Source organism: Bos indicus x Bos taurus, chromosome 21 (assembly GCF_003369695.1).
Source record: "Bos indicus x Bos taurus breed Angus x Brahman F1 hybrid chromosome 21, Bos_hybrid_MaternalHap_v2.0, whole genome shotgun sequence".
Taxonomy (NCBI): Eukaryota; Metazoa; Chordata; class Mammalia; order Artiodactyla; family Bovidae; genus Bos; species Bos indicus x Bos taurus.
In genome coordinates, this window is record NC_040096.1 from 30,996,621 (window position 1) to 31,140,484 (window position 143,864).

A 143,864-nucleotide genomic window follows, 5' to 3' on the forward strand; every position below is an offset into this window, starting at 1 on the left:
TGAGTCAGTTCTTCGCATCAGGTGGCCAAAGTATTGGAGTTTCAGCTTCAGCATCAGTCCTTCCAATGGATATTCAGGACTGATTTCCTTTAGAATGGACTGGTTGGATCTCCTTGCAGTCCAAGGGACTCTCAAGAGTCTTCTCCAACACCACAGTTCAAAATTATCAATTCTTCAGTGCTCAGCTCTCTTCATAGCCCAACTCTCACATCCATACATGACTACTGGAAAAACCAGAGCCTTGACTAGACGGACCTTTGCTGGCAAAGTAATGTCTCTGCTTTTTAATATGCTGTCTAGGTTGGTCATAGCTTTTCTTTCAAGGAGCAAGTGTCTTTTAATTTCATGGCTGCAGTGATTTTGGAGCCCCCTAAAATAAAATCTGCCACTGTTTCCATTGTTTCCCCATCTATTTGCCATGAAGTGATGGGACCAGATGTCATGAACTTACTTTTCTGAATGTTGAATTTTAAGCCAACTTTTTCACTCCCCTCTTTCACTTTCATCAAGAGGCTCTTTAGTTCTTCTTTACTTTCTGCCATAAGGGTGATGTTATCTGCATATCTGAGGTTATTGATATTTCTCCCAGCAATCTTGATTCCAGCTTGTGCTTCTTCCAGCCCAGCCTTTCTCGTTATGTACTCTGCATATAAGTTAAATAAGCAGGGTGACAATATACAGCCTTGATGCACTCCTTTTAAGACTTGGAACCAGTCTGTTTTTCCATGTCCAGTTCTAACTGTTGCTTCTTGACCTGCATACAGATTTCTCAGGAGGCAGGTCAGGCAGTCTGGTATTCCCATCTATTGAAGAATTTTCCATAGTTTGTGTTGTGATCCACACAGTCAAAGGCTTTTGTGTAGTAATACAGCTGAAGTAGATGTTTTTCTGGAACTCTTTTGCTTTTTTGGTGATCCAACGGATGTTGGCAATTTGATCTCTGCTTCCTCTGTCTTTTCTAAATCCAGCTTGAACATCTGGAAGTCCAAGGTTCATGAACTGTTGAAGCCTGGCTTGGAGAATTTTGAGCATTACTTCACTAGCGTGTGAGATGAGTGCAATTGTGTGGTAGTTTGAGAATTTTTTGGCATTGCCTTTCTTGGGATTGGAATGACAGATATTTTCCAGTCCTGTAGTCACTGCTGAGTTTTCCAAATTTGCTGCATATTGAGTGCAGCACTTTCACAGCATCATCTTTTAGGATTTGAAATAGCTCAACTGTAGTGCTATTTCCTCCACTAGCTTTGTTCATAGTGATGCTTCATAAGGTCCACCTGACTTCGAATTCCAGGATGTCTGGCTCTAGGTGAGTGATCACACCATTGTGGTTATCTGAAGAACTATGGTTGTGAAGATCTTTTTTGTATAGTTTTTCTGTGTATTCTTGCCACCGCTTAATATCTTCTGCTTCTGTTAGGTCCATACCATTTCTGTCCTTTAATGTGTCCATCTTTGCATGAAATGTTCCCTTGGTATCTCTAATTTTCTTGAAGAGATCTCTAGTCTTTCCCATTCTATTGCTTTCCTCTATTTCTTTGCATTGATCGCTGAGAAAGGCTTTCTTACTCTCCTTGCTATTCTTTGGTACTGTGCATTCAAATGGGTATATCTTTCCTTTTCTCCTTTGCCTTTTGCGTCTTTTCTTTTCTCAGCTATTTGTAAGGCCTCCTCAGACAACCATTTTGCCTTTTTGCATTTTTTTTTTTCTTGGGGATTGTCTTGATCACTGCCTCTTGTACAATGTCACGAACCTCGGTCCATAGTTCTTCAGGTACTATCTATCAGGTCTAATCCCTTGAATCTATTTGTCACTTCCACTGTATAATCATAAGGGATTTGATTTAGGTCATACCTGAATGGTCTAGTGGTTTTCCCTACTTCCTTCCATTTAAGTCCGAATTTCACAATAAGGAGTTCATAATCTGAGCCACTGTCAGCTCCTGGTCTTGTTTTTGCTGACTGTATAGAGCTTCTCCATCTTTGGCTGCAAAGAATATAATCAATCCGACTTCAGTATTCACCTTCTGGTGTAGTCTTCGCTTGTGTTGTTGAAAGAGGAACAGGCAGGGTGGGGCCAAAACCCGGGGTCTGGGGATCAACTGGGCAGGATGGAGGCGGGGCTATGAGCTGGAGGGGCGGGGCCAGACAGGACGAGGCGGGGCTTGGGCGGGACAAGAGGTAGTGGGGCGGGGTTGGGGCGGGGCCAGGCTCCCGAGTCTCCTCACGCTCCCTGAGCCCGCCCAAACCCGCCGGGGACTGGAGGTTACCCTGGCGCCAGCGGAGGAGCGGAGCACCGGGTCTACTGCAGCTGCTGGCACTTGGCTCCAGCTCACACTCCCGGTTCTGTTTCTCGGGTCCGCGTTCCCCGCGCGACCGTCGTGTGGCGGCTCCCTGCGTTGACGCAAGGGTCCTGGTCGATGGCTGCGCCGGGGTGGGGGCGCTGGGTCCTCGGCCTCGGGCCCCTCCTGCTCCAGGTCTTCCTCCCTTTCCAGCTGGTCGCAGGGCGCTGGGGTCCGGAGGGCGCGGGGGGCGGCGTGCGCCGAGGTGAGCCTGGGCGGCGGAGGGCGGTCTGGGGCGTTCGCCCTCGAAGCGGGCGGAGGGGCTCGGAGCGGGCGGAGTGCGGCTGGCTGGGACCTCGGGGCGGCCGGGGCAGCTCCACGCCGGTACCCGGAGGTTGCAGCCGTCACGGAAAACCTTGTAACCGAGGGCGGTTATATTCTTCTCCTGGGGGCTTGGAGTGAGGTTTCAGCCTAAATGCTCAGATGTGTTTATTTAAATGTAGAGAAAAGGCCACTTTGACTTTTGTTCCATGACTCTCATCAGTCTGGGTGACTTAGTATATATATACTTCGATACAACTTTTTCAATAAAAGATGCCCTCCTTATCCATCAGGGCTTTACTTTCTTGGTTTCAACTGGGTTTCCCACGTTGTTACTTTATTCTCAGACGAGTATGGAGGCTCCTTCATACTTGCCTGTGAATAAAGGGGGGTCGAACACCCCACTGTGAATAAAGTGGGGTGAATAAAGAGTCGAACACGACTGAGCGTTGCGCCCGCACACACATCAAGGCTCCTTGGGTTTAATACTAGGGATTAGGATTTGATCTGATTTGATTTACCGCTTGTCCCTGTCCTCTAACTTGACCCTTGGCGTTTCAAATCTTTCCTTTTGCCGATGATGAAAAGTGTGAATTGTGTAAGACTGGGGAGCGGACTAACTTGGCTGCAGAGCTATATCCATCCTGAATTCTTCCTTAGCATCTTGGAATAGAGTTTTTTCTTCTAGCCTTCTCTAGTTTAAAATGTTTGGGACAGGAATAGAAACAAAAGAAAATGCTTAGTACTTTTTCAAATTGAAAGCTTTAGAAAGTTTGTCAGCCCTCTCAATACCTTGAAGAAAAAATACTATCGCTTATGGAGCGCCTGTAAGTGTGATCGCCTGGAGAAGGGAATGGCTACCCACTCCAGTATTCTTGCCTTGAGAATTCCATGGACAGGACCCTGGCAGTCTACAGTCCATGGGGTGGCAGAGTCAGACACGACTGAGCGACTAACACGCACATGTTCCGTTAAGCAGGAGATAAAAGCTGAAGTTCACTACGCCAGTATTTCAGTTTTTATGAGTAAGGAAACTTTATTTGGGTATAAGCAGAACCTTTTCTTGTCTTTCCTTCCTTAAGGTTTTAAAACTCTGATTCCTGATTCTAGGAAGTGATAATCTTGAAGACTAGAATTATTTATTGCAGCATGTGTTGCTTTACAGTGACTGTAGAGAAATAATTAGGTGAAGGATGATTTAAACAAATAAAATCTGGTGCAGAAGGTGTCATAATTTAACAGAAAGAAAGGAGTGTGATTTTGGAGACAGGCAAACCTGGGTTCAAATTATGACACTTGTGTATCTTCACTTGGACAATCTTGTCTCAGCTGTCCTCCTCCTTTGAAAAACGGATGATACTGCTTACCTCTCAGTTGTTTTCAGGATTAAATAATACACGTGAAATGCCAAGCACTGTGCCTGACACTAGAAAATAGTAGTCTCTATGCCTTTTGGAGAAAGTGGATAACTATCATGTTGTGTTACATTTATATATATATTTTTTCTCTTGGTCCCACATGAGCTTCTTAAGAACTGTGATCTTATCCTGTGTATCTTTGTATCTCTTAAGACCTAGCTTATTGTAGCAGTTCAGTAAATGTTGGTGGATGAACGATGGAACAGTAAGATCTCTCTGGATATCAGTTTCCTCATCTGTAAGATGAGTGAGCATTAAAGGCTTCCCTCTCTAGCTCTAAAATTCCAAGAAACTGTTGCTTTTAGCACGTGATCATTTGAAGAGTAATGTTGAAAAGACAATGGAATTGCACACTGGCTAATTTATATGCTTTTGTGTAAAACTGCAGAAAGTGAAAGTCACTCAGTCGTGTCCGACTCTTTGCGACCCCATACAGTCCATGGAATTCTCCAGGCCAGGGTACTAGAATACCGGAGTGGGCAGCCATTATTTCCTTCTCCAGGGGATCTTCCCAACCCAGGGATCAAACTCAGGTCTCCCACATTGCAGGTGGATTGTTTACCAGCTGAGCCACCACAGAAGCCCCAGAAGTACTCCATTAATTTGCTGTGTTTCCTTGGGCATATTGCTTGACCTTACTGAACCATTATTTCTCCATCTTTAAAATTAGAAAGTGATAATAGATTTCAGGTGCTTCCAATCATAATTAATTTTACATTTACATTTTATTGTTTTCATATTCATCCTAGGACCTTAATAACTCTTCCTTGTGGTTTCCTGAGAGCCAGTCTCTAGGAAAAGAAAATGTCTGGTCTGCCAGCTGCCATACTTATTTAACTGGTGGAAGGTCACGGAGCTATGAAAGAGTCTCAGGAGGCAATTTTGTCTATATTAAAGAGTAGATAATTAACCTAGTACATTAAAAGAATATAAACCTTTTAAACCAACCCGACCCTGATTAGGAGAGGGATTTATGGAAATTAGTCATTGGTCAGTTATATTTCTTAGCTGTATAGTTGTGAGACATTTTCAGTGGTTGAAACTTTATTTGTAGTGACTGAGTTCTGTTTCATTCAAAGGGAAATAAAATAATTATATTGTGGAAAATGAGAGCTATGAAAGATTTTTTTCTCCTCACCTTTAGTCATTTTCATTAACATATTAAGAAGCTAATAAAATACACATATAGTGACTGTCCTCTTTACTTTTATTATGATTGCTGCTGCTGCTGCTGCTAAATCGCTTCAGTTGTGTCCAACTCTGTGCAACCTCATAGATGGCAGCCCACCAGGCTCCCCCGTCCCTGGGATTCTCCAGGCAGGAATACTGGAGTGGGTTGCCATTTCCTTCTCCAATGCATGAAAGTGAAAAGTGAAAGTGAAGTCGCTCAGTCGTGTCCGACTCTTAGCGACCCCATGGACTGCAGCCTACCAGGCTCCTGCATTATTATGATTACATCCAAAAGAATGTCGAGATGCATTATGTAAGGACACAGACTCTTCACACAGTTTAATTGAAAATAAAAATTATTTTTGTTTTCTTGCAAATGCTAAATATGCTCTGATTAGACTGAGCACCTGGAAGATAGGGTTTTATTTGTGTATCTCCTGATACGTTTCAGTACCTGAGTTTGTAAATGTAGCCTGTTGATGGAACCTTAAAAAGGTTTTCAATCATTTGTCAGAATAAGGATTTTTCGACCTATAATGTACAAATTAGATCTAGTAAGTAATTTTTTATAATTAGGATATGAGTTTTTTAATACGTAATTTCACTACAGAACATTTTTCTCTAATAGCATTACATTTCTTCCCTAAAAAATTGGAATTAAATTCTTTCAGATGTAATTTTAAATTTAATATTAAATAAGCATGTCTTGACAATGAGAGTTGGTGAATATTCCTTTTGGAAAAAAGTTTACAAAATGCGTCTATAAAACTGCTCTCCAAAGTGGCAAAGGTGTGGTTTTATAATGGCAATAAGACAGAAGAGATTCTTTTTAACGGTCTTTTTCTGCTTGGTGACTAAAATTTTAATTTAAATGTTTTGTTTCCACTTTGGGGACGCCTGATATCATTTCTTCTAACGGTGTTTGATTCAGTGACCACATGCTCCTTTCTTCTAAAGGAGAATTATAGTCTTTTGCCAATAAAAATAGGAATTAAATATGAATATTTGAATTCTGACAAAAAGAACAATATAACCTTTTAAAGTTAATGAATTATTTTTGGCTCTGCTGGGTCTTCATTGCTGCTCGTGGGTTGTCCCTAGTTGGGGCGAGCAGGGGCTTCTCTGCAATTGCAGTGCTTCTCATCGCTGTAGCTTCTCATTGCGGGGCATGGGCTCTAGAGTGCTCATGGCACATGGGCTGAGCCTCACGGCCATGTGGAATCTTCCCAGACCACAAGATGCCTGTAGTACCCGCTGAAAAATATCTCCAGATATTGTCAAATGGTTCTTTGGAGCAAAATTGTCTCCCTTTTTCCCCACCCTTGAGAATCACTGCTCTTAGTCTTGTATACCAGGGCTTCTCAAACTTTAATGCATACAAGAATCTTCTGGGGATGTTAGAATTGCAGCACTGATTCAGAGACATGGGCTGAGCTTCTGCATTTCTAACAAGCGCCTGGGTGGTGAATGCTCCTGGTCAGAGTACCACACACTGCGTAGCAACGTTGCAGACAGTTTCCCATTCATAGAAAGTGGGTGGATTCTCAAGAGGATGCAATGATAGTAATTATGAAAATAGAGGATTTACAATGAACTGTAGCCCAAACAGGAGAAGACTAATAAGAAGTAAGCTCCATCCCACCAGCCTAACAAATAGAGCCATCTTCCTTTTTCATGTTTCTCCCAGGCCCCACTACTCATTCATATTTGGACAGTCCTAAGGAGGAATTTTGCAAGAGTCTTATCAAGGTCACACAGGCTATAGTGAGCTGAGGCAACTTCATGTTCTGGCGGCTGTTTTAGTTCATGACACTGGAAATACATTAGCTCATAATACATATTTATTGCCTGTTGAGAGGTTTGTGGTGTCAAATTACGATAGTGAACTCTGCATTTATTCAATATGATGATGCTTAAACTTTTAAAGTGTGCAAGTTGTCTCTTTTTGAAAACTATTGACTAGACCTAAATTTAACACCACCTAAGGTCATTTTCTTACAGCCAGTGTTCTGAGAGTCAGGGCAAGATGTTAAATTAGGTTTACTAAAGCATATCAGTTACAGAGAAACTTTATCCAATACTTCTGTGATAAAAATCAATAGAAAATATAATGAAAATCCTTGAGTAAAAAAAAAAAAACCTCTGCATTTCATTTATAACACTTAAAATAATGATTGGTAAGCATGCCTACTTGCCACATTGACAATGTTGGATATAGTATGCATTTCTTCTCATTTACAAAATGGTTGATTATGTTCACTTTTTTACCTTGCTATTGCTTAAAATAGACCTCTTTGGACTGCAGCAGAGAGGATCTTTTAAAAAGTATATAAGACACTTTTTGTTAACTTAAAAAAATACAAGGAGACTTGTAGGGGAAGATTACTCCAGGAATGTCTTAATTATGAATTGAGGGTATATAATATATATCACTCTTACAAACTTTTTAGATATATTATTTCATTCTATGATGACCTGTAAAGAAGAAATGGAAAGCTATTGGCAGTAACCAGCAAAATTGAAAACGTGTACCCTTGACTCAGCACTTCTACTTCTGAGAGTAGGTGTCATGGAAGTCCTTGTATTAATACAAGGATTTAACTTGTATGTTAACTACAGCATTTTTTCATTGTAGAATTGTAAGAAATAATCAAAAGCTAACCACAGTATAAATGCCTACCAGTGGTGAGAGCTTACATAAATTATGATACAGCCATAACCCAGACCACTTCATGTCTTATGAAGAAAGCATGGAGATGGATGGATGTACATTGACATAGAGAATTGAATGAAAAAAAAAGCAAGTCGCAAAACTTAAAAAAGAAAACATTTGTTCTTCCTCTGTGTGTGAGTGCATTTTAAGATGGCCACACAACAAACTTAAAAGTGGCTAGCCTTGGAGAAAGGGAGATAAAGAGGAGGAAATGGACAGTTTCTACTTTTCATGTGCTTTTGGTTGGAATCTTGACAGTGATCATACGTGACTTTTGTAATGAAAGTATTATTTTGAGAAGAACAGAGACAAATCTGGGTCCTAGTTCTACCTCTGCTGCCTTCTAGCTACTGTTAGACCAGTGATTCTTAAAGATTCTTCTTAAATCTTTGGCATCTGCTGCAACTCTGGTATATTACAGCCTAACATGTGATACCCAGTTTAGTTTATTCTTTCATTCATTCAGCAAATGTTGAGTGGCTGCTTCCTGTGTCAGTCTTGGTGCCAGAGGTAGAGCAGAAAACTCTGGTGCCTGGCTTCCTGGGGGACATACTGAAGACAAATTTGCATATTTATTTACTTTCATCAGATCATACTATTAAACAGTATGGCTGTGCAGAGAACACCCCACAATGTGAAGGGCACTCCCTGCAAATGAGAATATGGCTGCAGCCCTGAAGTCTGACACAGCGTTACTCAACACTATTGAGTTTGGGCTGGATAAATCTTTGTCACAGGGGCTGTCCTGTGCACTACTGGTGGCTCAGATAGAAAAGAATCTGCCTGCAACGTGGGAGACCCAGGTTCAATTCCTGGGTAAGGAAGATCCCCTGGAGATGGATATGGCAACACACTCCAGTATTCTTGCCTGGAGAATTCTATGGACAGAGGAGCCTGGCAGGCTATAACCCATGGGATCGCAGAGTCGTACATGACTAAGTGACCAACAGACACACCGTGCCCAACAGGATGTTTGGTAGCATCCCTGGCTTCCATCCACTGCTCACACCACCCCCTCCATGTGACAGTCCAAAACATCACCAAACATTTTCAACATTTTTCCAACAGATAGTCTTGTTTTATTTAAGTAAGTTAGAAAGTGGGGACACATGAATTTAATACCTAATTACTGGTGCCAAGTATTCAAATCACAGTTTTCAGCTTTGCAGTTTTGCATCCTTTCTTAATCACCATACTAAAGGATCAAGCTGACATTTCTTTGAAAATATGTGTGGTTTCAATAAGTAACTTAAAAGTGAAACTTTTTTGATAAGTCATTCTTTTAATTCCTTAAACTTGAGACGATACCAGAGTAATGCTACTTGAGGAGTTACAGCTGGATTTGTGAAACCCAAATTTCAGTCTCACAGAGTTAATAACAGTATACATATTGTACCTTTTATGTATTCAATTTAGTTTTTTCTGTCATTATATTTTTAACTACTTCAGAAGAATTGTCCATTAGTTTTTTGTTCTTATTCTTGTCCTACTTTTAGTGTGTTTCACTGCTAGGTTCTCTTTGTTTTTCTGAGATAATGTGATTCATGTGCTATTAGTAGGTTGGTATTCTAATTATTATTATTAGCTGTAAAGGGTAGAGACTTGAGGATAGCTTTTCACTGAACTGTCATTGCAGTGTTGAGGGTGCCCAGTGCCACAGATATGTTATTCCTTCATTATTTTTTTTTTGCAAGTTTCCATTTTCTGTGGTATTCTATGGGGAGATGATCTTTGTTAGGCTATCAGGAAAGTTTTATGTAGAAATCAGAGCTCTACAGGCAGTAATTGCTTTGTGATAGTACTTTAGTGTATTTGCCTTTTGAGGTCTATCAGTTATCCTTACTTTAGCAGTCATTTATAGGCGAATAAGAATGACTGTGCTGGCACTTACAGGCACAGTTTTCCTTAATCCTCACAATAACTTTATTAGGTTGGTATTGTTTTACACCAGTTTTACAGATGATAAAACTAATATGCAAAGAAGTTATATCTCCAGGTCAGACAATAAGTATTAGAGGATAGATAGAACCCAACTCGTGGACTTAAAATCTACTAGTTCTTAGCCAGCATGTTATATTGCCTCTCTTCATACTCAAATCTGAGTAGCACAAGGCCTCTCTACCTTTAAAAAGATGTCTAGTGGGACTCTTAATCCTTAATAGTGAACTTCTGTAGCTCTTGTGACAGTTGCTTTCACAACCAAGGATGAAATTCTGAATTACTAGAAATAAATGGAAATTGTCAGATGGTATTAACTTCTTCATCTGTTCATGTATGCATTCAACACACAGACCATCTGCTCTGTGCCAGTATGTTGTTAGGACCTGGGGTTGTTGTTCAGTCGCTCAGTCGTGTCTGACTCTTTGCAACTCCATGGACTGCATCACACCAGGCTTCCCTGTCCTTTACCACCTCCCAGAGTTTGCTCAAACTCATGTCCATTGAGTTGGTGATGCCATCCAACCATCTCATCCTCTGTCAGCCCCTTCTCCTCCTGCCTTCAATCTTTCCCAGCATTAGGGTCTTTTCCAATCAATTGGCTCCTTACATCAGGTGGCCAAAGTATTGGAGCTTCAGCTTCAGCATCAGTCCTTCCTTTTCCTGAATATTCAGGACTGATTTGCTTTAGGATTGACTGGTTTGATCTCCTTGCTGTCCAGGAGACTCTCAAGAGTCTTACCCAGCACCACTGTTCAAAGGCATCAGTTCTTTGGTACTCAGCCTTTTTTATTGTCCAGCTCTCACATTTGTAAATGACTACTAGAAAAAGCATAGCTTTAAGGGTCCCAATTTCTCCACATTTTAACCAAAAAACATGTTATTATCTGTATTACTTATTATAGCCATCTTAGGGGGTATGACATGGTATCTCATGGCTAAAGGTTTTGAACATCTTTTCGTGTAATTATTGGCCTTTCTTTCACTTGCTCCTTGGAGGAAAAGCAATGACCAAACTAGACAGCATATTAAAAAACAGAGAAATTACTTTGCCAACAAAGGTCCATCTAGTCAAAGCTATGGTTTTTCCAGTAGTCATGTATGGATGTGAGAGTTGAACTATGAAGAAAGCTGAGTGCTGAAGAATTGACTCTTGAGAGTCCCTTGGACTGCAAGGAGATCAAACCAGTCAATCCTAAAGCAAATCAGTCCTGAATATTCAGGAAAAGGAAGGACTGATGCTGAAGCTGAAACTCCAATACTTTGGCCACCTGATGTAAAGAGCCAATTGATTGGAAAAGACCCTAATGCTGGGAAAGATTGAAGGCAGGAGGAGAAAGGGACAACACAGGATGAGATGGTTAGATGGTATCACTGACTCGATGGACATGAGTTTGAGCAAGCTCCAGGAGTTGGTATCGGACAGGAAAGTCTGGCGTGCTGCAGTCCATAGGATTGCAAAGAGTTGGACACGACTGAGTGACTGAACTGAACTGAACTATCTGTTTTTAAATTGATTAGGTTATTGAGTCTTTTATTATTCAAGTCCCTTGTCAGATGTATAATTTACAAATTATTTCTCCTGTTTCTCTCTTTAAGTAGTAAGGGAAGAAAAGCTACTCTTAACTTAGTACTGTGATCAGCACTAAGTATAATGCTGTAGGAATGCCAAACTAAAGAAATGATTCCTGCATTCCAGGACATTGGTTTCCTGGAGACCCACGATTTATGTGACACAATTGAAAAATAGTGCAGAGCAATACAGTAAGTCCCTTACATATGAACCTTCAGGTTGTGAACTTTTAAGATGTGAACGTGCCCCTGTATGCCAACTGTTGTACTGTACTTCTATATTTTCAAGGTACTCTAAGATGAAAAATATTTTATTTTTTGTGTTTGTTTCTTATGTATTATTTGTGTGCAAAGTATTATAAACCTACTCAGTACAGTACTATTCAGCTGTGTTAGTTGGATATCTAGGCTAACTTTGTTAGACTTACGAACAAATTTGACTTATGAGTACACCCTCAGAACAGAACTCATTCATATGTAGGGTACTTTCTGTATAGTAATTGCCACAGGATTCCTAGGAACCTAGGTTGAAAGTGATTGCTTTAAAGTATTTATTTTGGGTAGGATGAGCAAATGTTAATTATTCACAACAAATTTTTAAAAATAATTTTTTAGTTTGATTCAGTTTCTATAGAAGTTAGCTTATATATAGTATCACATTTTCTGAATCAGTCCTTACTACTAGATGGTAAATGTGGATTTACCTGTCTTTGAGTACTAGTGCATTTCCAGCATTTGGCATAGTGCCTGATACAAGGCATATTCTGTTAAATGTTTGTTGAATGAATGAGCAAACATTGGTGGGGCTTGAGCTGTCAGGGGATATAACCTTAAACCTCTTTTCCAGTTGTCATGAGGTGGAAGAAGTTAATGTGGAAAGAGGAAGAGGCTGCGGGGAGCTGAGCTCTGCCGCTGATGAGCTCTGTAGCGCTGGCCTTTCTGGTCTATATCCTCATTTGTTAAGTAAGGGGATGTGCTGGATCATCTCCTTCTTAATATTTTGGGGTTTATGAGCAGTATAAACTGAAAACACTTAGAACCAGATGAAGAAACATAGCCTCTAAGTAGAGTGTGAGTGCACCATTAAGTTTCTGTGCTAAAATACCATGGACCTTTGCACCTATCATTTCTGTAACATTGAACTAGGAAACTGTTATTTCTAGTATTGGATGTACTGAGAAGGTGTTCACAAGGTAGCACCTTAAGGGTTCCCATTAAGTAGAATGATTATCATTTTATTTATTTATACCCTATCTACTTCCTTTCAAACAAAATTTAAGGTGGCAATTCGAGTTAGTATTTTTTTTCCCCTAAGACAAAGTTTCCTTCAGTTCAGTTCAGTCCAGTTGCTCAGTCGTGTCCAACTCTTTGCGACCCCATGAATCGCAGCACACCAGGCCTCCCTGTCCATCACCAACTCCCGGAGTTCACCCAGACTCACGTCCATCGAGTCAGTGATGCCATCCAGCCATCTCATCCTCTGTCGTCCCCTTCTCCTCCTGCCCCCAATCCCTCCCAGCATCAGAGTCTTTTCCAATGAGTCAACTCTTCACATGAGGTGACCAAAGTAGTGGAGTTTCAGCTTTAGCATCATTCCTTCCAAAGATATCCCAGGGCTGATCTCCTTCAGAATGGACTGGTTGGATCTCCTTGCAGTCCAAGGGACTCTCAAGAGTCTTCTCCAACACCACAGTTCAAAAGCATCAATTCTTCGGTGCTCAGCCTTCTTCACAGTCCAACTCTCACATCCATACATGACCGCAGGAAAAACCATAGCCTTGACTAGACAGACCTTTGTTGGCAAAGTAATGTCTCTGCTTTTGAATATGCTATCTAGGTTGGTCATAACTTTCCTTCCGAGGAGTAAGCGTCTTTTAATTTCATGGCTGCAATCACCATCTGCAGTGATTTTGGAGCCCCCAAAAATACAGTCTGACACTGTTTCCACTGTTTCCCCATCTATTTCCCATGAAGTGATGGGACCGGATGCCATGATCTTCGTTTTCTGAATGTTGAGCTTTAAGCCAACTTTTTCACTCTCCACTTTCACTTTCATCAAGAGGCTTTTTAGTTCCTCTTCACTTTCTGCCATAAGAGTGGTGTCATCTGCATATCTGAGGTTATTGATATTTCTCCCGGCAATCTTGATTCCAGCTTGTGTTTCTTCCTGTCCAGCGTTTCTCATGATGTACTCAGCATATAAGTTAAATAAGCACGGTGGCAATATACAGCCTTGACGTACTCCCTTTCCTATTTGGAACCAGTCTGTTGTTCCATGTACAGTTCTAACTGTTGCTTCCTGACCTGCCTACAAATTTCTCAAGAGGCAGGTCAGGTGGTCTGGTATGCCCATCTCTTTCAGAATTTTCCACAGTTTATTGTGATCCACACAGTCAAAGGCTTTGGCATAGTCAATAAAGCAGAAATAGATGTTTTTATGGAACTCTCTTGCTTTTTCCATGATCCAGCGGATGTTGGCAATTTGACCTCTAGTTCCTCTGCCTTTTCTAAAACCAGCTTGAACGTCAGGAAGTTCACGGTTCGTGTATTGCTGAAGCCTGGCTTGGAAATTTTGAGCATTACTTTACTAGCATGTGAGATGAGTGCAATTGTGTGGTAGTTTGAGCATTCTTTGGCATTGCCTTTCTTTGGGATTGGAATGAAAACTGACCTTTTCCAGTACTGTGGCCACTGCTGAGTTTTCCAAATTTGCTGGCATATTGAGTGCAGCACTTTTACAGCATCATCTTTCAGTATTTGAAATAGCTCAACTGGAATTCCATCACCTCCACTAGCTTTGGTTGTAGTGATGCTTTCTAAGGCCCACTTGACTTCACATTCCAGGATGTCTGGCTCTAGGTCAGTGATCACACCATCATGATTATCTGGGTCATGTAGATCTTTTTTGTACAGTTCTTCTGTGTATTCTTGCCACCTCTTCTTAATATCTTCTGCTTCTGTTAGGTCCATACCATTTCTGTCCTTTATGGAGCCCATCTTTGCATGAAATGTTCCCTTGGTATCTCTAATTTTCTTGAAGAGATCTCTAGTCTTTCCCATTCTGTTGTTTTCCTCTATTTCTTTGCACTGATCGCTGAGGAAGGCTTTCTTATCTCTTCTTGCTGTTCTTTGGAACTCTGACAGAATGTGATCCACTGGAGAAGGGAATGGCAAACACTTCAGTATTCTTGCCTTGAGAACCCCATGAACAGTATGAAAAGGCAAAATGATAGGATACTGAAAGAGGAACTCCCCAGGTCAGTAGGTGCCCAGTATGCTACTGGAGATCAGTGGAGAAATAACTCCAGAAAGAATGAAGGGATGGAGCCAAAGCAAAAACAATACCCAGCTGTGGATGTGACTGGTGATAGAAGCAAGGTCCGATGCTGTAAAGAGCAATATTGCATAGGAACCTGGAATGTCAGGTCCATGAATCAAGGCAAATTGGAAGTGGTCAAACAAAAGATGGCAAGAGTGAATGTCGACATTCTAGGAATCAGCAAACTAAATGGACTGGAATGGGTGAATTTAACTCAGATGACCATTATATCTACTACTGTGGGCAGGAATCCCTCAGAAGAAATGGAGTAGCCATCATGGTCAACAAAAGAGTCCGAAACAAAGTACTTGGATGCAATCTCAAAAATGACAGAATGATCTCTGTTCGTTTCCAAGGCAAACCATTCAGTATCACAGCAATCCAAGTCTATGCCCCAACCAGTAACGCTGAAGAAGCTGAAGTTGAACGGTTCTATGAAGACCTACAAGACCTTTTAGAACTAACACCCAAAAAAGATGTCCTTTTCATTATAGGGGACTGGAATGCAAAAGTAGGAAGTCAAGAAACACCTGGAGTGACAGGCAAATTTGGCCTTGGAATATGGAATGAAGCAGGACAAAGACTAGTAGAGTTTTGCCAAGAAAATGCACTGGTCATAACAAACACCCTCTTTCAACAACACGAGAGAAGGCTCTACACATGGACATCACCAGATGGTCAACACCAAAATCAGATTGATTATTTTCTTTGCAGCCAAAGATGGAGAAGCTCTATACAGTCAGCCAAAACAAGACCAGGAGCTGACTGTGGCTCAGATCATGAACTCCTTATTACCAAATTCAGACTTAAATTGAAGAAAGTAGAGAAAACCACTAGACCATTCAGGTATGACCTAAATCAGATCCCTTATGATTATACAGTGGAAGTGAGAAATAGATTTAAGGGCCTAGATCTGATAGATAGAGTGCCTGATGAACTATGGAATGAGGTTCGTGACATTGTACAGGAGACAGGGATCAAGACCATCCCCATGGAAAAGAAATGCAAAAAAGCAAGATGGCTGTCTGGGGAGGCCTTACAAATAGCTGTGAAAAGAAGAGAAGCGAAAAGCAAAGGAGAAAAGTTTTCTTAGATGCTATTAAAAAACATTAAAAAAGTTTTTTAGGACCTACTGTATAGCACAGGGAACTAGACACGGTATCTTGTAATAACCTAAAATGGAAAAGGAACTTCCCTCAACAGCATTTCTGGACACAAACCTCATGGTTCTGAAAAGTCTCTCAGAAATTCAGTGCCTGGCATAGATGTTTTCACTATACACATGATATACATGACCATCCAATATTTACCCAATCCCATCAGAGTGTTATCGCTGTCTTTTAAACAACCTTAAAGTTTTGGTGTTTCAGAGACTATAACATTTTAAAATAGAATTAGAATAGGAGAAACTGGTCAATAATGCTATTTTAACTTTAACCTCTGAAATTAACAGCTTTTAAACATTACAGAGAATGACTCCTTCGTGTATAATATTCTAATTGAATTGCAGTAGCTCCAATACTGTGCATTTCAGCAGGAGACTTTTACAGAGGCGTGGCACAAACTTATGGTATTTATAGGTTAAATCAAAGATCTTAAATAGCCTAGGGAAGAAGACATAAACTCTGAAGACTGAGCTGCTCTATTAATTAAGGAATAGGCAGTGAGAGAAAATCAGAGGATGGATTTCCTCTAGCTAAAATAACTAGATACTTTTTAATAGCTCTACATAGAAAACATGGTCTCTCATAACAAAAAGAGATTTTGTGAAAGTGCTAATTTTCTGTCAAATCATTTTTTCAGGTTAGAGAAAGATCAACACTAGCTACTCCAAACCTGCAATATATACTTTATGATAAACAAGCCATTGACATTTTGTTTTAAATAAGTGTTTTTTCTTTGTAAAATCATGAGTTTTGAGTAAATATCATCCTTGAATTTCACGGATTCCACATTTCCTAACAGATACACTCCAGTGTCCATAAAACACTAAAAACCCATTTCTTTAAAGAGACATATTTAAACTCAGTAGAAGTGTAAACATTACTATGATCCATAAATCTAATTAATCTTTGGCTATGGCATCTCAAACTTTTAAAATTTTGTCTTTTTTTTTTTTTTAAGTCTTGAACCCTAAGGTAATTGTATACAATGTGTAGCAAAGATATGACAAAGCTGAATAATTTACTCAATATTTATGTGTTTGTATATATTAAGTGCATTTAAATTAAAGCATACAGTTCATGGGGTCTCAAGGAGTTGGATACGACATAGTGACTGAACAACAACAACAAATTAAAGCAGGTTTATTTTATATTTATGCTGCATGCTAAGTTGCTTAGTCGTATCCGACTCTTTGCAACCGAATGGACTATAGCCTGCCAGGCTCCTTTGTCCATGGGTTTCTGCAGGCAAGAATACTGGAGTGGGTTGCAATTTCCTTTTCCAGGGATCTTCCAGACTCAGGGATTGAAGCACGTCTCTTATGTCTTCTGCATTGACAGGTGGGTTCTTTACCACTGGCACCAGTTTACCAATACATTTTAATACATCTGTTTTCTAGGTTTGGAGTTTTATGACAAGCAACCCCCCAGCCCTGGTAATTTAAAAGCTTTTGTTACTTAGATTTTAAATTACTCTGTGTTAAGTACTGAATGCTTCTTATGGAACTCAGCATATTTCCATGTGAATAATCTGATTTAACTAAGAAATATATCTGAGCCAGAGTGTCCCTCCTGGATCACAAACATTTATATTAATATTTTATATTAAAATCTCCTATGTCAATAGCCTAAATAATACTTTGTTGTTGTTCAGTCGCTCAGTCGTGTCCAACTCTTTGTGACCCCATGGACTGCAGCATGCAGGCTTCCCTGTCCTTCACTATCTCCCAGAGTTTGCTCAAACTCATGTCCTTTGAGTCGATGATGCCATCCAACCATCTCATCCTCTGTCGCCCCCTTTGGTTCATTGGTAACGCTGAACTTTTTAAAAGTCTATGTGTTTCGTGGGAGAGAAGCCAATCCACTAACTTCTAAAAATTTGTTGTACAGGATTAGCTGAACCATCCGTTGTTGCCAAACACGAAGATAGTTTGTTTAAGGATTTATTTCAAGACTACGAAAGATGGGTTCGTCCTGTGGAACACCTGAATGACAGAATAAAAATAAAGTTCGGCCTCGCAATATCTCAGTTAGTGGATGTGGTAGGTGTGCACGTCATTATGTATTCGTCTCACACAGGTTTATGCAGAGCGTCTTGTGCACGCAAGCCCGTGCCAGGCCACAGAGATAACGGGTGAATGAACACGGCCGTTGTCCTCAAGGAGCTCACCAGGGAAAAACAATGATTACACCGCAGACACAGGAATACTGTATGTTTATGTAATCTGGTAGAGTTTAGAAATCATTTTATCTCATTTGGTGATTAAAATAGGCCTATTCTTAATAAATTCGAAGTGATTAAATATTTTATATGGAAGTTTCTCCTTAAATGTGTTTTAAAAATATGACCAAAAGATCAAAATTTTAAAAGAAAAAATCCAAGAGTTAGAGTTGTAGATTTTTAGAACCAAAAAGGATCTCAACAGATTATTGCTTCAGTATCACACTTACAACGTTTCTGAGATCGTTTCATGTGAGATTTACCAGGAAGTAAATTCTCTTCATAAACTTGTTTTTGTTGTCAAGAGATTCTTTCTATTTTAAACTAAAAGGTTCACACTAATTTTCAAACTAGTTTCTTCTTGTTCTGATCATATTAATCAATATTTCCCTGTTGTGTTCCCAGAATAGTTGACAAGTATGTGTGTGTGTGTGTGTGTTGGTGTGTATAATGTAAGTGTGCCTTTATTTTCTGATTATAGAAGCAGTGCATAGTTTTTGGAAAGAGTTTTGAAAGTTCAAAAAAATACAAATAAGAAAACAAAAATTGACTGTAATTCTACCACCCAGAGGTGACCACTGGTCATGTTTTGTTGTATTTCTTGCCAGTTTTTTCTTTATGAGTATGTTATAAAATTGTGATATTATTTTAGATATAATTTTGATTACTACTTTTTCCCCTATTGTTATGTGATGAACATTTTTTATGTTAATACATAATCTTTAAATTAATTTTTAATGGCTATATTTAATTTATAATTTATTTTAAACATTCTTTTATAATAGCAGAAACTTTTGTAAAATTGTTCCCAATTTTTCCTATTATAAATGACAATGATGAATATATTTGTACATAATAAGCAAGGAAGGTGGTGAATCAAAAGATATACAGTTTTTGAAGTCTGTTGATTAATATAGGTCACCTCATTCCTTCCAGAAAGATCAATCAATATGGATTCTGTGCTTGATCCTTTGCAGGGCAATCCAGGGAGATTTTAAATATAAATTAAAAATAGGGAAGTAGGATGTAGTTACTAGGACTTGCTTTCAACCTTTCTTTCCAGTTGGGATCGTGAGCATGTAAATGGAGTAAGGGTAGAACACTGCAGTACTAAAGCGTGATGTCACAGAAATCTGGCTATTCAGATCTTGGTGACTGCGACTATCAAAGAAGGCAGAGTGCTTGAGCTGGCCTTGTGCTAAGCATAGGATCTGGCACGCAGAGAAGAAAGCACTTTAATAACAAGGAACAGTATGATTACGTAAGTGATGCTAAGCCTTTTTGTTGAGCGGTTCAGATCAGTGGTGTGACTGGACAGGAGAGGAGGTGGCGAGTGATACCTGGCTGCCACCGTGCCTTTGCTCCTGCCGTCGCTGTTTGGGGGACTTTCCTTCTCAGCACAAGCCATTTTTCCTGCAAGGCCAAATTCGTCTGTCAGACTCTGAAATCCAAACTTCTGAAGACAGTCTCTCCTCTGATCCAGTTACACTGACTGGCACTCATGTGCTGCCTCCTCACTAAGGCAGAGTGAGCCTTAGTCCTTGTGTCTCTTCTAACATGGTGTCTGGCACAGAGTAAATGCTGAGTGAATGAGAGATCTGATGGGTAACAGACATGGTAAAAGCAGAACTTTAGGAAGATTAATACAAATACATGGCTTTGAGGAGGGAAAGATTAGAAGCTTGAGAGGCAAGTTAGAAGACCACATATAAGAAGGAACAGGACTTGACCACTGAGTATGGGGGGAGGCGTCTGATTCTGAAGCCTGGATGGTTAGAAGGGTAACCAATTGGAAAGTAAAACCTAGTTGTGATGGAGGCAGGACAGAGAAGATGATGGATTTGCTTTTGCTATGAGGCCATCATGGTGCATTCAAAAGAAAATGTTGGCGAGGCCCCTGGAAGGTCAAGTCTGGGTCTGAAGTGAGAGACAAGGCTGAGGATGTCATTTTGGAATTACTGGCCTAGGGGTGATTGTTAAAAGCTTTGAATTGGTGCGTTTTTAAAGCAGAGAGAGCAGGAGCCTGATCCTTCAAAAACATTCATAGAAAGTGGGTGGGTTAGCCAAGCAGAGAAGTTGAGGAAGGGTGGCCTCTTAAGAGAAGAGCCCAGAAAATGTACAGTCATGGCAGTGGGAGGGTAGGGGGACTGTAGTGAAGGAAGATGAGGGCCAAGGGTCCTGGACATTGAGACCAGAATTTCACTGAATTGCTTATCAGTAGGTTTATGTTCCTTTCCATCGCTGAAGTCTTTGCCCTGCAACCTTGTGGTCATGTTTAGTGGCTCTGGAAGTTTCCTCAGATTCCCGTTCCATTGTGTTCTCGCTCTCTTTTTAAAACCTCAGTGTTGGCTTGTTTGGATTTTATTTTTATGGTCAGGTTAAAATCAATCTACTAATCCTAAAACTTTTCTGCTTTGCTTATGAGTATTAACATTTCATTTATTTGTGGTTTCTTCCTGAGTGTCATCTTACACTTTTCTTTCCTCAGTTGCATCCTCCACTGGGTTAAACACACGACAGATGCTCGAGAGACACTTGAGATTGAAATAAGCTATATCCCCTGAGTCAATGGCTACTTCCCCATCTTTTGAGCCAGTTGTGAATTTATGGATTATTCTTTTATCTATGTTACTGTTGAAGATACTAAGTACTGACTAGGTCCTACCTCACAGGGTAAAATTGATGTGTGTTCACATTTTCTGGGGAAATGGTCTATAATTTTCATCAGAGTCTCACAGATGACCTACTGGCATGCAGCATGCCTATTATGTGTTTACCAAAACTCCCCTAATTTTTGATGCCTCTGTTTAGAACTTCTGCCTGAAAGGCATATTCTAATAGAGGGCTCAGCAGTTATTCTGGATGGTGTGTGACTTTGGGGTGGGCAGTAGAGCTGGTGGTGTAGGGTTTAAATTTGGGAGTTTTGAGTTCTAGAGTAGATTTTACCCACAAACTGGTGGTGTGATTTTAAGCAAGTTTCCATTGGGCCAGTTTCCACGTTTGCAAAATGAAGGGATTATGATAGAAAAAATCTCTAGTTCCTTTCCAGCGCTAGTATTTTAATCGAGGAAAATTGCTCTTTGGAAAACACAGCATAAGCGGGATGGCCATGCTCTTTCCTAGGACCCATTCTCCATGTAGGGACTAACAGCTGCCTTTGTGCCTAGGGGTATGCTTTTTTCTGTCCTGCTCCTTTCTCCTAGGACTTTCATGTGTTGTTTGGATGGGATAGGCAATGGGGATACTCTAGTCACCTAAGCTATTTATACCCCATCCTGTTTCCCCAACTGTAGCGACTGCCTTGGCTTCTGTGGGTCTCTGTGCTCTGAGCATTGTATCCTATACAAGGTCCGTTTGTGGTTGATGACCATGATGATCTTTTAGTGGTGCAGTTGGCTCTATGACATTTCAGTAAAATTTAATGGAAGAGCTGCCACTTTAATTAGGCCTTGAAAATTCAGTGAAGGACTGGCATAAGCAAAGATGAGACAATAGGAAGGTCTAAGTGGCAAGGACCCCTGGTTCTCTAGAAAAGTCGGATGTAAAAGCTTTATGAATTTAACATCCAAGTCTCTGACCTCCACACTTTTTCTACATAACAGCTCCATAGAGAGATTGACATTTGTGCCTTTGCAGAAGCAAATGACAAGTTATAGCCCCTCAAGAATGCATACACTGTATCTCACCAATTGTAGGATGTACATTTCCCCACGTTTTAGTACTTCTGAAATCAAGATGTCTTATAATTAACAACAGCTTACAATTCATTATCAGCCTTTTTCTTTCTTCCTTAGTGCTAAGTACATAAAATAATGCTGTGCTTCTTAGATTGCATCTTAGATTTAAGGAAATGTAGTCTTTGAGACTATTAACGTTAAATGGGAAAATGCCAATGGTGGCCTTTATGGCAGGTTATCTGAAATACAGAGTATGTTGGAAGGAATAATGTGAGATTAGGCTGGAAAAAAAGATCCTGCTTTTCTAGAGAACCGGATTGATGAACAGAATGTACTATTCTATAGAGAGGAGTGCTTATATAAAATCTGATAAAATTCTTAAAGAATTATCATTTCTGTAATTGAAATAATCAACCTTTTAAATTTTTTTATTTTATAGGATGAGAAAAATCAGTTAATGACAACCAATGTCTGGTTGAAACAGGTATGTATTGAATTTGAAGGGCCATGTAACTGTTAACTGGTGCCATTGTTATTACAGAGTTTGTAGCACAGAAGGGACATGAATATTTGGTCTCGGTGGACAAGCAGGAGGCAGAAAAGTGAGGTAGATGGAGTCTTGTATTCATGCAGTTAATACTGAGTGCCTGGCATTTGGCAGGCACTGTTCTGGGCACTGGGGAAGCAGCAGTGAACAAAACAGACAGAAGTCTAGCCCTCAAGGAACGTCATTCCAATGGGGGGCAGTGGGATAAATAGGAAGTTGTATAGTACTTTTCAAGCTGATAAGCTTGGAGAAAAATACTGAAAAGGCAGACAGGAAGTGTTGGGGACTGGACTTTTAAATTGGATGGCAGGAGAAGTGCCACTGAGAAGGTAAGATTTGAACAAAGACTTGAAGAAGAAGCAAGCCACGCAAGTATCTGGGGGAGGAGCGTCCAGCAGAGGGACACAAACGTGCAAAGGCCCTGAGGTTGGAGGGTGCCTGGTGTGTTTAGGGAGTAGCAAAGAAGCCAGCTGCTAGGGGTGAGTGGCCATGGGATGGGAGTGGGAGATGAGGTCAGTGAAGCTACCAGAGGCCGATGGGTACTCCTAGCATAGGTTATGAGTAGTGGCTTCTAGGCCACTGTAGGATTTTGGTTTTTACTCTGAGTGAGATGGGAGCAGGCAAGAATGTAATGATTTATTTTTATTTTCATAGTCCCTTTTATATAAAGGAGTTTTTCTTTCTGTTTCTGGACCGTCATATGTGCCCAAGTGCTGTTGAGTGCTTCCCTTTGTTTGTTCTTTATTACTCCTGACTTTATTTATCTTTGATTGCACTGGGTCTTCATTACTGCACACAGGCTTTCTCTAGTTGCAGAGAGCGGGGGCTACTCTTTGTTGCAGTGCACAGACCCATTGTCATGGCATCTCTTGTTGTGGAGCATGGGCTCTGGGGCACGGGGGCTTCAGTGGTTATGGTGCAGGGGTTTAGTTGCCCTGCAGAATATGGAATCTTCCCAGGCCAGAGACGGAACCCATGTCCCCTGCATTGGTAGGTGGACTCTTAACCACTGGATTACCAGGGAAGTCCTGTCCCTGATTTTTAATACTTACTACCAGTTCTCTAGCCCCAAACTCTTTAAAGGCGTATGTGCTTTCCTTGGGGTGCAAGTCTTTACCTGATCACAGAATTATTACGATGTGGAGGTGGGATGGTGTGTTTAACTATGTGGAATGTGTCATAAATCTGTCTGCTCTTTGCATGGCCTAGTCCAGCTAAGTCAATGACAAAATGGCTAGAAAAGAGAATGTTTTCCTTGAACCTGGACCTTTGCCTGGCCTGGACCAGGCTGTAGCTCCTGGGTATGGTTAGCTGGTAGAAGAGGTGTTGAGCAGAGCAATGAACACACCCAGCTCTGGTCCTCACCTGTCTCATGAGGGCCATAGTTACAGCCACCTCAAGAGGGGACAGGGCTGTCCCCCAGTGCCCATAAGAAGGATGTGGAGGTGAGTTTTCTCTGCTGGGAGTAGAGGTGACTTCGTGTCTAAAATATCTGAGTTTGGCAAAAAGAGTAGAGTTTTCACTGTTTTTGGCTATTGCTTTTATTGAAATTGATTCAGGTTTCTTTGTTTTAAAGGAGTGGATAGATGTGAAGTTAAGATGGAACCCTGATGACTACGGTGGAATAAAACTTATACGTGTCCCTTCAGACTCTCTCTGGACTCCAGATATCGTTTTGTTTGATAAGTAAGTTATAGTCAAAATACCATTTTATGTTTTCTTAAGAAAGAAGTCATATCACCATTAGGCACCAGTATTTTTTTTTTATTCCCTTTGAACGTTGTTTGCCTACGTAAAGTCCCATGACTTAATCTTGTGTTCTTTTGTTTCGTGAGCCTACAAATATGTTCTGTGGATTCTCTCCATTTTTCTTGTGAATTATTTTCTGATCATAAAAGTGTTCTTGGATTTTAAAAATTTGTAATCCATTTGGAAAGTCCAGGAAGGTATGAAGAAGTTGGGGGAAACATAGTCAGTCCCGTGAGCCCAGCACATGGAGCCAGCCACAGCTGCTGGCTTACCTGCACAGTGAACTTACTCTGCCTGGCAGTGCGCTCAGTGCCGTGCGTGCTCTAGCCATCTGAGTCTCAAGATAACCTCATGAACTAGGGATGACTACATTTATGTGCCACATGAGAAAATGGAGGCCAAGGGTAGTTATGTTTTGTCTAAGATCACAGCTCACATGTGGTGGTGGGGGTGGAGGTGTTCATAGTAAAGCAGCCTGACATTCCTATTTACCTCCTATTTTCAAGCCTACATATTTGCTGACTGCCTTCCAGATTTTTTGGTATTATTTTTTTTAAATAGTTAAGGTCATACTTTATGTTTAAATGCGCATCCTTTTAATTTTGCTTAGACGTTTAGATGTTTGCTTGATGTTTCAATAATTTTGAAAATTATGTTGTCATAATTTTCCCACAGTGAGGAGTGTTGGGTTGATTATTAGCTCGTATTAATGAGTATTCTACCTAAATGTGTTTCAATTATGGTTTTTGACTTAGGGGAGAGGGTATTTCTGGATGCTAGTTTCATTTTTTTCTAGGACCAACCACTCCAGGACACTGGGGAATCTGTGCTCATCCTAATGTACTTTATGTTATTTGCAAAAGGGCATTGGCATGAGGACAGAGCAAAGGCTGAGCAAAAATGTTTCTCACTTTTCAAACCTTTACCTCCATGCTTCTCAACATGGAAAGAGTGAACAGAGCTGCAAGGTAGCACGATGCAGCTTCCTGAAGCATCATTTTACTCGAAGTCACTACAGTTTTATATTTAACATGGATATATTGCAGAGGAGTGTGCAAAAGCTACATGAATTTTAACATAGAGAACAATAAAAATAGCTCATGTTGGTGGTGGTGTTTCCTGCTAGACTTCTCCAGTGTGTGAGTTCACGTGGTAACAGACTTCAAGAGAGACAGCTGTTTTCCAGGGCTCTGCCCAGCTTGGGACTGTTGTTCTTTCCCCATGACTGTAGGAAGTGTCCAGTATCTGTCATGGAGGGGGACAATCACTGGAGGGAGTGGGTCTAGGAATATGAATTCAGGTTCTGGCTCTATGCATGTCCACTGTTATAAACAGCCTAGTTATATTTTGTGTGTGCATGCATGCTAAGTCGCTTCAGTCATGTCTGACTCTTTGCGACCCCATGGACTGTAGCCCACCAGGCTCCCCTGTCCGTGGGATTTTCCAGGCAAGAATGCTGGAGTGGGTCACCATTTCCTTCCCCAGGGGAATCTTCCTGACCCAGAGCTCAAACCCGTGTCTCTTGCATCTCCTGCACTGGTTTTTTACCACTAGCGCCAATTACCTTTTGTGTGTAATCAAAGTGAAATCATTTCAACTACATGAATCTCTAGATTCTGTAAATACAGATCTGTTGGTCCTGGAGTAGACATGGAAACAATGGTTCGACTTCAGTAGAGTTAGATATTTAAGGACTCTAGATTCCCCTACATGTTGTAGGTATATCTCAAGTGTAATAATTTTAAGAATATTTCATGCTATAATGTAAGCTTTCTTATAGACATTAGGCTTGTAAAACATACGCCCGGGTTGTTCACTCTCTGCCTTGTTACTGTGTGTGTGTGTGTATTTCAGTGCAGATGGACGTTTTGAAGGGGCCAGTACCAAAACCGTCGTCAGGTACGACGGCACGGTGACCTGGACTCCACCGGCAAACTACAAAAGTTCATGTACCATCGACGTCACATTTTTCCCATTTGATCTCCAAAACTGTTCCATGAAATTTGGGTCTTGGACTTACGACGGATCACAGGTTGATATAATTTTGGAGGACCAAGATGTAGACAAGAGAGATTTTTTTGATAATGGAGAATGGGAAATTGTCAGCGCAACAGGGAGCAAAGGAAACAGAACCGACAGCTGTTGCTGGTATCCTTACATCACTTACTCGTTTGTAATTAAGCGTCTGCCTCTCTTTTATACCTTGTTCCTCATTATACCCTGTATTGGGCTCTCATTTTTAACTGTACTTGTCTTCTATCTTCCTTCAAATGAAGGTGAAAAGATCTGTCTCTGCACTTCAGTACTTGTGTCTCTGACTGTCTTCCTTCTCGTTATTGAAGAGATCATACCCTCATCTTCCAAAGTCATACCTCTGATTGGAGAGTACCTGGTGTTCACGATGATTTTTGTGACACTGTCTATCATGGTCACTGTCTTTGCTATCAACATTCATCACCGTTCTTCCTCAACGCACGACGCTATGGCTCCGTGGGTCCGCAAGATATTTCTTCACAAGCTACCGAAACTGCTTTGCATGCGAAGTCACGTAGACAGGTACTTCAGTCAGAAGGAGGAAGCTCGGAGCAGCCGTGGACCCAGATCTTCTAGAAACGCCCTGGAAGCTGCACTGGATTCCGTTCGCTATATCACAAGACACGTCATGAAGGAGACCGATGTCCGTGAGGTCTGTGACCACATGTATTTACAAATCCATGTCTGTTTTGATTCGAAGTCAGGCCCCTGGCATGACCCTTAAGACTAAGTATAGATTGAGGGCCAGAGATATTTACAGACTGTTTTGTAAAAGACTGTTACTAAAATTTCAGTGAAAACATCTGCAAAATGTGGCATATACACAAATCTCACATCTCCTTTTCCCCCATTCGCATCTTGGATGACTTTTTTTATTGGAGGATAATTACTTTACAATATTGTGCTGGTTTCTGCCATATATCAACATGAATCAGCCGCAGGTACACATATGTCCCCTCCCTCTTGAACCTCCCTCCCGTCTCCCACCCCATCCCACCCCTCCAGGTTGTCACGGAGCACTGGGCTGAGCTCCCGGTGTCACACAGCAGATTCCCACTGGCTCTCTATTTTACATACGGTGTGTATATGCTTCCATGCTACTCTGTCAATCCGCCCCACCCTCCCCTTCCCACACCATGTTCACAAGTCTGTTCCTGAAGTCTGCGCTGGAATGCTTTTAGTAACGCTGTGTGATTCTGGTGTTCTGTTTTCCTAAGGCATAGTTAGCTTTGGCTAACAGGATTAACTGTTTGAATTTGATCTTCAGTAACTTTGTTTCTGAATTCTATGGTCATCTGCAGGCACAACTGCATTGTAATTTATCAAAAGTGAATTTAGTTTTTTAAAGAATGACTCTAATGTAGGCTTTATAAATACACCCAAGATATTTTTCTAGAATCCTCTTGTTGTTCGCTTACAAGAGAATGTTAGTGAACTTAACAGCAATAATGTCTCAGGTGTTATGCATTATACATCAGATATATGTCTAGTATTTAATAATATGCTTAATTCCTTAAAAACAAAATTTGCTCCAAACATTGTTATACAAAAATAACTCACTAGGTCCTTATTTAATTTTTAAAATGCAAGAATTAAACTATGAATACATTTTATTAATGTGTTATTGAACTGGTGTTCTTTTCAAAATATTTCAGTCTTGTCACTATTCTTTATTTCTCTTGTGTAATATTTTTAAAGGTATGACTATAATAACGACTTTTTATAATTGAATTTACTTTTAATAGTTGCATTAAAATTATATGAATTTTCTCACAGGTACAGAAAACAAACTAGAGGTTACCAGTGGTGAAAGGGGAAAAGGGGGCAAGGCAGGCCAGGGGATTAAGAGGTACAGGTTACTATATGTAAAAATGCTATCAGGATATATTGTACAGCACAGGAAATATTTTTTTAAATGTGTATCTTTTTGGCTGTGCCAGGTCTTCATTACTTTCTTAGTTTCGGAGAGCAGGGGTGCTCTTTGTTGTGGAGCACAGGCTCCAGGGCATGCTGCCTCAGTAGCTGTGGAGCATGGGCTTAGTTGCTCCTCAGAAAGTGAATCTTCCCGGACTGGGGATTGAACCCCTGTCCCCTGCATCAGCAGACGGATTCCTATCCACTGTGCCACCAGAGAAGTCCCTAGCTGATATTTTACAATAACTTAAATGGAGTATAATCTATAAAAATTTTGAATGACTATTGTACACCTGAAACTAATATTATATTGTAAATAAAAAGAAAATAAAATAGTACCTAACATAAAATATGTATATGAATTCTAATCTCGAAAACTTTGTTAAATGGAAAAATTTCTAGCAGGTGTGGTAAGCAGATGGAATTAATCTGGTAAAATACCAGCCCTCTCCCGCAAAGGGACATTGACATATGTTTCTAATAAACTTAAAAAAAAATTTTACTCAAGTATAGTTGATTTACAATGTTGTATTAATCTATAAACTTTTAATACTTGTGAAACATAAAGTTTCTATTTGATGTAAGTATCTAGTTAAATTAGTTTATAAGGTGAAGCCATCAAAGGAGTCTTAAAAAATACAGATATTAGGTAATAGTATGGATTGAGATAGGATTTATTTATTTGGCCAATCAGTGCAGCATGTGGGACCTTAAATCCCCGACCAGGACTCAAACCCACACTCCCTGCATTGGAAGTTCAGAGTCTTAACCACTGGACCACCAGGGAAGTCCCTCGACTGTATTTAATGAGTGTCTGCAAAGTGTTGTACAGCAGGGTCAGGGCACCTTCCATGAGACCAGTAAAGGGGGTTTATTTTCAAGGAAAAAACTTGAAAGTAGAGAAGCTGTAGGGTTTTATAATCCTCTAAATTTTACATTATCCTGAAACTTTGGTGCACAGTTCCTATAGAAGACTCTGTGCTTCATAGCAGGGGCTAAGGAAGCCCATGGTCAAGGACATGGCCTGTTGAGTAGGACCCTCTAGTGCTCAGGGCCTGGTCTCAGCCTGCGCTTTCCTTGAGGTCACTCACACCTGCTGAGCCAGCTCTCTGCTTGGGCTGCAAAAACGGGGAGGGAATGCGCTCTCTGCTGGCAGATCTGAACTCATGTTATTGTTGTTCGGTTGCTAAGTCATGTCCGACTCTTGGTGACTCCATGGACTGCAGAACGCCAGGCTCCTCTGTCCTCCACTATCTCCTGGAGTTTGCTCAAATTCATGTCCATTGAGTTGGTGATGCCATCCAACCATCTCATCCTCTGCCATCCCCTTCTCCTTTTGCCTTTAGTCTTTCCCAGTATCAGGGTCTTTTCTAATGAGTCAGTTCTTCGCATCAGGTGGCCAAAGTATTGTAGTTTCAGCTTCAGCATCAGTCCTTCCAATGAATATTCGGGGTTGATTTCCTTTAGGATTGACCGGTTTGATCTGAACTCATGAGCTTAGGTTAAAATGGTCCCTAGGAAATCCAGAACTAAATAAAGCAAGTGAGGTGAGGAAGAAGATTAACAGCTGTTGAATGTATATTATTCTGAACCAACTTTTCATTTGTCATGAGATTAACTTCAGGCTGGATTGTCTTTAAAAATTAAAACAAACACTCCTGGGCCAGAATAATTAATAGAAATAACTATATATAGTAAGAATTAAAAATATTTTTAAAGTTTATTGTAAGATATGCAAGTACTATATTTTATTAAAAATCGATTAAAATAAGCCACTTGTATTATAAGTTGACGTGTAAATTTACAAATTGTGTCTTAATTATTTAACATTGGTTTTTTTTTTTTTTTTTTGGTACAGGTTGTTGAAGATTGGAAATTCATAGCCCAGGTTCTTGATCGGATGTTTCTGTGGACTTTTCTTCTGGTTTCAGTTGTTGGATCTCTTGGGCTTTTTGTTCCTGTTATCTATAAATGGGCAAATATAATAGTACCAATTCATATTGGAAATGAAAATAAGTGACACTTTCCAAGGGGTTGTAGTAGGAATTTAGTTAAAAGGCACATATTTCTTATGGCACCTATGAATTACAAAAATGTAAATTGTGTTTAAAATTTGATGCAACCAGCATCAGTTTATCTCAATAGATTGCCCATTAAAATATTTAGCTGCATGACTGAAGTAGTAACTGAGTGAATAATATTTGATCTTCTAAAAATAGTAGCACAAAATATTATCTAAACTGAACTAATAAAAATCTAATGTTTGTATCCTGGCAAATAATTCTACTTTGTAATCAGCAGTGAAGTTCATCTTTTGACTGTGCTGGAAAATCCTGTTGTATTTGAAGACTGATTTCATTTGGTAAAAGTACACATTTAAAAATTCTCTCTGTCCTGTATTTACTGCATAACAGCTACAGTATACTGTTGTTTTAAATAAGCTGGCTACTTGGTATGATAATGATTGAATATGATGCAGCTTTTTTATAACCAGTATTTTTAAAAATGAAAAATGGGAATTGGGAATTCCTTTAAGGCTTACTTTATTTTGTAGATGCTTAAACTAAACAATTATTAACTATTTTTACAGCTTACCTTCCATTATCAGGTCACACAATAGACAATTCCTATGGACGTGCAGTATAGCATATCCCTAACATTATTTCAATTCTCTTGTCTACTTTTTGCACAATAGGACCACCTTTTTATATAAATTCTGGTAGCATCTTTTGATCCTTGACCTTAGAAGTGTCCACTACAACTAAGTGAATCCCATTTTAAGAACATGTCTGTGTATACTACTGAATTGTTCTGTGAGAAAACCATCTTCTAATATTAAAGGTGATATTCTAATTATGTATAAGCACATACCTGTGATGTTTCAGTTTTACCTCTTTCCTTCCAAAAATTACAGTACAGTAGTAGAATATTAGAGTTCTGAGGGCCTTTAGATGTAATCTAGTCTTAGCCTATTACAACTTATTCAGTATAGTATCATGTATCACAGGTAGACAAGTTAAAATTTCATCTCTAAATTTTCCTGATTCAGCTATGACCAGGAGGAAAATACTGATAGAAATCTTGCATTCAATTTAGAGTTCTTAGCTCTTGACACAACAGATACCTTATTTATTTTTAGTAAGCAACAGGTCTAAGTTCAAGTCAACACTCTTTGGAAGGCAGAGGGGATCCTATCTAATTTGCATTTTATTGTAGGCAGGTGTTTAATGCTATTTAATGAGTGACAGTCTCCTGATTTGATGAGTTTAAATAAGTCTGTTGGTTGTCACAGCTTGTCTATATCCCCGATCCTTCTTCTTATATCTCCACTACCCTTACTTTAAAAAGTGAAAGTCATTCAGTCGTGTCCGACTCTTTGGGACCCCATGGACTGACTATACAGTCCATGAGATTCTCCACACCAGAATACTGGAGTGGGTAGCCTTTCCCTTCTCCAGGGGATCTTCCCAAACTCAGGTCTCCTGCATTGCAGGTGAATTCTTTACCAGCTGAGCCACCAAGGAAGCCCAGGAATACTGGAGTGGTACCCTATCCCTTCTCCAGTGGATATTCCTGACCCAGGAATCGAACTGGGGTCTCCTGCATTGCAGGTGGATTCTTTACCAGCTGAGCCACCATGGAAGCCTTACTTAAAAAATTTACATGTAAATACATTTTATAGAAATCTCTTTTAGCTTATTGAAACACGAGTCACGGTGGGCTGCAATTTTGTCAGTTTTGTTTTTGCATAGGAAAAACATCATAATGACTAGTGAGAAGATTAAAACAGTCTCTGTAAATCATCATCTTTTGCCAGTACTCAGATTCAGAAGTAGAGTATGGGATATGCTCTGTTTAATAATTTATCTAAAGCAATGGTTCTCAACCAGGGGCAGTTTTGTCTCTGAGGGGACACTTAAAATCCTTGGAGACATCTTTGGTCATTGTACCTGGCAAGGGGTGGGGTTATGTTATTGGCATCTAGTGGGTAGGGGCCAGGGTGCTACTAAAGATCCTACAGTGTACAGGACAGATCTGCCCCTCAACACAGAATTAATCTGGCCCCAAATGTTACCAGTCCTAAGGGTGAGAAATCCTGTTCTGAAGGCTCATTAACAACGAATGTGTGGCTAAGAATAATCTCTCTCCAGTTCAGTTTAGTTCAGTCACTCAGTCGTGTCCGACTCTTTGTGACCCCATGAATCGCAGCACGCCAGGCCTCCCTGTCCATCACCAATTCCCAGAGTTCACCCAAACTCATGTGCATCGAGTCGGTGATGCCATCCAGCCATCTCATCCTCTGTCGTCCCCTTTTCCTCCTGCCCCCAATCCCTCCCAGCATCAGGGTCTTTTCCAGTGAGTCGACTCTTCGCATGAGGTGGCCAAAGTATTGGAGTTTCAGCCTCAGCATCAGCCTTTCCAATGAACACCCAGGACTGATCTCCTTTAGGATGGAATGGATGGATATAATCTCTCTTAATCATTTAGAATTATGCAAGATAAATAAGGCTATCCAAAATGAGGGCATGGTCCTAGGACTCTTGAAAAACAGTAAAAATAAAAAAAAAAAGTGCATGGTAAGAAATGATAGTAGTGAGGTCTTGCTGAAATGATATAAACTTCAAGGAGATCATGAGCTAAATAAGAAAACCATTGTGAAATCTGTTGTGATACTGAACCAGACAATTCTTCCCATTTCTGAACAGCAAGGTTTTTCTTTTTTCTCATCCAGCTATGTCTCCACCACTAAAAAAAACCCTACAGTTTCTGTAATTAGTCCAGTTTTACATGGTCCACAGCACAGCATGCTGCTTATCACTGTAGAAGAATTATACTTTGACATTTTTTTTACCTAATCCAAAGGCTGGTTAAATGTTCATTTACCTATAATACTCTTGACATTTTTCTTGCGTGAATCTTTTTTTTTAACAAAAGTCAAGACAACTGGATAATAAGTAAGCTTTGAAATGCCAAAAGCAAAGCCAGTAGTGTGATGATAGGAACCTCTATTAAGAAAAAGCTTACATGTTAAGACCTAAAACAATTAAGCTCTCAGAAGAAAACAGGACAAATGCTTTATGACATTAGATTTGGCAGTGGTTTCTTGGATATGACACAAAAAAGCACAGGTAAGAAATGAAAAAAACAGACAAATTGGACTTCTTGAAAATTTTAAAAATTTGTGCATCAGAAGATACTATCAACAGTAATGAAGACAACCCACAGAATGGGAGAAAATATTTGCAAATCATGTATCTGATAAAGGATTAATATCCAGAATATAAAGAGAACTCCTAAAACTTAAAAAACAACCCAATTCAAAAATGGGCAAAGATCTTGAAGAGACATTCCTCCGAAGCAGACACAAGAATGGCCACTAAACACATGAAGAATGCTCAAAATTACTAATAATTAGAGAAATGCAAATCAAAACTACAATAAGATACCGCTTCACAACCGGTAGGTTTGCTATTGTCAAAAAAAAACCCAGAAAACGATAAGTACGATGAGGATGTAGAGAAACTCGTGCGTTGTTGATAGGAATGTAAAACGGCACAGCCCTGGTGGAAAACAGAATGGCAGTTCCTCAAAAAATTAAAAATAGAATTAACAAATGATCGAACAATTCCACTTCTCGGTATATCCCTAAAAGAACTGAAAGCAAGGTACAGAAGAGAGATTTGTACACCCATGTTCGTAGCAGCATTATCCACAACCGGTAAAACCTGGGAGCAACCCAAGTGTCCATCAACAGATAAATGGACAATAAAATGTGTATACTTGCAACTGAGTATTATTTAGCCTTAAAAAGTAAGGAAATTCTGCAATATGCTACAACACGGATGAACCTTTAGGGACATTCTGCAACATGAAACAGGCCAGTCACAAAAAGACAAATATTGTGTGATTGCACTTACATGAGTACTTAGCTTAGTCAAAATCATAAAGACAAAGTATTATGATGGTTGCTGGGGAGAGGGGAGAATGGGGGGTGATTGTTTAACTGGTCTAGAGTTGGGTGGGATGGTGGTGATGGTTACATAACAATGTGAATATATTTACCACTGAACTGTGGACTTAAACGTGGTTTAGATGATAAATTTTATGCTGTGTACTTTACAATGAAAACTAAAAAGTGAGCCCCCTCTCCCTCAACGCCCACAAATAACCTCATAAATAACACACAGTTTAGTTCTTACGCGTCGTCCCTGGTCATCAAGGGTTGTAGAAACAATCCTGCCGTCCCTAAAATGCACACCAGGATAAAAACCCACAGAAAAATACGATCAATCACCATGGCAACATATTTCCAATCGTCTTGAATCTGAAAGACAAAAACAAAAATCATGAGAGGAAAAAATAAAGCAGGAAGGAAAAGGCAAACTGAACATATTTTCAACAAATATTTAATAAATGGGTTTCAAGAGGAGAAGAAACCATTCTGCTGCCAACATGCAAGAAAACTTTTTTTTCCTAATTAATGTAGTCTGAGGAAATCTCCCTTCTCACATTTCTCTTTATGTACTAGAGAAACAAGAATAAAGTGTCATATTAAATGCTTTAAAATCAGAAATTTCTTTTTTTAAAGATTTTTTTTGATGGGAACCATTTTTAAAGTTTTTATTGGATTTGTTACAATATTGCTTCCGTTTTATGTTTTGGTTTTCTGGCCGGGAGGCATGTGGGGTCTTAGGTCCCTGACCAGAGATCGAACCTGCACCCCCTGCCCTGGAAGGTGAAGCCTTAACCACTGGACCGCCAGGGAACTCCCATAAATAAGAAATTTCTTAATATATACATAACCCATTTCCCCCACCCCCCAAAATTGAATTCTAATTTATAAAGTTAGTTAAACCAGTTATTTGACTTATACTTCTGTGGGAGGATTCTGGGCCCTTGTTAGAATAGCTAAAGCAATCCAACATCATTTACCATTATTTCAAAGTACTAGCTCTTATCCAGTTTTAGATTCTAATTTCCTTTTAACATCTGTTTCAAAAATGAAACAAGCACACCAGGGCAAGCCCCTCATCACTCTTTCTCTCACACAGTCCCCCTGTCCACAATACCCAACTAGCCAACTATCATCTTCAATTATAAGGCCAAAGTATCAGGGAATTCTGTATAATTATAGGACAGGTTCAAAGTCAGAAACAATTGCTGACAATAAAGTAAAAGATGGAAGAAAGAGCGAGTCTAATTGTATATAATAGAGCTTCAAATTCTGGCTTGAAATAGGAAGGAGAACTGCACATTAATTATACTCCTAGACAACTCAGAAAGCAAGGAAACCATAATTGGATTGAGAAAAAGAGAACCCATGAATCAACTGATTTTTTAAGAAATAATCACATAATAAAGAGGCAGCATGTGATTTTGTAATTTAATTAAGTGGACTGAGATGGGGCTGGGAGACCAAGATTCTATTTCACCATTAGGAACTTGAGTCAATGCATCCTCTCGATGACACTGAGAAGTCAAAGGATTAGAACTATAATGCCCTGTTTGCCACAAGGTACTTTATTCAAATCCCTAAGACTGGTTTGTAAAAGCTTCAAGTATAAAATAGACCCTGTAATTTCTACTAACCCCGCTACTGGCTAAACCTCCTAAGGCTCTAGGAAGCAGTGGGGTGGAAAAAGCAAGACTTGTTACAATTCCCAGCTCTGCTGCTTTCTAGGTGTGAGAATCTGGTTCAAATATGTGACCTCGCTTAGCCTCAGTTTCCTCATTGGTAAATCAGGGATAAGAACAGTACCTACTTCAGAGAGTTGTTATGAAGATTAAATGAAATACGTGCCTGGCACAGGGTCCTTAATGAATAATACCAATTGATATTCATGTTGATTTTAAAAATGAGGCATTATAAATCTCCCTCTGACAGCATTTCACATGGTTTAGCCTGGTGAAAAAAGAGTGAACTCGGGTCTTACACATAATACAAAGAGTGCTGCAAAGAGATCTGGGGGAAAATTAACTGTATGTCTGACTCTGGGTATTTCGGCACAATGCTATTGGCTGTTCTCTGGAAACTTTGGCACCGATGATGCGTGAACAGGTAGATGCGTGTTAGGCAGAATGGTAACCTGGCCCAAGTGCCTGGTGTCATCCCTCAGCCCATCCCCGGAGATATCCCAGAAAAGAGACTGCAGTAAAGACGGTCAGAAACACGCACGGGTGTGGCTTGGTGAGTGTGAGCATGAGCGTGGGGTTGGAGGAGGAGGGTCTTGTTAGAAGGAAGAACTGGAGAGGGATTGATTGTGCTCTTCTCCCCCAACCCTGTGCCTCCTTCCAGCCTGCTACTCCTGGCCCAGACAGGCAGGTGGGGCCACTTGTGAGCAAAGTGGAGCTGGGAAGAGAGAGGAGAAAAGGTGCCCACTGACTGGCGGGGCCTGAGACGTCCCGCCTCACTCCCCACATCAAAGATGAAACCACCACAGCGGAGTGAAAGGGACGAGGAGGAGATCTTGAGGGACAAGGTGACAGAAGAATAAAAAGAGAGCACACGGCTTTCAATCAGCAAAAGAAGTTTCATGTTTCTAAAGCACGACAAGAACCGGGGCAAAAAAAAAAGTAAATGCAAAACATGAAATAAGATGCCCGAAATTTAACCCTCGGAAATCAGTAATTACAATACATATAAATAAATCGTTGATCAAAAGTCAGACTCTGGTTGGAATGAATGAAGTAACAGATATACATACATCTATAGATATATCTCTGTATCTATATCTCAACCAAACAAGTGTCTCAGGCTTATTAGCTCAGAAGATCATGGCTCTGATCTGTGCACGCCTCCAAGACCTCAAGAGCAACTCATGCAATGGAACCAGTCTTGAAGGATCAGCTGTCAAAACCGTCAAACGAAAGTATTAACAGGAGACCCACAAGCTCCCTGACTAGTTTTCTAATTTGTAACCCAATCCTACCTTAACTCTGAATTTAGAGTGTTAGTTAAACTCCTCACAAGTGTGAGCAAGTAAGGGGCACCAACACAGCTCGAGAAGAGCCAAGGCAAGAGACACGGTGACACTCCTGTCCCTGTGGGGCCTGGTGTGTCCAGGGACAGTCATTCACGGGCTCCCAGCACCCTCACAAGATGGCTCTGGGAGAACTGGGCCTGTTTGGTTTGAATTCCTAGGAGGTCAGGACAGGTAAAACCAGCCAAGTTGGAGCCGGGGAATTAGGAAATTAAAACATCTCTGGGAAATTATGTACACAGCAGTGTGTCAGTCACACAGTAAGATAGAAAAAGGAATCCTTCCGACAGCCCAACTCCCCAGAGCACTGAGTAGGCATCTTTATTCTAACACCTGCCACCCTTTCACAAACAGCAATCCACTGCCCTGTGGTCCAGATTTCTGCATTCTCTGGAAAAACAATGGGACCACATCACCAGATGACCAGAGGTGAGCAGTGGCTGCCTCATGAGATGAACCATGTGCCTCTAGTTGCGAGCAGCCAAACACATAAGTGTAAAGCTTCCCCATCATTAATACCTATCACTATTTCTAACCGAAGATTTTTGGAGGAAATAGAAGTCCACCCAATTATCACTCCAAAGAAGTGATGATTTTAAAAGTAGATAAATGTTAGAGAGTATCTGCAAAAGTGCTTAGTGTTAGACCAACAAGAGGTTTTCACTAATCATGTACTCAATGTCCAACAATTGCTTCAACAGAATCTGAAGGCAGGCCTGGCCTTTTGGCTAAATTTCTGACATCATCGGGCGGCTGTGCATTGTTACAGTCACAAGATGGGCACAGAGTTGCTCGGATGGGTGGGGTGAGGAGATAGGGCCACTGTCTCTGTCTCCCTCCTGTCTCATCCACTCCTATTAATATGCCATTCACAGCTGAAAGAGGGGATCTAGACATTCCCTACCAACATTAATTACCTCCAGGGCATCAGGAAATGAAATTATCTAGTAATTAGCTCTCTGCTAATAAGCAACTTAAGGCAGAGCATAATAACCTTGGGGGTAAACAGAGTGGGAGCAGCCAAACACGTAACGCTTCCCCATCATTAATACCTATCACTAGTTCTAAAATAAGATTTTTGGACAAAATAGAAGTCCACCCAATGAAAAAACCATGGGCAAGCGTGTGAATAGATATTTCACAAAAGAAGATATCCAAATGGCCCATAAGCATATGAAAAGGAGACCCATTCATTACTCAACCAGGACATGCTAATTAAAACATCAAGTGATGCCACTTCACCCCGCTGGCGAGGAGAGGCGGCAGCTGGGGACTCGCAAACGTCGCCAGTGGGTGTGTCAATCGGCTTAAACATTTTGGAAACCTGACAGTATCCACTTAAGTGGAAAATACATCTCTGCAGTGAGCCAGCAGTGCCGTCCTTAGGTGTGTATCCAGGAGAAACGAACGTATGTATTCACCCAAAGATATGTATAAGAACATTTAGAGCCGCTTTATTCACAATAGCCCCAACCTGGAAACACCCAACAATTGTAGATGGAATTAACAAACAGAAGGCGGTGTTGTCTTATTGCAGAATACTACACAGCAGTAACAAGCCCAAAGGATGAACCTCAGACGTTTTGTACATTTTGTTGAAAGAAATAAGTCAAATATGAAAGAGGTTATGCAATGCTACTTATATGAATTTCAAGAGTAGGTAAAATCAGGGACTTGCCTGGTAGTCCAGTGACTAAGAGTCCACTCTCCCAATGCAGGGGGCCCAGGTTCAATCCTTGGTCAGGGAACTAGATCCTGTATGCCACAACTAAAAGCTAGTGCAGCCAATAAGTTTTAAAACATTTTCTAAAGAATAGGTAAAATTAATGGAAAAGAGGCCAGGCTCAGCGGCTACTAAGAAGGGAGGGAGTGGGGTACTGACTGCGAGCGAGGGGCACGAGGGAGCTTTCTGGGCACTGGAAATGTTCTATGTCTTTATCTAGATCATGGTTCCACGAGTGTACACATAATGTAATAATTCACTGAACTGTATGCACACTTAAGACACGTGTACCTTATGTAAATTACACCTACAGGGGGATGGGGGGACACAATCAGTCAAGTTTAAAACGTCAGCTCAGCTAATCAATACTAATTGGAGGTCATCTGGTCTCACTCCCTCTTCCAGCCTACCTCCTAATCCATTCTCTCTTGGCATTAGGAGTTCCTATGGCCTAAACGGCTGGCAGCCCAGGAGCTAAATGCAAGGCACTACATACAACCTTTATCATCCCATTTTACAGAAGACAAGACAGGCTCACACAAGTGAGGCAACACATCCAGGGATATGTAACTGGTACATGGAAGAGCAGGTCTGAAAACAGCTCACTGATGCCAGTGAGTTAAGTCTAATTCCTTAACCCCACCCTAAGCCTTGTCCACAAAGAACCAATAAATGTTTGTTGAATGAGTGAATGCTAATGTAATAACAGACACAGCCTTACCTCTTTGGCTTCATTTTGTGCTTTCATATTTTCAGCAATATACTTGACACTTTGGATAGCTTCTTTGATTTCCGGTGACAGAGCAGAGAGGGACAGCACAGCGTCAACAGACTCAGAACTGGAGCTTCTCGTGAGGTTGGCACTGAAATTGGAGATTTTTGCCCTGCGATGGTGGCAGTAGCCGCACAGCCCGTCCTGGCAGGGGTAGCCTTCCTTGCAGACCTTGGACTCTATGCGGCTGAAGCAATTCAGGTTTGAGAGCTCAGCGCTATAGAAGGGTCTTGGCCTCTGAGTGTTGCCCTCGTTGCTTGCTGGCCTGGTCATGAACATGACCCTGGGAAGCAAGTTCAAGAATATGGTCTTCACCCATGCGGGCATCGTGTGGGTGGTCGGGGTCCTGTAGTGCACGTTGAGCACGAAGACGGTGATGACGATGGACAAGGTTACAAAGATCATGGTGAAGAGCAGGTACTCGCCGATCAGGGGAATCACCAGTGAGGTGGACGGGATGGTCTCGGTGATCACCAGGAGAAACACGGTCAAGGAGAGGAGCACTGAGATGCAGAGGGTCACCTTCTCACCGCAGTCGGAAGGCAGGTAGAAGACGAGCACAGTCAGGAAGGAGATGAGCAGGCAGGGGATGATGAGGTTGATGGTGTAGAACAGGGGCAGGCGCCGGATGTAGAGCGAGTAGGTGATGTCCGGGTAGATCTCCTCGCAGCAGTTGTACTTGATGTCGTGCTTGTAGCCAGGGGCTTTGATGATGGCCCACTCGCCGCTCTCCCAGTAGTCCTTGAGGTTCATGGAGGAGCCGATCAGGACCAGGTCGATTTTTGCCTTGTCGTAGGACCAGGAACCGAACTTCATGGTGCAGTTCTGGTAATCAAACGGGAAGTAGGTCACGTCGATTTTGCATGAGCTCTTAAAGATGGCTGGGGGGATCCAAGTCACTTCCCCCGTGTACTTGAGTAAAGCTTTGGTCTTGTCGTCCACTTGGAAATCCCCAACAGCACTGTGAAAACAAACGGGAGGTGTGTGGCATACATGTGGTCATCTAGTCCAGCCTCTCACACTGCCAGCTGGTAAACAGCAAGTGGCGACTTGTAAAATTGCAGAATGTAAGTGTTCAAAGGGCTATAAAAAGTCTCCCAGGCCACCATTCCATTTACCAATGGGGATACTGAGGCCCAGGACCCCCCACCCACAGACAGTCTGACACACTCATCATCATTCTCCCCAACCCAGGCCATGTCACTGGTTCATTCCACACCATACAACTCCCTACTTGAAACTTATCGAGTGTGTGCATGCTCAGTCGCTTCAGTTGTGTTCGACTCTGCAACCCTGTGCACTGTAGCCCGCCAGGCTCTTCTGTCCATGGAATTCTCCGGGCAAGAATACTGGAGTGGGTTGCCATTCCCTCCTCTTGGAGATCTTCCCGACCCAGGGATCCAACCCACATCTCGTGCATCACAGGTGGATTCTTTACCCACTGAGCCACCTGGGAAGCCCTGATATTTACTGAGATACTCCAAATGCGAGGGAGTTTTCTCCTTTAATTAATAAAAGAAATTAATGAACGTGGCCGTTTAGAGGCAGGTGTTCAGGTCCCTATAGTTTAGTCCTTGTAATGCCGCCTCCTTCTGTCCTCAATTGGGTGTGCAATATGTGTACACCCATGCATGCAGAGCACACCCTCGACCTCCAAGGGCTGTGGAGTCCACCGTGGGCACCCACTCCCATTAAACTGAGCCCTGTTAGATGGGTCTATTACCAGGCCCTGTCTCTGGATTCTGGTTCTCCGGTTCACCACACTCCCCCATTCTTCCCTGCACTGTTCTAGAAAGAATAATCACATTTTCTGATTCCTTGTCTTTTAAACCCAGCACAGCAGGTTCCTTTGCCTTCTGTGTCCCTATCCTTCCCCATTTCTCCCCCACGCTCCTTCTCCCTTAGCTACATCCACCCTGACTTCCTCTCTAGGCAGAGATATATATTATTCTTAGAGTTGGCTTGCTGGCATTTATCAGCTGGCTTGTGCAGTGGAAGATTTGCTGTCGAACAACTCAATACCCTGTCCAGTCTCGCATCTGAGAGTGAAGCCAGCCAGTCCTCAAAACAATGGCTTTGCCCAGTGAAGGCTCTTGATGTTTCCCTGGGTCAGCCAGCCTTTGACTGGTTTCTTAGAGTTGTGCATTTGAAGGCGTGCATGTCCTTCTAAAGGCAACAACTACCATACCAATTTGCCCAAAAAGCTGGGGGGAAAAAAAAGACAAACCTAAACATTTAGAGATATCCTGTCCGGTTGTTATTGGATACCATTGTGTGAAGACAGAAGGGAAGTGTCTGGGGCCTGTCTCCTTGCTGGTCTCTGGCCCTCCCACCCTCCCATGTTCTGTTGAGCAGGACAGTCATTACATGTGGAACTTGATGTCAAATCCATTAAGCCCTTTACTCCAGCTGGACTGTCCCAAAGGTGCCCTGCGTTTATATGTTCTCAGCCCCACTTTATCATACTGGGCCCTTGATTCCCCAGAAGATGATTCCTGACCCCAGGAAGAAAGGAGGAGGGGTATGAGAAGTGGGGGGGTAGGGACCCATGCAATCCCAAGTGGACTTGACCACGTGGGGCAGGGAGGAGCTCTGGGAGGCTGGCCTACACTCCATGGAGGGCTGAAAGGACCCCTGGGAAGGCAGAAGCCTCCGGAACAACTTTCCTTAAGGCATCCTGGATCAACAAAATGGACCTTCAGAGCCCAGGCACTAGTCCGAGAGTTGGCAAGCTATGGCCCACTGGCTTGGCCCCTATTTCTGTAAATAAATTTTTATTGGTGCACACACCCGTACACATTTGTGGCCTATTGTCTGCAAATATTAAGTGACAAGGACAGGGCTGTATCGCCATGACAGAGGCTGTAAGGCCTCCAAAGCCTAAAATACTCCCTGGTCTTTCAGAGAAAATCTTGATGATCCCTGCTCCGGTCTAAGCCCCTCATTTCCTTGAAAAGGAAACGGAAGGTCAGAGAGCAGGACTGCTTGCTCAGGGTCCCACAGAGTTTGTGGCAGAGCCTTGAATGCTCGGAACTTGAGTCTGGCCTTTTGGACACACACTTGAGGACTCACTGCCCACATCACCAGCAGAACTAGGTTACGTGGAACCCTATGAAGCTCAGATGTGAGAGTGTGGGGTCAAACACCGCCACCAGTGGTTCCTGCATGGGCTGCATGTGAAGTCATGATTGTGGCGTGTGGGATCTAGTTCCCTGACCAGGGATCGAACTCAGGCCCCCTGCATTGGGAATGCAGAGTCTCAGCCACTGGACCGCCAGGGAAGTCCCTACACAGAGCATTTTAATGCTTCAAGGGGACTACTGGAGGAGGGAACTCCCAAGCGGGTGACACAGAGTTGCGCTCTTACCCACAAAGGCTGTAAACAAAGACAGCAAAGACGGATAGATTGGACCCCTTATTAACATACTGTAAGAAAAATATGAAAAGTAATTGAATAACATGCAAGCACACAAAACTACAGCCACAGAACAGATGAAACGGATAACCTGACATTACAAATTAACCTATAAAAGCAACCTTTAGAGACTTTGAAAGAGCAGCGTAAATTAGAGACAGAAAAGGTAAGAATCTGGGTAAGCGACAGGAGTTCAATAAAGAACAGATGAAACGCAGGAAAGAATAGGAAAAAAGAAATTTTAAAAATCATTTCAGAAATAAAGACTAAAACATAACAACAAGCAGACACCATGGACAGTGTAGTGATTGAAACAAAAAAAGAAAGGAGAAAAATGTAAATCAAAAAGAGATAAAAGAATTTGAGAAAAAATAACAGAGAATATAGGTAAAGAAGTTATAATTTATGTGAAAAAGGAGTTCCTGGAGAGATAAAGCAATAGAACAGAACAATCTTAAAAACTCTAATTCACAAAAAATTTACTGGAATAAAAGAAGTCTTATTATGTATATGATACAGAGTGAAACAACTAGATTTTAAAGATAAATGAAAAATATCTTTGGGTTACTCAAGAAAAAGCTGGGTATGCATCCCAGCTGACTATGCATCCTAATGTTTCAGGACAGCCCTGGTTTATTTCTGTGGTCCAGGCACACTTATTAATAGAGTCCCTTTTCTCTCCCCAAAGTCACCAGATTATACAAGAAAAAGAAAATTAGATTGGCAATCGTTTTTGACAGCAATACTTCATACTAGAACATGAGTCAGCATTTTTAAGATTTTCATGGAAGGAAAATGTGAACCAAGGATTTTATAGCAGCAAAATGACAAATATATTACCTAAAAAGGGTACTGTGAGTTCTGAACGTGTGAGAACTTAGGGTATATGGTGTCCGTGAACAATTTCTGAGGATTCTACTAGAGAACGAACTTCAGAAAACAAAAAACCATAGAAGAAACTGGCATAAGAAGGTAAAAGGTGTTTCTAGTGTGTTGAGATGAAACTTTCACCTGAGGTTTAGAGAAACTGAAGTTTTAGTTAGGAGAGAGGAGCTGGATGATTTTCTCTAAATGTTATTTTCAGCTTCGGATTCCAAGGAAATTCCTTTTGATATTTGTTCCTCTCCACATCTGATTTGAAACATTTCACTACATCTCTCATTACTGTTAAAAGCATACATCCCTAAAGCACCCCAGCTGTTCACCCAAGACTGCCAGCAAGAAAACAGCTATGACTTTCAAATCATAAGATTAAAAGCTGTGCCCACTTTAATTCTATCTCAGGAAAAATTCTCACCACCCTGCCCAGCTCCCTAAGAGCCTCTGGACCAGGAGATTCGTAGGATGCCTCACATTCTGCAAACCAGTTAATTTATCCCCTGTCCCAGTTCTTTAAGTGCCAATTTACAAGTTGCATGAAAGAAATATGAATGCTGTCTTTTCTTGGGAAAGCAATAAATAAAACATGGAGCATCTTTGGAATGGATAAAGGACTCCTTCTTTTAGTTCTTTTAGCCCATGACTAGAAAGTGGGATTCAGCTCCTCTAGTCCCAATACTAACAGTAAAACATATTAATTTGTACTAATCTGGCAGACAAACCTAAACACAGAACACTTTAAAATCAGATTCGACTAATTCTATATCAAGTGTTTTGCTGAAAAATGCTCACTGCTTTTTTCAAGACACTATAACTCCAGAGATAAGCACAGGTGCAAACATGAAGTTTTGCAATACCCAGAGAATAAACTAGTACATACTGTAAAATATCCATTAAAATTCTGTGTGTCTGAGATGGCTGGATGGCATCACTGACTCGACGGACATGAGTCTGAGTGAACTCTGGGAGTAGGTGATGGACAGGGAGACCTGGCGTGCTGTGATTCATGGGGTCGCAACGAGTCAGACACGACTGAGCGACTGAACTGAACTGAACAGAGGTTAAATGCGCAAAGTGTCAGGTTGGCATGTAAAGAGAGGCTGGTTTTGGAGGTGCCAGGATTTACAGGTTCAGACCAGCTGGAAGAGAACCTTTGAAAGTGAGAAAGAAGCAGGGCTTCCTGCCACTGGTGGGCAAAGGCGTACGTACAGCATCAGGCTGGGAGGGAAGCATCAGTTAGTTGAGTAGAAGAATGAAGCTTTCCCATGCCCTAACCATAGGGCCTGGTGGGACCTAACTTTCAGGGAGGTTCAGCTCCTGCCTTGGTGACCAATGCCCACTCCCATGTATTTCCTTCTTTGCCCTTCCTCTCTCTCACTGTATGTTTTGATATTATAACTCATGCCTGGCTTCCCTGATGTCTGGGAAACTCCTAGAGGCAAGAGGAGTGGTGGTTATTAATGTTTTGTGCCACCTTATCTCAACAACAACGGCATATGATTCTGACTTAAAGATGAGTTTTTAGCATGAGGAAAGGGAAGAGGGCTCTCAGGCACCACGTAACACCTGGCATATAGGAGATGCCCAATAAACACCTGTGGAATGAATCAGATGAATGAAGCCCTCTTGGCAAAGGTCTCAGGACGCCTAGGCTGTAAAGCACAGAAGGCCAAGGACCCCGGTCCAGGCTGACAGCCCCGAGAGGGTCGGGGCCACCCGGCACCTTACTTGTTGTACAGTACAATGTCTGGCTTCCAGATCTTCTGCGCAGGGACGCGCATGAACTCGGCCCCGTCGTAGTCGGACGGGTTCCACTTCAGCTTGTAGTCGTTCCAGATCTGGGGGGAGGAGGTGGAGAAGGACCAGCGTGGTTTTACTTCTCTTGACACCACCCATCTTGGTGACCTCCCACCTCTGCCACACATCACAGAGCCATCTCCGTGAAGACCACACTGGCCCAGTTCCTCCTGTGGGTGCTAGTCACGGGGATAGCACTGGGCTGGTGCTGGCTGCCGGGAGCCACTGCTTCCATGGTTGGGGCAAGCGCAGCCCCCAACAATCAGTTAGGACCATTAGGGCTTTCTCCAGTCACTTCCAGCGCCAGGCCCAGGTCCATGCCTTATGCTCCTGCTGTTTACATTCCTGAAACGGCTCAGATATGCCATGAAGCCCTAATAACAGAGTGCTAATGACACATAGAATCCCCTTTCTATCTCCAAGTTGAGCAGGGTTGGCCTCTGAAGGGTTCTGGGGAAGGAACCATAATCCCACCAGGACCCAAGAAGTATCTGGGTGCAGAGGCTGGGAGAGCTGAGTCCTGAGTGCCTAAGGAGAGAAAGGACCGTAGGCTGTGGTCAAGGGGCATCTGTGCCACAGAGCGCTCACAGAAGGCTGCTCAGCTGACCGGCCAGTTGGCTGGACTGGTGGAAGAATCAGCCTTAGGTCAGTGGGTTATCTGTCCATGTCTGCACAGAGCTCCCTGGGGAGGACATGTGGGAGCCGATTTCTTTGGTCTCAACCTGAACAAGAAAATCCAGAACCCCAGCTCCCACCCTCCCAACTACAACGGCATATGATTCTGACTTAAGCATGAGTTTTTAGCAAGAGAAAGGGAAAGAGGTGTCTCAGGCAGCACCCTAGAGTCAGAGGTCAGGGCTCTAGGCCTGGGTCTGCGCCATTTTGTGTGAGCATGTGGGGCGGGGCAGGGTCTCTCTCTCTTTCCAGGCTTCAGTCTCTTGTCTGTGACTTGAGGGGCTGGACCCTGCAGTCCTTCCAGGAGGGTGTAGGGCACTGCATGTGACCCCAAGCCCAGGAAGAGACAGACCAGCTAGTCAGTGGACCCCATCTAGGTCCACATCTAGGCCCTCTGTTCTCGTTCAGGGATAGCAAATAAAATAGTCACCACCAGGGGGCAGCAGTGCTCAGGGTCTGGTCACTTACTTGCTTGAGCCACAGGTTAGTCTCCATGATCTGGTTTACTTCATCCTAGAAAGAGAGATTAAAGTAGATGGTGAATTACAAAAACAAGGCTGGTTCTGGGAAAGGCTCTTCCAGAAGCTCCATCCCCCACGGCCACGGCTTGTGGCTCTGACACTCACCACCTTCACCAGCTGAGACATGGACACCTCAAACTGGATGATGACCGGGTCAGACACATTGGCCACTGGCCGGATGATCTCGTTGTAATCTTCAAACAGGCGCTCAAACAGGCGATGCTCGGCGTCGGAGGTGCTGGCCACTGAGGGAAGTAGCCCCGTCAGATCCTGGGGTAGTCATCACTTTCCCCCTCCCCAGGAACATCACGTACCCACAGCCTCCCCTCCACCTGCTGGGGGTGCTCTCTGGAACTCCAGACTTTCAGACCAGTCCCGCTCCTTCAAGTTTACAGACGAGAAAACTGAGGCCCAAGACAGAAGGGATTCCATCAGATCACACACATTCGGTGAGAAGCACAGTGGTTACAAGCACAGGCTCTGAATTTGGATAGATCTGGTGCAAATCCTGACAGACTGCCTGGCAGTGATGTGAACTGAGGCAAGTGGCTTAACCTCTCAGTGCTGGCATGTGGTAAGAGCTCAAGAACCATCATCTCTGTTATTACAGGGCAGGGGCGATACAAGTGAAGTCTGCCAGGGCACAGCCACAATGGAGAGATGACCAGTCCACTCCCAAGGCAGGGGCACCCCAGGGTCAGAGGGAGACTGCAGCCCAGGACTGGGACTCTCCTCCTTCCCACCCAGGACCTTGCAGGGGTTTGGCCACCAAACGTCTTAGAAGCCGGGTGCCTACATGGCTCCCATGATCTCAGAGTGTGACCCACGGTCCCTGCTAATGATGTCTTCACATCTTGATCAAAGACTCTTCTCTCTCTGAAACCCCTGGCGACCCCCTTAGTTTATAGGCCACACCCCAGGCATTCTGAGTCAGCTGTCTTTTGCTTCTCGCTTACAGTTCTGGGAGAAATCTGGGGATGGGGATGAGGGGAATCCTTGGTGAAGTTCAGCTCAACTTCTCCAGGGATTTTGAATGCCCTCCCCGCTCCGCCCCGCAGATAAAGACTGGGCCACAGTCAGGAGCTCCGTGTGGAGCGGACGGCGCTCTGTGGAGTGGGGGCCTCAGCCCCGGAAGGCAGGATCAGCGTTCTGAGTGCATGGTCACAACGTCGTCTCCCAACCGACATCCAGCCCAGCTGCAGGGACTGCCGTCAGCCCTGCCAAATCCCTCGCCCCCTCGTATCTACCACCCCTCGCAGGACACTCAAAAAGTTTTCTGGCGTCGTCGGGTCTGGGCCGGTATTTCCCTAACAGGCTCCTCTAAGCAACCTGGCGGAAGGCGGGGAGGCGCCAGCAGCGCCTGAGAGGCGAGGACAAAGAGGAGAGGCTGGCGCCCCGAAACGACTCCCCTCCGCCCCCAGGTGGCCTTGGTCAAGCCTTTAGCCCTCAGCTTCCCCATCTATTCGTAAAACGAGGAGGTGGGCGGGATGCGGAGAGTGGAACCCGCGGCCTGGGCGCGCCAGTGCGCCAAGCAGGACGACAGGCAGGGCTGGGACTCGAATCTGTAACCCCGGGCTGGGGAAGAAAGGCCCCCGGTGCGGGCCCTCCCCGCGCCTCCGGGCCGCGCCCAGAAGACTCTCAAGAATGGGGGATTCGAGGGGGAAACACGCACGCACCCACCCACCTCGCCGCCGGGTCGGAGCCAGACCACACAGGGTGCAGGGCCCCGGCCACGACGCCCTTGTCCCCGCCTCTCCGCGCTGCGCTCGGGGCCGCAACCCCTACGGACCCTGGGTCCCGGCTCGGTCCTCCGGGTCTCCGTTGCCCCGCGCCCGTACCTGGCAGCAGAAGCAGAAGCAGCAGCGGCGCAGCCGGGAGCGGCGAGAGCTTCGCGGAGCAAACACCGCGCGGGTGGGCGCCCATAGCGGGTCGGCCCGCGGGCCGGAGGCTCCGCGCGGACGGGGCGGGCGGCCGGCAGCGGGCGGGGCGCAGCGGGGCCGAACAATCCGGAGCCAGCGGGGCGGTGGCGGAGACAGACTCGCGCGGCCAGGCGCGCAGCGCAGCCGCCCCGCTCAGAGTCCGACCGGGGCCCGGCGCGCTGAGCCCCGACTGCCCCACCCACAACCTTAGCGCCGCCCCGCCCGCCCCCGCGCGGTTCCGGAGCCTCTAACCCGAGAGAGGTGCGCCCGCTCCTGGAAGGTGGGCCCCCGGGCGCCAGTGCGCTGTGCTGAGCGCTCTCTCCCCTCGCTCTGTGGTCGGTGCCGCCCACGGACAGACGGCTCCGCGCCGGGCCAATCGGAGCAGGTCTTGACCGACCGCGGGGAAGAATAGGGGCCGCATCTCTGTCCCTGGCTTCCTGGGTGAATGGGAGTCTTCCCCATCCCCGGGGTTGGGGACCATCGGGCTAGACGGACGATCGTCTGTCTGCCTGGAAGACTCTAACGTACCTTCAAGACGAGGGCTCAGAATTTTGAAACTATTAAGTAACTGTTCAATATTTTAGGAGTGATAATGGTAATTGTGTTTTTAAAGAATCCTTATAGTTTACCACGAGGGGAGAGGGTGTGAGTCCGTTGAAACAGTTTTGGCCCTGAGCTGGGGGTTTGTTATCCTATTCTACTATTGAGTATGTTTACAATGTCCCTTGATGAAAAAGTAAAATAAGAGAAAGAAATAACAAAAACGAGGCTTGGCGATGGAGCCAGCATAGAGAGCAGTGTGCTTTCCTGCCCTGGAACCCTCCAGAATCTCCACTGCCCACCGGCCCATCTGCACCCTGAGTGCTCCAGGACGGTTGTGTGATCAAGAGACAGCCCTGGGGCCCCTTGGCCTGTCTGACCACCCACTGGCAGTGCGGTGGGGTAGCTGCGGGCTTGCTTGCAGTCGCTTTAGCACAGGACAGGTGAGTCACCTTTATTATTTCTACAATGGTCCGCCTACCCACATTAAAACCAAACCAAAGGAAACATTTTGCAAGACTGAGAAAATGTTTGTAAGAATTGGGACTTACTTTGAGGCCCCCATTTAGAGCATCCTCCTTGTCCTGGCAAGAAGCCCTTTATCTGAAAAATATTGCAAATCACATATCCAACAAAGGACTTGTATCCAGAACATCTAAAATAGCCTCAAAACTCAAAAGAGGGACTTCTCTGGTGGTCCAGTGGTTAAAAAGCCACCTTGAGATGCGGGGACGCCGTTCAATCCCTGGTCAGGGAACTAAGATTCCACATCAGGGAGCAACTAAGCGGGGTTCCACAGTCAGAGTCTGTGCACTGCAGTGAAAGATCCCATGTGTTGCAACTAAGACTTGATACAGCCCAATAAATACTTAAAAAAAAAAAAAGATTATCTTCCTTATTTAAAAAAAAAAACAAAAAAAACCCCTCAAAAGCAGGAATGGACGGGTATGAGGGATCTTATTAGAGTGATGCCAGTGTTCTAAAACTGAGTTATAGTGATAAACTTATTAAACTCATTGAATTGTACACTTAAAATGGGTGGATTTTGTGATACATAAAATGTAAAGTAAAAGTGTTAGTCACTTAGTCGTCTCCAACTCTTAGACTGTAGCCTGCCAGGCTCCTCTGTTCATGGGATTCTCCAGGCAAGAATACTAGAGTGGGTTGCCATTTCCTCCTCCTTGGGATCTCCCCGACCCGGGGATTGAACCCAGATCACCTGCATTATAGGCAGATTCTTTACTGTCTGAGCCACCAGGAATACCCAATACATAAATTATACCTAAATAGTTGTAAGATCTCAGGAGTAAGAAAACTAAAATGCAGTGTTAAAAATGAGCAAAAGAGTTAAACAGACACTTGACCAAAAAAGGCAAAAAACTCATAAAAAGATGTCAAACATCACTAGCATTGGCAAAGTAAAAGTTAAACATACTCTCCCCATATGTGAAAGTTGAACTATAAAGAAGGCTGAGCACTGAAGAACTAATGCTTTCAAACTCTGGTGCTAGAGAAGACTCTTGAGAGTCCCTTGGACTCCAAGGAGATCAAACCACTCAATCCTAAAGGAAATCAGCCCTGAATAGTCATTGGAAGGACTGATGCTGAAGCTGAAGCTCCAATATTCTGGCCACCTAATTCAAAGAGCCAACTCATTGGAACAGACCCTGTTGCTGGGAAAGATTGAAGGCAGAAGGAGAAGAGGGTGGCAGAGGATGAAATGGTTAGATAAGATAGCCGACTCATTGGAACAGACCCTGTTGCTGGGAAAGATCGAAGGCAGAAGGAGAAAAGGGTGGCAGAGGATGAAATGGTTAGATGGCATCACCGACTCATTGGACATGAATTTGCCCAAACTCTGGGAGATAGTGGAGGACAGAGGAGCCTGATGTACTACAGTCCTTGAGGTCGCAAAGAGTCGGACACAACTTAGTGACTGAACAACAACAACCCCATGTAACCCACGAATCACATTCCTGAGTATTTATCTAGAGAAAGGAAAACTTTTGATCACACAAAATCCTATAAGTGAATGTTTATAGTAACGCTGTTGATAATTGCCCCAAACTGATAACAACCTAAAATGTGCTTCAACATCCATATGATGGATGCAAAGAACAAATTATTGGTACCTTCACCAACTTAGATGAATCTCAAAGGCATTATGCTGAATGAAAGAAGTCACTCTCCAGACGAAGGGATTCTTGAAGAGACTAAACTGTACTGGAGAAGAGCTCAGTGGTTGCTGGGGGTTGGGGTGCAGGGACACATGACCATAAAGGAGTAGCAGGTGGGAACTATTTTGGGTGATGAGTATCTCCTGTATCCTGATTACATAAATCTGTGTGTGTGTTGGGCTTCCCCGGTAGCTCAGTGGTAAAGAGCCACCTGCCTGCCATGCAGGAGCTGCAGGTTCGATTCCTGAATCCATGACTGAAGTGACTTCTGTGCACTAGTCGCTCAGTCGTGTCTGATTCTGTGTGACCCCATGGACTGTAGCTTGCCAGGCTCCTCTGTCCATGGAATTCTCCAGGCAAGAATACTGGGGTGGGTAGTCATTTCCTTCTCAAGGGGATCTTTCTGACTCAGGGATTGAACCCTGGTCTCCTGCATTGCAGGTAGATTCTTTACCATCTGAACCACCAGACATGAATCTATACATGTGTTAAAATTAACAGAACAGTACATAAAAGTCAGTTTTATTGTACAGTTTTTAAAATAGATATTTTTTAAAAAGCTCCTCCTCCATTCCACAAATATTTCGAGTGCCTACTACATGCCAGGCACTGTGCAAAAGATAATATGTGGGGGAAGCCAATCAGAGCATCAGTGAAGGAGACACACTTGACCCAGGCAGGATGAAAAACAACGTGACCAGGGCTGGGGAGCGTGGAGGAGACAGCCATTCCTTTCAGGTGGGGAACTGCAGAAATGCTCAGAGGAGGGTGCAGGAAGGAGGAATAGGAGCCTTGTATTCATTCAACAAACATTTATTGAGCCCCTACTGTGTGCTGAGCTCTGTCCTGTGGGGATATCGCAGTGAACACAAAGGTCTAGGTCCCCGCTCTCAAGGAGTTCACACTCTAGTGGGTGAGAGGTGGACAATAAACGCTCTAATGAGAGCCTTGGGTGCCGAGGAGCACTGGAGGAAGGTGGTGGGGTAACACGGCTGTGGGGGAGAATGCTTTGGAATGAAGGGCTGAGGGAGGCCTCTGGGGGTGGTGACCTTGGACAAATGATGGGGTGGAGCAGAGTCCTGAATGATGCAGCCGTTTGGAGAGCTTTCGAGGCATCCAGAGAAGCAGATATTGGTAGAACGTACAGCAAAGGCAGGGGCTCTAAGCTGGGAAGATACTGAAGCACGTGAGGGACTAAAAGAAAGCCAGTGGACCTCGTGGACAGGTGCAGTGGAGAGAGATGGAGTGAGAGGTAGGCCGGGATGCAGGTAAGATGCCTGGTGGCACCTTGGATGACAGTGTTATGCTCATCTTTATCTGCATTGTCTGCTGGGGAAGGAAGACAGGCCAGAATTAAGGTGTCCAAAGACCTTCCTGCTGGGGGTTTCCGAAGGCCTTCAGAGAGGACAGTCCAGGCCCCTCAGCCTTGCCGTGCCCCCTCTCCCGCCTCCCTCCATGGCTATGGCTGTTGGATGGGGCTGATGGCTGATAGACTCATTTCTTTAGGGCCTCATCTGCCGTGACCCAGAAGGAAGTGGCACACTGCCCACCTGGCCCTCACAGCATCTCAGCCCACACCCTGGGGGCCTCAGACACACGGGCAGCCTAGGGTTCTTCAGAAGGCGTGTGAGTCTGGAAAAGGGGAGGTAGGAAGAGCCCCACAGTGCCGAGCACACACACCACCACGAACACCCACAGGAACAGCCGGTCCACCACCATGGCCACGTACTTCCAGTCCTCGATGACCTGTGGGCAGACAGAGGGGCCGGTTACAGGCGCGAGTGAGGGGGGTCCTGTTTTCCCTCTTCCCCCTGAGTCGGGGCCCCACTCTCTGGCCAGGGACCCTGCAGGCCACTTAGTACTTGGAGGGCAAGTTCTGAGTCTGGGGCCGGTCTTTCAGCCGGGAACCTGTGTGCCTCTCGGGTCCTCAGCCCACCCCTACACACCCCTATCTCAATCCACCCCTCCTCCATGGCATCACGGAGCCACTGGGAGCTGGGCTGTACACAAAGGTTAGGAGGAAGGGGTTATTGATGCCACATATGCGATTCAAAACCAAACTTGATTACACATAAGCGGGGCAGGACCTGAGGATCACAAGGCCCCTGCTCTCATTTCTACCCCAAGCCCCCTATCTGAGCTGGCTTCACCCAAAGGAAGACTTGGGGTACACCGAGCTGAATGGGGGCTGGGCAGTGGGGCCTGCAGGACAGCTGGAAATCCTGCTGTTTAATTTGCTCAATTCTGTTAACAGCAGATTGTCTGCTAGTTCTCTAATCAAGACCCACTCTTCTACATCATCTAGGTTTCTCTCTTCCACTCTGCTGCCCTTCCCCCAGCTCCCCGACCCCACCCCTATACTCCATGTGGTTCTTCTCAGAGTCAGCTGTGGGATAAAGGATTGGCAAGAACCTGGCTGGCCTCCTGAGGTGCCACTGCAGATGTGCCTGCCTCCCTGGCCTGGGAGAGATACCCCCAGAGAGCCCCAGCCTCCTGGTCTTCCTCCCCCACCTCCGCTTTCACAGCCCAGCCTGTCTGGATCCTTCTGCATGTGAACTTGCTCTGGTGGAGAGTGGCTGGATCAGCAAAATTCAGCAGAGGCTCTGGAGCTGGAAATTCGGGCAGCAATGGGCAGGCTGGTGTCAGTGACCCAATTTTTCAGAGCCCTGGTCAGCAGTGGGCATCTACCCTCCAGGAGGACAGCTGGTCACCCAGTCCCACACCCCCAGCCAAACACAACCGCTGCAGAAACCTCACACTCTTCACATGGGGCTCTTGGGTTTCTTTTTGACAGCCCTAACTGCCAACGACTCTGTGTGTGTGTACATGCCTCTCCCCCTCTTTTTATATTTCTGCACTATTTATAGTGACCCGTTAATCACCAGGGAGGGTGACAGTGCTGAAGATGAGAAGCAGCCCGGGCTGGCTTAGGGGCAAGCGAGCACGCTCTGGAAGGGAAGAAAGCCTCTTTTCTCCAGCTAGGCACGAGAAAGTTGATCAACAAATAAGGCCACCATGTGTCAGTTCAGGGTAAGGCACTGGGAAGGGCAAGAAATGTTAATGACATCAGAAAGATCTGAGTGTGGAGCTGGGCTCTGCTCCATGCCAGCTGTGTGACCTTGGGCAAGTCAGTGAGCCTCTCTGGACCTAGTTTTCTCTATTGTAAAATGGGAGTTTGAGTAAATGCCACATCATAGGTTCCTGGGAGAGTTAGCAGTAACGTCTGTCAGGTCCTGGCAGAGCGCCTGATGTGTGGTTGGAGCTCAACGAACACAGGCCATTATATTATGGTAACCGTGGGTCATGCCTGGCTCCTTCCCACAAGATGCTTTTAATTAATTGAGTTAGAAACTGGAGGAGGTCTACAGGAAGGGCTAGAGGGTGGTGAGACCTTTAGAAGAGAGAGCTCAGGGTAGGGGTCCGGCTCAGCCAAGGGTGCAGGAGAATAGCTTCTTACCCTGCGTCTGCACAGGAACTGGCAGGGATCTGGTTAAAAATGTGGCCCTTGGACTGCCGCCCATAGCGGTCCTGGCTCAGTCAGAACAGGTGGCCCCAAAAGCTGTATTTTGAAAAGTTGCCCAAGTGGTTCCTAATTAGCCAGCAGGGCCCCAGGCTGCATATGAACATTTGGGAGTCAATGAATTAGGTGATGCTCAGCTACTGATCACTCACCTAGAGCCAGACATCCTGGAATGTGAAATCAAGTGGGCCTTAGAAAGCATCACTATGAACAAAGCTAGTGGAGGTGATGGAATTCCAGTTAAGCTATTTCAAATCCTGAAAGATGATGCTGTGAAAGTGCTACACTCAATATGCCAGCAAATTTGGAAAACTCAGCAGGGGCCACAGGACTGAAATAGGTCAGTTTCATTCCAGTCCCAAAGAAAGGCAATGCCAAAGAATGCTCAAACTACCGCACAATTGCACTCATCTCACATGCTAGTAAAGTAATGCTCAAAATTCTCCAAGCCAGGCTTCAGCAATACAGGAAACATGAACTTCCAGATGTTCAAGTTGGTTTTAGAAAAGGCAGAGGAACCAGAGATCAAATTGCCAACATCTGCTGGATCATGGAAAAACCAAGAGAGTTCCAGAAAAACATCTATTTCTGCTTTATTGACTATGCCAAAGCCTTTGACTGTGTGGATCACAATAAACTGTGGAAAATTCTGAAAGCGATGGGAATACCAGACCACCTGACCTGCCTCTTGAGAAACCTGTAGGCAGGTCAGGAAGCAACAGTTAGAACTGGACATGGAACAACAGACTGGTTCCAAATAGGAAAAGGAGTACATCAAGGCTGTATATTGTCACCCTGCTTATTTAACTTATATGCAGAGTACATCATGAGAAACTCTGGGCTGGAAGAAGCACAAGCTGGAATCAAGATTGCCGGGAGAAATATCAATAACCTCAGATATGCAGATGACACCACCCTTATGGCAAAAAGTGAAGAGGGACTAAAAAGCCTCTTGATGAAAGTGAAAGAGGAGAGTGAAAAAGTCGGCTTAAAGCTCAACATTCAGAAAACGAAGATCATGGCATCCGGTCCCATCACTTCATGGGAAATAGATGGGGAAACAGTGGAAACAGTGTCAGACTATTTTTTTGGGCTCCAAAGTCACTGCAGATGGTGACTGCAGCCATGAAATTAAAAGACGCTTACTCCTTGGAAGGAAAGTTATGACCAACCTAGATAGCATATTCAAAAGCAGAGACATTACTTTGCCAACAAAGGTCCATCTAGTCAAGGCTATGGTTTTTCCTGTGGTCATGTATGGATGTAAGAGTTGGACTGTGAAGAAGGCTGAGCGCTGAAGAATTGATGCTTTTGAACTGTGGTGTTGGAGAAGACTCTTGAGAGTCCCTTGGACTGCAAGGAGATCCAACCAGTCCATCCTAGAGGAGTTCAGCCCTGGGTGTTCTTTGGAAGGACTGATGCTGAAGCTGAATCTCCAGTACTTTGGCCACCTCATGCGAAGAGTTGACTCATTGGAAAAAACCCTGATGCTGGGAGGGATTGGGGGCAGGAGAAGGGGACGACAGAAGATGAGATGGCTGGATGGCATCACCAACTCGATGGACTTGAGTTTAAGTGAACTCCAGGAGGTGGTGATGGACAGGGAGGCCTGGCGTGCTGCGATTCATGGGGTCGAAAAGAGTCGGACACGACTGAGCGACTGAACTGAACTGAACTGAGCTACTGAATGGTTCTGAACTAAAGCAAGCGTAATTCAATCTACTTTTTAGAAAGTGAAATCTGATCATTCTGTAGAGCTTTGTGATTCTCAAACTGGACTGAGCCTAGGGATCCACTGGGGATCTGGTGAAAATGCAGCTGCTAAGCCACCAGGTCTAGGGTGGCGGTGGGAAGACTGGGGGCAGGCAGTTGAGACGCAGGCTCTCTAACCAGCTCCCAGGCCAGGCTGGTGCAGCTGGTCCAAGGACCACACTCCCAGGACAAGGGTGGAGAAGAGCTTGTGTCCTATATTCCGCTTGTTAGCAAAGCTTTCTCACAGGGTAATTTTGGAGCTTTTCCACCCTGTTCTTTTCTCTCGGCACTAACTAATGGAATCCCGGAACCATCCCTTGAGAATAAGGCTGGTGAAAAGGAATTGCAGGAAGGTAAGAACATGGAGATGCCCTCTTTTTCCCCAGGGAAGCTGCATGTTGTGTTAAAAAAAAAAAATCTGTTCAAAGAATCTTATCCGATAAGGTGTTAAGATGCGAACATTCACAAGACTCTGAAACTTGTTCTCCTGCCGGGTTTGGAAAATTTCTAATTGTTACCATTACATTCTGTGTTTAGCTGTCATAAAATTGTTCTCTGAGGCATTACTTGTTCAGTGGAATCATTGAGATGCCTGAGCTCTAGAACTCATTGCTCTGTCCTATGAAAGTAAGCTTAACCTCTTTTTTGGCAATCTGTAATTGTAGTCATCCAAGTTGATAATTTATTACCCCGGTAGCAATAATATTTGAATGGATAGTTCTACCCTCCTAAAAGCTATAAATGTTTGCGTGGCTTCTTCACAAGCCTGACAAGCATGGGAGTGGAGATCCTGGGTGCCCTGGCCCACCTGTGTCCTTAAAGGCTCCAAAATCATTTTCCAGCCCACGGACAGCCTCCCACTTCCTGCCTGCTTCTCCTCTCTGCTCTGCCCCCAGGCTTCCTCCCGCACCAAAGCTGCTTGCTCCACAGCCAGCTGGTGTCACCAGGAAGTGCAGGGGAGTTCGTGCCCCAGGGCTACTCGAGCAGTGGGGGATGGGAGTGATGGGCAAATGCCCTTTTCTCTCCCAGGGGATGATTCTGAGGCATGCTCCCACACTTCTGCAGGGAGTCTCTGATGCCCCAGACCCCATAGCAGCATCCTGCTCACTGATACCCACACTGGCAATCCTCCTTTCCCCGTCTCACTTTCTCCACTTCTTAATGTGCTTTGTGGGATCACTTCTCAGAAAAAAAACTACCTCTGCCTAGGTCCTTTTATAGAGCTCTGCTTTTGGGGAACCCAAAACAAACTAAAAAGGATCATTGGTACTTCCTTCCTCTCCCTGGATGCACAAAACTAAAATAAAACTCATTTTACTCTTGGATTTCTTATTCAAGCAAAGAATCTGAGAGCCTTTGTCTCCTGAATTAACTTCAGGAAATGGGAAACTGACTGTAGAGTCCAAAGCTCTTCCATTGGGCTGTTGGGGGCTGGGCTAGCAACTTACACTCTGGTCCAGATCATCACTCTTCATGTGCTGGGCAATGAAGCTGACGCCCTCTAAAGCCTCCTGCACATCCTGCCTGAACCTCCCAGAAGACCTCAGCCGGAAATCTCTGGGGATACCCGCTGAGTCTGAGGCCACTGGAGACTTGGGAGCTGCCAAGCCAGGGTTCACAAAGTACATGGAGTTCCCATAGAGATTGGACGAGCTGGTGGGGCCCATGGCCAAGGTGGTGGTGGTGGTAGCCTCAGACTTGGTCAGGCGAGCCAGGCTGGACTGGGGGGCCCTAGAGGGGCTGCTGTCGGGACGCTTCATGAAGAGGAAGGTGGGGAGCTTGTGTAGGAAGCAGCGCTTGACCCAGGGTGCCATGGTGTGCGTGCTAGGTGAGCGGTGGTGCACGTTGAGCACGCAAACGCTGGTGACGATGGAGAAGGTGACCAGCACCATGGTGAACATGAGGTACTTGCCGATGAGCGGCACGTTGAGGGAGGTGGGCGGCACAATCTTGGAGATGAGCAGCAGGAAGACGGTGAGCGCCAGCAGCACGGAGATGCACAGCGTCATCTTCTCGCCACAGTCGGACGGCAGGTAGAAGACGAGGATGGCCAGGGAGGTGATAAGCACGCAGGGGATGATGAGGTTGATGGTATAGAAGAGCGGCTTGCGCTTGATGATGAAGTCATAAGTCACGTCCACATAACTGGGGTCCTGTGGGTTCACTGTCCTTCGCCCAGGGAGGGCGACAATGTCCCATTCGCCACTGGGGGTGAAGTCATCCATGCTGGCCGAGGGCATCTTGAGGACCATGTCAATCTCCGTGTGGTCGTATGTCCAGGAGCGGAACTTGAGGGAGCAGTTCTGCTGGTCGAAGGGGAAGTGCTTCACCTCGATCTTGCAGGCGCTCTTGCAGATGGCAGGGGGCAGCCACATGACACTGCCATTGGAGCGGACCACCACGTTGGTATAGAGAGACACCTCGTAGGTCCCGTCGGCGCTGGGGGCAGGGGCAAGGCACGGAGGAGAACATCATGAAACCCATAGATGACGTCCGGCTGTTCTTAGAACTGGCCAAAGAGCCCTGTGGGATTATTTCTCACTAGTCACTCTTCCAACCCCCCATGCTGTCAGTGGAAAGGCCTGCTTTAATTGGCAATTGCACAGCAGAGAGAGACCCTTCCATGAACAGCTTAAAGGCTTTATGTAGATGAGCTCATTTAAGGCTCACAACGGTCCAATGAAGTAGGTATTATTAATATTATTGTCCCCATTTTACAGACGGGAAAACCAAGGTTCAGAGAAGTCAGCTGTCTTCAAGTTCAGAAAACTAGTAAGCAGTACCTCTAAGATTTGAAGTCTGGTCTTTCTGTTTTTACACCACCTACTCATAATCATTTCATGCTTTTGCTAGTACAATTATGACCTGGGAAGTCTGTTAGCCCCCTCCACCTACCTGAAATATGTATGCATATCAAGTCAGTGCTACACAGACAAAGAAATATATATGCATATCAAGTCAGTGCAACTGACAGTCAAAAAGATGGTATGGAGGACAGAAAGAGCCCCGGACTCGGGGTCAGAAGGCTGGCCCTGGTGCCAGCAGTGCCTGAGTCCTAAGATCCTTCCCATCTCTTGGTCTCCAATTCCTCTCTGTAACTGAGGGTGCTGGCTCTGTGCTTCTCTAATTCCTCTTGTAGCATGACAGCTGGGAGGTCTGGGTGAAGCCCAGGACTGGAGGACCCCCAGGCTTGGCCCTCACCACCGTGGCCAAACCTTTCACTTACTTGTTGTAAAGCACGATGTCAGGCAGCCAGACGCGATTTGCGGGGATCCTCAGGATGTTCACACCCTCATAGCGAGAGCTGTTCCAGGCCAGGCGGTAGTCTGTCCATTCCTGAGCAGACAGGCAAGGCCCGGTCACTTGTAGGTCCCTCGCTGCCAAGGGGCAGCCCTGGAGAAAACGTCTCCTTGGGCTGGGGACCCTGCAGGGCACTTACCTGTTTCAGCCAGATGTTGGTGGTCATGATCTGTTCTCGCTCATTCTGGGGAGGGAAATGCAGCTATCAGTTCACCAAGTAGGAGGTGAACAGATCCCACTTTATCAAGCAAAAGGCTGTGAGCTTCAGGGCCATGTGACCAACCGCTGACCTAACATCTGCAAAAGGCTCAGAGGTATTTCATAACCAGCGTGCCTGAGACAGAGCTCCTTATCTTCACCCAGACCTGGGCTTCCACTGGCATTGCCATCTCAGTGAATGGCACCCCAGCCATACAATTCCACAAGCCAGTAAACCTGGCAGATGTCCCTGATCCCTGGCTCTCTGATTCATCAGTAAGTCCTGTAGATCAACAGGTTCCCAACCATTTTGGCACCAAGGACCAGTTTTGTGGAAGATAATTTTTCCATGGACTGAGGTGGCGGGGGCGGGGTGGGGGTGGTGGTTTCAGGATGATCAAGAACATTACATTTATCGTGCACTTTATTTCTATTTTGTGGCAATCTCAGGATATTCCACCTTGACTTTAGGGTTAGGATTTGTGCTCCTCTGAGAATCTAATGCTCCTGCTGATCTGACCTGAGGCACAGCTCAGGTGGTCATGGGAATGATGGGGAACAGCTGTAAATATGGATGAAGCTTTGATCGCTCGCTCACCATTCACCTGCTGTTCAGCCCAGTTCCTAACAGGCCACAGTGCCAGCCCGGGGGGTTGGGGACCCTACACAAGTCTCAGATTTGCCTGCTTGAGATCAGCCCTGGGATTTCTTTGGAAGGAATGATGCTAAAGCTGAAACTCCAGTACTTTGGCCACCTCATGCAAAGAGTTGAGTCATTGGAAAAGACCCTGATGCTGGGAGGGATTGAGGGCAGGAGGAGAAGGGGACGACAGAGGATGAGATGGCTGGATGGCATCAGTGACTCGATGGACGTGAGTCTGGGTGAACTCTGGGAGTTGGTGATGGACAGGGAGGACTGGCGAGCTGTGATTCATGGGGTCGCAAAGAGTTGGACACGACTGAGCGACTGATCTGATCTGATTTGATCTGCCCATCTCCTCTGCCACTATCATCTCTTGCTTCATAGATACTGCATCTTTTCTGAATTCAAGGTTTGTGGCAACTCTGTGTGGAGCATCTTATTGACAGTTTTTCCAACCGCAGTTGCTCACTTTGTGTGTCTATGTCACATTTTGGTAATTATTGCAACATTTAAAACTTTTTCATTATTATATTTGTTCTGGTGATCTGTGATCAATGATCTTTGATGTTACTACTACAAAAAAATTACAACTCAGACGATGGTTAGCGCTTAATACTATTGCACACTTAATACAGCATAGTGTAAACATACCTTTTATATGTATTGGGAAACCAAAAAAATCATGTGACTTAATATTCACTATATTGTGGCGGTCTGAAACCAAACCTGAAGTATCTCCAACATAATATGGCAGTTATGCTCTACAAAGTCAATAGGGACCTTCCAGATTTCTTCTCTTCCACACCTAGAATGTGGTCCTCATATGCATGGTCCACAATGACCACTGCAGCTGCAGCCATTATACCCACATTCTAGGCTCTTGAAGGGTAGACGGAAAGAGGAGAGAGAAGATGCATGTCAGTTGTCTTTTTCCCTCAAATGTCTTGTTTTAATTAGAGTATTTAGACCATTTACATTTAGTGTAGATACTGATATATTTGGGTTTAAACCTACCATCTACCTGTTTTCTGTTTATTCCCTTTCTCTCTTTTCTTGCCTTATTTTGGATTAAATAAAATAAAAAAAATTAAAAAAAATTAAATAAAACGGATATTTTATTATCCATTTCTCCCCTTATTAATGTGACTCTTCTTTTAGTAGTTACTCTGGAGACTGCAAGATGCATAATCCTAACCTTTTAGCACCTAATATAAATTAGTACTTTTATCACTTCTAGAACAAGGCAAGAACTTTAGAACATTTCGTCTACACCCTCCTTCTGCTGCTGCTGCTGCTGCTAAGTCGCTTCAGTCGTGTCTGACTCTGTGCGACCCCATAGACGGCAGCCCACCAGGCTCCCCCGTCCCTGGGATTCTCCAGGCAAGAACACTGGAGTGGGTTGCTATTTCCTTCTCCAATGCATGAAAGTGAAAAGTGAAAAGTGAAAGTGAAGTCACTCAGTCGTGTCTGACTCTTCACGACCCCATGGACTGCAGCCCACCAGGCTACTCCATCCATGGGATTTTCCAGGCAAGAGTACTGGAGTGGGGTGCCATTGCTTTCTCCCACACCCTCCTTACTTTGGGGCTATTGTTATGTATTTAATTCTACATATAATAAAAATCTTGCATGATATATTTTTTGTTTTATACTGTCAATATCAGTTCAAATTCACCCATATATTTACCCTTTCTGTTATGCTTCATTCTTTCCTACATTTCTGTATTTCCATCTGGGATCATTTTTCCTTATGGTTGAAGAACATCTTTTGGTATTGAGTCTTCTTTTATTAAATTCTCTCTCTCTTTTTGTCTGAAAACATCTTTATTTAACCTTCAGTTTTAATTATTTTTTTTTTTACTGGTTGCATACATCTAGGTTTGCAGGTTTTTCTTACAGCATTTAAAAAATGTCATTTAATTTTTTGGCTTCCATTTCAGCTGTTAGTTTTATTGTTCCTTCTGACTTGTTTCTTCCTGACTGCTTTTAAGATTTTCTTTGTCTTTGGTGGTCAGGAGTTCATCTATGATGTACCTCGGTAAGATTTTCTTTGTATTTATCCCACATAGAGTTCATAGAGCCTCTTGCACCTGTATCTTAATATCTTTAGTCAGTTTTGGAAAATTCTCAGTATCACTTCAAATATTGCTTCTGTCTTATTTTGATATGCACTCTTTCAGGAACTCTAGATGCACATGTTAGACCCGACATTTTTATCACATACCATATTATCTTCATTTCCATGTTTTCCTTCCTTTTTTCTATCATTTGTCTAGATATTTTCGATTGACCTTTCTTGCTGTTTATTTTCTCTTCTGCTATGACCAATCTTCTATTAAACTCATCTAATACATTTTAAATTCTCTATCACTTTAAGTTTCCTACACATATTAATGCATGTTATTTCCTTTTTAAGGAAATTTATTTTGTTTATTTTTAGTAGTGATAAAATACATATAACACAATTTTTACCATCATAATGCAAGTTATTTTAAAGTCTATGTATGATGACTTCAATATCTGAATCATCTGTGTGTATTTCCCTTCTTTTATCTGTTTTTTCTTTTCTTATTTCATCTTGTCTTATTGCTTTCTTAGTAGGTTTTTATCTGACTTTATCCGCCTCCAGGGAGGACCAACTTTGGCTTTATGGCAGGCAGTCAGAGGAAGGGCAAATCATTTTCATTGTCTGTGACTGAGCTGGCTCAAAGCAGGGTTTAGTTTTTGTGAGGGCTGGTCTGTGCTTGACTCCTTTTGATTCTTAGGGATGGTCCTTTCAAGGTTCTCACCAAGGCCCCATCTCCTTGGTGGGGCTCCAATTCCAATTTGTGTCATCTCAGCCCTGCAAGAGTGGCAATGATTCAGCTAGGCTTCCCAACCTCTTAGCCACCACTTTGGATTCAGCTCCCTGCCTCTTGGCCCAGTGTTTGCTGCTGCTGCTGCTAAGTCGCTTCAGTCGTGTCTGGCTCTGTGCGACCCCATAGACAGCAGCCCACCAGGGTCCCCCATCCCTGGGATTCTCCAGGCAAGAACACTGGAGTGGGTTGCCATTTCCTTCTCCAATGCATGAAAGTGGAAAGTGAAAAGTGAAAGTGAAGTCGCTCAGTCGTGTCTGACTCTTAGCGACTCCATGGACTGCAGCCCACCAGGCTCCTCCGTCCATGGGATTTTCCAGGCAAGAGTATTGGAGTGGGGTGCCATTGCCTTCTCCAGCCCAGTGTTTACCAATCATCAAATAAGGGGGAAAGCACCAGAGACTGTCAGGGCCACCTCCTGGGTCCTGGTCCCTCAAATCCTAGACCTAGAAGTTCTCCAAGACCTTCAAACTAACTGTGGGGAGGACAGGCATTTTTGTCTGGCTTTTCTAAATATTCTTGTGAGAAAGTTAATCTGCAACAAGCAACTCTGTCAATAATGGAAGCTGAAAACCTTCATCTGCCTTAAAAATTATTTTTAAGTGGAGGTACAATTTACATACTGTGAAAGGCATAGTTCTTAAGAGGTACAATTTGATCAGTTTTAACAATGCATTATCCAGGTAGCCCATCTCCTTTCAAGGTAGAACAATGCTATCACTCAGAAAGGCCTCTTCTTCTTTAGTCCCACGTCTTAGTCCTCTCTACTTCCCCAGCAGCTGCCTTCCCAAAGACAGCCCCAGCATTTCCAGAGTGCAATCTCTGAAGGCCTGTGGGCCTTCGCATGGCACAAACTCCCTGTTTGCGCCCTAGAAACTTCCATCTTTAAGCTGGTTATGCCCTAATCCTCCCTTCTCGAAAACCAAACCCTGAAATAGAGTAGGGAAAGTAAGCCCCCAAACCTCACATCTGTTCCATACACAGCTTTCAGGATTATGATGGCTCACAGGTGTGGGAGCTGGAGGCTGTGTGCCCTCCTCTTTCTGGTAACTTCTGTTATCCCACAGAGTAGATCTGGGAGGGGCAGCCTGACCCTGGAAGCATGGCAAGAGTTGCCTGCCTGTCTTTCCTCACTAGGGCAGCAGCTGGGCTCACCCCATTAAGCAAAAAGCCCTTGGCTGGACAATAACACTCAGACATCAGCCTGGGAGTGGCCTGGCCGGAAGCGCTTATTCCTTCCAGTTGGCCTGCGGAGAGGAGATGGGCAGAGCGCACAGGCTTTTCACCCCTCCCCCATTTGGGAGCTGTGCTTCCTCCCAGGGGAGGAAGCCAGCCAGTAATTTGGCCAAAGCCTTTGCCAGGGCTATAGGTTGGAGGGGCTGGCTTTGTGGGGCCCGACTGGGCTAGGGAGAGAGGCTGGGGATAAGAAGGCAGCCGCTGGACCAGAGGAGGTTCAGCCATCTTGGCCGGCTCCTTCCCCTTGCTTGGACACAGTACCCCACACACTCCCCATGTGAATGCTCTTCTCAGAGCCGCTTTCAGAGGCAGGGTTCCAAACCTGTGCATGGGGATGTGGAAAGGGCCACAGGGAAGATTAACAATGGGCCATGGTTTTCTCAGGCACCCCCAAGTCAGAGACAGTAGAGGGGAGAGAGGGAGCTCCTTGTACCTCAGCACCCCTACCCAGGTTCCGCACCTACACATGACAACCCTACTTGTGGACTCTACAATCCATTCTTCATTTCCATACCCACAGTGACTACCCTCATTTATCCAGACCCTCACCCAGTTGGCTAGACCAAGGCAGCAGCTGACTCTGGCCCTGTCCCTACACCTGAGCCTCTGTAGCCATCGGTTTCTGTACCCTGATTCCTATTTCCCCTCGATAGGTAGGGGATATGTGAGGTCATCTGTTCAACAGAGAGGGGAGATGATAGGATAAAAGGAGGAGATGCTTATGGCCATGTTGGAGGCCCATCTGTCTGTGGCAGGCCTGTTGGCTGCCTGCTCAGTGGTCATTCCACCCTTATAACTTCTTTGTTAATAAAACTATGACTTTGTTAGATACTGCATACTCATGAACTTCATGGGCCCTTCTCTGGCCTCCTCGCCACGTACTTTATTATATATTTAGCTGTGCCGGATCTTAGTTTCATCACGCAGGATCTTCGTCTTCATTGCAACATGCGAGATCTTTAGTTGCAGCATGCAGGATCTAGTTCCCTGTCCTGGGATAGAACTCAGGCCCCCTGCATTGGGAGCATGGAGTCTTAGCCACTGGACCACCAGGCAAGTCCCACCTCATATTATTTAAGTCTTAGCTAACCGTGGTAATTCCATTCCTCCAGCCAACAATCAGTGAAAGCTTAGGCATGAGCTGCAGCCCTGGCCACTGGGATGCCCAGAGGTGGGGAAGTTTCTGGGAAAGTCTTCCTCATACTCAAAAAGGTACCCAAAAAAAGATTTGCCATTTCCTGCCACAGACATTGTCATGTGAAGATTTTATGTTTGCAACCATGGCCACCATCTTATGATCAAGGTGGGGGTCGGTGGGGGGGGCGGCGCAGAAAACAAGAGAATAACAGTCCTGACATCATTGCCAACAACCTAGAATCCTGACATCACTGAATTACTGCATTAATTGAAACATTTAACGACAACACTGAAACGACTGGCCTGCTCTCCTGTTATGCGATATAACAGATGTCCTTATTGTTTTAGCCACTCATAGTTGGATGCTTTGTTGATCATCCAACTATGCTTGAAGCCAAAGCACTGTAATTGGTATCAGGGTCATGGATGTGCAGGCGGCTCCAAAGTGTGGAACAGAGTGCACAAAGTGGGCAAGACCTCTCTAGCAAAGAAAAGAGCGAGCGCAAAGACACAGACGGCAGTTTGGGAAAGAAAAATAGTAACTTAGAGGCCGAGTCAGGGGTCTCAAAGTTTAGGCAAATTCCTTAATTTTCACACACAGAAAAAGATCAGATGAATAACCTTGGGGCACGTCTGCCCCCAGTACCTACCACGCTGATGAGCTGGGCCAGGGAGAGCTGCAGCTGGATGGAGATGAGCTGGGAGGAGCTGGTGGCTGGGCGGATCAAGTTGTTGTAGCGGGTTTTGTTCAGAAGGTCGTCCATGAGCTTCTCCTCTGCATTGGCCACACGGCAGTCCCCTGGGAAAGCACACAGTCAGATCTGCAGGATCCTCATCCAACTGATGGCAAGGAAAGGGAAAGCTGCAAAGGCCAGGGAACACAGGTGCCCTCAGGGCCGGTCGGAGCAGCTAAGATGCTGCCAGGCCTGCCTCTCCTTGCTGCTACTGCTAAGTCACTTCAGTTGGGTCCGACTCTGTGCGACCCCATAGACGGCAGCCCACCAGGCTCCCCCGTCCCCGGGATTCTCCAGGCAAGAACACTGGAGTGGGCTGCCATTTCCTTCTCCAATGCATGAAAGTGAAAAGTGAAAGTGAAGTCGCTGAGTCGGGTCCAACTCTTAGCAACCCCATGGACTGCAGCCTACCAGGCTCCTCCATCCATGGGATTTTCCAGGCAAGAGTACTGGAGTGGGGTGCCATTGCCTCTCCTTGGGGTCTTCCAATTATATCTGTCTAAGACACAGCTCAGCTCTCTCCCCCCTTGCCCTACATCTTCCTCCTTCTGTCCACTCTGACAGTGAATGGCACCTGGGCGTCTATTTCTGACCCCTCTCTTGGTTCATCCAAGTGGCCACCCAGTTCTGTCTCTTCTACTTTCCAAGTCACTCAGTCCGTCCTCCTCTCTCCATCCCTCCAGCCCTGATCCTGGCTCACCACCCTGCCCCCAGGCTCTTCCAGGGAGACCTCTTTGCTGGTCTTCCCTCCCTAACTCTGCCCCTGCTGCCATGTCCCATCAGTGCCAGAGTGGTCTTCCTACAGCTACTGGATCAGACCCCATCCCTGCCCATAACCTCTCAGAGCTGTAGGCAGAGTTCACATCACATGTTTCAGCTTGGCATCCGGAGTCCTTTGCTCCTGGCACCAGCATCACTTCCTCAACCTGATCTTTCCTTACCTCTCCACCTCTGTGCCTAGGTGCTCTATATTTCACCCATATATACTGTTTTCATTTCCCCATGTGCCCTTCACTGTCTCACTTCTAAGTCTTCCAGTGTACTCTTCTGCCAGAATAGCCACCAGCCGTCAAATATCTGAGTGTCTTTCTTATGCCAGGCACTGCGTTATGTGCTGGTATAACAGCCAGCAAAGACCCAGAAATGGCTCCTGCCCTCAGAGAGCCTCCCGTGTAGTGGAGGAGAGACATTACTCAAACGTGAATTTGTGTTCAGAGCTGGGGAGATGGTGATGCTTTCACTAAAAGAGAAAAGGCCTGGCCCAGGGGGCAGTTTCCTGGGCTCAGACTCTGCCCTACAGAGAGCAAAGTGTCTTTGAAATACCAAATGAAGGGGTCCAACTGGCAGTTGGCTCCTGGTCTGGAGCTTAAAGGAGGGGTCTAGGCTCAACCATATTTGAGACCCAGCAAAGGCAGCCTTCTGCAAGGAGCCTGATGTGGTCGTGAGCCCCACTGAACGCTCACAGCCCCAGAGCTCCCCTTTCTCACACCCCAGATCTCTTGCCACGTGGCATCTGTGCCTTTGTCCTGTCTCCCTCACACGTCTGGAAGTGAAGGTGAGGTTCAGGAACTCCATCATGTTCATTCTGGTGACTTCAGTTAGGGGTAGGTGGGGAAAGGGCCTTGGAAAGAAGGACCCTCCAAGGAAGGTCAAGAACACCTGAGCGGGAGATCCCAGGGATAAGGGAAGAGATGAGGGTGTACAGAGGAAATAGTGAGGCAGCAAGAAAGAGGGGGAAAGGATGAGGGAATAAGGAAGGCTGAGGAGGTGGGGGTGGGTCTGCTAGCTCAGCAGGCCCCGCACTGGGATTACATCTCTGGATGTGGCCAGAGGACCCTGAATGTGAACTGCCCAACAGAGCAAGTCTGAGGTGGACTCCTGGGTGGGAGCTGGGCTGGATGCAAGGCCATGGAGGGCAGCTACTACCCTGCCTGCTCCACACACTTTCCAACCCGTTGCCTATCTGGAGCAGATGCAATATTTAGTGCCTGTGAAAGATGCTCCCGGCGCACCTGCTGCCCACTGTCCCTCCCCCAAACTGCTCCAGGCTGCCCAGAGGGTCCTGTGGATGCCTGGCCTACATTCTGAGCTCTGCCTCTCACAGCCTGGACCCCCTCCCAGAGGCCAGCTGCTGGAAGCCAGTCTGTAGCCCCCCAAGTTGACACACCATTTCAGCAGGGTATGACTTGCCCAGGTCCATCTGGCATGTCTGGGACAGCTCAGGTCAGAATCTGTAGCTCCTGGCCCCCACCCCTGAAGGGCTGGATCCCACATCTCTGCAGCCCCAGGAGGCTGGTTTACCTGGGTATCTAAGAGGCCAGGGCTGCTCTGCAGGCTGTGGGAGCCCGTATTCCAGCTCTGAGCCCCCTGGGAGGCTCAGATTGCTCACCTTTGGGGCTGTCCTTTCTCTCAGGCATTCATTTGGCCCCCAGGGACCCCTTCCCATTTTGAGGACCAACTGTGGGTTCCAGAGAAAGCGGTTCCAAAAACCTTAGACCACTTATCCCACTCTCTATTTCTTATCTGGGGAAACTGAGACCAAAGAGGGGGAGGAACTTACTCAAGGAACCCCAGCAAGTCAGAGGCAGAGCCAGGTTTAGGAAGCTCTTTCAGGTAGAGCCCCGCTCCCACGCCAATCCCCAACCCCTGGGTCTTCTATCACACCCTTAAGGAGCCTGTCCCTGCGGAAGCCATGCAGGGGTCCAGGGCCGAGTGTGTACTCATGCCTGTGCCTGCATTTGTACTTGTGTACGTGCAGAGGGCGGGGCGGGAGGGGGGCAGCAAAGGTGAGGGGGGCTTCAAACAATACATGTTTAGGCTTTTCAATCTGCTGCTTTATGCCTGTGAGGCCTGCCAGGTTTAAAAGACAAGGAACAGGCCTCTCACTCCCAGATGATAGGGGTGGCCCAGAAGAGGTGAAAGCTTCACAGACACAGTGAGGGGGTGGGTCACCTTGGAACCCTGAGGCCAGCAGAGATACACAAAGAGGCCACCACTAGGGGTCAGTCATGACCCAGTGATTCTGAGGAGGAGTGGGCCCCACCTGCCTAGGTCCAGCGCCTTGTCTTCCTAGGCCTTCCCTGCAGGTGTTAATAGTCTGAGAGGGGTGACAGTCTGCGAGGAAGCCATGGCTGGAATTCTAAACTGGGTGAGTGTGTGAACAGTTTGAAAAAGCAGAGCTTATCATAAAAGCTATATTGGAAAAACGGAAAGGCAATAGCTATTGGTTTGTAATATGAGCCCCACAGCTATTGGGGCTTCCCTGGTGGCTCAGATGGTAAAGAATCTGCCTGCAGTGCAGGAGACCCAGGTTCCATCCCTGGGTCAGGAAGAGCCCCTGGAGAAGGGAATGGCAACCCACTCCAGTAAGCTTGCCTGGAGAATCCCATGGACAGAGGATCCTAGCAGTCTACAGTCCATGGGTCGCTAACACTTTCTTCTTTCCACAAACCACAGAAAGTGAAGGGTCACTTTTATGGAATCTTGGCAAGTGGGCATCTGAAAGGCAGAATGATTTTCAGTTGAGGATGTTTGTCCTTAACAGAGAAAGTGAACAAGAGATTTGCATTTATTAAAAGGCAGCTACGGATTTTTCCCCCCAAAAGTTGAAGGTTTTAGCTTTTACAAAGAGCTCATGATATATTACCAGTAGCTTCTCCAATCATGTGTAAGAATCACCAGGATGCTTGTATAAATGCAGATTCCTGGGCTCCATTTCCAGAAATTCTGACCCTGGAGCCTAGGATGGGGCCCAGGGATGTGTACTGGGTGTTTCTGATGCAGGTGGCCCTAGGACCATATTTCAGAAACACTGCAACTGACACACCAGAGAAGTCGATGGCACCCCACTCCAGTACTCTTGCCTGGAAAATCCCATGGACGGAGGAGGCTGGTGGGCTGAAGTCCATGGGGTCGCTAAGAGTCGGACATGACTGAGCAACTTCACTTTCACTTTTCGCTTTCATGCATTGGAGAAGGAAATGGCAACCCATTCTTGCCTGGAGAATCCCAGGGATGGGGGAGCCTGGTGGGCTGCGGTCTATGGAGTCGCACAGAGTCGGACCCAACTGAAGTGACTTAGCAGCAGCAGCAGCAACTGACACACGAGTCCCCAAGTATGTAGTCAGGGCATATCATACCCATAGAACAGACAGGGAAACGGAGGCCCAGAGAGGGTCAGTGAGCAAGTGGTGACAGAGCCAGGACACACACATGGAGTGCAGACATCATCTCTGGGGAGAGCTCCACTTCCCAGTAGGAAATTGCATGTCCCCCCATCCTCTTCCATCACCCCCTGGTATGTCTCTGTCCAAGAAAGATACAGCCCTGGTCCTCTAGTGGGCTGACTAGAGCCGGAAAGATAAGCTTGGGCTGGAGGGTAGGAACTGAGAGTCCTTGGAACACAGATGGGGAGACTGAGGCCCAGAGCAGGCAATCCTCACCATACCTGACTCTGCTTGGGCAGGGCTGACTGGGCTTCCCTTCGAGGTAGAGGCTGCAGGTTCCTGAGTGGCAGGCCCAACTTCACCAGCCCTGCACTCAGCCAACCTGGCTGTCCCGATGGCCAGCCCCTAGGGGGTGGGTGACCAGAGCCAGAGGTGCCAACGAAGTGTGTTTCCTAGGAGATCCACCCCCAAATACACCTGGATTGGCAAGTTGAGTACCACCCCACCTCCCCACCCCAAGCTAAATTTCGCTGTCTCTACAATAGCGCTGGGGTTGAGCACACCTTCCTGTCCACTCAGTCCCGCTACCCAGCCCAAAGGCGCTCGATTCGGAGGGTGGCCCTGGTGGCCACGCAGAGGACACGCGGTCCCCACCCCAAACTCGCAGACCCATTCATCCTGCCCCTCCCCTACTGCTGGAGAGTGGGCTTAGCCCCGCCCACGCCCCCACTCGTCGGGGACCATCTCGGGCCACTCCCCCGGGTGATAAGCACCCCCCCTTCCCTCCCACCTATAGCCAGTTCAGCCCGGCTATGCCAGACTCAGTCGCCTCTCCCTCCTTCCCCGAAAAGAACTCACCTCGCCCGCAAAGGGCAACCAGTGAGAAAAGGACCAGAGGGAGAGCGCTTCTCATGACGGGAAGGGGCTGGAGAGGTAGCCGAAGCGAGTTCAGCGGTCGGACCGCCCGGGCACAGGCAGCCTCGAGCAGGCTAGTGAGAGCGGATGCCCACGGCCTCGGAGGTATGAAGTGGCGGTGCGGAGGGCACTAGGACCCCGCGGAGAGCCCAGCTGAACCCCGCTGGGGGCAGCAGCTGTGAGCTACACCCACTCGGGAATGGGCGGGGCCAGCACCAATGGGGCGCTACTGGCTCTTCTGAGCCAACCTCCTAGGGTCGTCACCCCGGGCTGACCTTGGTACTTCCAGACCTCCTCAGGCCTCCCACTTTCCCTAAAGGGAGGCTGGCAGAACAGCGCCTGCACCCTTTGTACAACTGGGGAGACTGAGGCGGACCCTGGCTCTCGCTCTCTTACCTTTTCGAAAAGTGCTTGTACTCTAGCCGGCAGTTCTCTAGGATTTGCCTGCTGTCAGGACTCAGGAGGTCTTACAGAAAAAGATCTCCAGTCTGTGCCCATGGGATTTGCTGAAAGCAAGGAGCACTGCAAGAAGTGGGGAATAAGACTGGTGGTGTGCGGCACAGCTATCTGCAGACATTGGGGAAAGGGTGCCTAGGGCAAGTGTGTGGATTTGGGGAGGGTTAAATGATTCAGAGTCCCCTTACATACTAATAGATTGAGTGACTGGGGAAGGGACAGGATAGGGCCGGAGTGGACTGACTGTGTCCTCCCACTTGAGCCTTACAACCTGTGCTGACCGCAGACGGCTCTGGTGCTTCAAGGGAGCAAGCACCCCCTCCTCCAGCTAAGTGATCCTTGCTTAGAGTTGGAATCAGTATCATTCCTTTGGGAGTTGGGGGACCTTACAGGACAGGCATCAACACCAGGGCAGCCCTACTTTTGGACCTGACCAGAAGTGGCGCCTCGACCCAGGATCCTACAGGGCGTTTGGCATATTCCTGTAGCCCTCATTCCAAGCTTTCCACCTCCTCCCCTCCCTGAGCCCCACCAGGCAGACCTAGCAACTGGAGGGACAGGGCAGGGTCTGGGGGAGTGGTCACCTAAAGATAGTAACTTTGCCACTTTCTCTCCAGGACTCAGGCTTGCTATCATATGGATTTCCCCAGTGTCTTTTTTGCTATAATTGGACATGTTGGCATATATTCTTTTTAAAAGAACACTGTTGAAATGGAGCTGATTTTCCTTTTAAGATGGCTTGGAGAATGTAGGATTGAGTGCATTCTCTTCTCCAAACTGTAGCAATAAATAAATGAAATATTGGGTTGGCCAAAAAGTTTATTTGGGTTTTTCTGTAAGCTATTATGGGAAGAGCTGAACAAACTTTTTGGCCAAGTCAGTGTATAAAGCAAACAAAAAGACAACCAGGCTGAATATAAGATCTTCATGAACCAACTTTGGGGGGGGGGAAAGCAAAGTAATGGGGGGGGGCTGAAATTGGGAGCCGACTGGGCTCTGGAAGTCAAAGGCAGTGGCAGGTGCTTAGGGATAGAAGGAGACTAAAAGACTCTTGGCTGGAAGCTAGGGGCTTGATTGTATCCCAATCCCTGAAAGATGCTAGAGAGGGATACTGCTGCTGATCTGTTGTCTGAGGCCTTAGCTCATAGTATCTGTATTACCTCTCATACACCATAGCACAGGAGCTTGAAAATGCCATGGGACTTGGAGGCATCGCAAAACCTTAAGTTAGCTGAGCAACGGTGGGAGGGTGGGAAGGGAGAGAGAGAGGGAGAGGATACATTATTCATTCAAACTAGCCTAACTTGTGCTGAAACATAAGTGAAGTGCTCAGAGAATGATGGGGAAAGGGTTCCATTGACCAGATCTGGGACAATTTTAGCATTAAAATAAATAATGATAATGATGAATATTCATTGAGTAAAATGAGAAAATTTAAGACTATATTGTAGTAGATAAATGATGAAAGTTTGATGATAAATGAGGAACTTAACATAGTTTCAAAATACCTCCCCACAAAACTTTTATTAATTATAAAGGGGTAAAAGAGTTGACGGAGGAGAAATTTTGCAGATACCACCTGTGGTAGATTGAATAATGACCCCCAAAGACGTCCACATCCCTATTTTGGAATCTGCGGTTATCACTTTATATGGTGGAAGAAACTGCTTGTGTGATTAAATTTAAGGTCTTGGGATGCGGAGATTCTCCTAGTGGGACTGATATAGTCACAGAGGTCCTTATAAGGGGAAGCAGGGAATCAGAGAATGTATGTGAAAATGGAAGCAGAGATTGGAGTGATGCAGATATGAGCTAATGAATGCCAAGGCAGCCTCCAGAACTGGAAGAGGCAAGGCACAGATTCTCCTTTGGAAACACCACAAGGAATTAGTTCTTGTGTACCTTGATTAGTTCTGCCAGTACCTTGATATTAGCCCCATAAGACTGATATTGGACTGCTGATCTTCAGACCTATAAGAGAAAAAAAAAATTATGTTGTTTCAAGCCACTACATTTGTGGTAATTTGTTACAGTAATTTTAGGAAACCAATATAGTACCTCAACCAAGTGATCAAAATTAACATCATGAATAATGGAGCAAATCAAAATTGTACATTACCTGATAGGTTCCAATGCACAGGATTGCTTCTGTGATATTCCTGCCAAAGATGTATGACTTGAATCTAGTCATGAGGATGCATCAGACAAACCCAGATTAAGGGATATTCTATAAAATAATTGGTCTGTAATCATCAGAAGTATCAAGGTTGTGAAAGTCAAGGAGAGACTAAGGAACTGTTTCAGATAGAAGGAGACTCAAGTGACATCACAGCTAAATGCAACATGTGATTCTGAAATGGATCCTTTTGCTATACAGGACTTTATGGGAACAACTGGCAAAATATGAATGGGGTCTGGGGATGAGATAATAATGCTATATCAATGTTAATTTCTTGATATTGATGACTATATGTTGGCTATATCTACAAAGATATCTTTGTAACTAATGCACACGAAAGTGTCAGAAGCTTATGTTGTAAATGTAATCAAAATGATGCAAGGGGGAAAAGTTCTTTGTATGATACTTGCAACTTTTCTCTAAATTCGAGATTTAAAAAAAGCAAAGTGAGCTTGCAGACCAAGATTTGAAAACTTAAGCAATCAAAGGCTAAGAAAGTCAATAAAATATATTGGTGAATTGACTCCAGATAAAATACATTTTTAGGAAGAAAATAAAAAGAAGAAAAGCTATCCAACTTATTTGTTGAGGATAGTATAATTGTGGTACTAAATCAGACAAAGACAGAGAATTATAGGCCAATGTGATTTATGGGTATTTTTCACAGGGAGATGGCATGGGCTAGTGGTTAGTGCGTGGCCTCTGGAGCCAAGCAGTCTGGATTTATATTCTGGTGTCACTACTAATATTCTCTGTGAACTTGGGGAAGTGACTTAACTTCTCTGTGCCTCAGTTCTCTCATATTTCAGAGGAGGAAATAACATTCAAAACAATAGGCCTTCTAGGATGAAATGAAATAATTTATTTAAAATGCCTTAATGGTGCCTGGAACATGGAAAGCACCTAATAAATGTTAGCTCCTATTAGTTTTCATGAATGTAGATGCAAAAATTCTAAACAAGATAATACCAAGTTGAAAACAGCAGTGTACACACACAAAAATATTGCGTCATGGCAAAGTAGAGTTTATTCCAAGAACCAAGAGTGAGTCAACATTAGATAACTCACTAATGTAATAAACCACCCTGACAGATTACTCATGCAATGCAAACTATTAGCAAACTAGCTTCCTTAACCTAATAAACATGTAGCACTGATCAGACTTAATGGTAAAACTTTAAAAGCAATTTCCATCAAAGTCAAGACTTACACAAGGATGTCTTCTATCATAGTTTCTATTCAGCACTATATTGGAGATCCTACACCTTCTTGTGGTAGCTTAAATTATGTGAAATTGCCATATTTTTTTAGGTCACAGGCTGCCCAACAGCAGCAACTTATATGATTCAACCTATAAAAGGAAGAAATAAATAGCATTTAAGAATTGGAAAAGAAAACTACCCGTATGTGCAGACAATGTGATTGTCTGTGCAGAAAATCCAAGAGAACATACAGAGAAATTATTAAAACTAGTAAGAGAGTAAGGTTACTAAATTCAAGATCAACTTTTTAAAAATTATTAGCATTTGTGTACCAAATTATAACAAGTATAGAAAAAGAAATTCTATTTACAACAGCAACAAAAATCTGAAAAGGCATCAAGCAAAAGATACACAAGAACTTTCATGTAGAATATTATGTTGTAAAAATTATTCCAGGACTTGAAGAATTGACTAAATGGAAATATATAACATGTTTATGAATGTAAGGACTCAAATTATAAAATGGAAATACTAATATTTATGAACAGGAGGACCTCATGGACAGAGGAACCTGGTATATTATATTACTTATTACTAAATTAAACTATAAATTTGATGTGATTCTCACACAAATCCCAGTAGAATTTTTCATGGAACTTACTGGGTGCATTGTAAGGTCCAAGTAGAAATCAAGGGACCAAGAAGAGCATAGCGAACACCACTGGTGCCCTGCCTCTACCCTTCAGCATCACAAACCCCATACATGCCAGGAAGTTGATGCGTCCAAGAGCAGCATTATATATTAATCATACCTTTTCATGTGACATCTAAGGCTTTGCTGATCCTGTAGAGACTCCCCCTTCCAGGGCTTAGTCAATTTCTAGACATAATAAAGAACTTACCTGCCAGTGCAACTTTCATATGCATACCAACTATCTAAAGCCCATAGCCCTGAACTAACTCCTTATCAGGCTCTTATACTCCAGCCCACTATCCATCTGGCTTAATCATCCTACGGCCAAGTATTTGACAACTGCAGATAGCTGATATGTCCCAGAGGCCACTGAAATTATTCAAACTAGAAAATCCCACGGACGGAGGAGCCTGGTGGGCTGCAGTCCATGGGGTTGCAAAGAGTCGGACATGACTGAGTGACTTCCCTTTCACTTTTCACTTTCATGCATTGGAGAAGGAAATAGCAACCCACTCCAGTGTTCTTGCCTGGAGAATCCCAGGGATGGGGGAGCCTGGTGGACTGCCGTCTATGGGGTCGCACAGAGTTGGACACAACTGAAGTGACTTAGCAGCAGTAGCAGCAGCTGCCAATCCTAAGCCTACTTACTTTGCCTTGCTTTCCCTGCAGAAACCACAATAAAGGCTCGTGCCGTTTCCCCTCACTCTCTCTGCCTCCTGACTGATCTTGGGACTTTGCAGGGTGGCCCTGCATGGCCCGTCATGCCTCCTGTGTCTAGGCAGCTGTGGGTATGATGTTGAAAACTTCCTCCTTTATGACAGTCATTTCCATGTCTGTGTGTCTTACTGCTGCTAAGTCGCTTCAGTCGTGTCCAATTCTGTGCGACCCCATAGACGGCAGCCCAATCAAAACAAATCCTGGATACATTTTTAAAATAGTCAATGAGGAATGAGAGTTAGCCTATAAATAACCCAGTTTCTTTGCCTGTGGGTTGGAAGAACTCTAAAGTGCCCATTGAGACTGAGCTCAGGTGGTCTTCCAGCTTGTTCATTAATGCACCCCCATTGACTTTCTTCCCTTATACCTCGCTTCCCCACTCTTACCTGTTCTTCCTGTGACCGCTCGCTAAAGAAAATCCTTGCACCCAAATCCTTGTCTCAGACTCTACTTCTCGGGAAACCCAAATTGCTTGTGGGGTGGTGGTGGGGCTTCCCAGGTGGCACTAGTGGTAAAGAAACCCCCTGCCAATGCAAATTAGAATTTTCTCTGGGTATATGCCAGGGAGTGGGATTGCAGGGTCATATAGTAACTCTAATTTTAGGTTTTGAGGGAACCTCTATACTGTTCTCCATAGTGTCTACACCAATTTACATTCTACCAACAGTGTAGGAGGGTCCCCTTTTTACTAAATGCTCTCCAGCATTTATTATTTGTAGACTTTTTGATTATGGCCATTCTGACCAGTGTGAGGTGATAGCTCCTATAGTTTTTATTTGCATTTATCTAATAATTAGAGATGTTGAGCATCTTTCCATATGCCTATTTGCCATCTATACATCTTCTTTGAAGAAATATCTGTTTAGTTCTTCTGCCCATTTTTGGATTGGATTGTTCCCTTTTTGTTATTGAGTTATATGAGCTGTTTGTATATGTTGGAAATTAAGCCCTTGTCAGTTGCATTGCTTGCAAATATTGAGTTGGCCAAAAGGTTCACAAAAAAACCCAAATGAACCTTTTGGCCAACCCAATATTTCCTACCAATCTGTTGGTTGTATTTTCATTTTGTTTATGGGGTTTTTTTGCTGGGTGAAAACTTATGAGTTCAATTAAATCCCATCTGTTTATTTTTGCTTTTATTTCTATTGCCTTAGGAGATTGAACTAAGAAAACATTGTTTTGATTCATGTCAGAGAATGTTTTGGCTATGCTTTCTTCTAGGAGTTTTATGGTGTCTTGTGTTTAAGTCTTTAAGCCATTTTATTTTGTATGTGGTGTGAGGGACTGTTCTAACTTCATTGATTTGCTTGTGGCTGTTCAGCTTTTCCAACATCACTTGCTAAAGAGACTGTCTTTTCCCCCTTGCATACTGTTGCCTCCTTTGTTGAAGATGAGTTGTCCATAGGCGTGTGGGTTTATTTTTGGGTTCTCTGTTCTGTTCCATTGATCATGTGTCTGTTTTTGTGCCAACACGATGCTGCTTTGATTACTGTAGCTTTGTAGTATTGTCTGAAGTCTGGGAGGGTTATGCCTCCAGCTTTGTTCATAATGGTTTAAATAAGACAGATATCTACTTCTCTCACACATAGAAACCTGGAGGTTGGCAATATAGGACTAATATGGTCACTTTATTTCCCAAACTTCCTGTGACACATGATCCTTCTAGCTTTCTGCTCTATGATCCTAAGGCAATATTTCTTGATCTGTATGTTTCAAGATGGCTGCTAAAGCTCCATCCATCACATGTGCATTCCAGTTAGCCAGAGGAGTAAGAAATCCAGCAGAAAAAGCTAAGAGCATAGACCAGCTGTCTTTTAAGGAAACGTCTTGGAAAACTGCCTCTTAACATTTCTGTTTATATCCCATTCAGCAGATCTTTGTCACACTTGGCTCCAAAGGAGCTTGGGAAATGTAGTCTTTATTCTGAGTGGTGATAATCCAGTAGATAATTGGGGATTCTACCATGGTAGAAGTAGGGGAAAATGGATATTAGGGTACAGTAGCAGACTATGCCCTAAGCATCTGCTTTGTACCAGGATCTGTTCTTGGAAATGAATTGATAGGTAAGCAAAGTCTCTGCCCTCATGGAATTAACACTCTAGTAGAAGAAAGTGAAGTGAAAGTGTTAGTCACTCAGTCGTGTCTGACTCTTTGCAACCCCATGGACTGTAGCCTGCCAGGTTCGTCTGTCCATGGAATTCTCCAGGCAAGAATACTGGAGTGGGTAGCCATTCCCTTCTCCAGGGGATTTTCCTGACCCAGAGATTGAACCCAGTTCTCCTGCACTGCAGGCAGATTCTTTACCATCTGAGCCACCAGGGAAGACCCTCTAGTAGAAGAAACACACATTAAACACATAAAGAAAAGATTGGCAAAGTATGATGAGGAAAACTACTGAATACTCCAGGAGAGAACAACAGGGAATGTATATGAATGTGGATGAAACCAAGGTGGGAAGAGTTTGGAGTGTTCATGCCTCTGAACCTTTACAAGTGTGGTTCCCTCTGCCTGGATGCTTTTCCTTGTCTTTGCTTCCCACTCATCCTTCCTGGTGGTTTAAGCTGTGTTAACTTGGTTAAATTGGAACTGTATTTTCCAGAGGGCTTTCCTGATGGCTCAGTGGTAGAGAACCCACCTGCCAATGCAGGAGATGTGGGTTCCATCCCTGGGTTGGGAAGATCCCCTAGAGAAGGAAATGGCAACCCACCCCAGTATTCTTACATGGAAAATCCCATGACAGAGGAGCCTGGTGGACTACAGTCCATGGGGTCACAAAGAGCTGTGCACAACTTAGCAACTAAAACAACAACAAATATTTTCCAGAATTCCCACTCCATTTTTGGTTTTGGGTTGAGTCAGCCAAAAGAAGAACCTTTATGAGATTTGGAAACAATCTTGGAAAAAGTGAAGAGGCAGCTGTTACTGTCCAAAGGCTGCTGTGGTTGTATGCAGTGAGAGATGCAGCGATGCCTGGGGGGTCCAGCTCTCTGCCCTGCGTCCAGCTCTTCTTCCTGGTGCTGGCCAACAGCAGCCCCAGCCCACCACTCAACGCTGAGCTGCAGACCCACAGATGTGGGAACTCCAGGTTGGCACAGCTGCCCAGTATCTTCTCCAGGAGCATCTCCTTGGCAGTTCCACATAAGTGGCCAGCCAAGGCATCTCAGATTGAACAAATGGTGACCCCTTCTCTGATCCTCCAGCACCTCTGCTTCCCCAGCTCCTCCCACCATCAAGCAGCATCTAATTCCTATAATAAATCCCTCAGCTCTTGCTCGTGGTGGTTCTGCTTCTTCCCTGATTGGACCCTGACTGTTCCTTCTTGTTGGGCAGTTCCTTCTTGAAGTGGTAAGCACTCTACCAGGATGCTCCTCCTCCTCCTCTTCCTCCAAGAAGCCTTCCCTACACCCCCTTGGCAGCTCCAGTGAGACCTGCTTCATTCAGCCTCATAGAATTGTTTGTTAAAAAGGTCTGCCTCTTACTACTCTGAAAGGACTCCAGGGACTGGGTGGGGTCTTTGGTTCTCATTTCTGAGGACAAGTGGGAGGAAGCCACGGTATTCCGGGCCTCTAAAAGGTGCCAGATACTTCCTGATTAATTCTCTCATTTTGTCATCACAAGAATTTACTGCCTCATTTTATGAATGAAGAGAAAGTCAGTCGTGGAGTTGGTGTTTGAACCCTGGACTACAGGCACCAGGGCCTACTGTCCCTCCACTTGCTCACGGCTGGGGCAGGAAGTGGGGCTGTGACTTCCATCCAGTTCAGCCTCTTGGATTCCTTGCTCCCTGACCCTGCTGGTCTTGCCCCTCCCACACCCATTCCTGCTCCACCTGCTCCCTCTCTCCTGCAGGCAAGCCCCACTCTCCACGGTGCTAATTGGCACCTGGGTCCCGCGGCAGCAGCTTTGATGGCTCTGCAGCTGGGTTCAGAGACAAGGGCCAAGCTGACTCAGAGCCAAAACCTAGCAAGTGCAGACACCCGACCTGAGGGGATGGAGATGAGAACAGCTGGTCCCCTCCCCTCCGGCTGGCCCCACACCCAGCATTTCTGAGGGTTCACCATCTGGGCTGCTACTGTCTCCCTGCTTGTGTGCTTGCTGCCAGCCTAACACTTTCCTGGCCTCAAAGAATCCTCCTCCATTACGAAGCAGGTCAGAGTGAGTTTTCTCTACCCTACTTCCAGCCTAGGGTGGTAGTTAGGACTGTGAGGTTGATACACAGGGTTCTCATCCTGCTTTGCCACTTGGGACCTACATGACCTTTTTTAAAAAGTTAGTTTCTCCTTTTCCTCTGCTATAAGGCTGTCCTGATGATTAAATGACATAATGTCTGTAAACCATGCAGCCCAACGATGGAGCACTGGCAAGGTGTGGCACTGGGAGAGATGCAAGACACAGCATATTTCCAGGCCCTCAAAGATACATTGTGCCCCCCAAAGATCCCTTGTGTCACTACCCTCCCTAAACGAAGCCACTGTTTTGGCTTTTAATGATATAGATTAGTTTTACATATTTTTTTAAAAATTCCAAATTTATGGAGATTTGATTGAAGTACAGTGAAACTTCCCTGGTGGCTCAGTGATAAAGAACCTGCCTGCCAATGCAGGAGACACGGGTTCAATCCCTGGGTTGAGATGATCCCCTGGAGAAGGAAATGGCAACCCACCCCAGTATTTTTGCCTGGGAAATCCCATGGGCAGAGGAGCTTCAGGATACAGTCCATGGAATGGCCAAGAGTTGGACATGACTTAACAACTACACAACAACTGAAGTACCTCCTCCTCCTCCTAAGTCGCTTCAGTCGTGTCCGACTCTGTGCGACCCCATAGACGGCAGCCCACCAGGCTCCTCCGTCCCTGGGATTCTCCAGGCAAGAACACTGGAGTGGGTTGCCATTTCCTTCTCCAATGCATGAAACTGAAAAGTGAAAGGGAAGTCGCTCAGTCGTGTCTGACTCTTATCGACCCCATGGACAACTGAAGTACAGTAACGTCCAAATATTTTAAATGTGCAGTTTGGTCAGTTTTGATATTTATATATGTACTCATGAAACCAACATTCAGAGGGCAGATATTTGCATAACTCCCCAAAGTTTCCTGTGCCCCTTCGGAATCCATCACTCCCTCCACTCTTTCCCCAGGCAAACACTGATCTGCTTTCTGTCCCATAGGTTAGTTTGTACTTTCTAGAATCTTATGTAAATGGAATCACACAGTATGTGCGCTCTGGGGAGGATGGGGAGAGAATTTGCCCATTATGCGCTTGCCTCTAGTGATCCTGAGGTTATTCCGTTTTGTCAAGTGTGTCCAGCAATTGGCTTCCTTTTATTGCCTTTATTCCATTGTATGGCTAGACCACAGTCCAGCTATTTACTTGTTGATGAAAATTTGAATTGTTTTTATTCTTTTACTATTACACATAAAACTGTGAACATCCTTACACAAGTATCTGTGTGGAAAGTTGTTTTTTCTTCTCCTGGGTAAATATCTGTGAATGGAATGGATGGGTCATGTGGTAGGTGTTGGTTTCATTTTAAATGTCTATCAAGTCATTTTCAAAGTGATTGTACACTTTTCCATTCCCACCAATAGTGTTTGAGAGTTTCAGTTGCTCCACATCTCACCAACACTTGGTGTAGTCAACTTTTTAAAGTTGAACCTGTAATACTGGATGCATGGCAATGTCTCATTGTGTCATAATTTGCATTTTCCTAATAACTAATGATGTTGAGCTTTTTAAAAATGTGCTTATTAGACATCTATATACCTTCTCCTGTGAAATGTCTGTTCAAATCCTTTGCCCATTTTCATACTGAGCTGCATGTCTTATTGAATTGTAAGAGTTCTTTACATATTATGAATATAAGTCTTGTCTGATATATGTTATGAATATTTTTTCTCAGAACATGGCTTGCCTATTTATTTTCTTGGAGCAACAGTTTTTTATTTTGATCAAGTCTAATATATAATTTTTCTTTTAATCAAAGAAAATGCTTTTTGTATTCTATCTAAGAAATCTTTGCCTATCCCAAAGTTACAAAGATATTCTCCTCTTTTTTCTTTTTTTGTCAAGAAGTTTTTATTTTTACATTTTACATTTTGGTCTCTGATTCTATTTTGAGTAAAATGTGGTATACGGCATTATTGTTCATTCCCCACCCCGCCCCTCCCCGACTGGATAGCCAGTAATTTTAGCACAATTGTTGGAAATAAAAAAAGCTTTCCTTCTTCCATTGAATTTATTCGTATTTTGGTCAAAAAAACAGTTGACCGTATACATGTGGGTCTGTTTCTGGGCTGTATTCTATTCCATTGATCCATATGTCTATCTTTTTACCAGTACCAAATGGTCTTGATTACTGTAGTTTTAAGGAAGCCTTGATGTGAGAGTTGGACTGTGAAGAAGGCTGAGTGCCGAAGAATTGATGCTTTTGAACTGTGGTGTTGGAGAAGACTCTTGAGAGTCCCTTGGACTGCAAGGAGATCCAACCAGTCCATTCTGAAGGAGATCAGCCCTGGGATTTCTTTGGAAGGAATGATGCTAAAGCTGAAACTCCAGTACTTTGGTCACCTCATGTGAAGAGTTGACTCATTGGAAAAGACTCTGATGCTGAGAGGGATTGGGGGCAGGAGGAGAAGGGGACGACAGAGGATGAGATGGCTGGATGGCATCACTGACTCGATGGACATGAGTCTGAGCGAACTCCGGGAGTTGGTGATGGACAGGGAGGCCTGGTGTCCTGTGATTCATGGGGTCATAAAGAGTTGGACACAACTGAGCGACTGAACTGAACTGAACTCAGGTAGGGTAAGTTCTTTAATTTTGTTCTTATTTTTAAAAGTTGCTTTACTTGTCCTGGAAAGTGAAAGTGAAAGTTGCTCAGTTGTGTCTGACTCTTTGACCCATGGACTATAGCCCTCCAGACTCCTCTGTTCATGGAATTCTCCAAGTAAGAATACTGGAGTGGGTAGCCATTCACTTCTCCAGGGGATCTTCCTGACTCAGAGATCGAACCTGGGTCTCCTGCATTGCCGGCAGATTCTTTACCATCTGAGCCACCACAGAAGCTCAGGGAAGCCCCTAGGTCCTATGAATGTCCAGATACATTTTAAAATCAGATTTTTCAAATCTAGAAAAAAAGTGACTACTGGAATTTTGGTTGGAATTTCATTGAATTTATATTAGGTAGAGGGAAACTATATTAGGCATTTCATATATCTCAATGCAAAAACTGGCATATTTCTCTGTGTATTTGATCTTTACTCTCAGCAATGTTTCATCATTTTCAGTGTTGAGGTTTTATAAATTTATTCCTAAGTATTTGATAAATGTTGATGCTATTCTAAATGGGATTTCTAAAATTTTGCTTTCAAATTGCTCTGCTAAGAACTTTCATGGTGTATTCTTCCTTTCCTAACAGAGGTGTTGGAAAACCCAGATATAGGGGGCATTCTTGCAGTGCTCACTGTCAAGTGCTGTAGATAAGATGTCAAAAGTCTGAAAGAAGAAGAGCAGAATGACTGATGGGGCTTCAAGTAAATGCATAAAAAGCTTCCTCTTCCTGTTTGCCTTGATTTTGCCTCTGATTTTTTATTATGGAGTGTGCGTTGTTATGGTGATGAGAGTTGGGGAGATCCTGCAGTGGGAAGAGATGGGAGGTCCTCAGCCCTCTTCTGGTTCTACACTCTGTTCTAGTGCCACCTGGGTCCATGCTTTCAAGGTCTTCTACACACAGTAAACCAGGCATCTCCTCTAAGCTCCAGGCATGTACCACTCACAGGACTCTTAAACTCAGCATCTCCATAACTGAATTCACAATCTTTCCTCAAACCAGTTTCTTATTCAATATTTCTTTTGCTTCAAATAGCAGTCTCCACTAGTTGCACATATCCAATAGGGATAGCAATAAGTAAATACCCAATAAATACTTGTTATGTGGATAAGTGGATGAAGATTTGCAATACAGAAAGTCATCTTATCCTAAATAATTTTTGAGGACAGTTGCCACCTTTGAGCTGGTTTGGAAAGTCCCATGCATATTCTCATAATGCTGGAAACCTCCAGATTTAAACAAAAAGACTCTGCATGCCAGAGTTGGTTCTTCCTCCTGTGTTACTCTGGGCCTCACTAAGACCATAGCTACAAGCAGGATGAGGGCAGGACATTTCTGGTCTTTTGTTGTTTAGTTGCAAAGTTGTGTCCAACTCTTTGGGACCCCATGGACTGCAGCACGCCAGGCTTCCCTGTCTTTCACCACCTCCCAGAGTTTGCTCAAGCTCATGTCCATTGAGTCAGTGATGCCATCCAACTATCTCATCCTCTGTCACCCCCTTCTCCTCCTGCCTTCAATCTTTCCCAGCATCTGGGTCTTTTCCAATGAGTCAGCTCTTTGCATCAGGTGGCCGAAGTATTGGAGCTTCAGCATTAGTCCTTCCAATGAATATTCCAGGTTGATTTCCTTTAGGATTGACTGATTTGATCTCCTTGCTGTCCAAGGGACTCTCAAGAGTTTTCTCCAGCCCCACAGTTCAAAAGCATCAATTCTTTGGTGCTCAGCCTTCTTTATGGTCCAACTCTCACATTCATACATGACTACTGGAAAAACCACAGATTTGATTATGTGGACCTTTGTTGGTGAAGTGCTATCTCTGCTTTTAAATACACTGTCTAGGTTTGTCATAGCTTTTCTTTCAAGGAGCAAGCATCTTTTAATTTCATGGCTGTAGTCACCATCTGTAGTGATTTTGAAGCCCAAGAAAATTAAATCTGCCACTGTTTCCATTTCCCCCCTCATCCATTTGCCATGAAGTGATGGGACTAGATACCATGATCTTAGTTTTTTGAGTGTTGAGTTTTAATCCAGTTTTTTCACTCTCCTCTTTCACCTTCATCAAGAGGCTCTTTAGTTCCTCTTTACTTTCTGCCATTAGGGAGGTATTATCTGCATATCTGATGTTGTTGATATTTCTCCCTGCCATCTTGATTCCAGCTTGTGCTTTATCCAGTCTGGCATTTTGCATGATGTACTCTGCATAGAAATTAAATAAGCAAGGTGACAATATACATCCTTGATGTACTCATTTCCCAATTTGGAACCAGTCCATTGTTCCATATGTGGTTCTAACTGTAGATTCTTGACCTGCATAGAGGTTTCTCAGGAGGCAGTTAAGGTGGTCTGGTATTCCCATCTTTTGAAGAATTCTCCAGTTTGTTGTGATCCACACAGTCAAAAGCTTTAGTGTAGTCAATGAAGCAGAAGTAGATGTTTTTCTGGAATTTTTAGTCCTGGGAACAGAAAAATCATTTTTCATTGCAAGGACTTCATCTCATTTATTTCTATATCACCTGTGCCTTGGCTCAATCCTGAAATGCAGAAGATACTTAATGCTTTGAAGGAATGAATAAATGAGTGAATGAAACAGCTCCATGGTGTAAATACTGTTTCTCTTTGTATAGGAGAGAAAATTGAATCTCAGAGGCTGCCCAGCTAGGAAGCAGAAAAATTGGGGTGCAATCCCTGTCACCCTGGTTCCCAGAGCAGTGATCTTTCCACTGCATCAAGACAGTTGTGACAAACAAGTGCAGGTTTCATTTCATTTTCCTTCCAACTAATAGTTCTTAAGTGCTTCCTGCATGCCAGGCATTGATACCGGATGAATCAAGATTGGATGAAGCTATTAAAGTTCTCTTGAGAGCTCATATGGTTAGCCACAAGATTTGGACTCACAAACACACACAAAAGCCTTTTTCCTAGGACCCTGACTTGAATAAATTCTTGATCAACTAAAGCATTGATCTCCAAATAAAGATTTCTGGGGCCTTCCCTTGGAAATTCTAATTCATTCATCAGCAGGTGATGCCTGGGAATCAATATTTTAACCACTGCTTTGGCCTGATGTGTTATATAGACAGTCTTGGGAAAGATCCAACAGGAAGGTTCCACACAGAAGCCTCATGAAGACAGAGAGTAAGTCTGTCTTCATTTTTTTGTTTGCAAACATTTACTGAGCATTTGTTATGTCACAGCCACTATCTAAATCTTAGGGATATAGTAATGAACAAAAATAGGTAGGAAAAAAGTGGAAACAGTAACAGATTTTATTTTCTTGGGCTCCAAAATCACTGCGGATGGTGAGTGCAGCCATGAAATTAAATGATGCTTGCTCCTTGGAAGAAAAGCTATGACAAACCTAGACAGCATATTTAAAAGCAGAGACAACACTCTGCTGACAAAGGTCCACATAGTCTAGGCTATGGTTTTTCCAGTAGTCACATATGGATGTGAGAGTTGAACCACAAAGCAGGCTGAGCATCGAATTGATGTTTTTGAACTGTGGTGCTGGAGAAGACTCTTGAGAGTCCCTTGGACTGCAAGGAGATCAAACCAGTCAATCCAAAAGGAAATCAACCTTGAATATTCATTGGAAGGACTGATGCTGAAGCTCCAATACTTTGGCCACCTAATGCAAAGAGCTGACTCATTAGAAAAGACCCTTTGACAGAAAACAACAAAATTCTGTAAAGCAATTATCCTTCAATTAAAAGATAAATAAATAAATTTGTTTTTAAAAAAGAAAGGATCCTGATGCTGGGAAAGATAAAGGGCAAGAGGAGAAGGGGATGACAGAGGATGAGATGGTTGGATGGCATCACTGAACTCAATGGACATGAGTTTGTGCAAACTCTGGGAGATGGCGATGGACAGAGAAGCCTGGCGTGTTGCAGTTCATGGGGTCACAAGGAGTGAGACACGACTTAGTGACTGAACAACAGCAACAGCAATGAACAAAACAAAGTTCTGTTCTCATCCGTTTTGTGAGGAAGGGGGAGAAACTAAGTGGGAGATGATGAGCAAGCAAGGAAATGAATGGACAGTGTACCCTCTGGTTGCGGTGCTGAGCGCCCTGGAGAAAGCAGAACAGAGGGGTGGGATGCGCAGGGACTGAGAAGGAGTCCTCCAGCCCCCTGAGAAGGTGACGTTTTTGCTGATACCTTAGTGACAAAAGAAGCCAACTGAATGGAGCTCCAGAACCAAGGCAGAGGGAACTGGACATGGCAAAGTCTTTAGAGAGGGGCAGGTTTGGCATGTGTGGCTGGCAGGGTGGAAGCAATGGGAGAAGAGCTGAAGATGTGGTTAGACAGTGAGAGCAAGATGGACACGTATCATTTAAGCAGGAGATCTAGATTTTCTTCCAAAAGGTTTTGAGAGGGAGTGACCTGATGGGACTGATTTAATTGATTTGCTCTGGCTGCTGGATAAAGGCAAGAGTCTAGGGGTCCAGAGTTATAGCAGGGGACCAAGTAGGGACTGTTGGGAATGCAAGCTAGAGATGATGGCAGCTCAGGCCTGGGTAGGAACATGCAGATGGAGAGAGATGGACAAACTAGAAACACAGCTAGGAGGCTTTGCTGGTGGGGCTGAATATTGGATGCATGGGGAGGGTAACGAGGGCAGGGAGGATCAAGGATGGCTCCTGGACTTGAGTAACTGGGTAGATGATGAACCACTTACTGAAATGGGAAAACTGAGAGAGTGTGCTAGGTTGAAAAATGTCTCCCCCAAATTCATGTTAACTGACAAAGGCTTTATTCTTGTTGAGTTTTAGACAGGTTTCTCTCAGCCCTCTGCAACTAGGACTCAAGTTTGATCTGTAAAAAATGGCAGACTCAGCACAATGGTTTGTCTACTCCCCACGCCCTATACCAACGGCCTCGAAGAAACACTATTAAAGGTTCTAACAGCTCAAGGCCGCATCCCTAGGTGACCCTAGTGCCCCCTTATAAAGTATCTGCCTGAGCTAGTACAATGCTGCCAGGAGAATCTCTGTTCCTAGTCAAGACCTGGTAAGAGATAGGCCCCTCTAGGGACTTCCCTGGAGCGCGGCAGTAATTAAGGCTACACACTTGTACTGCAGGGGGCAAGGTTTTGTTCCTGCTCAAGGACTAAGATCCCACATGCCTTGGCCAAAAGAGAGAAAATAAAAACAAACCAAGATAGAGTCCCTAAACAACCCCTTTCCAAAGCAGCTACTTTAGAAATTTGAAGTCATACATCTTTTTTCTCTGAACACAGCTCTTCAACCACCCAAATCTGACTTCTCAAGGACCTAAGAGCTGTCTCTTCAAAATGCAAACATTCAGAAAAATAACTCCCTCCCAGCCCAGTGCACACTTTATTCTAACTTGCACTGCTACTGCCTGTCATAAAGATAAAGAGGTTTGGGGACTTCCCTGGTGATACAGTGGCTAAGACTTCCAATGAAGTCTTCCAGTGCAGCGGGTGTGTGATCCCTGGTGGGGGAGCTCAGATCCCACCTGCTTCACTGCTGCCAAAAAAACAAAAGATAAAACAGAAGCAATACTGTAAAAAATTCAATAAAGACTTGAAAAATGGTCCACATGAAAAAAATCTAAAGTAAAATATGCATTAAAAAGAGAGAGAGAGGTTTGCTTCTCCTTCAGAGAAGTACCGGTCAGCAAGACTACTTACCTCATCACGCATCAAAGTTGAGTTCGTGGGCAATTTTCCCCACTGCAGTGATTAGCACTGAACAAGGTCTACACTTCCCACTCTAACCTGTGTCTGGCTTTATGTCTGACAACACCCAGAACCTGTGAATGTCTGGGAAAGGGAGTCTTTGCAGGTGTCATCATGTTAAGATGATGTCATGCTGAATTAGAGTGGACCCTAATCCAATGACAGCTGTCCTGATAAGAAGAGGAACTAGAGATACAGAGACAGGCACGAGGAAAATTCCATGTGATGATAGAGGCAGAGAGTGGAGCCATCACAGAAGCTGGGCAAGAGACATGGAGCCAGTTCTCCTTCTGAACCTCAAGGAAGTTGTTCCTCATGATAGTTTGACTCTAAACTTCTAGCCTCCAGAGCTGAGAGAGCGAAAGCTTTGGCTTAACCCCCAAGATGATAGCTTACACTTTGTCTTGGGATCCCAGACAAGCCCCCAAGATGATAGATGAAAGCTTACAGTGTTCCACCAGATTTGTGGTCTCCAAAGAGAAGATTTAATTTCTGGATCAAAGACAGTCTCAGGCACTCAGAGTTTTGTGTAGCAGAAGTTTTGTTAAAGTGATAGTAACAGTAAAAGCTTCTGACATAGACATCAGAAGGGTAGAAAGATTACCTGTCTTGCTAGTTTAAACAGGGCATTATATACCTTTTTGCTAGCTGCTGAGAATAGAAAAAACAAAACAAAACCTTAAGGCTGTGAAAATTTTGTCTAGACCCTTTCCCATAACATATATCTTGGAACGACATCAGCACAAGATTAGCCAGAAGGAATGGGTTAACCCAGAGCTCAAGGCTATGGAAGTTTTACCCCAGACCTTCTCCCATAACATACTTTCTGAGCTCAAAAAAAGACATGTCCTTGAACAAGAGATACTGCTGCCTTTGAGCTCCCCCCCACCCCCCACAACTGCCCGGAGGTGGAGCCCTACCAGTTTAAGACAAAAGAATATGGAAAAGAAACAATGTTTACCTCCTCCTTAAAGGGGCCTTAGGCTTGGATTCCTTATCAACCTGCCTAAATTACCTCTCTCAAGAGAATACATTTCTGTTGCTTTAAGCTATTACCAAACCAAACTCCGATCCACTCACCAGGCACAGGAAAGCCAATGTAATAATACCAGGTGGTGGTGAAGGAAACAGCAGCATTAACTGCAGGATTCCAAGCAAGGAGTCCATACAGCTAATGCTCAAAACATCAGATGGGTTTCAGGAAAGTATTTTTAAAGGCCAGGTGAGAGAGGGGAGTCGCAGGGTGTATGGTCGGTGGTGAAGTATGGGACTGTGTCACAGGGGTTACAGTACCAGTCCTTACGCCCCAGCAGGTCTGGGGGCCACAGGCTCACGATCATCACATAGTGAATGTCTTCCATTTGATGATGGCTTTAACCTCTGTAAAACAACTCAGGAGTGTGCATCAGCTCTCATCTGGGTACTTCAGAGAGGAGCTGAAGCAGAGGATATGGGGAGGGGTGTGTCCTAGGGAGGCCCCAGAGGGTCCTGCTTTGTTGCAAAGCCAACCGGCTTCTGGTACTTTGTTATAACAGCACTAGGAAACGAATACTGGCAGAAACAGGTTTTGTTAGCACGCTGTATATCCACAGCACCCAGCACAGTGCCAGATAGTTGCTGTTGTTCAGTCACTAAGTCCTGTCTGACTCTGTGTGACCCCATGGACTGCAGCACACCAGGCTTCCCTGTCCTTCACCATCTCCCAGAGTTTGCTCAAACTCATGTCTCTTGAGGTCAGTGGTGCCATCTAGTCATCTCATCCTATGTCACCCCCTTCTCCTCCTGCCCTCAATCTTTCTCAGCATCAGGGTCTTTTCCAATGAGTCAGTTCTTTACATCAGGTGGCCAAAGTATTGAAGCTCTCAGCATCAGTCCTTCCAATGAATATTCAGGGTTGATTTCCTATAGGATTAACTGGTTTGATCTCCTTGCTGTCCGAGAGACTCTCAAGAGTCTTCTCCAGCCCCACAGTTTCAAAGTATCAGTTCTTTGGTGCTCAGCCTTCTTTATGGTCCAACTCTCACATCTGTACATGACTACTGGAAAAACCACAGCTTTGACTATATGGACCTTTGTCAGCAAAGTGATATCTCTGCTTTTTAATACTCTGTACAGTACAAATAGAGAATAAATATTTGTTGAATGAATTAGTGACTTACTCCACATCCTGGATTGAAGTGAACACAGTATCCTCCTGGCTTGGAAAAACACTTGTTGGCAGTATTTGTAGAAACTCAGAATATTTCTTCTGATAAACACAGAGTGGGCAAATAGCATTCTACTGGGCATTTGATGAGCATTCCCTCTGTCTGCCCATTGAGTGTGCAAGGTGGGCATGGTTGTTGCCAGTTTTTGCGGTGAGTTCCTGAGACTCAGGGTGAGACTCGTTTCCTGGCCCCTATAACGGGGGGCCCTGCACCCGCAACCCCAGTGTGTGCCACACTGAAGCCCGTCCCTCACTCCACACGGCTATCAGTGCAGAAATGAGCTGGTTCCTGATTTAACTGGTGTCTGAGAGAAGCTTTGTCTGCTGTGACGCAGGCCCAGGCACTGACCCTGAAGTTGAACTTGGCTCAGGAGAGAGAGTGCAGGGTGGATCCTCATCTCAGCGGTCACTGAGAGCTCTGTCTGGCTCAGGGGAGTCTCAGTCTCCTGGCAGCACACCTCCTTTGGTTCTTCAGAGCGGCTCTCAGACTGTGATTGCACATGGATCACCTGGGGTTCTGCTAAACTGAAGATTCTGACTCCACGGGACCCTTGTGAGGCCAAGTTTCTGATTTCTAACAGGCTCCCAGGTGATGTGGATGCTGCTGGCCTGTCTGCTGCACTGTATAGAGAGTGGTAGAGGTGGGAGTGGGGTGGGGTGGGCAGAGAGGAGCGAAATGGAGGCGCTGAGGTCTGGGGAGCTGTGGGGTGGCGTCTTTGCAGGGAAAGTGGCTCAACTTCACTCCTCTCTTTCTCTTCTAGGCTTGTAAATTGTTGTTAGAAGCCTCTCTTCATCTCTCTTCCACTCCACCCATCAATAGTATAGAGAGAGATAGCTGAGCATCAGGACATCTGCATTCTTGTCCTGCCGTGGACCCCAGGGAGCTGGCAGGCAAGCTTCCTCCCTCTTCCTTCAGCCCTGTGGCTCTAACTCCAGGAGCCTGCGTGGGGTGGGGACCAGAGTGCAGTGAGTCTGCCGCTGCTCACCAACAAGCCCATCACTTAGAGGGGTGGGGAGAGCTGAGGAGAGGCCCTTCCTACTTCCTAGCACTTGTGTGCAGCCTGCAGGGCACAGGAGTTAATGAAGACAGAGGATGGCCTCCTCCAAATGGACCTCTCAAGCTCTGTGGACAGGGGGGAGGGAGAAGCTGGACTTCCCAGCAAGACCAAGAGTCCACCAGCTGCACCACCTTTGACCCCATTCATTGTCAACATGTTCTATGCAGGGCGTCAGAGTCAGAGAGAGAATATCTGCGAATGGGAAGTTACCTTCAAGTTAATTTGTAAGTTCCAAGCAAGATCCTAAAGGAATTACTTTGTGGGGAGCAGAGTGGTAGTGAACTTGATAAATCCATTCTGAATATCACTGGTAAATGAGAGGAGATGGTCAAATAAATACGGAAAAAAATAAAAGACCATTGTGTGGGGCTATGATACTTATAAAAGATATACCAATGTAATATAATAGAAAGCCCAGAAGTCCCACACATGCTTTAGATATTCAGAATATGACAAACATGGCATTTCAAAATGGGTTGGCAATGGATAAATACGGCTGAGAAAATTAAGGATTTGATTTTTCCTTGAACCACATACTCCCATAAATTCCAAATGGGATAAAGAGTTAAATGTAACAGTGATACCAAAAAGATAATGGAATAGAGGAAAATATTTATATAAGGTCAATGCAGAGGAGACCACTCTAAGTTTCACACTGAAAGCAGAAACCCTAAAGGAAAGATGGAAAAATGTGACAGCAAAAGTTCTTACATGTTAAAAATCTCACAAACAAAATTAATAAGCAAGTAATAAATTGGGGAATTCAATATATACCTGATGAAGGGTTAATATTATTACAAATTAATAGGGAAAAGACATCAGCCCAACAGAAATGGGCACCAAGCATAACAGACATGTGATTTAAAAGTAAGTACGAATGGGGACTTCCCTGGTGGTCTAGTGGTTAAGACTGTGCTTCCACTGCAGGGGGCACAGTTCCATCCAGGAACTGGGATCCCACAGGCCACGTGGCACGGCCAAAAAGACCAACCGCAAATGACCAGGAACCATGTGAAACCATTTGCAATGATAACAGTAATAAAACAAATGCTACTAAAACCATGAGGTACCTCTTTCTGCCAGCTGAATGGGCATAGATCAGGAGATATTTTGAAAAATGACAGACAGGGGAGAGTTTGAACAAACAGACTCTCACTTACTGCTGCTGGGGCTGTATATTGGTACAACTGCTCCACAGGGCGAAAGCTCTTAAAGCTTTCCATCTGTTTGCGCCAGAAATTCCATTTCTAGAAATTGATCCTAAAGAAATAATTATATGCACGAAATGAATGCAGTAATGTGCATGCATCACAGTGGCACTCACTCATGGAAAATAGAAACTGCTTAAATATGCATCCACGAGTCTGAACTCTTCTCCTCCAGCTCACTCCAACAGTCACCCAAGGCCTCCAACCCAACGGTCTACATTTCCCCTGAAGAACAAGCATTTCCCACCCTTTCTCTGGGTTGAGCCTCACAGCGCCCCCTCGTGGCTTACAAGGCAGGACTGGATTTAGCTCCATGCTGGGAAAGACTGAGGGCAGGAGGAGAAGGGGACGACAGAGGATGAGATGGTTGGATGGCATCCCCGACTCAATGGACATGGGTTTGGGTAGACTCCGGCAGTTGGTGATGGACAGGGAGGCCTGGCGTGCTGCAGTTTATGGGGTCACAAAGAATAGGACACGACTGCGCGACTGAACTGAACTGAACCAGGTGGTGGGGCTTCCCAGGTGGCTTAGTGGTAAAGAATCCACCTACCAATGCAGGAGACGCGAGAGCCATGGGTTTGATCCCTGGGTCAGGAAGATCCCCTGGAGGAAGAAATGGCAACCAGATCCAGTATTCTTGCCTTGAAAATCCCATGGACAAAGGAGCCTGGCGGGCTATGGTCCAAAGGCTCGTGAAGAGTCAGACACGATTGAGCATGCACGCATCCAGGCAGAGCTGGACGTGCAGGGGGACTGGGTAGCTGCCGAGGATTTAACTAGGGCTTTGATTCTTAGTTCTGGTGTCCAGAAGGAATAGAAAGCATTTTCTGTCTCCCTCAGTTCAGTTCAGTTCAGTCGCTCAGTCGTGTCCGACTCTTTGCGACCCCATGAATCGAAGCACACCAGGCCTCCCTGTCCATCACCAACTCCTGGAGTTCACACAGACTCACGTCCATCAAGTCAGTGATGCCATCCAGCCATCTCATCCTCTGTCGTCCCCTTCTCCTCCTGCCCCCAATCCCTCCCAGCATCAGAGTCTTTTCCAATGAGTCAATTCTTCACATGAGGTGACCAAAGTACTGGAGTTTCAGCTTTAGCATCATTCCTTCCAAAGAAATCCCAGGGCTGATCTCCTTCAGAATGGACTGGTTGGATCTCCTTGCAGTCCAGGGGACTCTCAAGAGTCTTCTCCAACACCACAGTTCAAAAGCATCAATTCTTCGGCGCTCAGCTTTCTTCACAGTCCAACTCTCACATCCATACATGACCACAGGAAAAACCATAGCCTTGACTAGATGGACCTTTGTTGTCAAAGTAATGTCTCTGCTTTTTAATATGCTTTTGAATATGTTATCTAGGTTGGTCATAACTTTCCTTCCAAGGAGTAAGCGTCTTTTAATTTCTGTCTCCCTAGGGATCTGCTTTTATTTCTAAGACCTGCTTTGGCTTCTTACTGCTCTTAGGCCCTCAAAGACCCATGTGGTCTGCTCCACCCCTCAGGTCCCACATCACCCAGGAAGCCTCTTGGCAGGTCCAGCCACACAAGTCTACTTTCAGTTTTTCCAACTCATCATGCCATCTGCAGATGCTGTTCCCTTTGCTGCAAACACTCCTCCCTTCCTCTCCTACCTGACTTCAAGGTCCCACTTCAGAAGCCCTTTCCTATTTCCATAGCTCCTCTATGATATGGGGCTTCCCTGGTGGCTCAGGCGGTAAAGAACCTGCCTGCAGTGCAGGAGACATGGGTTCAATCCCTGGGTCGGGAAGATTCCCTGGAGAAGGGAATGGCAACCCACTCCAGAATTCTTGCTTGGAGAATTCCACGGACAGAGGAGCCTAGCGGACTATACAGTCCATGGGGTTGCAAGGAGTCAGACACAACTGAGCGACTGACACTTTCACTTTTTCTATGATGTGTATTATAGTTGCATTTTTATATTGATTTATGTAACTGTGCCCCTCCACCAAGACTTTCAGTGATGTGTAGCAGGATTATGGCAGTTGTAACCCCAGGATTCACACAGTACTTAACACATAGTAGGGCCTCAACATGGCCAACCAGGGCTCTGGGAAATTATCTTTTATTATTTCTCTGATAACCCCTACCCCTTTGTTTTTTCTGTATTCTTATCAGAATGCCAACCAGTTGGATGTTGGACTTCTTGAACTATTTCTCTAAGTATTTTCTCTTGTATATTTTTATTTCTGACATTTTGTTCCACATTCTGGAGGTTTCACTAACTTTGTTTTCCAGAGCACTTCTTAAAAGCTTTTTTATACTTAACTTGCTTTTCACTTTCAATTTTTTTTAATATTTGTATGCCTGTGTTCATAACAGCATTGTTCACAATAGCCATAAGGTAGTGAAGTTGCTCAGTCGTGTCCAACTCTTTGCGACCCCATGGACTGTAGCCTACCAGCCTCCTCAGTCCATGAAATTTTCCAGGCAAGAGTGCTGGAGGGGGTTGCCATTTCCTTCTCCATGAGATCTTCCCGACCCAGGGATCAAACCTGGGTCTCCTGCATTGCAGGCAGACGCTTTACCACCTGAGCCACCAGGGAAGCCCAGCCATAATGTAGAAACAACCCAAATGCCCATTAATGTGTGTGCATCCAATGGAATAATTTTCAGCCTTAGAAAGGAAGGAAATTCCGACAGTCTCATTGATAAAGCCTAAGGACATTATGCTAAGTGAAATAAGCCATTCACAAAATGGCTTAATACTGTATGATTTCACTTATATGAGGTACCTAGTCAAATTCATAGACTCAGAAAGTAGAATGGGAGGTGCCAGGCCCTGGGGGCAGGGAGGAGTGGGTACTTAGTGTTTGATGGGCACAAAGTTCCGTTTTACAAGACAAAAAAAACTTCTGGGGATGGATAGTGGCTATGGATGTGTAACAGTGTGAAAGTACTTAATGCCACTGGACCGTGCGCTTAGAAATGGATACAACAGTAAATTTTATATTGTGTGTATTTCACCACAGTTTTTATTTCTTTTTCTCTAGTTCTTTTTTTCTTAACATCTTGTCTTTTTATTTAAGATACAGTATATTCTTGAACACTTCTTAGGGTACTCATTTCCTTCCTTTATTTCTTTTTTTATTGAAATACACCAGACTTACAGGGTCATGTTAGTTTCAGATATACAGTGATTGGGTTGTATAAATGCATATATTTTTCCAGATGCTTTTCTATTATAGGTTATTAAAATATATTGAATATATCAATAGTTGCCTGTGCTATACAGTAGGTCCTTGTTTATCTATTTCATATACAATAGTGTGTATCTGTTAATCCTTGTTATCTATTTCATATACAGTAGTGTGTATCTGTTAATCCTTGTTGTGTTTCTACTTCATATACAGTAGCGTTTATCTCGGAGAAGGCAATGGCACCCCACTCCAGTACTCTTGCCTGGAAAATCCCATGGGCGGAGGAGCCTGGTAGGCTGCAGTCCATGGGGTCACAAAGAGTTGGACACGACTGAGCGACTTCACTTTCACTTTTCCCTTTCATGCATTGGAGAAGGAAATGGCAACCCACTCCAGTGTTCTTGCCTAGAGAATCCCAGGGACGGCAGAGCCTGGTGGGCTGCCGTCTATGGGGTTGCACAGAGTCGGACATTGGTATCATTATTTATTTATTTTTGGCTGCGCTGAGCCTTCCTTCTTGAGCGAGGGCTTCCTCTGGTTGCGGAGAGCAGGGGCTACCCTCCAGCTGTGGTGCACGGGCTTCTCACTGTGGCGGCTTCTCTTGCTGAGGAGCGCAGGCCCCACAGCACGTGAGCTCAGTAGTTGCGAATCATGGTCTCTACAGCGCAGGCTCAGTAGCTGTGGTGTACGGGTTTAGTTGACCTGTGGCCGGCATGTGAAATCTTCCCAGACCAGGGATCGATCCTGGGTCCGTCGGCAGGTGGATTCTTCACCACTGGACCGCTAGGAAAGTCCCTATATCATTGTTTAGATTCTGCATTCAAGTAATATCTTATGATATTTGTCTTTATCTTATTTACTTCAACGAGTATGATAATCACTAGGTCCATCCATGTTGCTGCAAATGGCATTATTTTTATTTTTTATGGCTGAGTAATATCATCTATCTATCTATCTATCTATATCACACATCTTCTTTGTCCGTTCATCTGTTGATGAGCATTTAGCTTGGCTCCATGTCTTGGCTATTGTAAATACCACTGCTGTGAACATTGGGTACATGTATCTTTCTGAGTTAGTTTTCATCTTTTCCAGATAATACACCCAGGAGTGGGATTACCGGATCATATGGTAATTCTACTTTTAGTTTTTTAAGGAACCTCCATACTATTCTCCATAGTGCCTGCACCAGTTTACATTCCTATCCTCAGTGTATGATGGTTCCCTTTTCTCTACCCTCTTTCTTTTTAAAGTTGTCTTTTATTCTCTGAATTTTCTCTGAGGATTTCCTTTGCTCTTCATGTTGATAAGATCAGATCAGATCAGATCAGTCGCTCAGTCGTGTCCGACTCTTTGAGACCCCATGAATCGCAGCACGCCAGGCCTCCCTGTCCATCACCAACTCCCAGAGTTCACTGAGACTCACGTCCATCGAGTCAGTGATGCCACCCAGCCATCTCATCCTCTGTCGTCCCCTTCTCTTGCCCCTAATCCCTCTCAGCATCAGAGTCTTTTCCAATGAGTCAACTCTTCGCATGAGGTGGCCAAAGTACTGGAGTTTCAGCTTTAGCATCATTCCTTCCAAAAAAATCCCAGGACTGATCTCCTTCAGAATGGACTGGTTGGGTCTCCTTGCAATCCAAGGGACTCTCAAGAGTCTTCTCCAACACCACAGTTCAAAAGCATCAATTCTCCAGCACTCAGCCTTCTTCACAGTCCAACTCTCACATCCATACATGACCACGGGAAAAACCATAGCCTTGACTAGATGGACCTTTGTTGGCAAAGTAATGTCTCTGCTTTTGAATATGCTATCTAGGTTGGTCATAACTTTCCTTCCAAGGAGTAAGCATCTTTTAATTTCATGGCTGCAGTCACCATCTGCAGTGATTTTGGAGCCCAGAAAAACAAAGTCTGACACTGTTTCCACTGTTTCCCCATCTATTTCCCATGAAGTGATGGGACCGGATGCCATGATCTTTGTTTTCTGAATGTTGAGCTTTAAGCCAACTTTTTCACTCTCCTCTTTCACTTTCATCAAGAGGCTGTTTAGTTCCTTTTCACTTTCTGCCATAAGGGTGGTGTCATCTGCATATCTGAGGTTATTCTCCCGGCAATCTTGATTCCAGCTTGTGTTTCTTCCAGTCCAGCATTTCTCATGATGTACTCTGCATATAAGTTAAATAAGCAGGGTGACAATATACAGCCTTGTTGATAGCGCTTGTCAAAATGTGTGGGGCTCCCTGGCATCTTTTCATATTTAAGTAGGCTGACCTGGGGAAATGTGCACATGGGCAGAGCTCAGAGTGAACAGATGGGGAGCCATTAAGCTCTGGAACAAGGGGACTCACTCAGGAGTACTGACGACCATGCTAGCAGCACGCACTCTCACCAGGCTGCTCGTACAATTGTCTTTAGAGGAGAAACTGATTTTCCCCAGTTAGGTAGGTGCCTGCCTGCTTTCATGACTTGGCAGAAAGAGCCTGGAGTACTCGCACGTGTAGCTTCACTGGCCCTGCCTGTTCCAGCCCCACTTCTCACTCTGCCTTCCGTGATACCTGCCCTCATGTCTGCAGGTGCCCTGAGATTTCGCTGGCAAGTGGGTGAGCCCCCTGGCTCCAGCCCCTTCGTATATTTTCTGGGCTTTTGCTCCCTCCTCCAAAGGTCTCTTCCTCCTTTCCATCTTCCAGAACCCCCTTCTGTCGTCTTTGCTGTGCTACTCTAGACCTTTCGCTCACTGATCCATCGCTTGAATGAAGCAGAGGATACGAAAGTGCCCTCTTAGTTCCTGTCTTGAACTGGACTCTGCTTGTCCTGAGGCCCAACCACTTGCCTAATCATCACAGGGATGGAATCAATGACAGCCTTGGCTTTGAGCCCTTGAATACCCGATCTCCAGGCTACTCTGTGAGACACTCTGCACACCCCGGCACCATGCGCGTGCGCGTGCGCGCGCACACACACACACACACACACACACACACACAGATGCCCAGCTGTTCCGGGGTTCTTTATACCTGGGTGAGGTCCCGGCCTCCCTGTTCTGCTCCTCACCTGGGACTCCCCCTGTGGAGCTCCTTGCCTCTCTCCCTTCCACTGCCACATCCGCTGCCCTAACTCAGCCTCACTGTCCTGCCAGCTCATCATGGAACTGCCGCCTCCAGCCTCCCCTCCCCAGCACATATGGCCATAGCCAGAGCCACCTTCCAAATTCCGAGATCTGAGCATGGCACTTCCCCGCTTGATCTCTAGAGCCAGCAGGATCAAAACCGGGATCCTTAGTATGACATTCAAGTCTTCTTTTTGAGCTGGACTGTGTCTCCAGTCACATATATCTATAGTTTCTTGGTGAGTCACGCTCCACTGGATGCATCCCAGCCTTGGTCCATGCTGGTCCCTCTTCCAGGAACACCCCTTCACCCGTCTGTTCCTAGATGGTTCAAATCCATCTGCTGGGGGAGGGACCTTTATGCCCCATCTTGGTGCTTCCTTCCATATGGAAGGACATACGTTACTGTAATAGTCCTGGACTGCTATCGCCTTACTACCCACAGCCCCTTGGGCGCTCCAGGGTCACCTTGTCCAGAAAGCCTTGGTGACTGCCAGGCTAGGTTCAGTTTTTCCCCTCCATGTACAATGTCCTGTACATTCAGCTCCCTCCCAGCTAAGTAGCTCATCCCTTGCCATTCGGTTCGGAGGCAGCAGTGTCTGTTCCCAGGTGGCTGGCAAGTCCTAAATCCTCTTGGCATTCTCCCTTCCTGCCCACCCACGCAAGGCCAAGGAAGGCTGGTCAGCAGGGCTCCCTCCTACCAGCTTCCTCGCTCAGATGGGACTTTGTCCCCAAGGCTCTGGATGCCTGGAGTCACATCACCAGAGGAAGGCTTCCCAATCTCCCGTGTCCCAGAACACATCTGAATTGTTCTGCGTGAGCCCTGAACTTCTGTTTGTTCCTCCTTCAAGCCCATATCTTCTTCAGAGAAAGGTCTTTGTGATCTCCGCAACCACACACATGCCTTGTAAAGAGATGTAGAGCACTCATTTGTGTGGAAACATAAAAACAAAACACCCTGAAAGAACACACACCAGGTTCATAGGGAACAGATCCGCCTGTATTGTGGTGATCTGTGTCTGAAATAGATCTGCCACAGAGTGAGAGATTAAAAACAAATGAAACCCCGTGCCAAGTGCCGCTGAGGCAGCAGCCCCCTCGGCTGTAGTGGAGACCCTCTCCCGGGAAATGGATAAGGCAAGAGGTCTGCTTGGAGCTGGCCGGGGATGGAGAGAGGAGGAAGAGAGGCTTGGGGCTGTCTCCACCCACACCCCGGAAGTGATGCACAAACCAACCACTGCAGAAGCGCTCCGGAGGGCATGCTTAGAGGATCACAGTGAGTAAGGCCCCCCCACTGAAAAAACAATTTGGAACTCTGCACACCATACATCTCGTGGATATTTTCAACATACATTGGCTTATTATTAATGACTGATCTAACGCATCGTATAGCAAAGAAACTTGTTTATTTTGAATAACTTGGCATTTCCCAGATGTCTTTGGCCACAGAATGCTTTCAGGGGGAACACTTGCTAAGATCCTCTGAATATATTTGCTGTTGTCTTCTTGAGTTTTTTTTCCTCCAAGCTTGCTTTGTGGTCCTGCAGCATCAGCATCACTTGGGAGCTCATTAGAAATGCAGATGTGGGACTTCCCTGGTGGTCCAGTAGTTAAGAATCCACTTTGCAACGCAGGGGATGTGGGTTCAATCCCTGGTTGGGGCACCAAGAACCCACATGCTGTGGAGCTACCAAGCCCGCGCACCAGGACTACTGAGTCCGTGTGCTACAGTGAAGACCCGATCCAGTCATATAAATGAATGAATGAATAAGTGAAATACAGAAGCCTAGGCCCCATCCTAGATTCAGAATGTGAGAGAGAAGGCCTAGGAATCTGAGTGTTTATAAGCTCTCCAGGTGACTGTTATGCATGTGGAAGTTTAATCAGCAGCACTTGAGGGCAGATGTTCAAAGTGGGGCCCATGAAACTCCAGTCTCCTCAATCTTCTTAGGAGACCTACAGGGTCCACATCATTTTCATAATATACAATAATGTTTGCCTTTTGCACTGATAATGCAAAAGCAATGGGGGTTGGGATATTGTGATGTAAGAAACAGATATATTGTTCTTCATTCACAGTTCCTGACACACAGCTTCTAAACCCTTACCATTTCCTAAGTGATAAGACAGAGGCTAAAGGAGCGCCTTTGTTATTTGTAACAAGCCCCTTTCAACCACACCTGAGTTTATATTAATGCAGTGACATTTTCAAAGCTCTTAAGGTTGGTGGGCTGGCTGCCAGGAGAATCAATCATGTGATTAAAGGGTTGGCACTTTCATCCCTGACTTCTAACTTCCTGGGAGGAAAGAGGAGCGTGGGATTAACTTAATTACCAATGGTCAATGATTTATCAATTATGCCTATATAATGAAGCCTCCATAAAAATCTCTGAAGTGTGGGGTTCAGAGAGCTTTGGGTTGGTGAACATGCGGAGGTGCTGGGACACACCAGGGAGGGTATGAGGCTCCACATCCTTTTCCCATATGAGTCTCTTCCATCTGCTGTAGCAAATTATCAAACCTAGGGAGAGGGTCCAATTTGCCAGGTGGTGCTGTCCCTGCCAGTTCAGGAGATGCAAGAGATGAAGGTTTGACCCCTGGGACAGGAAGATGTCCTGGAGTAGGAAATGGCAACCCACCCCAATATTCTTACATGGAAAATTCCATGGACAGAGGAGGCTGGTGTGCTAAACTCCATGGGGTTGCAAAGAGTCAGACATGACTGAGCAACTGAGCATACACACACAGGGGGAGGGTCAACAGAAGCACAGGCGACAATCTGAACTTGTGATGGGTGTCTGAAGTGGGGACAATCCTGTGGGAATGAGCCCTATGGCATCTGACACTACCCCCAGGCAGAAAATGTCAGAAGCAAGTTGAATTGTAGGACCCCCAGGTGGTGTCCGGGAACTGCCTGGTGTGAGAAAACTCCCCATATATTTTGGCAGCCAGAAGTAAGTGAGGAGAAGGAAAATGGAGAGTTTTTCCTTTTAGGGGAAAACTGCTGTGCCCTACAGCACATCAAGACAGTGGCAGGGAACCAATGTTTACACAACCAATTTTGCAAGTTACAAAATCATGCCTGGGTAAAAGATTCATTCAAAGTCAAGACAGACTAATGGATTTTAATGTAGGGCTTCCTTGGTGGCTCAGATGGTAAAGAATCCACCTGCCAATGCAGGAGACATGAGTTTGATCCCTGGGTCAGGAAGATCACCTGGAGAAGGGAATATCTACCCACTCCAGTATTCTTGCCTGGAGAATCCCTTAAAGAGAGGAACCTGGGAGGCTACACTCCATGGGGTTGCAAAGAGTCTGACACAAATCAGGCCTGGGTAAAAGATTCATTGAAAGTCAAGACAGACTAATGGATTTTAATGTAACAGAGCACCAAATTTTCAGTGATGGGCTTCTGATTCCATGTTGCAACTAAGTTTTAGAAAGCTACCACTTGTTGATTCTTAATGCATTGCTTAAGAAGAATATCCACAATCATCTGAAAAGAATTTCAAGACACTCCTCCCCTTTCCTACTGCACATCTCTGTGAAGTCATCTTTTCTTCATATGCTTCAGCCAAACAACACATTGCAATAGATTGATTGCAGAAGCAGCTATGAGAACCCAGATGTCTTCTATTAAAGCCAGACATCAAAGAGACTTGCAAAGTGGAAACAATGCCACCCTTCTCATTGAACTTCATTTTGAAAAACACATCTATTTTACCTAAAAATATATTTTCGGTTAATATGTCATGGCTTATTGTTATTTCAAACTAAATATTTTAAAACATTTCTCAGTTTTAAGTTCTAAAATGCTAAATAGCAATTAGATATAACTCATATAGAGACAAAGACCCCTCGGAATCCTTGTGCTGTGTGTGTGTGCTGAGTTGCATCTGACTCTTTGTAATACCATGCACTGTAGCCCGCCAGGCTCCTGTCCATGGGATTTTCCAGGCAAGAATACTGGAGTGGGTTGCCATTTCCTTCTCCAGGAATCCGTGGGGTTCTTGATAATTTTTAAAAGTGCAAAGGGGCCCCAAGATCAAAGAGCTTGTGAAGGGCTGACCTAGGGGAACCTTTAGGGTCCCGAGGCCCGGTGTGAACCCCCAAACCTACATAAGTCCAGTAGAGGATGGAGACGGTGGGGTGGGGTGGATGCAAATGGCACTTCCGCCACCAAGGTACCACAGACAGGAGGCTTGGCTTTTGGTCTGTTGTGCCAGGGTCCACCAGGACGGCATGAGACGGCCAGGGCCTCCTTCCTGAGGGAGTGACAGATAGCCTCGGGGCTCTCAGCAGAGGCTGTCAGGACACCCGGCTGTGGGGAGGAGGCTCCAGCCGGGCCCACCTGATGCTTGTGCTTTGAGACTCCCCGGCCTATTGTCTAGACCAGGGAGCAGCCTGATCCTGTTCTGGAAGGTTCAAACATGGGACAGATTTCATGCCAACCCATCAGCCTCTCACCAGAGCTCACAGTGGGGAGAAATCCACAGATGCCTGTGGTAAAAGGGCAGGTCATCTCCTTCTCCTGCCCCAAGGCTGTTGCCAGGTCTGACCACTTTCCGCAGCTTTGGGCCTGCTCCCAGCAGAGCCCTTCTTCCCTCAGGCTCCTTCCCTGAGTCCCCGCCGCCTCCCCATCCCAGGAGGCAGCACCCAGAACAGTCATCTGCCCCCCCAACCTCCCAGCAGGGCAGTTCTGGGGGCCGGAAGGAGGCAAGGGGAGCTTGGAGGACCCCCAGGGGGACCCCCGATGACCCTGGGACTTGGACCCTTGTGCTGCAGCCCTGAGGGCGTCTCCCTGTCACACGAGCAGCACTTGGGGAACTGTCTCCAAGGCCTGCTGAGGGCTCCTGGTATTGCCGTTGCGTCAAGAGCCAGGAGGGCGGTCCTGGCAGACAGCAAGCACCTGTGTGGAAATTGTGGCTCTACAACCACATGTGGGGTTCCTTTTAGCTCGTGAGTTCGTGAATCCAGCCAAGTGCCTGGATGTTTCGACTCGCCTGACCCAGAGCTGCCCCTGCTCAGACCCCACCTCCCAGAGACTGGTGAGTGGGAGTGCTCAGTCGGGGGTGGGGGGACCCACTCAGTCAGATGGCAAAGGCCCCCAGACTGAGGCTTATACGACTGCAGACCTGCTCCAGCCTCGGCACTGACGGGCTGTGTAGCCTTGAACACGTGTCCTCCTGTCTCTGGGCGAACACGTGTCCTCCTGTCTCTGGGCCTTACTGTTGGACTTGATCATCCCTAAGGACTGATGCAGGTATTTTTTTGGGTCTGGACGGGGTGAGGCTCTAAACACAGTCTGGACCTAGCATCTCCAGGTGTGAGAAAGGTGACTGCCTCCTACTGAGCTAGTCCTCTGCAGGAGGCCACAGTTATAAGGCCAGCATCTCAGTGGAGCCGGCTGTTCCAGCTGAGCTTCCAGGATGGTGGGGAGTGGGCAGTGGGGAACAGATGGGTGACTCTCTTCATAAAACCTTGTTGGAGCCCATCTTTGATTCCATCTATGGCAACATGGCTTTGAGAGCCTCTCTGAGCATCTTCTCCAGACTCAGTAAAATAGGACTAAATGCTGAGGGCCCACAGATAAATACAAGGTCTTGCAGATAAATGCAAGGTGTCTGGGGTACCCCCAGTGCTCCAAATACTTAATACTTATCAGCGTCCACCGCAGTTGACACAAAGCCGCACTTAGTGAGCAGTGTTGAGCTGCTCCAGGGAGAAAATGAGGGTAATTGAAATTAACTTGGCTCCTGCTGTTTTTTCCTCCTTGTCCTAATCACCGGGAAATCTGCTGCTGGCTGGGCAGGAGGGCCCGAGGGCCAATGCCCCTGGGAGTCCAGGGCTCAATTAGGCTGTGGCAAATTGGATTTCTGGCTGTGAGGCCACAGGGCTGAGGTTGGCATTGAGGCATGAGCTGCCAGACGGTATTAGGGTAAGGGCTGGCCAGATGGGCCCACAGCTAATTCAATCTGGCTTCCCAGAAACAAGACTTACAAGGCCTGAGTTGTGGGCCTAGAGAGCTCTTCTCTGGCTGGGAGGGCAGGGCCCTGTGTAGTGTGGGCCCTGTGTCTGGCACTGTCCTCTGCCAGCAACTGGGCATCACCGGTCCACATAGTGTGATGGGTGGTGGTTTAGTGTTAGAGGAAAAAGCACAGCTTGGACATCCAGAGGTCCAGGCCTCTGGTGTCCACATATGTATCAGCTACTCTAGGAGTGGACCTGAGTGTGTGTGTGTGTGTCTCCAACACTAATTCTTGTTCTATGGCTGTCTTATAGATTAGGAAGAACAGAAAGAGTCAGAAAACTCAGAATGAGAGAGGGACTGAAACAGAGAAACACAATAAGACATTAAAAAAAAAAATGCTGAGAAACAGGAAAAGAGAAAAAGACCAGAGAAAAAGAGGGGATATATGTATGCAGATAGCTGATTCACTTGGTTGTACAGTAGAAACTAACACAACATTGTAAAGCAATGATACTCCAGTGACAATTAGTTTAGAAAAAGAAAACAAATGGAAAAAGAATAGCAGAGAAAGAAAGGACAAAGACATTTAAACAGAGCAAGACAGTGAGAGAAGAAAACCGAAAGAGATAGGAAGAGAAATTGAGAGAGGGAAAGAGACTGAAGTCAAAATTTAACTGCAAAGTAGTGTCTGCCCCAAATGAGCATCCTGAGGGGAGAGGGGAAACTGAGGCAGACACACACACCCAGAAGGCAGAGAGGGCCCGTGAGAGTCAGATGGACAGACAGACAGACAGAGCCGCAGAAAGGTGGAGGCCAATCAGAGAGATTAGGGGAGGATGGACGCAGATGGAGAGGAAGTGATATTTTGGTTCAGAAGGATGGGAAATGGAAAGATCTAGTATGTTCTCCAGGGGACAAATGGAAGAAAGACCCTAAGGCAGGAAGACAAGCAGTACCTTTTTTTAACGTTGGAATTTTATTACCTGTTAGTGACAAGCAACCTTAGAGTTTTGTTTTGCTTTGTATTTTTAATCCAGTAGAGTTCCTAACCTGGGCTCAAAACCCAGTTCCCAAATGATCAGAGAATGCCCACATCTCCTCATTCTTAGGAAAGAGGGAACGTGGGTTTTTGTCCTTGCTGCTTCTCAGTTGCTTTCTCTATCACCAGGCACAGAATTCCAGGCTTTGACTGGCTGATCAGCCACCTCTGCTGGCCTGACCCTCTCTCCCCTCAGCAGCCCTTCCTGGATGTGGGTCTACCACCCAGCTGCCAGGGCTATGGTACACAGGCCCCGCAGGACAATGCCCCCACCGGCATCCCCGTGGTCCTGACAGCTCCCCCAGAGCTGCACCTGTTTGGCATTAATCCTCCATCTGTTTGCTGCTGGCCCTTTGTCCCAGAGGTCACATGGAGGTGTCCCCGGATCCTGCCCTCAGACTTGTTGGGCATGAGACTTCAGGCTGCCCCCTCCTGGCATGAGGCCCAGAAGGCCTGCAGAGGCTGAGCTCACATCGGTGGTCTGGCAGTGCCATCCCCACCCTCAGGGACCCATTTCCCATTCTCCTGGCACTGCACACACATCTGCAGCAATCAGGTGAGTGAGCTGGGGGGCAGGTAGCCCCTACTTCCCTGCTGGACACGACGAACCAGGGAGAGAAGGGACAGCCTGGCATGGCCATTCTCAGCCTGGATGGCACAGTGGAATCACCTGCTGCTGCTGCTGCTAAGTCGCTTCAGTTGGGTCCGACTCTGTGTGACCCCATAGACGGCAACCCACCAGGCTCCCCCATCCCTGGGATTCTCCAGCCAAGAACGCTGGAGTGGATTGCCATTTCCTTCTCCAATGCATGAAAGTGAAAAGTGAAAGGGAAGTCGCTGAGTCTTGTCTGACTATTAGCGACCCCATGGACTGCAGCCCACCAGGCTCCTCTGTCCATGGGATTTTCCAGGCAAGACTGCTGGAGTGGGGTGCCATTGCCTTCTCCATAGGAATCACCTGGGGAGCTTTAAAAGTCAGTTGGGCCTGGATCCCATCCCCAGAGATGCTGCTTTATTTGGCTGGGGTGTGGCCTAGACATCAGGACTTTTAAAAACTCCCAAGGACCTTCTTGTGCATCCAGGGTTAAGACCAGTGTCCTTGAGCCATGGCTGGCTGAGCCAGGAAGAGTCCACTCCACACCTCGCTCAACAGAGGCTCAGAGACGTCAGGGAGTAACACAGCCAGAAGGGCAGAGCTGGGCCCGCCAGAACCCCTCCATCACCTCCCTGGGGTCCTCATGATTTCCAGCCCTGGGGGTAACCTCTCTGTCTCTGTTTTGGGGTCTGCTCTTGCCTCAGGGAGTTTGGGAGTTGAGCTCTGTATCAACCTGTTACCAACAACATGCTCCTTTGTGACCCTCAGGCTTCTCACCTGTAACCTGGAGATCAGAGGACACACCTCAAAGCGTTGGGGTGACAATGAAATGAGTTAATACATATTTAGGGCTTATCATGGTGCCCAGTACTTAGTAAGCCTTCAGTGAATGTTATCTGTTAGGATTAGGGTTAGCGTTTTTCCCACACCAAGCAAATCTTTGCAACACCAGCTGGGTGTCCTACAGTTTAACTCAGTTCCTATGGGTTAAGATCTTGGTCTTCACCAAATGAGGTGAGAGCGAGATTGCTTCCACCTCACTTCAGATGCCAGTGATAAGTTACCTGCAACTTCCGTCCAACATGGCTACAAATCGGGGGTCCCTGGGACCTCCTCCCTGTTGGACTTGATGATTCCCTAGAGCGGCTCACAGAGCTCTGGGAGACATTTGAGTACCTTTGTGAGTGTGCTCAGTCACTTCAGTCTTGTCTGACTCTTTGCAACCCCATGGACTGCAGCCCACCAGGTTCCTCTGTCCATGGGATTCTGCAGGCAAGAGTACTGGAGTGGGTTGCCATGCGTCCTCCAGGGGAATCTTCCTGACTTAGGGATCGAACCAGCATCTTCTGCATCTCCTTCACTGCAGGCAGATTCTTTATTGCTGAGCCACCAGGGAAGCCCCTTAGGTACTTTTACCAGTTTACCAAAGGATATGTTAAAGAACACAGATGAAAAGCCAGGTGAAGAGATTCATAGCTTGACACCTGGGTACTGAGCACATGGAGTTGGGGGCATCACCCCAGGTAGATGGATACACAGGCAGGGGATGTGAGAAGGGGCACAGAGCATCTATGCCCTCACTGGGCACCACTCTCCCAGCACCTCTGTGTGATCACCAGCCCACAAGCTCTCCAGACCTCACCCTTTGGGGATTTGGTATGGAGGCTTCATCACGTAGGTGGGATGGAGTTCAACATCCATCACCGTCTGTCTTCTCCTGAGGAGGGGGCAGGGCTGAAAATTCCAAGCTTCTAATTAAGGCGTGTTCTTTCTTGTGACCACCCCTCATCAGGAAGCCATCCAGGAGCCCCACTGGAACAAAAGAAGCTCCTATTACCCAGGAAATTACAAAGGTTTCAGGATCTCTGTGTCAGGAACCAGGGGAAGAGACTAAATATTGGAACGAAAGATGTTTCTAGTGCTATTATCACTTAGGAAATTACAAGAGTGTCAGGAGCTGGAAACAGAAACTAATATATATATATATATATTTTTTTTTTTTCCCCCTATTATCTCAGGAGGGAACATGACCCTGCTGGCATCTTGGTTTCAGACTTCTGGCTTCCAGAACTGTGAGTATATTTCTGTTGCTTTGAGCCACTCAGTTGGTGGCCATTTGTTACAGCAGCTGCAGGAAACTAATACAACTCTCCGGAGCTAAGGGTTGCTGGCTACAGAGTCCCTTGAACATGACAGTTGACCTGCTAGTGACACTTTAGGGAAGTTGAGGGGCAGAGGCTCAGTACTGCCCTGAGGGCTTTTGGGCCTGGGCACCAGAGGAGGTGAGGTGCCCTCTTTACTGTGGAGGACTTGGCATATTTCTTGCTCTCTTTAGGCCTCAGACCCCAACTCCACCCACCTCCCTGTTTGTTCTTTGTATCTCTGAGTCTCAGGGAGAAAGACCCATCTCACACCTTAGTCAATTGGTCCATTCCTCTGAATCTAGACCTTCACAAGGCCGATAGCAGCCTCGGAGTGAAGTGGACCCAAGCCTCATGGAGGGCAGGGTCTGGGCTGGTGGTGAGGAAAGGACGTGGCCGGGGAGCACAGTGGTGAGCATAGAGTGGAGGGATGGTGGTCTGGAGCCCCCAGCGTGCTCCTGTCTGCCACTGCCCTCAGACCTGGGAGAATGCTTCATCGTCTCTGCCCAGGGCTGGGGGTGTCCAGGCGAGTATCGGGCTGTCGGGGGCTCACAGACCCCTCCCCGGCTTGATACAATGCTGTATCCTCTTCCTGGGTGTTTTGGTAGTGAGAATTCTACCACTGAACCACCAGTGCCCGACTTCCGGATGTTTTGTCAGAAGCAGCTCCTTCTTTCATTTTGTTCTGTTCTGTTTCTTACCATTAGTCTTGAGTAGATTCTTGGTCGTCCGATCCGTGATGTGGAGGACCACAGGAAGGTTCCCAGCACTCGGCTGGTGAGGGAGGGAAGGAGGAGACATGTGGCAAGAAAAATAAACTTCAAGAAGATTTTTAGAAATTGTACAGTCATCCCTCAGTATTCATGGGGGATTGGTTCCAGGACCCCCTGCAGATATCAAACTCCTCAGATGCTCAAGTCCCTTATATAAAACAGTATTGTATTTGCTCATAACCTACGCACATCCTCCCAAGTACTTGGAAGTCATCTCTAGATTGCTTAAAATACCGGATACAGTATAAATGCCATGTAATAGCTGTCAATACAGTGTGAATGGTATGTAAATAGTTGGTGTGTACAAATTCAAGGTTTGCTTTTGGGAAATTTCTGAAATTTTTTTTTTCAAATATTTTTGATCTGTGGCTGGTCGAATCTGTGGACTCAGAACCCATGCACACGGACAGCTGGTATAGTGAAATACATGTAACATAAAATTGACCATTTTAGCCATTTGTTGCTGTTGTTCATTCGCTAAGTTGTGTCCAACTGTTTGCGACCCCATGGACTGCAGCATGCCAGGCTTCCCTATCCTCCACCATCTCCCAGGGTTTGCTCAAACTCATGTCCATTGAGTCACTGATGCCACCCAACCATTTCATCCTCTGTCGCCCCCTTCTCCTCCTGCCTCCATCTTTCCCAGCATCAGGGTCTTTTCCAATGAGTTGGCTCTTTGCTTCAGGTGGCCAAAGTATTGGAGCTTCAGCATCAGTCCTCCCAATGGATAGTCTTCTCCAACACCACAGTTAAAAAGAATCAGTTCTTTGGCACTTAGCTTTCTTTATGGTCAAACTCTCACTTCCATACATGACTACTGGAAAAACCATAGCTTTGACTATATGGATCTTTGTTGGCAAAGCGAATGACACTTTTAGCCATTTAAAAGTGTGCAATTCAGTGGCATTAAGTACATTCACCGTAATGTGCAGCCATCACCACTACCTGGTTCTAGGACTTTTGGAAACCATACAGTCTTAAAGCAGCCCCTCCCCCTTCCTCCCCACCTCCAGACATTGGCTACCACTGTCTGCCTTCTGTCTCCATAGATTTGCTTTGAGTCAAGAAGATTGTTTTGATCTTTGCATTCCACTTAAAATGCAAATCACCCCCAGAGGACCACAGTCTGCATTTTTAATTTCATTCATTTCAACCAACAGTCGCCCTCCACCCTCCTCCATAGTTTAGAAATTGTGTTGTGGGGAAAACACTGACCTGGAAGCAGAAGACCTTGGTTCTAGCTCCTTCTGTCAAAGCTTTGTGACCTTGAGAGGGTCCTTGACTCTCTTGGGGCCTCAGCATCCCCCAGCTTGAGTCACCAGGTTTAGACTCGGCTAACGTTTTCCCGGGCCCTCTGCAGCTCTGATCTTCCAACGCAGTGGTGGAAGTCTGCTACTCGGGCTGTATGAGAAGGGAATTCAGGTGCTGGGTGCTAGGAGGAAGCCAAGAGCGGACAGGAGGCATTTCTGGGGGCTCCAGACCAGGCCCACCCGGCCCACCATTCGACCCCAAGCCAGCCCACTCCAAGTCAGCTTCCTGGATGGTCCAAAGATGCCAGCCACACACTGTAGCTCTGGCCCCGTCAGAAGGGGTGAGCCTCCCGGGGGCCTCAGGCAAGAGCCTCCTGGGGCCGGCTGAGGCAGGATGGAGCAGGGTGGCAGGGGGATGGGGAGGGCCTGAGGTCAGGGTGGGACGTGGCTGCGGGGCAGGATGCGGGGGCCTCATCAGAGACTCCCCGGGCCCTGCTTGCACCAGTGCTCATGGGAGCTGGTCCCAGGGTCTTTCCAGGACCAGGGCTCGGTGCCATCCGTGTAAACCGGTGTGTCGGTGGGGGAGACTATAACCAAGGACCTGTTGTCACCTCTCCCACCCTTCTCTAAAGGAAGGACTCCTTGTCTGTGGGCTTTCAGCCTCCTAGATGTAATTGTGTCTCTTGTGTCATGAAGGGAGAAAGTCTGAGATACAGCGTAGGACAAGCTGAAAGAGGCCAGACTGATTCTTTGAGGAAAGATGAGGAAGCCCCTGGAGTGGAGGCAGGGAGGCCCTCCAGGAAGGGGAGGGAAGGGTAAAGAAGATAGAGTATAGCTTTGGTTTGGCAGGAGCAGGGGAGCAGAGGAAGAGAGGTTTGGGCAGTGACTAGAAGGACTGGGCTCACAGGAGAAGTGTTTAGAAGAGATTTAGGGGATGTTTTGTCACGTGATGTGTTACATAAACACCTCCTCTGTGTCCCTATGAAACCACCACTGACGCTGGATGTTACACTTCAGTGCTTTGGCAGTGAGATTCATGTCTTGTCTTTTTCTTTTTAAATAATGCATTTGCTAGCTGCCTTTGAATTACTCAGGGCCAGCCATGTTTAGCAGGCTTCGTCAGTGTTCCATTAGCTAAATGTTGGGTTCCCTGCTTCGTGGGCTGCCTTCACCACCTGGTAAGCCCTTGGGCACAGGGAGTGCTGCAGAAACCACCTATCAGACTGCAGCTCTGTGCCCGAGCCCCAGGGTCTCCTGGATGGGCGGCCTTATTCAGAGGACAATATTTGAAATCAGGCCCTGACCCAGTCACCAACAGAGGCTCTTCTCTCACCCCTCCCAGCCCTCATTCTCCCCTGGGATGCCCACTGGCTGGGCTCCTGCCTCTTCTTCCAGCCTCCCTAGAACTCTGTAGAAAGCGGGCATCACCATCCTAGCCCACTTTGACAGTCACACGATTCCAGCCACAGAAAGTGCTACCGGGCCCAGTGAGCTAGAAACACTTGGTACAAAAAGTCCCTCCATAGGGAAGGCTCTGGAAATAATACAGCAACCCACGGAGGGTCTATGACTCCTTGTCCATTCCTCAGGCTCTGGCCCTTGTCCCGAGGCAGGCTCTTGGAGAGCCAAACCCTAGGACGGAGGGAGATGAGGACTCTTTGCCTGGTTCCCAGCCCAGCCCCAGATTCTAGGTACCTTTATCTCCTTCTTCCCCTGTGGCCTCTGACCCATCTGTCACATGGTGGGTGCTGGGGGAGGCCAGACAGAATGGATGCAAGACTCCGCATACACAAGACCCCAGCCCTAGTTGGCACTCCCTCCATGGAGCAGGGCATCCCAATCTAGAGCTCAGGTGCACAAGAAGTATCACTGACCTTTATTTTCTTTTGTCTGTTTACTTTTGGCTGTGCTGGGTCTTTGTTCTTGTGTACAGGCTTTCTCTAGTTGTGGAGTCGGGGGCTACTCTCTAGTCGCTGTGTGCAGGCTTCTCATTGCAGTGGCTTCTCTTGTCGTGGAGCACCAGCTCCGGAGTGTGTGGGCTCAGTAGTTTCGATGCACAGGCTTAATTGCCCCACAACATATAGAATCTTCCCAGACTAGGGATCCAACCCATGTCCCTTGCACTGGCAAGTGGATTCTCAACCACCATGGAAGTCCAGCCTTTATCTTCTTAAACGCAACATTTGAATTTCCAAAGCTCAGTGTCCCCTTTCCTGGACAGTCAGCTCTGCCTCTGGCCTGTTGCTGTTCAGTCACTGAGTCGTGTCTGACTCTGTGATCCTATGGACTGCAGCACATCAGGCTTCCTTATCCTTCACCGTCTCCCTGAGTTTGCTCAAACTCAGGTCCATTGAGTCAGTGATGCTATCTAACCATCTTATCCTCTGTAGCCCCCTTCTCCTCCTGCCCTCAATCTTTCGCAGCATCAGGGTCTTTTCCAATCAGTAGGCACTTCACATCAGGAGGCCAAAGTATTGGAGCTTCAGCTTCAACATCAGTCCTTCCGATGAACAGTCAAGGTTGATTTCCTTTAGGATTGACTGGTTTGATCTCCTTGTAGTCCACAGGTCTCTCAAGAGTCATCTCCAGCACTATAATTCGAAAGCATCAGTTCTTCAGGCTCAGCCTTCTTTATGGTCCAACTCTCAAATCTGTACATGACTACTGGAAAAACCATAACTTTGATGATACAGACTTTTGTTAGCAAAGTAATGTCTCTGCTTTTCAATATGCTGTCTAGGTTTGTCAGAGGTAAACCTTTTCTTCCAAGGAGCAAGCATCGTTTAATTTCATGCCTGCAGTCACCATCCACAGTGATTTTGGAGCCCAAGAAAAGAAAATCTGTCACTGCTTCCATTTTTTCCTCTTCTATTTGCCATGCAGTGATGGGACTGGATGCCATGATCTTAGTTTTTTGAGTTTTAATCCAGCTTTTTCACTCTCCTCTTTCACCTGCGTCGAGAGGCTCTTTAGTTCCTCTTCACTTTCTGCCATAAAAGTGGCATCATCTGCATATCTAAGGTTGTTGATATTTCTCCCAGCAATCTTGATTCCAGCTTGTAATTCATCCAGCACAGCATTTAGCATGATATATTCTGCATATAAGTTAAATAAGCAAGGTTACAATATATAGCCTTGATGTACTCCTTTCCCAATTTTGAATCAGTCTGGTATTCCATAACCAGTTCTGTTTTTTCTTGTCCTGTATACAGGTTTCTCAGGAGATAGGTAAGGTGGTCTGGTATTCCCATCTCTTGAAGAATTTTCCACAGTTTGTTGTGATCCATACTGTTAACACATAGCTCAGTTGGTAAAGAATCCGCCTGCAATGCAGGAGACCCCAGTTCTATTCCTGGGTCGGGAAGATCTGCTGGAGAAGGAATAGGCTACCCATGCCAGTATTCTTGGGCTTCCCTTGTGGTTTAGCTGGTAAAGAATTCGCCCGCAATGTGGGAGACCTGGGTTCGATCCCTGGGTTGGGAAGATCCCCTGCAGAAGGGAAAGGCTGGAGAATTCCATGGACTCTATAGTCCATGGGGTGGCAAAGAGTCAGACATGACTGAGCGACTTCACTTCACTTCACACAGTCAAAGGGTTTAGAGTAGTTAAGGAAGTCAATGATGCGGGAGTAGATGTTTTTCTGGAATTCTCTTGCTTTTTCTATGATCCAATGGATGTTGGCAATTTGGTCTCTGGTTCCTCTGCCTTTTCTAAACCCGGCTTGTACATCTGAAAGTTCTCGGTTCACATGCTACTGAAGCCTAGCTTGAAGGATTTTGATTATAACCTTCCTAGCATGGGAAATGAGCACAACTCTCTGGTAGTCTGAACATTGTTTAGCATTGTCTTTCTTTGGGATTGGAATGAAAAGTGACTTTTTCCTGTCCTGTGGCCACTGCTGGGTTTTCCAAATTTACTGGCATATTGAGTGCAACATTTAAACAGCATCATCTTTTAGGATTTGAAATAGCTCAGCTGGAATTCCATCATCTCCACTAGCTTGGTTCATAATGATGCTTCCTAAGGCCCACTTGACTTCATACTCCAGGATGTCTGACTCTGTTCTGTGGTCTTATACAGAGTCAGGGGGGGTTGGGGTGTAGGGAGACACCTTGTCTTTGGTCACCCTTCCACCCAGATTACTGCTGAGATGTCCATCCTTTCTGTTCTGTGGCCCAGGGTGGTCCTAGACCCCCTAGGGAGCTGCTCCCTCTGCTGATGGGGGCGCAGGAAGTGCTGTGGGAGAGGGCTAGGTGTCCTCCCCCTGCCCTCCCCTTCCTCCACTGTACCATAATCTTCCTTGCTGGCAGCGGGGTCCAGAGCACGCTCCCAGCTGGGATGAGGGTGAAGGACAGGAAGGAGAGAAAAACAGAGGTTAGTATTTTCAAATCACTCCTGTCACAAGTATCTGTGTTTCTGAATATAAATGTCTCACTGGGCCATCCTCCCACCTCACCAAGGCGGCCCTGGCCAGGGAGGGAAAGAAGACACTTAGAAAGGGCCGAGTTCCTGGTAGGGAGGGAGCAACGAGGAAGCTCCCAGGGTGCATCAGGATGGTGTACTTTCCATTCATGCTTTGAAGCCAATTAGTGGAAAGAGGTAATGGGACTTCACAGCGGGGCTCCTTGGCCATATGGCTCAGAGCCTCCCTGGGTGCACCCGGCAAGGCATTTGGAAAACTCTGAGAGTGATAGATCTGTTCGGTGACATTCAGGAAATTATGCAGACCTGCTCACTTCTGGGCCTGAGGCCCTGATTCAAGAAGGGCATTGGGAGGGCAGGGACTGGGAAGGAGGGGGGCAAATTTGGATTAGTGATCGCAGCCGTGTATCCTGCCAGCCGGCTCCGGACTCAAGGGCCCTTTAAATAAAACAGATGGCAGATGTGTTTCTAGAGTTTCTCCCAGCCCGGGGCTGCCTTCCACAGGGAGTTGGGGGAGGATCGGCACTGGACATGGAGTTAGAAGGTGCAGAATGGAACCTGCTCTCACATGCTTGGGCAGGTCACTTCTCCTTTCTGAATCACAGGTTGCCAATTGTGAAATGGGGATGAAACCACCTTTCCCAGCTGTTCAGATGAAATGTGACCCAGCATGTAAATTTGCCTGACCAGTGCCTGGTGCAGAAGTAAAAGCTGAATACATGCTGGCCGGCCACTTTCCTCCTCACTGCCCTGGGCAAAATGAAGAGCATTTTGAAATAGAGACAACAGCAAAAGGCATCAGTAAAAGGAGGAAACAATGACCCACTCACCTCCCAGGGAGGTGTCCTGAAGGAGGCAGTGTTGAGCCTGGAAAACAGTAGGACTTGAGGGTGAAGAGATGGGAGATGGCAAGCCCAGTGTGCAGAGCAGCCAGGCAAAGTCAGGGCTTTGTGCAAGAGGATGAAATGATAAGTCAGTAGACGATGGGGGAGCTATGGAAGATTTTCAAGGAGATGAAGAGCAGGCCATGATCTGTGTGCTAGAAGCCCAGATCTAGTGATCCCATGGGGAGAAGACTGGAGGAGGTGAGCCTGGAGGCAGAAAAATTCAGGGGGAGGGGATGGGGAAGCATAGGAGGGAGGAATCAAAAGATGTTGTGATGATAGAATTATTAGGTCTTGTTAAGCAGTGACTTTGGCAGGTGAGAGTGGAGTGGCAGTGGTCCAGGAGGATACCCAAGCAGCTGGCCAGGAAGTTTACGGGGGCTAGAGGGGTGATATGGATTGGATACAGGAGGCAGGGAGCAGGCAGGAGCAAGGTGATGAGTCTATATTGGAACAAGGTGAATTTGAGGAGGAAGCAGGCCATCCAGACAAGATGTGTGGGTCTGAACCCCAGGGATGTATTGCAGCTACTCTTTAGAAATCCCCACCACCACCAGGTTTGTGCATGCTAAGTCACTGCAGTCGTGTCTGACTATGGACTGTAGGCTACTAGGCTCCTCTGTCCATGGGATTCTCCAGACAAGAATACTGGAGTGGGTTGCCATGCCCTCCTCAAGGGCATCTTCCCAACCCAGGGATCAAACCCTGAATTGGTTCGATGTGCAATCCCACATCTCTCATGTCTCCTGCATTGGCAAGCAGGTTCTTTACCACTCGCGCCACCCACCAAGTTTAGGAAACCAATAAATGGGCATCCCACTCCTTGATCTTGGCAGTGGAGGTACAGGGCAGCCCAGGCCAAATGCTGTGTGACCTGACTCAATTCTGTCCCCTCTCTTCCCATGCTGAGTGCTCAGCTGGGCCCAGGACAGAGGATCTCTGAAAGGTGGGCTCTGCGATTTCATCCCTTCTGTCCCATCCCAAGGTCTGGGCACTGTGGCTCTGTTCCCCTGGCATGCTGTACCATCTCCCCACCAGGATGTCTGTGCTGGAAGCAGAAAATGTCCCCTAGGATGGCTGCCTAGAGTTTGACCCCCAAACACTCTGATTTTAAAAAAAATATCTTTTTTTAAGTCTTGCCCTTTCAAACCTCAATTTTCTCCTCTTTTCCATTAAACAAAATTTTAAAAAGCTATTTAAAGATAAATTTAATATTCTTTGTCAGATCCAGTCATTAAAAATGGGATTGGATTTTTTATTTCCAATGCTCCCTGCTGGAGTGAGCTATGTAAAGACAGATCAGGAGGCCCAGACAAGGGGGTTTTTTTGGGCTTTCACTGGTGTTACTGAATTAAGCAGGATGTTCTCTGGGAAACAGTGAAGGTCAACATTTGTAATTTGGGATTTCACTGAGGAGAATACCTGGGAAATTACCACGAACTGGGCAACTGATTCAGAGAATGATTAGATGTTCTAACCACACACTTCCTCTCTCCTCAGATTTTATAATCCTCATTCAACAACCTCTTACTGAGCATCTCCTCATATGTCAAAGATTGTGCCTTGAAAAAAAAAAAACAAAACACAAAGATTGTGCCTTGTGCCAGGCTTTGGAGACACAAGCAGGATCCCATGTGGATGATCCCTAGACCTCAGGGACCCAAGCGTACTGGGTGTAATCCAATCCCTCGCCACCTAAGCCAATCAGGGCAGAGCATAGCCCCAGCCACAGTGATTGGTTCAGAAGAGAGTACTTGACCTTAAGTATTATAATCAAGGTGAACAGGACTTTTGTTCAGTGGTCAAAGTAAGAGGAGCTTTCTTCTGGATGTTTCAGAGGATAGACGTGAGACCCAATACAATGGGAGTCATTTTGTAATCTTGAAGGATGCTGGACAGAGAAGGAAACAGTTACAAAGAGGAGAGCAGAGCCCAGTGAATATAAAGAGCCAGAGCCAGGACCCTGATCAAACTATGCCTGAAGCCCGACCAATTGCCAGCCTATACATTCCTTCTGTTTAAACCGATCTGTAGAGAAAGAGTTCTAAGTGAAGTGACCACATAATAGGTGCCTACTATTTACATGAACTAATCTAATTTAGTACTCACAGCAACTCTTTAATGTTAGAGACTGGCAGCCCCATTTTACAGATGAAAAAGTGAAGCCAATAACTAAGTGACTTCCTGAGGTCACCCCATTAGTGAGGCAGTTGGTGTTCCTATCCAAGAAGCTGGACTCCAAAATCTATTTTCTGCAAAACAAGATTGACTGCTGTGTTGGCATGGTGGAAATGTCCTCAAATTCTTCTTGTTTATGGATCCTTCTAGGACTGTTTTTCTGGTGCTGTTTTTGGAACTAGAGAATGGGTCAAGTTTCTTGGCTTGTTTGACAAAAGACAAAGGGGAAGCAGAGGAGAGGTCTTGAGATATAGCTCCCAGCGTGCGGGCTTGCTAAGTCGCTTCAGTTGTGTCCGACTCTGCAATCCAGTGGAGTATAGCCCTCCAGGCTCCTTTGTCCAAGGGATTCTCCAGGCAAGAATACTGGAGTGGGTTGCCATGCCGTCCTTCAGGGGGATCTTCCCGACCCAGGATCCAACCAGTGCCTCTTACGTCCCCTTCGTTGGCAGGCAGATTCTTCACCATTAGCGCCACCTGGGAAGCCCACAGCCCCCAGACCCTTGCAGATAAGGGAAGGCTTCAGAAAGTGTAGAATTGAAAAGCTAGGACCGCGACTAGCTACATCACTAGAGGCAGGGGATCCAGCTGGTCTCTGGGTAGAAAAATAGAGGTTCATAGATAAAACGTCTATTCCTTATCATGCAGACAGGCTTTCGGCAATGATGAACCTCCTCATTTTTGCTCACAGAGCAGGCTTGACATTTATATAGATTAATTTCAGCTTGACATTTTGACCAAAGGAACTATTAGCCCCTCCTCTCCCTGGGGGAAAACAGCTTGTGGGGCCTGACCGGTAGGTGACCCCATCAAGCTGTTCCAGTCCCTTCTCTAGCTCAACATCTGGCTGGATATGGATGGCTTCTCCATGGCTCCCAGGAGTTACAGCCAACGGGAAGCAAGGTCGTTCTTTCCTGGGCTCATTTTTCATGCTGCCTGGTTTTGCTGCAGATGCAATCAAAGCTAAATCTCAATTTGTTGAGCAGGAGGGGCAGCTGGTAGCAGGCCAGCACCTGCAGTGTGAGATAAACCTCCCCACAGCCCGTGGGAGCCAAAATCAAGATCTAAAAGGGAAGAACTCGATTTTGTTGACAATTGCTTTATGATTCATTTAGTAAAATTCTTTCCCTTCGTACAGAGCTATGTGCTTTCACTGTGTTGTTCAACGGATCCTCTCTACCGCCCTGCAAGGGGGCAGAATCGGGCTATTCTCGTTTCACTCAAAGCCCAGAGAGGTCAATTCAGTTGCCCCAAGTTGCACAGCGGCTCGGTGCTTTCAGCCCCTGAAAACTAAGTGCTCTTTTTACTCTACTACTCTACTTCTTTCAGGCAAATCTAGAGGGAAACTTAAAAAAATCCATGGGACTCAAACTTTGTTTGTTCCACCTGGCCCTTCTACTGCTGACAGATCTGAATGCACACCCTCTAGGCCCTCTTGGGGCCCACCCCTTCTCCCTGCTGGTGTTCCTCCCTCTGTGTTCTTACTGAGCCCATCTCCTCATACAACCAGGCAGCATGATGTGGACCAGAGTTCCTCCAAAGGGTACCACGGGCCTTTGGGACAATTGTTCATTTTAGGGGCTGTCCTCTAGGACATTAGCTTTCCTGGATCCTGGCTACTAAACTCCAGTAGTTCCTCTCCATTCTTTAACCTCCCTACCTACCAAAACACCCCAGACATTTCCAAATTTCCTGGGGTGAGAGTAGGGACTGGGTGGAGTGGTTGGGGGGGGCAGTATGACCCCTGGTTGAAAACATGGATTTTGGAATATTAATAGCTGAGGATTCAAACCTTCCCTCTGCTCTTCTTAGCAAAGTGAATTTGGAGGCCTGGCTTCCTGATCTGGAAATTTACCCCAGAGAGTAATCGTGAAGATGAAATGAGATAATGGACCAAATGCACAAAGCTCTCTGCCAATATGAGATGTTTTTATTAAGGAACATAAAATAACAGTGAAGTCCTATCCCTTTAAGACTCAGGCCTGCTATGTATACAGTAGGTGCTAAGCTAATGTACCTCCTTCTGCATGCTCAGCACCTACCTCAGCAACCTCACATCAATAGTAGCGACTAACATTTGTTGGCTGCTCTTTGTGTGTAAGGCAGTGAACAAAGTACTTGACACATTACTCCTTTTAATTCCCACAACAAACATATGAAGTAAGTACATTATTGTCCCTTCCTTACAAATGAGGGGACTGAGAGCGTGGAGCAGAGGTTGGCAAACTACAGTTAGTGCACCGAATCTGATCAGCTGTGCCTGTTTTTCTGTAACACAGACACTTTCATTCATTTATATATTGTCAACAGTTGCTGCTTTATTAATTGCTTACAACAGAGACTGGGTATGGCCTGCAAAGCCTAAAATATTTATAATCATTAGATGATAAATATGTAAAATGTATTTTAAATGGATTATGCCATGTATGTTTATGGTTGGTAAAGTGTACACAACCTGAAATTTACCATCTTAATTATTTTTAAGTGTACTGTTCTGTGGCATTAAGTACATTCACGATGTTGTATATTCCCTACCATCCATCTCCAGAACTTTATCTTCTGAAAATAAGACTCTGCACCCATTAAAAAATGATTCTCCATCCCCTCTCCCCTCAGCCCCTGGAAACCGCCACTTTCCAACTCTATGACTTTCCCTATTCTAGGTACTTCACATAAGTGGAACATAGCATTTCTCCTTTTATGTCTGGCTTCTTTTTCTTAGCTGAATGCTTTCAGGCCTCACCCAACTTATAGCATGTATTTGTTTTTGACAAGATAACATATGAAGAGAACATAAAATTCAAAAGGACGTAGAGTGAAGAAAAACGTCTTCTATTCCTGTCCCTTCCAGGCCTCAGATCCCCTCCCAGGAGACAGTCAGACAAGTGCTGTAACTGAATTCTTATGCATCTCTTCTGAGAGTCAATGCATATCCAGCAATACATTTAAATAACATTAGCAAATATATTTTCACACAAATATTAGGAAACCAAGCACATCGTTCCTGCACCTCACTGGCATTCTTAACAATAGGTCTTGGAGGTTGTCTCATATTATTAGGGCTGCCTCCTCATTTTCAACCACTGCATAGAATTTTACTCTGTAAATATATCTTTCACTATTGAATGCATTACTTATCTGGTCCCTATTAGTGGACATTTAGGGTTTTTTAAAAATCTTTTTCAGTATCAGTGGTGCTACAGTGAATATCTTTGTAATATTTTTAAAGTGGGCTTTCAAATCTAATATACTAGAAGATGGAAAGAGGTATTTTTCCTATCTACCTGATTCTAGCTGTGTTGGGGAAAATTATGCTAACTGGAGAACTATATTTGGCTAGAGGATACAGGAGTGCTTGAATCCTATTGTGTTCTAACTGCTTTCTCACTCTCTTATGGCCCCACAGAAGATGTAGAAAAGAGATGAGCATCATTTCTTTCTTGAGGAGTTGAAAGCCAAGGCCATGCTCTCAGGAGGATGCCTAAGAGGGCTTTTGCTTCCAGTCTCCCAGGGTTTCTCCACCTCAGCTATGACATCCCAGACTGGGTGGTCCTTTGTTGTGAGACTGTCCCGTGCATTGCAGAATGCAGTGTAGCAGCATCCCTGGCTCCTACGCACTAAATGCCAATAGCACCCTCCCCGGAGTTATGACAATTCAAAATATTCAGACATGGCCACATGTCCCCTGGCTGAAACCCACTGCTGTAACCCGAGGCACCTGAAAATTGCACTGTCCTCAACAGGCACGTGGGGCAGGAGATCAATGCAACAGGATAGGTCTGGCCTAGAATAGGAGTGGAAGTGAGATGACCAGGCCAACCAGGGTCAGCCTGTCCTGGGAAGGGAGACACATGGAGGCAGAGGAACCCTCATGTGCCATGTCCAAGTGCAGAATCTTTTCATGGTAATGACCCTGCCCACTGGTAAACATGACCTCATGGCACCTTGGAATCCAATCAACCATATTAGTGACTTCTTGCAGAAAGAGTGGGTTGAGAAGCTGGGATCTTGAGGGTATTATTTTACATATGCATAGAGCAAGCTTTGCTTAGTTTGTCCAGTATCCTGGCTCTATGAGAGTTAGTGAATTTGAAAACCAGATATTCAAGGTTTTGAACTCAGGAACCCAAAACTCAGAAGGAATCTCTGAGTTTATCTGGGTGCTATTTCTATCCTCCCAAGTCTGTGAGTTACTTGGAGATTGTGTCTTACTTATGAGTGGTCACCATCAGGCCACTGTCCACTTGTGGACTGAATGAAGGAAGTTGCTGCTGCTGCTGCTGCTAAGTCACTTCAGTTGTGTCCGACTCTGTGTGACCCCATAGACAGCAGCCCACCAGGCTCCACTGTCCCTGGGATTCTCCAGGCAAGAACACTGGAGTGGGTTGCCATTTCCTTCTCCAATGCATGAAAGTGAAAAGTGAAAGTGAAGTCGCTCAGTCGTGTCCGACTCTTTGCAACCTCATGGACTTCAGCCTACCAGGCTCGTCTGTCCATTGGATTTTCCAGGCAAGAGTACTGGAGTGGGGTGCCATTGCCTTCTCTGGAATGAAGGAAGTTAAAAGGCAGCAAATACTCCTCTCCCCAACACACCTGTCCTCTTCCTCCTGACCTAGTTTGCCCTTCAGGGTCTATAGATCTTTTTCCTGGAGCCCCGGCGGTATTGCTCAGAGTCATTTTTTTTCAGGTATAATGGACATGTAACATTATATTAATTTCTGGTGCATAACATAATGATTCAATATTTGTATATATTGCAAAATGATCACAGTAAGTCTAATTAACATCTATCACCATATACAGTTACAACTGTTTTCTTATGATGAGAACTTTTAAGATCTACTCTCAGTGAATTTCAAATATTCAATACAATATTATTAACTATAGTCACAATACTATACATTATATACACAGGAATTATTTATTTTATAACTAAAAGTTTGTACCTTTAGACCACTTTCACCATTTCATCCTCTCCCCACCCTCCACCTCTGGTAACCATCAATCTGTTCTCTGTATCTATGAGCTTGTGTTGTTTTTAAAAATAGATTCCACATATAAGTGAGATTATATGGTATTTGTCTTTCTCTGTCTTATTTCAGTTAACATAATGACCTCAAAGTCGTTACAAAGGACAAGATTCCATATTTGTGTGTGTATAATGGAATATCTATTTCTATATCTGTGTGTCATATTTTTTATTCATTCACCCAGAAGTGGACACTTGGTTGGTTCCATATCAAGGCTAATGTAAATAGCGCTGCAATGAACATGGAGGTGCACATACCTTCTTGATTTAGTGTTTTTATTTTCTTCAGATAAGTACCCAGAAGTGAGATGGCTGGATCGTATGGTAGTTCTATTTTTAATTTTTTGAGGAAACTCCATACTGTTTTTCATAGTAGCTGCACCAATTTACATTCCTACCAGCGGTGCACAAGGATTCCCTTTTCTCCACATCCTTACCAACAGTTGTTTCTTCTCCTTTCAGTACTAGCCTCTATAACAGGTGTAAGGTGATACTTCACTGTGGTTCTGATTTGCATTTTCCTGATGATTCAGTTCAGTCACTCAGTCATGTCCGACTCTTATGACCCCATGAATCGCAGCACGCCAGGCCTCCCTGTCCATCACCAACTCCTGGAGTTCACCCAGACTCACGTCCATCGAGTCAGTGATGCCATCCAGCCATCTCATCCTCTGTCGTCCCCTTCTCCTCCTGTCCCCAATCCCTCCCAGCATCAGAGTCTTTTCTAATGAGTCAACTCTTTGCATGAGGTGGCCAAAGTACTGGAGTTTCAGCTTTAGCATCATTCCTTCCAAAGAAATCCCAGGGCTGATCTCCTTCAGAATGGACTGGTTGGATCTCCTTGCAGTCCAAGGGACTCTCAAGAGTCTTCTCCAACACCACAGTTCAAAAGCATCAATTCTTCAGCACTCAGCCTTCTTCACAGTCCAACTCTCACATCCATACATGACCACAGGAAAAACCGTAGCCTTGACTAGATGAAACTTTGTTGGCAAAGTAATGTCTCTGCTTTTGAATATGCTATCTAGGTTGGACATAACTTTCCTTCCAAGGAGTAAGCGTCTTTTAATTTCATAGTTGCAATCACCATCTGCAATGATTTTGGAGCCCCCAAAAATAAAGTCTGACACTGTTTCCACTGTTTCCCCATCTATTTCCCATGAAGTGATGGGACCGGATGCCATGATCTTCATTTTCTGAATGTTGAGCTTTAAGCCAACTTTTTCACTCTCCTCTTTCACTTTCATCAAGAGGCTTTTGAGTTCCTCTTCACTTTCTGCCATAAGGGTGGTGTCATCTACATATCTGAGGTTATTGATATTTCTCCCGGCAATCTTGATTCCAGCTTGTGTTTCTTCCAGTCCAGCGTTTCTCATGATGTACTCTGCGTATAAGTTAAATAAGCAGGGTGACAATATACAGCCTTGATGTACTCCTTTTCCTATTTGGAACCAGTCCGTTGTTCCATGTCCAGTTCTAACTGTTGCTTCCTGACCTGCCTACAAATTTCTCAAGAAGCAGGTCAGGTGGTCTGGTATTCCCATCTCTTTCAGAATTTTCCACAGTTTATTGTGATCCACACAGTCAAAGGCTTTGGCATAGTCAATAAAGCAGAAATAGATGTTTTTCTGGAACTCTCTTGCTTTTTCCATGATCCAGCAGATGTTGGCAATTTGATCTCTGGTTCCTCTGCCTTTTCTAAAACCAGCTTGAACATCAGGAAGTTCATGGTTCATGTATTGCTGAAGCCTGGCTTGGAGAATTTTGAGCATTACTTTACTAACGTGTGAGATGAATGCAACTGTGCAGTAGTTTGAGCATTCTTTGGCATTGCCTTTCTTTGGGATCAGAATGAAAACTGACCTTTTCCAGTCCTTTGGCCACTGCTGAGTTTTCCAAATTTGCTGGCATATTGAGTGCAGTACTTTCACAGCATCATCTTTCAGGATTTGAAATAGCTTAACTGGAATTCCATCACCTCCACTAGCTTTGTTCGTAGTGATGCTTTCTAAGGCCCACTTGACTTCACATTCCAGGATGTCTGGCTCTAGGTCAGTGATAACACCATCGTGATTATCTGTGATGTGAAGATCTTTTTTGTACATTCTTCTGTATATTCTTGCCACCTCTTCTTGATATCTTATTAGTTAACTTGAACCCCTTTTTTATGTCCTTCTTGGCCATCTGTATTCTTTGGAAAAATATCTACTGAGATCCTCCACCCATTTTTTTTAAATTGAGTTGTTTTATTTTTTTGGTTATTGAGTTATAGCAGTTTGTTATATATTTTGGATATTAACCCTTCTCAGATATATGATTATTTTCTTCCAGTCAGTAGGTTGCCTTTTCATTTTGTTGATTCCATTTTGGCTTCCGTTTCTGTGCAGAAACATTTTAGTTTAATGTAGTAGTCCCACTTGTTTAGTTTTGTTTTTGTTGTTAAAAAAAAAATCATCACCAAGACTGATATTAAGGAGCTTATCACCTGTGTTTTCTTCTAACAGTTGTATGAATTCAGGCCTTATATTCAAGGCTTTAACCAACTTTGAGTTAAGTTTCACTTACAGTGTAAGGTAATGGTCCAGTTTCACTCTTTTGCATAAAGCTATCCAGTTTTCCCAGGACCGTTTGTTGAAGAGGCTGTCCTTTTCCCATTGTATATTCTTACCCCCTTGTCATATATTGGTTGGCCACCTATTGGGTTTATTTCTGAGCTCTCTATTCTGTTCCATTATTCATATGTCTATTTTTATGCCAATAACATACTGTTTTGATTCCTATAGCTTTTTAATATAGTTTGAAATCAGGGTGCATGATGCCCCAGCTTTGTTCTTCTTTCTCAAGATTGGTTTGTCAAGATCTTTTGTGTTTTCATGCAAATTTTAGGGTTGTGTGTTCTGTTTCTGTGGGAAATGCCATTGGAATTTTGATAGGGATTGCATTGAATCTGTTGATTGGTTTGGGTAGTATGGACATTTTAACAATGTTAATTCTTCCAATCTATAAACATTAAGTCAGGGAAGGCAATGGCAACCCACTCCAGTACTCTTGCCTGGAAAATCCCATAGACAGAGGAGCCTGGTAGGCTGCAGTCCATGGGGCTGCGAAGAGTCGGACATGACTGAGCAACTTCACTTTCACTTTTCACTTTCATGCATTGGAGAAGGAAATGGCACCCGACTCCAGCATTCTTGCCTGAAGAATCCCAGGGACAGCAGAGCCTGGTGGGCTGCCGTCTATGGTGTCGCACAGAGTCGGACATGACTGAAGCGACTTAGCAGCATACACATTAAGTATCTTTCCATTTACAGGTATCCCCTCTCTTTGAAAGTTTGCTTTGTGCTACTTTGCTTTTACCAAAGACCTACTACATTAGTATGTGTTCTCACTAACTGAAAGAAACCTGAAGAGGATCTTTGCTTTTATAAAAAAGGTGAAAAGTGGAAGTAGTGTTCAGTGTTTGCTGTGTAGAAAGCCCTTATCGAGGCAGTGAGAGTAGCACCACCAATTTCCTGCCCCAGGAACTGCACTCAGCATCTCATCGTCAAGCTATCCTCGCTTTGAACTGTGTCTGTGAGCATCTGTAGCTTATCTAAATTTATTTTTTACACCCAAGTAAGATGTGTCCCAAGGTAATTGCTTCTTCTCTTTACACTATTTCAGCTTATAAAAGGTTTCATAAGAATACTCTACTTTTGCATAGCAGAGGAAACCTGTATTTGTATCTTCTTCAGTTTCTTTTATTAACATATTTTAGTTGTCAGTGTACAGGTCTTCCACCTCGTTGGTTAGATTTATTCTTATGTTTTTCTTTTTGATGCAATTATAAGTGGGATTGTTTTCTTAATTTCTTCTTCTGGGATCACTCTTACTGAGATGCAGTGGGACGTGTCCCTGGCCTAATCATATATGCCCTGCTGTTTGCCACTGTAGCCTCATCCCCTCAGCATCCTTGGACTCACCCTTGAGAAGAGGGAATATGAAAGTTAATAAGTCACAAAGACTGCAAAGTGGAGCAGCATGGTGGTGTGATAGGAAGGAAGAGAAAGGGAAAGAAGGAGCCAGAGAGTTCTAGCACTAACAGAGCCTGGGGACCATCTTATTTCCTGGGACCATATTATATGAGCCAGAAATCTGGACTTGTGGCATTGCTAGAGGTTTTGGATCAGCTGCTGTATGAGAGACCATCTGGGAGGTAATAAGTGTTAACATTATGGGTAATATTAGCTAACTTCTATGTCATAGCCACTGTTGCAAGATCTTTATATACTTAACTTCATCCAGTCTTTATAATCCTCTTGTGAAAACTAGACACTGTTGCTCTCTCATTTTACAGTTGGAGAAATCAAGGCTTAGAGTGGTTAAGTAACTTGCCTGAGGTCACACAGCTAGTAAATTGCAGAGTAAGTATTTGAACCCTGAAAGTTTGAGTCTAGGGCGTTGACCACCATACTCACTGCCTAGCTAACATATATGGCTACTTTCCTAGTTGATGGAGACAACAGGGTGGAATTTGGTATGATTTAGATAAGCTTTGATGAATGGTTTCTGTAATCTTGGTCCAAGCTCCTACTCAATGCAAACATTGTCTCCACATTTGGCACCACTAGGTCTTTAGCTGGAGAAGGCAATGGCACCCCACTCCAGTACTGTTGCCTGGAGAGTCCTGTGGATGGAGGGGCCTGGTGGGCTGCAGTCCATGAGGTCTCTAGGAGTTGGACACGACTGAGCAACTTCACTTTATTTTTTCACTTTCATGCATTGGAGAAGGAAATGGCAACCCACTCCAGTGTTCTTGCCTGGAGAATCCCAGGGACAGGGGAGCCTGGTGGGCTGCCTACTATGGGGTTGCACAGAGTCGGACACGACTGAAGTGACTTAGCAGCAGCAGCAGCAGCATATCTTTAGCTGAAGAGCCTTAAGAATGGAGAACTCGCCACCTCAATTTCATAAAACTCTAAGGTTATTTATTGCTGCATAATAAGCCACCCCCAAACTTTGTGGCTAAAAGGACTTATTCTTGCATGCTATTCTATAGGTTGACTGGTTCTTCTTCATGTAGATGCAGTTGGCTGGGGTCACTCACGTGACTGAATTTACCTGGGAACTCAGCTGGAGTGTCTTGGTTCTCTATCATCATGTTAACTCTTCCTCACGAAGTGTCTCACCTTCCAGGGCCTCTGTATGTGATTCTCTTTCTCTACCTCACAGCATGGCTTGGACTTCCTCACAGCACGGCAGCTGGGTTCCAGGAGGAAGTTGTGACCTCTGCTTGTATCACACTTGCTAATGTTCCATTGGCCAAAGGAAGTCACATGGCCACGCCCAGAGTGGGAGGGGCCACACAAAGCCTTGAACCCTGGGAACAGTGTTTTTTAGGGGTCACCAATAGATTTACCATAGGTGGCTTCTATTAGAATTGCAACAGCAAATGCCGACTCTTCTCTGTCAAAGACAAAGCTGCTGGAGATGGCATTTCCTTCCCACACTTCTTCTGGATCAGGCCATATCTGAGTCCTTTGTCAGCTTGTATTCCCTTAATTAACCTGAATCAACAGGTAATACATCACTTACTCATTTTGCCTTGGATGGTTGGCCTTTAGTTTTTCTCGGATGACTTGTAGGATTTATATAGTATTTTGGTATTCAACTGACCTGTTGATACTGGACATCATGCTGGAGGAACTGGCACTCAGACATTAAAGCGAATGTCATAGGACCCCACAGGTTCACCAATAGCAATAGGAGATGGCAATAAAATCTCCTAAGATCTCATGAGATGTGCTAGCTTCTGCCTCTTGATGTTACCCCATGACCTACACAGACCACAGCTTTTGAAAGAGGTGGCGTGATAAAGATCATAGGAAAAAGAATTAAGTGAAAGAAATGGCATGTAAGGTTTGGCAGCAGATAGAACTGTTTCCCCTGCTAGAGGACTAGGCACATTACCTCTGAGTGGGGTCCTCTGAGGCAGGGTCTGGGTGGGAGTGATGGAGATGCCTCTTACAAGCACCAGCTTCCAGGAAGTTGGACCGTTTTTGGAGGCGAGAGAATTTGAACTGGGCATTCACATTTATTTCTGTCTCTTAATGTCTTTCTTTGTGGCTAAATTATTTCTTAGAACCATAGTTATTTCCACTCCTGCCAAAAGGAGCTTTGTCATGTAAATTCTGCTGCTACTGCTGCTAAGTCGCTTCAGTCGTGTCCGACTCTGTGCGACCCCATAAACGGCAGCCCACCAGGCTCCCCCGTCCCTGGGATTCTCCAGGCAAGAACACTGGAGTGGGTTGCCATTTCCTTCTCCAATGCATGAAAGTGAAAAGTGAAAGTGCAGTCGCTCAGTTGTGTCCGACTCTTAGCGACCCCATGGACTGCAGCCTACCAGGCTCCTCTGTCCATAGGATTTTCCAGACAAGAGTACTGGAGTGGGGTGCCATCGCCTTCTCTGTCATGTAAATTCAGATCAGATCAGATCAGATCAGTCGCTCAGTCGTAAATTGGGTACCTACAATTCAATCTTGTGATGACTCGTGTAGGCCTGGGATGGCTCCAGCCTTTACCCCTCTTCTCCCTCAGTGCTGGTGTCAGGAAGGACCCCCGCAGACCTCCCCAGGCCTGAAGGTATCCTCCTCACTGTCACTCTTTCCTGTGCCCTTGCCTGCTGGCCCTTGTTGCTTTCTGAGTGTTAGGGAGGGTTTAGCCCCGATCTTTCTGGTCCTCACCAGCCAGAAGATGTTTCTCTAGGCCATGCCATGGGAAGGTCTCACTTCATTCATTCACTTGTTCATTCATCCAGTTAATGTATATTTAGTGCTTCTCGTATGCCAGGCCCTTCTCTTCTCACAGAAACCTTACACAGCTCAGGAGCAATAACAATAGTTACTATTATTAGTTCTCATTTATGGATGAGGAGACAGAACCTTGGAAGGGTTAAGTAGCTTGCCTGAGACCATATGGTTAGTGGACAGCATTGCCATACTGGGACCTAGAGTCAGAATCCAGGCAAGCGACTTCCATGTCAAGCTTACACCATGGGGCTGGTTGGGGTCTGCCCAGTGCGGCTCCCCTAGACCACACACAGAGCAGAAGAAGCCAGATTACAGTGAACACAAAGGGCTTCCTGGAGGTGGTGTGTGGCCCAAGGCCAGGAAGGACCAGGTTGGGAGAGGGCCACTGGCTGCTTGACTGTGTAATGGCATTAGATCTTTAGCATCACAAGGCAAAACTCCATTGTGGGGCGCCAGAGTGGTAGGAGAGTTGTTAGTGACCCTGCATGAGGTCTGCTGGTGGGAATTTGGTTTGTCATTACTTTTGAGCTCTTATCATGTGCCAGGCACAAGCCTTGCCCCAGGCATACCACATCACACCAGCTGCCTCTGTGTGCTCTGCTCTGGCCTGGGTCTCTTGGCTCTGCTTTAGTTTTCTTTCATAGCTTACACCCCTCTCTCCCTAGATGCCCATCTTTGTGCTAGAAGCTCCAGGACATGCCAACCAAAAATCCCCAAGCTTCTGGTTCCCTGCAGTCCCTACAGCAGAGATCACTCCAATCAGGGTCTCCCCTTCCCCTTGTTCCCAGTCCTGGCCTGGACAGTTTCTGTTCACCAGGGTTTCCCCTGAACTCAGCTGAGCTCCAGCCCATGTGAGTCACAGGTTGGGAATCAGCTGAAGGCTGGTCGGTCAGGCCGAGCCCTTAATAATGCATCAAAGCCTTTCTCCCCTGGATGAACCTGCTGAGCCCTCAGGGTACAGGCAGGGTGGTGCCAGATATCACAGAGGGATCAGCAGGTCCCCTGCCCCAGGGAGAACAGTGTAGCTCCTACAGCCTTTCCCACCCCCTGATGTGCACGGGGTCCCCAAGGGCTTGGAACCGAAAGGTCCTCAGAGTGAGCGACCCAATAAATGGGTAAACTGAGGCAGGCTTAATGTAACTCCAAATCCCATACACCCTCCAAAAAAGAACAAAAGAAGTTTGGCTTCCGAATATTTATTTGGAATAACTATTTATTCTGTCTGTTGCAACTGGAAAACTTAGAAGCCATTTTATTTTCAGCAACCATACAAATGTTGTGTGTTCTCACGTTTCTAGTTTTGTTTTTATTATGAATCTGCTTTCCAACTCCCAGGAAAGACCACTATAATATCTTCAGTGCTTAGACTAATAAAAGTCAAGCTCCAGCCTGGAGATCCAGTCACAAGCACAGGAGCACAGAAGGGCAGAGCTGGGAGGGCCTGTGGAAGTGATCCATCCACCCTACCCCACTCCCACCCTGGAACAGAACAGCCTGGGCCATCCAGGCCCATTCAGACACTCCCTTCCGATTCCATGAGACAAGTCTTGGAGTGGGAATGGGGAGCCTGAGTTAGTGGAGGCTCTGCTCTCCTAGCCCCCGATTTATCTTCGGCTGCAGTGAACACATGCTGTCATGGTGCCCACTCCCCTTCCTTACCCCCAAGAGCCAAGCAATCACCGGATCCTCCCACCATCTCCAGACTCGCACCCCTCCCGCCTCCCATCATCTTTGCTTCATCCCCCAGTTCCATTTCACTGGCCACAGCAGCCAATTAGAACCTGAGGCTGGCCTTTCCCTTCCCAGAAGGGGTTCAGCAGCTCCCTGTGACCACATAGCCCAAACCTGTCAGGGCACTCAGGGTCTTCCTTGGCCTTCCCAGCCTCCCTGCTCCCCTCCCCTCCAGAAACAGAACAGGAGGCCTCTCTCCAGTGGCTCATTTGCCTGCCCACCTCTCTCTCCATCCCGGGGTATCCCAGGGCCTGACGTATTCATGAAGTCCTTCAACAATAGTTTGTTCAAAGAGTGAAGGAAAGAGAATTCCCAAGCAGTCCAGTGGACTAGGACTTGGCCCCTTCATTGTCGTGGCCCAGCTCACAGTAGGCTCAAATAAGCAAGAGCTGAGTGAATGGACTCTGTCCTCTTCCTTTCTTTCTCCCCCCTCTCCTTCCTGTCATTCTCCTTCATCACTGAGAATCCTAGTCGTGGGTCACACCCTATGATCTGCTCCCCAGGGGCACTTCTGCCAAAGTTTCAGCTGCTTCCTGGTTGGTCCTCTCATCTCCAGCCCAGCAGAGCAGAAACCGATCGCTTGCAGGTGGTGGTTGAACGAGATCATAAACGGAACAGTGGCAAGGGATGTAGAGTTGAACTTTCATTTGATACTGCACCAAACCTAGAGAGGAGAATGTCACTTTACAGAGGAGAAAACTTGGGTTCAGTGAGGTTGGGTGGTTTGCCCATAGTCAAACAGCAACTTGTTGTTAGAGCCACCACAGGAAAAAAAGTCTCTAATGACAAATCTTTGCACTGTCTTTTAGCCAGACAGGGGGTCAGGGGTGGTGGGGTCCGGGGTGCTCAGAGACTGCAAAATAGATCTTGGTCTTTGGGTAGGTTCATGCTGCATTCACTTTGCCAGCTTGTTCTTCCAAAACTGCTGCTTCCCAGGGCTGCTGATCACTGGGAAAGGAACACAATGTTATCACTGAGTGAGGAGAGAGACAAGCTCAGAACTGGGAAAGGAAATAAAATTCTTCTTAGAGAAGGCCAGATGGGAGGTGGCTCCCTCTGACCCACCTGGAAGTACAAGGAGGGAGCCCCCTCCCCAAGCTGCCACAGGTGCTCCCTCACCAGCTGCTAGAGCCTCTCCAGTCCCTGCCCTTCCCCTTCTCCCCAGAGGCCTTCATCTGCCTGATAAAGGTCCAGCTCTCAGAGGCATTCAAGGCCTTCTCTGATCCCACCGTGACTATGGGTGAGATACATTCTAGACCTATAGCAGTGGCCTTTGGGGCTGAAACCCACATAACACCTCGAGTGCCTGCCAGAAGGACTGTGGGATTTGCTTGTCCTAACTTGTCTCATCTCCCTGGGAATAGCACACAAAAAAGCACAAATTGTGGCTATCTCCCCACCCTGCTTCCTTTGCCTAGGCTGCCCCAGGGAGAAAGACTCAGAAAGGAAGCCTGGATGGCACTTGTCTCTGTCTCGTCCTGTCTGTATCACTGTCTGGCTGTCTTCCCTTCTTTGGCCTCAGTTTCTCCTGCCAAATAAGAGAGTTTGACCAAATCATTTCTAAGAGCCCTTTCTCCTCCAAAATGTACAAGTGAGTACACATCCTTCTTTGGGTGGATTGAAATCATTCCTTTCCAACATAAGGCTTCACCTTAAAAAATTTTTTTTTATTAGAATATAGTTAATTTACAACATTGTGTTAGTTTCAGGTCTACAGCAAAGTGAATCAGTTATACATATCATATACCCGCTCTTCTTCAGTTTCTTTTCCCGTATAGCTAAGGTGTCATCTTTGAGGAGCCATCCCCATAGGTTTCACTGTAAAACCTTGGCATTGACCATGAATTTTGAATCGCTATGTCCACAGGTCATCAAGTCTTTTCTCTTGCCTTTTGGACTGACAATAGCAAACCTTTCTCTCCAGTTCACAAACATGGCCATTTCCTGCCTCTCTGTGGGAACCTCTGCTCTGGCCAGATGCATTTTCATTGTCCCCAGCACGCCTGCATGATCTCATCTCTGGGATCTTTCTAATTCCCTCCCCTGCCTGTCCAGATCCTCACTGTCCTTCAGAACCTTTTCTGACCATGACCTACAGGAGTGGGTTGTCTCCTCTCATCTCACATAGTGTTTATTTCTGTTTCATGTCACCCACTCATTTGCTCATTCATGCATGCATTCAAGTTTTTGAATGCCTACAGTGTGCTGGGGATGGTAGGGTACTCAAAGCTGAAAAGACAAGGTCATTGTCCTGATGGAGCTTTCCAGCCTAATTGGATTAATGCAGCATGGACACGACTCCAACCCAAAGCTGACTGTAAAAAATGTCCAAGAAAAGTAGACATACAGGGCCACTATTGAGAGAGAGAACAGGGAGAGAGAGGGTATTCTTTCTGGAGACCTAGTAGTTCAGTCAGGCCCTTGGAGGAAGGATATAATTTGGACTTGGAGAGAGGGACGAAGAAGGCGTTCAGGGGAAAGCTGCAGTGAAAGCAAAGGCCTGGAGGTGAGAAAGCCCAGTCTGTGTATGGGGAAAATTGGCCCAATTTGGCAGGGGCTGAGGGGAGACCCAGTGGAGTAGAAAGAGGTAAGGCCACATCAGGAAGAGCCTTGAATGCCAGGCTGAGGTTGGAGACATCTCTTGTAGGGTGCAAGGTGCCTTGGGTGGGAGGTAAGGTTACATGCTGGAAGGGGTATTCAGGGGATGGATCTTGTACCAGTGGTGGGAGAGGTTAACAAGCAAGCAACAGCTGGAAGCTGAGAAACAAGCCAGGAAACTGGGTGTATGGCCCCGAGTGCAGGCTTCAGGCTGTTCAAAGGGGCTGAGTTCTGGAGTGGAGCATGGCAAGGGAAAAGGTTGCCTTGGAGAATAAAAACACCCTCTCCCTGGACTTCTCTGGTGGTCCAGGAGTAAAAAATTCACTTGCCAATGCAGGAGACATGGGTTTGATCCCTGGTCTGGGAAGATCCAGACTAAGCCCAAGAGCTGCCAATTACTGAAGCCCACACGCCCTAGAGTCAGTGCTCTGCAGTGAGAGAAGCCACCACAATGAGAAGCCAGAGCACCACATCAAAGAGACGCCCCGGCTCGCCGCAACTGGAGAAAGCCCTCGCACAGCAGTGAAGACCCAGCACAGCCAGAAATAAAATAAATTATTTTTAAAAATACTCTCTCCCCATTACCATGGTCGTTTCCCCGTCAAGCTCATAACCAGATTTCTAGAAGTGGAAGAGTCAGCCTGCCCCCACCTCCTGTCTTTAGCAACAGAAGGAAACTTGAAGACAACTTCACCTAGAACCCTGATCATTTCTGAGAAAGCTGTTGCTTACTTACGTTAACTGCTGAAGCTCACATGACCCTGTGCAACAGAACTGAGGGCAAAACCAGCTTTCTTAAGCTCACGATGCTACAAGTGGCCGCGCTCAGCTCTGTCTCAACCAGTTAAGACTGCACAAACCTGTCTACAGCTTTCCAGATGATAAAGCTGATGAGATTTTTATGATAAAACGTGCCTCTCACTGAGCCCTTCTCCTCTCCTGGAAGAGAAGGGAAATGAGGCTTGGCACATCATCATCCCGCCTGGCAGAAGTCACAAGATAAGCAAATAATTATTATTTAAAACCAGAGCATCTTATAATTTATTCATGAATGCCACACATTCTGTATTAGATCTTCCACTTCAATTTAGTTGTATTCTTTGAAGCAAATTTATAAGATTTGAATTATTCAGACACTGCTCCCAGGCCAATAGAAGAAAATACTTCAGCTCCAGAAAGGCTCACGCTGCACGAGATGGTACTGAAGTGTGAGGGCTCTGAAACCAGAACCATCCAGGCTCAAATTCTGGCTCCACAACCTCGGGCCAGTTACTTGGCTTATCTTTGCCTCAATTTCCCCATTGGAAAAGCGAGGATGACAATAGTAGTATCTACTTCATAGAATTGTTTTCAGGATAAATAATATATGTAAAGGGCTTCCCTGATAGCTTAGCTGGTAAAGAATCCTCCTGCAATGCAGGAGACCCCGATTCGATTCCAGGGTTGGGAAGATCCCCTGGAGGAGGGCATGGCAACACACTCCAGTATTCTTGCCTGGAGAATCCCAGTGGACAGAGGTGCCTGGTGGGCTACAGTCTATGGGGTCGCAAAGAGCTGGACACGACTGAGCCACTAAGCACTGCACAGCACGATATATGTAAAGTACTTTGAATTCTATTAGGTGCTATATAAGGGTTTGCTACAGTTATTTCAGCATTTCAAATTGTAAATATTCTGTCCTGTTGTCCAGATAGCAAGTATCCCTCAGCTGGTAACACAATGAAAACCTTTAAGTTTCCTTGATTTTCTACCAATTTTGTGAGGAAAAGTACCATCAGAAGAAGATTGATTGCTCCAGGTATGAGGAGGAAACTTGGTTTAAGACGGGATGGTTTTGCAAAAATAAACAAATGGGACCTAATTAAACTTAAAAGCTTTTGCACAAAAAGGAAACCATAAATAAGATGAAAAGACTACCCTCAGAATGGGAGAAAATATTTGCAAACAAAGCAACTGACAAAGGGTTGACTTCCAGAATGTAAAAACAGCTCAAGGAGCTCAATTTAAAAAAACAAAAACCCAATCAAAAAATAGTCAGAAGACCTAAATAGACATTTCTCCAGAGAAGACATACAGACAGCCAACAAACACATGAAAAGATGTACAACATCACTAATTGTTAGATGCAAATCAGAACTATGATGAGATATCATCTCACATGGGTCAGAATGGCCATCATCACAAAATCTGCAAACCATAAATGCTGGAGATGGGGTGGAGAAAAGGGAACACTCTTGATCTGTTGGTGGGAATGTAAATTGATACAGACACTGTGGAGAATGGTATGGAAGTTCCTTAATTAACTAAATATAGAACTACCACGTGACCCAGCAATGCCCCTACTAGGCATATACCCAAAGAAAACCATAATTCAAAAGCACACGTGTCTCCCAAAGTTAATTGCAGCAATATTTACAATAGTCAGGACATGGAAGCAACCTAAATGTCCATCAACAGAGGAATGGATAAAGAAGATGTAGTACATATATACAATGGAATATTACTCAGCCACAAAAAGTAATGGAATTAGGTTATTTATAGAGATGTGGATGGACCTAGAGACAGTCATACAGGATGAAGTAAGTCAGAAAGAGAAAAACAAACAAATATCATGTATAGGGACTCCCTGGTGATCCAGTGGCTAAGAATACGCCTTGCAATGCAGGGGATGCAGATTTGATTCCTGGTGGCGGAACTAGGCTCCCACATGCCTCGGAACAACTAAGCCCATGCACCACAACTACTCAGCTCATGTGCTCTGGAGTCCATGTGCCACAACTAGAGTCTGTGCATGGGCTGCAGTGAAAGATATGACTGAGATCCCTGTGCCACAACAAGGACCCATCACAAATACATAAATTAAAAAAAATTTTAAGCCCCACAAATATCTATATTAATGCATACATGTGAAATCTGAATAAAATTGATATAGATGATCTTATTTCCAAAGCAGAAATAGAGACACAGACATAGCAAACAAACGTTGGAGTACTGAGTGGGAAAGGAGGGATGGGGTGAATAGGGAAACTAGGATTAACATTATGCACTATTGGTATTATGTATAAAATAGATAACTAAAGAGATCCTATCTCACATAAAACTCTACTCAGTGCTTTACTAAATGGGAAGGAAATTCAAAAAAGAGGAGATACATATATCTGTATAGCTGGTTCACTTTGCTGTACAGTAGAAATGAACACAATGTAAACTCCAATAAAAACTAAAAAGAAAAAAATTTAAATACTAAATTAATTGTAAAATTGTGATGTTGCTGTTAGAATTATTATTATAGCTTTCATTTTTGTTCCCTTCACCTGCATCTGTATTAAGGCAGAAAGGAAACTTTTCTATTTAAGAACTGGGTAATTTACATGATAGAAGCAGTACATGCTTACTGTAAAAAGTATGGAATATAGATGAAATTATTTTAAAAATTTATCATTTTACCTCTTAGAGAAAGCCACTCAGTTCAGTTCACTCAGTCGTGTCCGACTCTTTGCGCCCCCATGGACTGCAGCATGCCAGGCCTCCCTGTCCATCACCAACTCCTGGAGTTTACTCAAACTCATGTCCGTTGAGTTGGTGATGCCCATCTCATCTTCTGTTGTCCCCTTTTCCTCCCACCTTCTTTCTTTCCCAGCATCAGGGTCTTTTCAAATGAGTCAGCTCTTCCCATCAGGTGGCCAAAGCATTAGAGTTTCAGCTTCAACATCAGTCCTTCCAATGAATATTCAGTACTGATTTCCATTATACTCGTTCTTATTTACTCTGAAATATCTTAATGCTTAAGGTTTTCATATAGCTTTTATTCTCTTTTCTGGGGCAAGGTCCAAGCTGGGGAGACCTATATATGGAAAAAGTTAATTAAACTTGATTTTTTCATGTTTAATTTTATTAAGAAAATGGAATTTTTAAAATATTCAGACTTTATTGCTACTAATACATGAAGAAAACAATGTTAGCTATGTTTACAATGTCATTTGAGAAGAACTTTCAAATATGTGTAATTCCTAATATGCCACAATATTAAAAATGGCTTTAATTTCATATAATTTATTTCATAATCGTTATGTAAATCATCAACAGTTTTTGAAATAAATGGCTTTTTAATGACTATAAAAGAAGAGAGTGGATGATTTTGGCTCTTGTTTTCTAAAAATTTATAAGCCCCATTGATGTGAAGGTTTTTAATATCCATCTAGCCAAAAGGAACAACAGATGCCATAAGACACTGAGTTAGATATAAATTGTTGTTGTTTTAGTCACAGAGTCATATTTGACTCTTTTGTGACCCCGTGGACTGTACCCTGCCAGGCTCCTTTGTCCATGGGTTTTTCCAGGCAAGAATCTTGGAGTGGATTGCCATTTCCTATTCCAGGGAATCTTCCCATCCCAGGGATGGAACCTTTGTGTCCTTCATTGGAGGCAGATTCTTTACCATTGAGCCACCTGGGAAGCCCATAGACATAAATAGGAGAGTAATAAATAAAATATGGAAAACTGCAACAGTGAAACATAAGTAACTACCAGTACACTCCAGTGACGTGGATAAATCACACATGCATTATGCTGAGAGCAAGAAGTCAGCCACAAAAGGGCACATACTGCATGATTCCATTTATATGAAGTTCACGAACAGGCAAATATAATTTGTGATTGTGGAGGTCAGAACAGTTATTTTTGAGGTGGATAGAGATTGGGAACAGGCATGAGGGAAACTTTCAGGGTAATGGAAGCTTTATATTGAGTTGGGCATGGTTGCAGCAGTGTATATATATGCAAAAAGTCATTAAGTTATACACTTAAGATATGTGTACCTCACCATATGTAAAATGTACTTCACTAATGAAAAATAAACAAACACAGACAATCTTGTCTCTAAACATAACAGTTTAACATTTTATATGTTTATGTTAGGGGAACCACTGACTGAAACCACCTGCCCTGGCCAGGGAAGATATTAGCTACTTGCATGAGTTATCTTGCAGCAGGAGGTCCTGGCAAAGAATGTGAAACTAACAAGCTACCACCAAACCAGAAAACGTCAAAAGGAGAGAGGAGAGTCCAGTCCATATGTCCTACCAATCTCCCAGAATCCTTCCGGCTGGAATCCATCTTGGCTGAGTGGTGCTGAGCCACTAGGAAGGAGGACCCTGAGTCAGAGTGATTGGCCAGAGACAACCTGGAAACTAATCCCATCACCATAAAACCCGAGACCGAGCCATATAGCAGAGCAGTCCTCCTGCTCTGAGTAAGCCACATAGAGTAAGCAGTCCTCCTTACTCTACTGCTCTCCGCCAGGCACCCCTTCCCAATAAAGTCTCTTGCTTGGTTAGCACTTTTCTCCTCAGACAATTCATTTCTGGGTGTTAGGCAAGAGCCCACTCTCAGGCCCTGGAAGGGATCCCCCTCCCTTCCTGTAACATTTAGAGCCTCATTTTCCTCTTGCTTGCATGCATGTTTGTGACCATGTGGTTCTTCAAAGTGTTAGTTGCTCAGTTAAATGTCAGACTCTGCGATGCCATGGACTGTAGGCCTCCAGGCTCCTCTGTCCATGGAATTCTCCAGGCAAGAATACTGGAGTGGGCTGCCATTCCCTTCTCCAGGGGATCTTCCAGAACCCTGGGATTGAAACCAAGTCTCCTGCATCAGAAGCAGACTCTTTACTCTCCTGAGCCACCTGAGAACATTTCAGTAAAAACTTTTTTATTTCGCACAGTATCTACTCTATTCAGATAAAACAAAATGCCTAACTTAGATTTTAGGTTAAGACAGAAATCTTCAGTCATTTGTAGTGAGTGTGAATGACAAAGAGATAGGCCAAAATCCAACTCTAAAAATACAAAACCATTACTTGGATATCAGTGAATGAACTAAAAATGGAAGTGAGAAAAGTTTGAGCCCTTTTTGCAATGGATGGATGTTTGTGAGACTATTAAGTGAAAAGGATTCAGAAACAAGGGGATAAATGACATGCTAATTTGGGATTGAATGGAGTAACAGGACGATCTTGGAAATACAAGAATCCTGCTTAATGGGACTTGCCTATTTGCAATTCAATAAACCAACATAGTTAAATTCAAAGAGATAAAGGCTATAAGCATTCAGAACAAAATTACAGAAATAAATTTGGTAAAGAAGACCGTATGATGCACCCACTGCAGTTGAGATGAGGGTCACTGTTCCACATCTGACATCTTTAACTCTTGAGCCTTGGAGTTGGCATCCCAGGGGACACAGAATCTACTGACTGGAAGCTAAAATCAGCCTTGGAGTGGGTTCAGAGAGACTCTGTTCAGACTTGAGAAGCTAAAGCACATGTTTCAAGATCTAAAATATCCTACCGCAAGGGCATTTTCAAAGACACTGGTGATTGGGGAAAAAAATACTGTATTTAAAAAAAAAATTAATGGAGGGTGGGACGAATTGAGAGTAGCATTGAAACATATGTATTACCATGTGTAAAATAGACAGCTAGTGGGAAGCTGCTGTAGAACCAGGGAATTCAACCCGATGCTCTCTGACAACCAAGAGAGTGGGATGGGACTGGGGGGTGGGCCGGAGGTTCAATAGGGAGGGGACATATATATACTTATGACTGATTCACGTTGTTGTATGGCAGAAAACCAACACAACGTTGTAAAGCAATTATCCAATTAAAAAAAAATTAAATTGAAGGAATGGAAACAATGAAGAAAAAGTGACATGATGGTAAGGTGCCAGGGACAGGTGTGTTTAAGCCTGTGGTCCCGGGAGCAATTAATAATAGTGCATGCTTTCACTCTCACAGAGTCTGGATTTGAGCGATAGATCAGTGTCTGGATTTGAATGGTAAGTCACATGATCGTTCTACCAAAGAGAGGAAATTAGCCAGAGGACTGTTCTGCCATTTTCAAATGGTGCAGACACATACCCCAGCCTGGCTGGCTGCCCACTGTGTCCCTGCCCTGCTGAGAGGTCCTCACCACCTCTGCCTCACTGGGTGTTCAGGATGGCTGGAGACCCGTGCTCAGCTCCTGCGCTGCTCTGGTGCCACCTACAGGCTGTCTGGGGAAAGTGCCTCTCCCTTCCCTGCCTCCACCCTTTGCACAGCCTTGAACTTGGCCAAAAGAGCCTCAGAGCATGAAAACAGGGCCTATGAGGTGGGCAGGAACCAGGAAGAGAAGCCCAGTTTATGGAATTAGAAGGGTCCAGCTGGAATCAACAAAGCCAAGTTCCTCCTCTTCCTACTCACCCCTGTCCTGCCCATGTTTATGTACGGAAAGTTGAGGCCTAATTCAGAGATTTTTTTTTTCCATTTATTTATTTTTTAAATATAAATTTATTTATTTTAATTGGAGGCTAATTACTTTACAATATTGTATTGGTTTTGCCAATACATCAACATGAATCCGCCACAGGTGTACACATGTTCCCCGTCCTGAACCCCCCTCCCACCGCCCTCCCCATATCATCCCTCTGGGTCATCCCAGTGCACCAGCCCCGAGCATCCTGTATCATGCATCGAACCTGGACTTGTGATTCATTTCACCTATGATATTATACATGTTTCAGTGCCATTCTCCCAGATCATCCCACCCTTGCCCTCTCCCACAGAGTCCAAAAGACTGTTCTATACATCTGTTCTATACATCTCTTTTGCTATCTCACATACAGTGTTATTGTTACCATCTTTCTAAATTCCATATATATGCGTTGCTGCTGCTGCCGCTGCTGCTAAGCCGCTTCAGTAGTGTCCGACTCTGTACGACCCCATAGACGGCATCTCACCAGGCTCCCCCGTCCCTGGGATTCTCCAGGCAAGAACACTGGAGTGGGGTGCCATTTCCTTCTCCAACACATGAAAGTGAAAAGTGAAAGTGAAGTCACTCAGTCGTGTCCGACTCTTAGCAACCCCATGGACTGCAGCCTACCAGGCTCCTCCGTCCATGGGATTTTCCAGGCAAGAGTACTGGAGTGGGGTGCCATTGCCTTCTCCAATATATGCATTAGTAAACTGTATTGGTGTTTTTCTTTCTGGCTTACTTCACTCTGTATAATAGGCTCCAGTTTCAT

At 45.2% G+C, this 143,864-nt stretch overlaps 3 protein-coding genes across 3 annotated transcripts; 1 reads left to right on the forward strand and 2 right to left on the reverse strand.

Moving 5' to 3' along the window:
• The first annotated feature begins 2,248 nt into the window (after nucleotides 1-2,248).
• On the forward strand, nucleotides 2,249-30,313 carry CHRNA5 (cholinergic receptor nicotinic alpha 5 subunit). The gene is made up of 6 exons (XM_027521180.1): nucleotides 2,249-2,544; nucleotides 17,784-17,935; nucleotides 22,231-22,275; nucleotides 23,915-24,024; nucleotides 25,942-26,773; nucleotides 29,894-30,313. The coding sequence occupies exons 1-6, from the start codon at nucleotides 2,418-2,420 to the stop codon at nucleotides 30,053-30,055; spliced, it is 1,428 nt and encodes a 475-aa protein (XP_027376981.1). The 5' UTR covers nucleotides 2,249-2,417; the 3' UTR covers nucleotides 30,056-30,313.
• Nucleotides 29,730-48,767, reverse strand: CHRNA3 (cholinergic receptor nicotinic alpha 3 subunit). The gene is made up of 7 exons (XM_027521179.1): nucleotides 48,637-48,767; nucleotides 46,904-47,043; nucleotides 46,746-46,790; nucleotides 45,534-45,643; nucleotides 39,461-40,472; nucleotides 34,236-34,360; nucleotides 29,730-30,000 (listed from the first exon to the last, which is right to left on the reverse strand). Exons 1-7 carry the CDS (start codon nucleotides 48,719-48,721, stop codon nucleotides 29,997-29,999), a joined length of 1,521 nt encoding a protein of 506 aa, XP_027376980.1. The 5' UTR covers nucleotides 48,722-48,767; the 3' UTR covers nucleotides 29,730-29,996.
• A 3,464-nt stretch (nucleotides 48,768-52,231) lies between these two features.
• CHRNB4 (cholinergic receptor nicotinic beta 4 subunit) lies at nucleotides 52,232-72,057 on the reverse strand. Its single transcript, XM_027521695.1, has 6 exons — nucleotides 71,834-72,057; nucleotides 66,726-66,874; nucleotides 60,146-60,190; nucleotides 59,933-60,042; nucleotides 58,155-59,145; nucleotides 52,232-53,180 (listed from the first exon to the last, which is right to left on the reverse strand). The coding sequence occupies exons 1-6, from the start codon at nucleotides 71,886-71,888 to the stop codon at nucleotides 53,040-53,042; spliced, it is 1,491 nt and encodes a 496-aa protein (XP_027377496.1). The 5' UTR covers nucleotides 71,889-72,057; the 3' UTR covers nucleotides 52,232-53,039.
• Between the last annotated feature and the right edge of the window lie 71,807 nt (nucleotides 72,058-143,864).

Coding starts and splice junctions, on each gene's coding strand:
- CHRNA5 (XM_027521180.1), top strand. CDS start 2,418: ATGGCTGCGCCGGGGTGGGGGCGCTGGGTCCTCGGCCTCGGGCCCCTC. Junction 2,545..17,783: donor GGGGGGCGGCGTGCGCCGAG/GTGAGCCTGGGC, acceptor TTTGTTGTACAG/GATTAGCTGAACCATCCGTT. Junction 24,025..25,941: donor GATATCGTTTTGTTTGATAA/GTAAGTTATAGT, acceptor TGTGTATTTCAG/TGCAGATGGACGTTTTGAAG.
- CHRNA3 (XM_027521179.1), bottom strand. CDS start 48,721: ATGGGCGCCCACCCGCGCGGTGTTTGCTCCGCGAAGCTCTCGCCGCTC. Junction 45,644..46,745: donor CTAACCTGTGGCTCAAGCAA/GTAAGTGACCAG, acceptor TCCTCCCCCCAG/ATCTGGAACGACTACAAGCT. Junction 40,473..45,533: donor GACATTGTACTGTACAACAA/GTAAGGTGCCGG, acceptor TTGTTTTCACAG/TGCTGTTGGGGATTTCCAAG.
- CHRNB4 (XM_027521695.1), bottom strand. CDS start 71,888: ATGAGAAGCGCTCTCCCTCTGGTCCTTTTCTCACTGGTTGCCCTTTGC. Junction 60,043..60,145: donor CCAACATCTGGCTGAAACAG/GTAAGTGCCCTG, acceptor CTGTCTGCTCAG/GAATGGACAGACTACCGCCT. Junction 53,181..58,154: donor GTGATGATCTGGACCAGAGT/GTAAGTTGCTAG, acceptor GTCTGCCCACAG/GTCATCGAGGACTGGAAGTA.